Raw genomic sequence first — 111,184 nt, 5'->3', positions numbered from 1 at the left:
TGCTAGAGAAGAGCTGGAGAAGATGGCAATACTGGGATGGTAGAGTTGTGGAGCTGGGCCATAATACTGATGAGCCTGTAACAAATGTGGTTTGCAAAGGAAGGACTTGTCACTGATCTGACGCAGGTAGCCTCTGCATCCCTCCTGCTTTCTAGAGGAGGAAAGACAGAAAGCACAGAAGTACACAAAAGCAGAGCTTAAGCACTGACTCAAGCCATTGTCCTTTAGTGGCAGGTAAAAAAAAGACTTACCATTAACATTTTCTTCTCTGCTGAAGTAAGGAAGAAAGAAAGTATGGTTACTGTCACAAGCCCAGGAACAGGACTAATATTAGGTTTCCTCTTGGTAAGACTTTTGCCAGAGGTTCCCTATCATACAGAACGCAGTGGCTGACACCAGAGGCACAGCTCCTCATCTCAGCTTGTTAAGTGACAGGTGCTCTAATTTCCATCTTCACTGGTAAGCACAGCACACATGATGATATTGGGGTCTGATGGGTCAGAGAGCAATAAAAGCCACGAGCTGGGGCGAAGGTCTCAGGCCTTTCAGTGGGGGAATCTACGATCCAGCAGGAAAACTGCAGTGAGGCAGTGGTACAGAGCCCACTGCTGGAGCGTGGTCACCCGGCACAGCAATGGGCCACCTACTCAGCTTCTTATGGGGTGCAGCGAGAAGCCTGATACCACCCCACACTGGGATGGCAGCACTCTGTAAGTGTCTCTTGGAGTGTCTTTGGAGAAGAAAAAGGGAAGCAGTGAGGTCTGCAGGGCACACTCTCACTTCTATCCCCATCACCCCTGCTAGCAGGGCTTTCTCTGCACTCTGCTTCCCTTCCGTGGGCTGAAGCAAAGAAACCCAACTTGCTCTGGCTACCTGCACCCAAGAGAGATTGTCTGTGTGGAAGGAACCCTATCCTGCCTGTCTCCCAGCTGCTGCTGCCTCCTGGGTCCAAGGGACACCCTGCAAGCCTTGCTCTGTGGCTGGTGCCACTGCTTGCATCTGCCGGGACAAACATAAGTACTGGAGTTTTTTTGGTCCCTAATTTGTTACAGAGTAAAGAAAAAAAAAAAGGTTACTTACCTTCAGAGCTTGAGTGTTATGCCAGGAGCATACCAGCTACCCTAAAGAGCTACGCACAGCAGTAACTTGCACTGTAATAACCTGCAATCAATCTGCTGACAATTCCTGAAAATTCCCTGGTGAAAATTCCTGAATTCTCCAATTGCTGTTGCACAATGCTAGAAACCATCCTTAATTTCCTGTTTGCTGCTTCCAGTAAGGAGATACATGAAATGACACTTGACAAGGCAAGAGATGAATTTGAAAAATATCTGCTAGAGTAAATCTCTAATCAAATAGGATTCAAGGTCATCCAGAGGCTGGAGGTTGGGGCCAGGCAGAAGTCAGAACTAAAATAAATGCATTTCAAAGCATTTATTACTCCATTATGGAGTAACTTGGTGTGGCGGAACAATTTCTTACATAGCAAACCCTCTATTTACAGCTCCCTGGTTGAAGTCTTGATCTCTAAATTTAGAGCTGACAAACAGTAAGAAAAAAGGCTGAAGCAAGGCTAGCGTAATTTTCAGCTGGTGTTACATGTTACACTTGAAAAGATTTATTTTCTTTAATAATAGTACAAATTGATGTCTAAAATAATTTGAACTATCTTCAAGACATGGGGTTTGGAGAACCTTGCACCACAGAATGGTTAATTTCTACTTAATTTGGAGAAATTTTATTTAATTAAAATGTCAGAAATGGAAGCACTGGCACAGGTTGCCCAGGGAAGTTGTGGATACCCCATCCCTGGAAGCATTCAAGGCCAGGTTGGATGGGGCCTTGAGCGGTCTGGTTTGCTGGGAGATGTCCCTGCCCATAGCAGATGGGTTGGAACTGGATGATCTTTAAGGCCCCTTCCAACTGAAACCATTCTGTGATCCCATATGCACCAGAGACCTGCATTCTGAGACTTCTAGGATGATGCCATCATGTCTTTTTATAAGTCTCTTTTCATAAGAAATCCTTTGAGGCTGGTGTGAACCAACCCATTTACATCCTTCAGTGCTTCACCTGCTAAATTCTTTATTTACATAGCTTCAAATAAGAATTTTATACTGCCTCAAGTTTATCTTTCTACTCTTGCTCTGTCTTTTTCATCTAATCAAACCTATTTCTGACTGCTCACTCTCATCCTGGCTGCAATTCTATCTTTAATCATGCCTGGTCCTTTTCTGTCCCTTGTGATGCAGACCACTAGGAGTGACCTTTGACACTCCCTTGTTTACTTCAAATTTACTTTAGGTATTCATTCAAGCCAACAGAATCATCATTTTTAATTTTCTTAAAGCTGAAGATGGCCGTGTCAAGTAAAATTCTGCCCAGGTATCTACAATTTCCCAATTGTAGTAATACAATGATTACTTTACCTCCAGCTTAAGTCTCCATTTTCTACTCTTAAAAACAATATACTCAGTCCAGTTGTAAGGATTCTTCTTTTTTCTTTACAATACTGTTTCCTACTCAAATCCTTCTGTTGTAGTTATATTTTTGGTGTTAAGGACCAATTTTTGATCTGCTTAAGCAGTGACGGTCTCTTATGAGGGTTGTGACAACAGAGATGTTGAAAAGTGGTTAGCATTGGTAAAATATTACGTATCTCATTTGCACCCATGAAGTATTCCTCCTCACCCGATCCTCCTCAGCCTCCTAGTAAAGCTGTTAACACTTTTCATGCTCACAAGTTGCTGCTTTGTTTTTCCATTGGCTGTCCGAAGGAGATATGAATTCCCATGTCAACACCTTGGACACAGCTTTAGATACTGGCTTGTTGTTAACTTTCTACAGACTTCACAAATGCCTGTGGTTAGATCTCAGTATATCACTGCTCCAGCCCTCTCTTTTAAACTGATACTACCTTGATATCTCATCGATTAAAAAAGAGCAGTCCAAAAAGTTGTCTTCCCCAGGACAGCCAGGGATGCTGTTTAAATAAAAATCTCATTACATGGCACTATCTGTTGACCTAATTACAATCAATTATACCAACAGAGCTTCGTATCGAAGCAATTTTATTGAAAAGATTGATTTTTTTTTTCATAAATAAAAAAGGATATATTTTAAACTTTTTCACACATGAACATAAAAACTCTGAAAGCTTCTAGAAATGAAAACTAACCATACAAAAATTAGGCTATCAATGTTAAATGTTTAAATTTTTGTTCCTACTAACTGAAATACATTTATATCTTCTATCAGTATAAAAATCTTCGTAGTAATGGGTAATACAACATGAATATTTCCTTTAATTGAATGTATTCACATTTTCAATACAAAGCTATTTTCAGCAAGTCCCATCAGTCTATGCCTTTCTCTTTCGTGGAGTTCCGTTAAGTTCTGAGGTGGTTATGTGCAGCAGCTGTTGTTGCTGTTGCTTCTTTGTGAGAGGGGGGATCCATTCTTCTGGGCTAAACAAAAACAGAGAACAGCAGCTTATAAACAAAGTTCTTTATATACATACATAAACATATATATATATGTATGTGTGTATATAAAAATACAAACAAATGTATTTTTTATTTTTATACTTGATGTAATTGATGCAAAAGCATATGGCTCCCTCTAGTATAAATATTATAAACCCTACATTTGTGCACAGCTTCTAACTTTTGCAATTATTTTGTTAGAATTAGGAATAGCATCAGGCTGATATTAGATAGTTTAAAACCAGAACTACTTAGGTTCTACATGCGGCTAAAAAAATTAAAATAACATCAAATAATATCAAACTTAGTAATAACAATATAAAATATAAATAATAGAGACACAGTAATATGCTGAAAACTCATTTGGAGATTTATAGAACAGAACCGAATAAGATTTAAATAATTTAAAAAATATGACCACAGTTCAGCAGAGACAATGATGCACTCATGTGGAGAGATATGAGAAATGGAAAAGTTAGTTCCATGTAATTTTAATGATATAGAGTTACAGATTTTGCTGGTTTTATTTTGTGTGTACAAATGTTCATTAGCCATAGAGCCAATGTAGAAGTAGATAAACAGGTAAAGAGATAACTGTGTTAAATAATTTACCACCATCTCACCTCAGATATTTACTTAGAATTATTCTCACAGAACAGAGGGAAAAAAAATCCTTCTTGCATGACTTTTTCTTTCTCTGTTCATCTGCCCAGTATTTGACACTGAACTTTAAAGAGTTTACAGACCAAGCAATCTCAAATATTTCTGGGCTTGAGTGCCTCAGAAAATATGGGAAGTGTGAATGCATGAGGATACCAATCAATCAGTTCATAAAGAGCTAGCATTAGAATTAGGAAGCAAATCTTTATATCAAGCTTAAACAATAGCAGAAACTTCAAAGGAACTAGGCATTATCTTGGAAAAAATTCAGCCTTACACAAATTCTACTCATTGCTGGAAAAATCTCCCATACAAAAAACCCAAACTAGTTTTTGCTTTGAATTCAGGATTTGGGGAAAGTGATGCATAGATTCAGAATAGACTCACCTATACAATTTTTTTACTATTTCTCTTCGCATTCTTTTGGGAGGGAGAGGAGTGCCAGACATATCTAACATTATAGGCTGAAGTAATGATTCAGTGGCTTTATCTGATGGAGCCATACCTATGAAAAAGTTGCAAGTAAGAATTGGTTATAAATGGGTCCTGTAACAGTAGTGTTAAACCTCTGAAGTAAGGCTTTAGACACGCCATAAATTTTATAGTTACCTTATGTATGAAACTGAGTTAAAAGATGACAGATAAAAACATTTGGTCTCTGTACAGCTGTTACAAACATTGAGTTTTTAAATATATTTTGAAATACCATAAATTATTTAACACTGATATAAAAAACATTTCTAACAAATATGCAGCCATTTAAAAAAGAATTTCAATGTTCTCCACCACTGGGTGAGCTAGATTATATAACTATTAATCTCGCATTATTGAGATGATAGTTTCATGTTCACAAGACACTAACTGACCACATTTTTATTATCATCTGAACACATTACAGGTGCTGACCCAGGCAACATCAACAGCATCATACTACATATCATATTTCTACTCTTTCCCTAAAATGAGACATCTCTAAGCTCTTAAAATTAACAATCTTCCTAATCTGAACTTGTTAGTTTGTAAGAGTAGAATACATCCGGATGCAGTTAACACTTCTCCTCCTGTAGGACACCAGAAGTATAACACTATAACCTACCCAATTTTTGTTCGATTAGTTTGAGGTTTTTCTCTTGTTCGGCAAGTTCCAGTTTTTTCTTTTGCATTTCGGGAGTGTTAAGTGACTGCAATTGTAAATCAAGGTCTTTATTCACATTATCAAGTTTCACCAATGCCGCACGGTATTGCTGAAGAAGATCTAATTGATGAATAAAATAATAAAAACACAGAACAATAAATAGTAGTTTTCAGTTAAAAGGCTACCAAATACAATCCAGACAACGTATAAGATTCACAAGAAAATATATCTTTCAAGAGCACTACTGGAAAAATCCACCCCAGCTTATAGCGGACCAGTAGCTCTTCTTAAAATGACTACAGACTCAAAAAAAAAAAAACCAAAAAAACCCCCACATCCAGCATTTTGATTTCTCTTTTCTTTTTGAGCCCACATCTTAGGTCACAGTAAATCACTAGTGAACTCTGAAAATGATGTGGCAAACAGGTATTTCTTTACACATCTTGTCTCTTGTGTGCTCCAAACTGAATTCTTTACCTTTGATGCCATTAAGTGTGCCTGTAGTATGTTTTGCTTTTACTGCTACAAAGCTGAAGCTTTTATTACTGACTTGAATTGCAGTCCACCTTGTAGAACAAGAGAACATTTAAGGAGTTTCACTTTGTCCCACTTCTGTAAATTTAAAGAAGGAGACAGCAGTAGTCTCAGATAAACACATGCATATTTTGCTGACAAACTTTGTTCCTCTTTTAAAATATAAGACAACAAATTTTTCTTAGTCCAAGCATTGAATAAACGTGTCAGGTAATAAAGAAAGGCTTCAAGCATGTTAGCCCAGGCTCATTCATTTTACTTTGTTGCAAGTATGAGGTAGCTTGCACAAAGCTTAAGTGAACACTAAATTACTTTACATTTGCCAAAGGGTGAAAGCATTCACAGTAACTGCAGACTGACAAAAGGCAATGTACATTTTTAGTACAACTTATTTTAGAAGTACCTTGTCAGTGTAATCACAGTTTAAGTAACTACTTTAATTTTCTGTAACAAACACAGAAGAGCACCAAGTCACAACTAATATTAAGGCTGAAATTTAATTCACAACAAGTCTTATATAATGAGATGCTGTCCTTTCTATGGAATGTCACTATTATTTTCCTATAAATGTCTAATAACTATCCAAGTGAAATTAAAACATACTCTCTACCATGACTGTTCCTTTACTAAATTACAGACAAGTCCAATTTAATTCACATGGGTAATAATTGATTTCAACAGCTTAAAATACGTTGATAGGCAACTATAAAGTGTGCTAAACTCAGCATATTTCAGCCTGTAGCTGAAATGCTTTCTATATTTTTCTTCCATTTAATATATTTTTACTGAAATATCTATTAAAGATCATTTTAGTCTTTTTTTTCTCCTCAACTGGTCAATGTTAAGTAGTTTGCTCATGCATAAGGCTACTCCAGTAAGTACATGTTCTCTCTCATTTGCCCCTCACCCCTCTCCGTTCCATGTTTCTAGGAATACTGGCATGGAAAAACTTCAAGGCCTTTCTTTTGAAAATGAAGTATTTAAGAACAATCTTATTTGTGAGGAACAGCTTTCAGTGTTTTACAAATCAGCCAGATCAGCTGTTACACGTCAAAAGCTGCCACCTTTCAACTTATAACCTTTATTCTTAAAGCAAGAATCAATGCACATAACGAAATGTAAGTAATCCCACAGGAAATGTCAGGTATCTTCTTCTTAGGGAAATAATGTAGAAAGCTTGTGCACAACCGATGAGGAGATGACTTTTTCTCAACCACTGTGTCGTAAAGCTTAATGCACAGTAAGAATTTCTATGTTGATGTATGGTGTTTCCATAGGAGAAAAACCTGAAACTTCTGCTTTTCAAGGATGCCAGAATTCAACCATCTCATGCATGTTGTTTGAATGACTACCACTCCTTATACTCTTTAATAAGATTAAGAAAAAGGGGGAAATATCTTGTGATTATTATTTTTTTCCTTCAGGAAATTTAACAGCTAGAGCTTTTAAGATAAGGGAAATCCACAGACAGGACACTGTGCAGGTCACATTTCTTAAATTAACTTTATGCTAAAGTGAAGTTTTCATATTACATAAGAGAAAAACGAATGTAGGCAAGCAATGTAACTTTGAAAGTTCTATATTTCCATGACTTCATTAACCCACCTATCTGTCCAGAGACAGCATAGTAAAGTTGTGGCATTGGTGCTCCAAATACCATTCCTCTGAGTTTGTCCATTGGAGGAGCTTTATTCTGAAGGCCTCCAAATTTTCCATTGCTGCGAATCCTGTCTCCTTCTCTAGTCAGTAAAGTAGGGCAGTGTGTAATTTTTACAACCTACACAGGATATAAGAAGCGATATAAAAAATCAGTAACTTTTCATATTTTATGAAATTACATTTAATGACTTTTGCTTTCAAGTAACTGAATACGTATATTAAAATGAAACAGTACTGCCAATAATTGTGAAAACCAAATTTGGGGTGTTTTTTGTGTCCTCCGATTTTCACAGAAGTCTGGGGACAGAATTTTGATCTCTACTGGTGAAAAAGCTAATTATCAAAATATACTTTGCAGCAGATGCTAAATAATAGCATCGATAAAATATGAGCACTTATTTAATTATTTGATGAAGATAATTTTTTTAAACGCATAAGATTTAATGCATCTAAAATCCAAGAGATTTATTTCTTATTAACATATTCAATAAAACTTCCATATAGTTTATAAGATTTACTTGTGGTAGGTGACTGAAACAAATGAGGTGACAGACTAACCAGTTGAAATGACCCAGACCTCATTTTCACAAATGACTGCATATACAAACTCCTTTGCCTGAACTGACACAGACAATCACTCTCCTGACACTGATTAACAACCAAGATCTCACTCACCTATCTTTTGTTTCATTTTGCAGTAATAAAATAGATTTTTTTTTGATGAAAGAGACACATACGTTCTTCACAACTGAAAAGTGGTAGCTATTTGTTCACTTGATGGACACTTCAGATGGTTATTAACACATGATGAAAATTAAACTATTAATGACTATACCCATATATCTGAGATACTGTTTGGAAACACTCAGAACAGGCCCCGTTTGCAGTTTAACAGCCAGCAGCAGCCAAAAGAAAGGAATGGAGTCACAGAGCAAAAGAGTTGGTCAGGCCCAGAGCACAGAGCAGGAAATCTGTGCTGTTTTGACTGGGAAAGAATGATACAGCCAGACAATTTTACATGCCACCAGAGCTTCCATTTTAACTTGTTCTTTTGAGGACAACCCTGCAGTACAATATCTTACCGTTCTAGAGAGGGAAAAAATAAGAATATCCAGTCCTAAGAACTTAATGTTTAATCAGTACAGTTCAACATCCTTATGCTCAGTCATTATTTCAATGCTAACAACCACATAAGCTGAAACAAAGTCCCCAGCACAGGACTTCCTCAGAGACCTTATTTGCTAAAATGTGTCCCACTGAACCTAAATAAAGTGGGTCAGAAAAAGGTCTAGTTAAGTTTCACACCAAGATCTTAGTCATTTCAGTGGATTTGAAATCACAGAATCATAGAATCACTAGGTTGGAAGGGACCCACTGGATCATCGAGTCCAACCATTGCTAACACTCCCCAAACCATGTCCCTAAGCACTTCATCCACCCTTTCCTTAAACACCTCCAGGGAAGGCGACTCGACCACCTCCCTGAGCAGCCTGTTCCAGTTCCCAATGACTCTTTCTGTGAAGAATTTTTTTCTGATATTCAACCTGAACGTCCCCTGGTGGAGCTTCAGGCCATTCCTTCTTGTCCTGTCCCCTGTCACTAGGGAGAAGAGGCCAGGTCCCTCCTCTCCACAACCTCTTTGTAGGTAGTTGTAGAGAGTAATAAGGTCTCCCCTCAGCCTCCTCTTCTCCAGGCTAAACAACCCCAGCTCTCTCAGCCGCTCCTCGTAAGACTTGTTCTCCAGCCCCTTCACCAGCTTCGTTGCTCTTCTCTGGACACGCTCCAGAGCCTCAACATCCTTCTTGTGGTGAGGGGTCCAGAACCGAACACAGTACTCATGGTGCAGTCTCACCAGTGCCGAGTACAGAGGGAGAATAACCTCTCTGGAATTGCTGGTCACACCTTTTCTTTTTCATCCACAGTATTCGAGGTGCGGTCTCACCAGTGCCAAGTACAGAGGGAGAATAACCTCCCTGGACTTGCTGGTGACCCCATTTCTGATACAAGCCAAGATGCCATTGGCCTTCTTGGCCACCTGGGCACACTGCTGGCTTATGTTCAGTCGGCTGTCAACCAACACCCCCAGGTCCTTCTCTTCCATGCAGCTCTCCAGCCAGTCTTCCCCCAGTCTGTAGCACTGCATAGGGTTGTCGTGCCCCAAGTGCAGGACCCGGCATTTGGCCTTGTTAAACCTCATGCCATTGGTCTCGGCCCAGCGGTCCAGCCTGTTCAGATCCCTTGGCAGAGCCTCCCTACCCTCCAGCAGATCCACACTTCCTCCCAGCTTAGTGTCATCTGTAAACTTGCTGAGGGTGCACTCAATGCCTTCATCCAGGTCATTGATAAAGACATTGAACAGAGCTGGACCCAGTACCGAGCCCTGAGGAACTCCACCTGTAACTGGCCTCCAGCTGGAGTTATCTCCATTTACTACCACTCTCTGGGCCCGGCCATCCAACCAGTTTTCAACCCAGGAGAGTGTGCGCCTGTCCAGGCCAGAGGCTGACAGTTTCTGAAGCAGAAATTTCACCATGTGCCTCAAAGTCCGATGTTTTATTATACATACAGGGACTAGGAAAGTACTGAAGAATTTGAATTGAACATTAAGAGCAAAACTAAAACTACTTGTCCTTAAAAACATGCTTCGTGGCAACATTCACATAATGGAATTTGTTGAATGGAGGTAATTTCGTCAGTGCCAATAATAAAGATTTCATTTACTGTTAAGCGCATTGAGACTTACAAACAATAGGCACTCTTAGAGCTAATGTATCATTAACATTAGCGATCATTCTAGGTTTCTAACATTAAATATGTAACTATACAATATATTTGTTGTAAAAAAATATCAAGAATAACAGAAACATACCTCTTTTCTGTAATGGTTGGCAGCATCCAAGTTATCTATAATGATGGTGTCACCCAAGAGCATCCCAAACACTGAAAAATGTAATTTTTTGAACCATGAAATTTCTCTGTAACAAAATAACCTGAGCTTTGAAAAATCAGTTCTGAGGCACTGTTATTACAGCTTTTTGGATAAATGTAAGGGGAGCAGCATGTCCACTATCTTTTTTCAATGAATTTTTATTCAGAGACTGAGATAAACATGCAATTTTGTGTTTTCATCAAATAATTCACAAAGAAAAAAATTAGTATTTTTGATTGTGTTATGTCATAATTGACTATTTTCTACCAAAGCACTCTCTTGATATCTTACATTTAAGAAGACATACATAAAATTCCAGGTTTCAGGAAATTCTATAAATGATCATTTTTTTAAGCCCTCTTTGAATTGTGTTCTCAGTTTCTAAATATTCAATGCGTTATCAAAGGGAAAAACATTCACAGGCTGATGAACCAACTGAGTTTAAGAATTTTTTTTCTGCTAATAAAAGAATGTTTTGTACAAAATCTAACAATGTAGCCTTGCATGAGATATGCCAAGCAATATTGTTTTTCAATTCCCAAAGAACATGAAGAAGAATATGCAGTTAGTCTCTGGCAATATATAAATTTCTGAAAATAAGCTGGATTAAAAATTGTTTTATATTAACAGTAGAGAGGAATATTTCAATACTGGGAAAGCTGTAAAGTAAAATGAAAAACTTCATGAACTAATTACAGGTTCCAGCTTTCGATATAAAGGAGGTCTACTTAATTTAAGAAAAAGAGTGTAGAAAAGGTAGGTACTGCTGTGTCATTAGAAAGAGTGAGAGGATGATGGTTCCCTAAACTGAAATCTACATGAAAGCTTATTCTTATTGTAACTACTTAAGCATAACATATATAGTCATGTACAGTTCAGTCTCAGCATACATGAGTCTCTGCACTACACATTTTTTGAGAGGAATAGGACTGGAAAAACAGCCTAACAAAAGCAGCAACTTCTGCAGTATGAAAATACAGAACTAGTATTTTGAGTGTCAGTCTCTTCTTACATGATCCTGGGATCAAGATAATGGTGCAGTAATTTAAAACAGAAAAAATCTCTACTATATGAGAAAGCAAACACAAGACAATAAGCAGAAGACAGTGGTCATTGCTGAAATTTTCGCAACTGTCATTTGGAAGCAGTTCACGCTAAATCATCCTCTTTTTATGAGGAGACCTCACAAGGAATGTGCGCTAGTATTTGCAAATGTCTCAATTCCTTACTGAACGGATTATGATTTATGATGCTTCTGTATTTAATTTATTAACAAAGAAAGATGTTATGAAAAATTTCTCTAATATCATTTACCATATCATTTACCTGTTTGACAATGCTCTGCATTATCTGGGAAGGTCAACAGATCTCTGGCAAATATAGGATTTCCAATAGGTCTGAAGAAGAATTTTCCATTTCTTAAGTGAGGTAAAGGCCTAGTTAAAGAAAGGGGAGAATGAGGAAGAAGAAAAGAAGAGAAAAAAGTAATTTGTCTTTATTTTATTATTGCTTCTGACAATCTAGACAGAAACCCAAAACTGATCGAATGCAGCTTAACGCTTCCACATTAGGTGCTAAATGATCCCAATATTATCTAAAATGCCAGCTATACTACAGATGTTTTTATGAAACACTACATTGTAATAAGACATATGTCCAACAAATTAATATGGACAAGTTTTAGTACACTATACTATAAAACCTGAGATTTTGGACCTTGTAAATACACCTGTGCATCAGATCTTTTCTAAAAAGCATTCTTTATGATATTAGCAGTCATCTTTAGAATTATAGATTCATAGAATCACTAGGTTGGAAAGGACCCACTGGATCATCGAGTCCAACCATCCCTAACACTCCCTAAACCATGCCCTCAGCACCTCATCCACCCGTCCCTTAAACAACTTCAGGGAAGGTGACTCAACCACCTCCCTGGGCAGCCTGTTCCAGCGCCCAATGACCCTTTCCATGAAATTTTTTTATTTTAAAGCACAGAATTACTGTATTTTCCTTTATCTTCCAGGAAACCAAAACAGCAGAACGAATTTCTATTGCTGTTTTATGGAATGCACTCTGGAATTGGATTTTTTAAAAAGTTAGAATTTGATTTTAAGCACTAGAATTATTTAAAAAAAGTTCCTAGAAAACATCTAAAAGTGAACAAAATAGTAGATTACTCTCTCTTTTTAATAGAATGCCCTATTAAATACAGAAAAATGAACTGCAGTTAAAGGTATAAAGCTATGACATCAGCATTCCAAGTGACATTACTGTTGCTATAATTATGAACCCATAGATTTTACATTTCAAATCCTTTATAGGAGTAAAGTTAAAAAAACAAATGAAGCAAAAAAAAAAAAGTTAAAGTAAGATGTAATACAAATGCAGAATTTTCATTGTTTCCCCTACCTGTTCCAGTCAGGGAGTGTCTTCTTGTAAATAGAATCAAGGGGTAACACTTGTTGCCGACCTTGAGTTTCATCAAAAATAGAACGAGCAGCTTCAGTAGTCAGTGTGACTACACAGTCCATGTCACTTGCCAAATGCCAAGAGATAACTTTTGCTGCTTCATTATCTTCAATTTGAGCTAAATGTGCAATCTGTACCAAAGAAGTCAAAACAGTCAAAATAGAAGCTAAGACCACCTCTCCTTTTCATACTTTTCATACTAATCACAATCACCCTGAAACTTCAATCAGATATTTAATTCTCCTATTGATGGCTCTGTTACTGAATTACAGGAACCAACAAAACTAATTCGAAGGCTGGGAGAAACTCACCTTGCCTAAAATATCCTGGTTGCCTTTTGGATAGTTTGGGAGCGTACAAGTTCGCCTTGGCTGTTTCATTACTCCTTCTTGATCCAACATCTTTTGTTTTATAAGAGAATCCACATACTGAAGCTAAAAATTAAAATAGAAAGTTAGCAAGCATGTATCATTGGCTGGAACTGCAGAGGCAGTTACTTTACATGATTTCAATCAAGCTCCTAACAAAAAGCACTCAATAATTTGAAAAAGACTCTTAATATACGGAGAACCACTGCATATAATCTCCGAGAAGAACAAAAGAATCATAGAATCACTAGGTTGGAAGGGACCCACTGGGTCATCAAATCCAACCATTCCTAACACTCCCTAAACCATGCCCCTCAGCACATTGTCAACCCGTCCCTAAAACACCTCCAGAGAAGGTGAGTCAACCACCTCCCTGGGCAGTCTCTGCCAGTGCCCAATGACCCTTTCTGTGAAAATTTTTTTCCTGATGTCAAGCCTGAACCTCCCCTGGTGGAGCTTGAGGCCATTCTCCCTTGTCCTGTCCCCTGTCACTTGGGAGAAGAGGCCAGCTCCCTCCTCTCCACAACCTCCTTTCAGGTAGTTGTAGAGAGCAATAAGGTCTCCCCTCAGCCTCCTCTTCTCCAGGTTAAACAACTCCAGCTCTCTCAGCCACTCCCCATAAGACTTGTTCTCCAGCCCCCTCACCAGCTTCGTTGCTCTTCTCTGGACACTCTCCAGAGCCTCAACATCCTTCTTGTGGTGAGGGGCCCAGAACCGAACACAGTACTCAGTGCCGAGTACAGAGGGAGAATAACCTCCCTGGACTTGCTGGTCACACCATTTCTAATACAAGCCAAGATGCCATTGGCCTTCTTGGCCACCTGGGCACACTGCTGGCTCATGTTCAGTCGGCTGTCAACCAACACACCCAGGTCCTTCTCCAAGCAGCTTTCTAGCCAGACTTCTCCTAGTCTGTAGCACTGCATAGGGCTGTTATGCCCCAAGTGCAGGACCTGGCATTTGGCCTCGTTAAACCCTCATGTCATTGGTCTCAGCCCAGCAGTCCAGCCTGTTCAGATCCCTTTGCAGAGCCTCCCTACCCTCCAGCAGATCCATGCTTCCACCCAGCTTAGTGTCATCTGCAAACTTGCTAAGAGTGCACTCAATGCCTTCATCCAGGTCATTGATAAAGACATTGAACAGAGCTGGACCCAGTACCGAGCCTTGAGGAACCCCACTTGTAACTGGCCTCCAAAAAAAGGAGGCAGTACTGCAACTGTGGCTATGAACTTTTTTATTACAATTTTTTTTGGTTTTAAGACTTCAGAGAGCTTTTCACAAAGAGCTTCCAGAGCTTGATTAAAGCCAAAATTGAAGAAAGTTAAAAGCAGCAGGAAGAGACAGCCACAAATGTACGAAAAGCAACCATTTTAGAAAGAGACTTTGTCCAGGTGTGAAAAATTTAGCCAGCAGGGGGAACTTGAGTATCATGATTGCAGATGTGTATAATTTTACTGATCTGTGATTAGACTGTAACATTTATTTTTATTTATCTAAAGACAACTAAATGTTTACATTTGTTTGTTCAAAAATGTTAGTAGTTTGAAAATTTTCTTTAAAACATAATTGGATCTTTAAGGGAAATTAGCAATGGGGTACATTGCCCTGAATCTTTCAAACTTACTTTTGTATCAGCTTTCTCAGTAACATATAAAATTCCCTAGTTCTCTGAAAATAACTGTTTTCCTTTGTCTACTTATGTCAGAATACATCCAGTGTATATTGACCAGCCTTCAAAAAACCACTATGAAAACTAGCAGTAGCAGTAATAAAATTGGTAACCATAGCAAAAAGACAAAACCAAGATCAGGATATAAAGGAGAAGTTTTCCTTATTTCTCTAGCAGTTTTGTAAAGAGATAGTCATTAGCAGAACAGTAAAAAAATAAATTAAGGTTGGCATTGATTCACAAAATTTCCTCATGGTTTAAATTTTCAGGGTTTTGGTAACAGATGTTGGTGTATACACCAATGTGATTTAATAATGCTATATAATGATAACAATTTCATATTAAGATGTTATGGAGTTTATTAAGAAATAAGCCATACCGTGTTTGTCTGTGGTAATTCAATTTGATGTTTTTTCAGTTCATTCTTCAGGTGAGTTTCTCTTGTTTCAGCTTCTTTGACCTGACCTGAAACCAATAAAATCAACAAAGAGTAAAGGAAACACTAGAAAGCAATGGAATACTTCTTACAGAATCTCTTAGAACTTTGCAGAATTATGCCACCCACAGCTGATCCTATCCACTTTGCAATTTCAGCACAGAATACCCAGATTTGTCCACAAAGATCTTGTCTAGTTTTTAAACAACTTCAGCAGCTGCCATCTCCTTCTGCTTCAGGAAGCAATGCAGACAGTCCTTCTATCAGTCTGAGAATGCAAGCTCATTTTAATTTTCATCCTCAAATATCTTTCCAAATGGTATGGCAATAGAGAAGGGAAGAGTGGTAGCTGGCACTATCCTCTTTCGTCTCTTATATGGGACATTGCTTTCTGAACACTATTTCCTCAACTCTTATATATGAACTGAAACAATTTTGAAAAGAAATGAGTAAACAGGTGGGTTTCTTTCCACTCTATTCAAATAGGTTTAAATTTGGAAATGTTATTTAAGCATAAATTATAATGCTGTGTTCTAACTTACTCTCTAGAGATATGCAAAAATCTGCAAATACGAAACAAAACTGTTTGCCTTTCACACTGGAATCCGTCATGGAAACATGCAAACACATAACAGAAATACTAAAAATACAAGAAACAGCAGAATCTTCTAATTCCAGCATGCTTTATTTATATTTAGTGATTACTTAAAATAAAAATTCAAAATGCATCTATTAAGACAAACCTTATGATTAGTCGGGATGATTCAAACAAAAAAAATAACGCAAAGAAAACATTTTCTTCGCCTCTCCCATGCCCATAAGCAATTGTCTGCTCTGCTGTTTAACAGGCTTTATAAAGGGTTACATTTGCTGAAGAACATAAGAGATAAACAGTGACTAGCTACACAATACTTTTGAATAACGAACATAGGGTAAAATGTAGGAGGAAAAAGTAACGTTTTGAAAATGAAAAATTAACTTTTTGAAAGAGGATTATCTACAGTTCACCCCCTAAAACTGTTTTTAGGTAGCTGCTGAATTTCCAGATGGATAAGCATTCACACATCCATTGCAAAGATGGGAGTGCAAGGCAGTCATGGAAAAAAAAGAATAAGACCACCACCTTCAATGATTTATTCCCCATTTTGACAGTTCTGACATAAGACATTCTATCTCGAAGTCAAAGCCCTTCACTGGTAGGTCCATCCAAATAACTACATGCTTCCCTGCTAATGCAAAGACCCTTATGCTCCCCTCTAATTACCGTATTTCATGATTTCAGTACTGATTTTTCTCCTCTTCTCTCTATATTATCAAAATTATTAAAGGAAAAAGAAATTAATTCCCAAGACATTTAATTATATATTTGACTGAACTTACATTTCATTTCATTTACAAGCTGATTAGTAGTATCAAACCAATTTCTGTAAACACCTATGGACTGAGATAATTGGTCTCTCTCCTTTGTAAGTGTTGCCATCTGTTGCTGCTTCTTGAAATCTGTAGAAATAAATATATATTTTTTTAGATAAAATATAATAACATAGTTGGTTTAAACATCAACAAAAATCTATTAAGCTATTACACAGTTCCTCAAAAGAGTTGGTTCTAAGGAAAAGCAAGCATTTTAGAGTAACGGAAACATACCATTGTAAAACATGAATGACAGACGGTATGGTTCCAAAGGTTTTTTCAAAGCTGGCAGATCTGGTTCAAATACAAGAATATATTCAGTGCTATCTCTTCCAGGACTGTTTTCAGCCAGTACTAGATTCTAATAAAACAAACAAACATACATAGGATTAAGTTCACATTTAAGGTTACACACAATATAAAATAAACATTCTTCAAATACTAAACCTTATAAAATACCTAACACGATGTCAATACAATATCACTACAGCTTTAAGTATTGCCTTTCAAATGCCTTTTATACCTAATAAAAAGATGCAAAATAGAAAGACTTAACATAACTATTTTATTATTTAGGTATTAAGATCATAATTTTACCTGTTTAGAGAGTCCTACTATTTCTGCCTCTATATTTTATTTAAGAGACACGTGCTCAGAAAAAAACCATTCTTTGCACTGTCCATAAGCAAGATTTCCTGAGATATACTTCATTCAGCATGTGAACAAATGCAAACGAAATGTTAAAAAGAAAGACCCAATGCATAAAGACAGAGAAGGAAAAACAAACCATTCCCAGTGCTGAGTTAAAGTTACTGCTGTTACCATGGAAGTAGACAGCAGGTCCCAAATGAATGCACAACATATATCCAAACATTAACATCTAACACCCCATTTCTCATCAATTCCATACTGAAAAGACATATTAAATCCTTTGCCTTTCATTAAGAACACAGGAAATACTATAAACCCATAAAGAATGGTAAACAGAAATAAAATTAGTATAGGTAATATCTAAATGTGCTGTTACTTTGGGAAAGGTATCATGCATAAAATGAATAATGCTTATAATAAAACTCATACTGTTTCCACCTTTAATATGTAGAAATTGCTACTCAACTGGCCAAATCAAGAGAGGTGGTTGCAGCCTAAAAGAAGAGATAGATATATAACCTTCAAAGATAGTCTTCATGGCTTTCAAGAATATTGCAGCTACATAATTAATCAGGAGAAGTCTGATTTCCTTAGAAAATTTATACCAATAAAAATCAAAACATTTTCCTTCATTAAACAAGTTTGGTATTCCTGAACCTCAGTGTAAGGCTAAACATGTCACATTATCAGCTTCATTACATTGATGCTAATTGCACATGATTATATTTATAAACAAGATGGACAATTTCAAGATACTTTAAAAAAAAAACCCTAGCATGTCCCCTCCCCACTCCATTCCTAATTATATGAAAAGTACAGTGTATCACAATCAGCAAATCCTTTCCACATGAGTTTTCTGAGTTGCCTAAAGTCAGAGAACTCCATATAAACTAGACAACTGGAAACGGTCCACGGAGAAGAAGAGTTCACTGAAATGGAATTACTCCTTATGGAAGACTGGGGAACACAAGTTACTGTCAAAAGCAGTAGAATCTCATCAGATCACAGTAATAAGAAAGCAGAACGCAGCCCACTTCTCCCACCCCACACCAAACCAGGAATATATAAGTAAAAAGAGAAAATGTCTGCCTACAAAAATAAAAAAAATGGAAGCCAACAAAAAAAACCCAAATATGCCCCTCGCCTTAAATAGGTTGTTAGCTTAGTCACTGAAGCAAGATTGTAGTGTTTAGGTCACAACGGCTAGACAGCTGGTTAGTAATACACAGAGATAAAACAATTGTTATTTCTGCATCAGTTAGGAGTCTGAGAAATTAATAATTTTATTTTAACTGTTAAGAGTCCTCTCTGTAGGGTTATTATTCCCTCAATGCTTCTTCCCACCCTACTTGCCCATTAAAAATGTGTTCGCAAACCTATTAATTTATTAGTCCTGAAACACAGTTGGGGACCAACAGAAACCCAGAGTGCACCATAAATCAATTATTATATTGATTTTGTCTGATACTTAGTCCATGTTAGCTATTTTTCTAGCTTTTCTTTTATACACATTTTGACACTTTTCTTTACAGATCAGAGTAGGTCAGAGTTTAACAAATTGTTCAGTAAAAAAGTGTTTTGCCCATGTTTAGATATCTGTCCTTGACTGTTATCAACAGAGAATTATTTATGCTGTCATTAAGTTTCATCTATGTAGTTCCATAAAAGCAGCTGATATACTGAATAAAACATATTATGAATAAGTTTCTATGTGGAATCTGTAGATTTTAATGATTCTATTGGAGTTTTATTGTGGTAATTTCCAAGATGTGAAATTTTGCATTTGTTGCTAAGGCAACAAATACACCTAACATACATTGATGCTTCTGGGGAGTTGCTTCTAGTGAACAAGGTAGAAAAGGAGGCTGAGAAAACATCTTTAAGAAGTTGGATCCTCCTTCAGTTTACCTGTTTGAAGATTTCCTTAGATTTCAGGCTACTAAAACATGTGACAACCAGAGGAACCAAATGAAGGAGTATACTTTGGCTCTCTTAATTCTTATGTGATGCTGTAGTAACTTCAGAAAAATCTTTATATACCTGTTTCACCATGTACATAGTTCTACTGACTGGAGCTCTCTGCAGGCTTGAAAGGGAAATATCGTGATCATTCCACTCAGAACAAATGTGTGACTCTACACTCAGCCGGGATTATTTTGCCCGTTTTGAACAATTGTGTCTTTTATATCATACTTTGTAATAACTGTTACAAACTGGAACTCATAGGTTTAAAAAATGCAATCTGTATTTGTTGAAGAAAAAGTGACCACGATGATGTAACTACAATATGCAGTACTTTTAGAGGTACGCCTGGTGCTACAGCCAGAGATTCAAATTGAAATAGGGCAAGCATTTTTAACAGTCAAGGGCACTAACGACTCAAAGCGTAAAGAGAAGTGGTAGTTTTATCTTTAATTCTTCAAATGATGATAGGATGCCTTTCTGCAAAGTTTATGTAAACCTATTTAGCTTGACAAAGTGTAAAGAGAACCTGGTAAAATTTAATTACGTATCTGTGAAGAGGTCAGACTAAATAACATTAAAATATTACAGTCAGGTAGTATTACAAATAAAAACGTAAATTATCACTAATATTAATGGTTTAACAACAAAGTGGTAAAGTGCTATTTATATGTGAAATACAAATTAGGAAAAAATCCTGGATCCCCCTGTATGTCCCAGTCCCTAACTTGGTTTTAGAATGTAGTTGCAAACTTCCCTCACTCGGTAAGGATAACCAACTTAAAGAATGTCTTTCCTTCAGGTCTTATGAAAATCAGCAACCAAATAGAGAAGAAATAATTTATCTACTCATCAGTAAGGGAAGGCTACAACACAAACTAAACCTCTACTAAACACAACAAAGTTTAAGATCAACTTTGAAACTGTAGGAAAACAGGCTCCATTGCTCATGGAGCTAACTATATATTTCAGCCACACTTACAATTTCAGCTGATCCTCTGGCAAATGGAAACTCAATTGTACTGACTTTCCCATGAAACTGTGGGATCTCTATATTCTCTTCATTTGGGCTCTTAATTTTTGCTATTATTTTGCCAACTAGATCAATTCCAGTGCGGTTGTTGAATTCATCCTGTAAATAAAAGATAAAAATTTAGTTTGAAGCATGAAATGAAGTAAGTAATGCATTTATATATTGCACTGGATTTGCAAGGCAAGGTGCTGCAGGGTGGCCTCTGCAGGAGCGGCTGGGGCTGTCCTGTGCTGGACATGGCAGCTGTCAGTTGGCTCCAACCGGCCCACTGCAGGGCATGGCTGGTCCCCTCTGCCAAGGTGGCATTTCCTCTTGGAAAATATATTTAAGAAAGGGCAAAAATGCTAAGAAAGAGGAGAAGGGAAAAAAAAAAAAAAAGAGCAGAGGGAACACCAAGGCCAGAGAAGGAGGAGTAGAGGGGAGACGCTACAGGCACCAGAGTAGAGATTCCTCTGGAGCCTGTGGGGAGATCACAAGGGAATTGTTATTTCCCTGCAGTCCACAAAAGACCATATGGCAGAACAGCCAGCTACACAGCAGCCTACGGAGGACCCCATTACAGAGCAGGTGGGTGTTTCCTGAAGAACTGCACCCTGTGAAGAGGGCTCATGCTGGAGCAGTTCATGAAGGACTGCAGCTCATGGGGAGACCCATATGGAAACAGTGAAACTCTGAGGAGGAAAGAGCAGCAGAGAGCAGCTGTTACTGACTGACCGCAACCCCCATTCTCCATCCCTCTGCATCACTTGGGGAAGGGTAGAAAAGTATGGAGAAAAGCTGAGCCTAAGAAAGGGCGAGGCAGAAGGTGGTGTTTCACTTCTTTTGTTTCCCACTACCCAAACCTATTTTCAGTGGTGATAAATTAAATTTATTCTCCGCAAGTCCACAGCGGTAACTGGTAAGTGGTCTCCCAGTACCCCATAAATGTTCAAATCAGGAAGCCTTATTTTTCCTAATGCAAGATTTCTAAGAGAAATTGTCTCCTGGAAGAAAAATCATGGAGAGAAACAACTGCTGTATATGTAAGTGTTTTCCCACTAGAATCTATTCTTGAAACACTTTTTTCCTATGGCAAAAAGAAATGGGTTTCAATTGAGATGCCTGACAGCAAGGAATGCATGCCTTCATTTTGGTCACGGGTATCTAAATAAAACAAGATGCCCCTCTCATATCACTGACTTATGTATTTTTCATGAAGTTAAACTGCAAAGCGCTAGCAGCAGTGCCTTACAGCAAAATCCAACATATTTTCAGCAGTCATATATTTCCCTAATTTCAATTTTTTATCAAAGTATAGTTACCATTATATGGAGGTATAAATCCTTGACCAGTGTACGGCTAGTAAGTGATCGTACATTGGAAACTGCTGGAGTGGCTGGTGAAGGATCAGGTAACAAGCGTACAGGGTCATTAGGTACAACTTCAACTATAATCTAGCAGAAAAAGGAGGAAGAATAAAATGAAATAAAACAAAACAAAATAAAATAAAGACTGATATAATTCACTGTGATTCACCTGCACACATGGGTTGCTCAAAAAATACTGAAACAAATAAATGTGAATATTACTGACAACCTTGAAATAAATTAGCATGACCACAGAACAGTTCTAACAGGTTGCAAATTAGGCAGCCTGGTTGTTCCACCAAAATTCTGCATAGTTATAAAAACTAATGAAAACATAACCTGAAATCAACAGTTTGAAATAAGTAACTATCAAAAATAACATATTTTTTGCAAAGCTTGCCAATGAAAGTATTTGCATTCTGAATTTACAAGGTACTATATTTCTCCCAGATGATTCTGCATTACATGTTCATGGCTACCTAGAATTAATTATAGATTCAAACCTGGTCACTGCTGAGTGTATTTGTCTTATCCATTGCAAAGGTAAACTGGATACTGTAAGCGCCCACTCTCTCTGGAACCACTTTATCCCTAAACAATCAAAAACAAAACCCAAGGAAAAGCAAGTCAATATTGAAGTGACAAATATGTAAGCAAGCAAGCAACTGGAATTCTGAGTACTCCTCCAAACTAGTTAAGAGTACCCTGTTAAGGCACGATATATTTTAGTACTCTTTCACGAAACTCCTTCAGCAAGAACACTATGAATGTCTCTCAAAAACTAGTGTGAGACTATTGGAAACTTGGTTGAAGAAAGTTTGTCTCTACAAATCGAGAGAAAGTTTTTCATAGCCTTATCAGAAATCTGCAAGTCCACCTCATTTCACTTTCTATTCAATGAATTCTCATAAAGCTACTGAAACACAACATAGAAATGTTTAGATCTGCAACAACAAATTCTTTACAAATTTAATCCTTTGGCTTGAATTTACATAAAATATGAGAAGCTAATTCCCTCTCTTACTGAGGAAGCATACACAACTCCAAGTTGGGTAACTTGGACCAGTGGCCAAGGTTGAGTAGAGCAAGAGAGAAAAGAGCCAGACTGGCTACGGGCAAAGAATCTCTAACATCAAAATAACAAGTGAAGACAAATGTCTGTACTTCTGCTGCTACTAACAGAACTTTACCTAGCAAGAAAGGCCACATAGCAGCCAGAGATTGATGCAGTGTTTACCAAGGGATAACAGTGACTTACAAATACTTGGATATTTTTGAGGAAACGCAAACAGTCTCCCGCCAAAACTGAGACATTACTTTGAGAGGATGACCTGTGGCCCTCTTGAATTGGTTGAGATTTTTGTTTTCAACATACAGCATTATATCTGCTTTGTCAATAACATTAAGTGATTTGTTTCCTTTTATTTCATTTGGGGAGGATTAAGATGCAAGATTCCCTGGAATGCCTAATTTGTAAAAAACTAAAGCTTTTTTTTAGAATTTCTATTTCTAGAATGGGCCGTGATTGTCCCCTTTTTTATCTTATACAGAGAAGAAAGAATTCTACCTTCCTTTCTGCATTTTATCTAGGTTAAGATTGAAAGTACCACCTGCCTTGTCAGGATACATTAAAAAACTGAGTTGTAAAATAATCTTCTAAGGATCTCACAGCTGAACACCATCTAGCCAGACACGTTTTAGAAAAAGAAGACATTTCACAATTGTTACAAAAGTTCTAAAACTGCATAATAGCACCCATGTCATTGGTGTTAAATACATGAAAACCACCTGTGACTGTGCCAAGGACAGGAAAACTTGAAAGAAACCAAGTGGTAGACAGTGAGGCCACAGACACTGGCAGCAATAAGTAACCACAGAATCTGAATCACAGAATCATTTAGGCTGGAAAAGACCTTTAGGATCACCGAGTCCAACCATAAATCTAACACTGACAAATCCACCATTAAACCATGTCCCTAAGCATCACATCTACATGTCTCTCAAATACCTCCAGGGATGGTGACTCAACCACTTCCCTAGGCAGCCTGTTCCAATGCCTGACAACCCTTCAATGAAGTAAAATGAAGTAATATCTCCCAATATCTAGTTCAAATCTCCCCTGGCACAACTTGAGGCCATTTCCTCTCGTTCTATCACTTGTTACTCGGGAAAAGAAACCCCTAAACTGACAGGGCCAACGTCATGGTTTAGGACTAACACAACCACAGAAGGTATTAATACAGAGTGAAGTCTACTTTGTCCAGCCTGCAAATCTACAGCAGTCGAACTTAACACTGAAAGAATCAAGGAGCGTTAGTAGACAAATGACAAGCAGATGATGTAGTCCCTTTGTTGCCAGCATTTCTCATCATGTATTCCAATATATTATCTTAGTCTTGTTTCTTCTCTACTCTCAGATTGAACAAATATCAAACATGTCTAGGGAAGAATTCTATCCTTATGTTCACTGTATCTTGCTAATAGCTTTATAGCTTTTAGCATTTTGTAGGACTGTATGATACTCATTCTATAACATATTGTTATTAACAAAATCTAACACTTGTTTCTATTTCAAACTATGATCTTTCAGTTCTCTTCCAACCCAAGCTATTCTATGGTTCTATGTATTTTGTACAGTAAGTTGCATCAGTAATTATAAAACAAAAGCTGCTATACCTGAAATAAAAGAAGCCATCTTCCTTGTCATCCTTCACTTTACTACAGCTAAATGTTGCAACCTGAAAAGATGCATAAAATTTAATGCAATATACAGAAAATTAAAGTACCTTACTCATAATATGCTATAAAGTCTTAGTGCTTTACAGTACCAATACCATATATTATTCAATGAGATCACCTGAGATTTAGTTTCATATTCTTAATTCTCAGAATCTTTTCTTTGCAAAATTCAGGGTAGCAACTTTAATAGTCTCCCTGCTATTAGCAAGCTTCTGAAGAGCAGTAGCAGTTTTGTCCATACTATATTTTTGACATTGAACAGTCTGACAACCTGTAACAGGACAGATACTGAGAAACAAATATGACTGCTATGTAATATTTGTTATTTAAAATCTAGAACAGAATATAGATGTAACTTAACCGAAGGAAAGCTTCGACTGCAAATATTTTTGTTCTATGCCAGCATTTTGATACCCATTTTAAAAATGCATTTTGATGACTTACATCAATTGGTAACCTAGTTCCGCTGCTCTGTGTTTCCCACATTTTCATAGAAATTCTTGCTGGATTAATATTTTTAATAATGTTGTCATCTTCAGAAAGAACACTAACCATAAAATCTGTAGAATGAAAGACAACATTTTTTTTAAGATTATTTTTATTCAGAATTAAGACGACCAAACTCTATGAATTTGTGTCTCTGGATCTCCCACAGACCTAGAAGAAAACCATAGAAAACCTGCATCCCAAGTAGAATACAAACAATAATAATAAAAAAAAGAAACCAGAAATGGAAATCTTTTTCTCCCTAGCCCTGTAATTTGACAATCCTTAGGAAAAACCCCACTTAGTTTATCCAATGTCTGCTTTAAAAAAAAAAGCCTCAAATTTCAGGTCTGCCATCTTATCAAAATGGCAAGCCAGACCTTCTTGCTCTCAGGAAAGAAAAATCATTTGCTATTTAAGTGTTTGATTCCTTCCTTCAGGGACAGGAGATCCAGATCTCCCTCTTCCTTCAAAATTGTTTTAGCCACTAAAACAGAATCACTGAATGTCCCAAGTTGGAAGGGACCCACAAGGATCACTGAGTCCAACTCCTGACCCTGCACAGGACAACCCCCAAACTCACACCATGTGTCTTAGGGTGCTGTTCAAATGCTTCTTGAATATAGTCAGGGTTGGTGCCTGTTCCAGTGCTCCACCACCTTCTGGGTGAAGAACCTTTTCCTAATATCCAACCTAAGCCTCCCCTGGCATGTCTTCTTGCCATTTCCTTGCGTCTTATCATTGGTCACTAGAGAAAAAAGCTCAGTGCCTGCTCCTCTTCCTTCCCTTGTGAGGAAGTTGTAGACTGTGATGAGGTCTCCCCTCAGTCTCCTCTTCTCCAGCTGAACAGACCAAGTGACTTTTAGCCACTCCTCACATGACTTCCCTCTAAACCCTTCACCAACTCTGCAGTTCTCCTCTGGACACTCTCTAGTAGCTTGATATCCTTTTTATACTGTGGTGCCCTGAACTACTGGATAGAAAGGTGCAGTTGGAAAGAAACTAACTACAGCACTCCCATTTTCCCCATCTATTAGCCACACTGTAATAAAATGGAGGACTCTGGCTACGAATCTGAAGTGGAGTTTGGCTACTTTTTAGAGACTAATATAATATACTCTGTTAGAAGCGGGAAATAGGGACACATTTCACTCCTTCATTTCCTGTTGACTGTTCTATAGGCAAAATATACTTGCCATTTTTAATTCTGATCTGAAAAATTTAGCTTTTCATATATACTCCACAGAAAGTTTAGTAGTCTGTAGGAAATTGAATCCAAACTAGAATAAAGCCATCCTTCTTCCAGTTGAAAATGTGAACCAAGCACTTTGACACTACAATTACAAGTGGATTTCATACGTGCAATTGAAGCTGTACTGCTCATGGAGAACTGAATTTTGCGCTTTAAAGAAGGACTGTGCTTTGATAAAAAATTCAGGCATGACTTCCTCCAAGATTATCGTGCTGGCCCTCAGGCGCACCTGAGTGCCCCAGTAAGTCCAATAACTAGGATGGCAATTAAATATGAGGCTTTAAATAAGAAATTCAATATCTAATTTTATATCACAACTTAATGCCATAGGTAGCATGTTCTCTGCTGAAAAAGTTGTTTAATTTTCTTCCTCTTTCAAGACCTGGTTGATTTATACTACACACTACATTCGAAAAATGGCTTTTTGGCAGACGGGTTGGAGCTAGATGATCTTTAAAGGTCCCTTCCAACCCAAACCACTCTGTGATTCTATGATTCTACAGTATGCTACCTGAAGGCAAAACTAAAATACCTTGTGAATTTAGTTACGTCCATAGCACTGAATGAAGTATTTTAAAGAACAAAAAACCCTCTTCCCATAAAAATGTTGGCTCATCATGTTATTACAGTATAACTATTATACTTGAATATGAACCTTCTTTGGTCAAGAAACAAGCTTCCACACCACAGGCCTCATATTCATATTTTGCTTCTCAACTCCTAGTACTAAATTAAATCCTTTTCATTCTAAATTTTGAGTAAATGTTGCAAGTATTTCATACAAGATTGGGATACAACAAATGCATTTGTATGAAGCAGATTTTCTCGTTCTTTTCCACCCCTGAGAGACATTTGTCACATTTACAATGGAGTACCAAGAACGGGCGGGAAAAATTCAGATGCTTGTGCTGAAATCACACTGTGAAACAGCAACAGAACTGAAAACATTCTTTAGAGAGACAACTTCTTTGGTTTTAAGTCCACCTAGAGGCATGAGAAAGACTGAAGTGTAGGAAGGACAGTGTTGCATAACAGTTTGCTTTAGGAGCCTTTGGTTAAGGAACTTGTCAAAAACTCTCTAAGAAACCAAGTACTCTATATCAGCAGGATCACTCCCCTTCATGCAACTGCAAACTCCTCCAAACATCTGCAAGGCACCACCTTCCTGTACAAAAGTCAACGTGGTTCCCAACCTGCTTCCATTTCTACATTTGTCCATGTACCAACTGACTTATACTCTTTATATTCCTTCCAACAGTGGAACAATACTGAAAACACATCTTATGATCAAAAATTCCCCTGACCTCTCTTGAAACTTTTGAAAACTGCAAATTGGATTAGCACATCAGAGATAGTAACTTATAAATTAACTCAGGTATGAAATCACTAATTCTTTAATGGATACCATTCAGTATGGGAAATTTGTTAGTATTTACTTCATCAAATAGGTATAAAAATCATCTGCTGAAGACTCAAACTTGGCTTTTTAATTTTTTTTCCTTTTTTTTCAAACCAAGGAGGGGATCAAATAGGAATTAAAAAAAGCTTGGAAAGTGCCTTGCATTCCTCCACTGGTACCACCGACAAAATACAGCAGACTTCCCAAGTCCCAAGTGTTTTTTTGGTATTAATTACAATAAATTGTTACTGAAGTATTTTTTTGCCTTCCTTATTCTATTTAAAGTGACAGAAACTACCTGTTTTCTATTTAACTTGTTTAGACAGAACTGCAGCTTTAGGAAGAATATCTTTGCATCATGGTTGCATAATGCAAATAGTGTTACTGCAAATTAGACACGAAAATTTTCTGGAAGAAGGGCTAGTAAATTTCTAGACTTCATTGGCAAATTCAGAATTCTATCTCCCATGGTTATCGTAAAGAAGACTTATTTCCTGATTAGTGGAATTAGACAGTATAGGTCTCATTCACATCAAAGTTTCCTCATAGGAACAAGCAGATCTTTCAAATTCTGATTTGCTTTTAGCAAAAGATGTTTCCTCATGGTCATAACTTGCTTTTCTTTATTTGTTTTCCTTATTGAGAATACTACTGGGATATAACAAGAGATACTGTTTTTTCTTTTATGACTCAGCAGCCTTAGTTAGAAAGCAAAGATCATCCTTTTTTGAGAGACTATAGCAAAAAAGAATAATACTTCTTACTGTCCCTGGTGTTCTTCTGATCACTTTTTGCTTCTCTTGGCTCACAGTTGGCCTATAATTTCACAGCTACCTCCTTTGTAACTACTCCACAGAAAATGAGATGAGAGAAAACATGCATGAACTAGCTCAGATCATTTTTTGGGAAGATCAAAACCTGAAATATCGTGTTTCACTGAGGATGGAGAAGAGATTCTCAACTTTTACCATGTATAGACAAATAAAGCAAATAATTCTGAACAAATAAATAAGAGGTCTTTTGAAATGCTTTCCAAAGATGATGCATATATCTTTTCTCTTCAAGCATTACTGAATCACCTCAGATATGGCTGTTAAAAAGAACAGAGAAAACTGACTGGGAAAAAAGGTAGAGAAAATACACCAGGAGAATCATCAAAATAGTTTTACATAGGTTTACAAAGCTCGAGTGATTGGTTTCCACCAAAGATTCCTTATACTTACCAGGGAAGGTACTTCCTGCTGGAAAAGAAGTGTTTTTGTCATATTTAACATTCAAACGGACAGGTTTCTCAGGATCAGGCAGGACATTTAATGTGATTACAGGACAATCTAATGCGGTCTTGTTGTATAAGGCTTTAAGCTGCAAAGTGTGTTCTCCTCTGAAATATAAATCAAGCATAAATACTTGTATAAAACATTGCCTCCAAAAAGACAACTTTCAACAGACTAAGTCTGAATCACGTACATAAAAGCACAGTAAAATAAAACAAAAGTTAACAGTAGTAAAAGGAAGGAAAAAAAAGCATATGTTAATGCAAAGTCAGACAAGTAAGAGCATAAGTTTAATATATTCTTAAGATAATTGCTTATTAAATTTAATTTATTACTTTAATATTCATCAGCTTGATGATGTTTCATTGCCTCTCTGTAAGACACTAGGAACTACAGCTGTTAAGTTGCAGAAGACAGTAAGGTTTGCTGTCTAAGAATCATTCTGCTCTGACAGTTTCCAAAGAGTGAATCTGCGTACAACTCACATCTAACAAAGTGCATTCCAAGTATTTAATGACTTCATTACTATAGAATAACTCTTTTATTTAAATAGTACTAAACCCCTGAAATTTAAGTCTTTAAACAGAACTGGGAATATGATATTTAGAAGCATAGAGGCTGTATTCCCCATCAACTTTCGATTATGCCATAAAATGTACAATGCTGCTACTGAGCACACCTGTTTCTAACCTCCAGTAAAATATTGATAACTAAAAATCATCATCCTTCTACCAAGACTTGGGCATCACAAATAAATGGTAGTGCTCAGTTTAAAATAGATTTTCTTTCAAATGTAAAATAATATTATGGGTCAAATCCTGCAGATATGAATGCAAAAATATTAACTGCTATGAAATACCTCAAAAGTTTAAGAACAAGCACTTATTGCTAGCTTCTAAGCTATCTAAAGCCACCCTAGCCTTGTGAGAAAAGCTCAGGGATACAGGGAGTGGGCAGCAGAACTGTGAAGGGAAGTAGGATATAAAATTATGGATTTGAAAAGCCAGATGGGACACGGTAAGGGGAGCCGGAGTGACTGACATGAAGAAGGAGGAGCCAGAGGGCACCTATCTGCAGGAAATGGGACTTCATTAGTTCTATTGCAAATAAGCAAAAATGAATACACATGTATAAAAATTTTTGGACATTTCATTAAGGACATTTAAATCCTTTAAAACACTGGCTAGCACCCAGAGGAAGTGGGGTTTCAATACTCTTAAAACATGCTCCTACTTTGAAAGCACAGTGTCTGGATCTGGTCACTAAACTCTGTACATTTCAAACATTAAGTGTTTTGTAACACCACTTGCACTAGGTACAGGTTGCCAATTATCAGCTGTATTTTACCATGGCCAGAAAACACAGGATTGAGAAAATTACAGTAAGCAGTTTCTCAAACAATAAAAGAAGCAGCTACTGAGTTTTATTTAGTTAAGCAATTAATTTCTTAAAGCTCACTACGTGCTGGTGGAAGACCAGATAAATCATAAACATTTGACCTTAGCTACAGATTGATTCTTCATAAGTACTTTATGAAATGTGTGGCCTAAATACATCTAAGTAAGCAGCATTTCAGAAATCCATGTTTTTCCACATAGTTTTCACTACTTACCTAGATGCATGAATACTAATAACTCCCAGGTTAGCCCTACCATCTTCATCTGTTTTATGTTGCTGGTTTGAAGAAACAACCTGTGAAAAAAAATAATTTTTTATTTTTTCAATAACACAGAAGGAATATCAAGGCCTAGAATAAATTGTGTATCTCATTTGCCTACATACTGTCTTCCCATCTGAGCAATAACTTCTTCGTATTTTTGCACTCTAAAATGCAGAAAGATACACTGTTAAGAATACAGTATTAAGAGGTTTCAGAATTTTCTCTGCCAGTTTTTGAAGACAATAACTTTATCTGAACAAGGATATTTCTTTTCATGAACATGTTCAAATATTTTGTTAATGTTATTTCTTTAATTGCTACTGATGCTACCATGCCATCCACTGCACATGTTAATCTGAGTATATTTTCTATATACTAAAACCTTCTACATACTATTTATTACTGTTTCTTCAGTCTTCATAGAGATTTCCAGGTAGTAAAAATTAAAGAATTATACAACTGTAGTAAAAACAACTAAAAGATCTGTGTTTTTCTCCCTCTTCCCCCATTATATTCACAGTGCCAAAACTGCAAGACTGATAGACAACCTGTTTATCCTTATTTAGCCTTATTTATCAAAATTCAATGACAAACAAGAACTAATCTCTATAATGTAAGAAACGGCATTTAACCAAACTCTAATAGTGATAGGTAACTTCTTGTCAGTGTTTCTTTAGGATAATACCACAAATGCCTTATACGATTCCTATTTACCTAGCACATTAAATAGGTCTGATTCCAAGTCTTTTGAAGTCAACATAAATTCTACTCTTGACTTCAAGGAATTATCATTGTATCTCATTGATAGGAAACAACTCTCCTTTAACTCACTGGTGTTCCTCAAGATGTTTCATCTACACACTCTGTCTTTGCTGCATTTACTTTCTTCGCACTGAAAGTGAACCCTTATGACTGGCAGTACCATTAAGTCATACCTGTCTTTACATATTAAATGGCAGAAAAGCTATCACTTCATTTCCCTCATCAACTAGAACGTTTTGAAACTATGCACTCCAGTGCAGCAGATACAGAATGCATGTCTTTTTGTAGAAACAGATGTGAATCTTAAAGAACATAATATATTCTTAAAATAAGCTGAAGCTGTTTTTTATGCATATGTGTGTGCGTGCTGCCTTAGCTCCAGCTAAGAAATGCCTTGTCAATGTATCAAAAGAACCTCAGACAGCAGCTTTAAAGTTTGGAGGACAGCAAAGCAAGCCATGGATACATTCTGAATTCTTCTGTAATGAACTCCTCTCTAACAAGGGAAATCAACTTTTTCATTGATGATATGACACAACAATGTGATGCAAATATTTTTCATTACCTGAATAGTGTTTGACATTAAATTGCTTTTCCTTTGCTACTTCAGCACAAATTTCAGGTTGCATACAACCTATTTGAAATACCAAGGCAAGACATTTCTCAAAAGAGGTTCTCAAAAATATTGATGAATACTAATCCAATGTCTGTTCAGCAAATAGCAGTTGGTTGCTCTGCTAATGCATGAAACTAAGTCTTAGAAATTATGCTGGTTTTAAGCTCTGGAAGAGTGCACTGAAATGAAGACATCATAACAATGATCCACCTTGGCTTTTAGAATACTTTCTCCTGCACACATCCCACTTGGATAAAGAGCATACAGACTTTCTATGACATGGTGCTGGTCCTTCCCGGAGGAAGGCATATCATCTGAAAAGACAGAGCAGCACAGTCACATAGTTTTACTGTCAAGGCTGTATGTACTTTCAAGAACAATATAACTAGAAACTCTGAGGAGCTGCAGCTGCCATCATAGAGGCAATAGTTAGGGCAAACAAAAAAAAAATCCCAAATGATCAGGCAGGCTTCTATGGCAAGAGATTCAAAAGAGTTAAAAGAAAAATGTTCAACATAAAACGAAATATCCTTAAAAAAAAAAAATCCAATAAAAATAAGTAATGGGAGCATAGCTAAATTTGGGGAAAGGTGTGGCTGTGGTACAGTTCTTGGAGATGAGCAAAAGGAAGTTGTTGTCTGTTGTGTGTTCTGAGAGAACCGAGGGACACAAATGATGGCAAATGGGAACAAAAAGGGACCAAGGCCAGCCTCGCATGAAAAGATGTCACATCCAGAGGTGGATAAATATATCCTGTGTTGATAATGTACACATTCAACATGAAAGTCTCTGCACTGACAGTTAGAAACATTTGACAGGTCCCCCCCGCCCCGCAATAACTTGAACCAAAATTGTCATGAAGTATTTTGTCAAACTCCTTTCTTTGTACAGACCAACATGCAGAACATCTGACACTCCTACTTCACACGTGGAAAGGACAGTAACCACTTAAATTTGGGTTAGATTTGCATCCTATTATTTTAGATTAGTTTATATCACCAACACTTCGCATGGAGATAATCAAATAGGGAGCAAGCCCTGCTGACTAGCTTCACATACAGATGGTAAGCCATGCATTCAGGAACCACCAGATAAAAATTCCAGTTTGGGCCATATGATCATTATTATTTTTCAGTAAATTACCTCAGATAAAGTGGAGGATGGAGTGGCGTGGTAAGCATGCAGAATCGGGGGAAAGGTTTAGTGGAAGATCTCAAATGTATACTAAATACACTTGGACACCGTACTATTGGACTGTTATTGTATTTGTGATTGTTATAATGAAAGGGAGCTGAGATACCTGTCCTGTTTACATTACTCATTGACATTCTATTATGAGATTAATTATTCTTCTGTGCCCTTACAATATTTTATTAACTTTTGAAGAAACATCTTGAAAAAGAAGAAGATAACTTAGACATGACAACAGAAATTGGTGTTAAACAAAGTTCACATAATAAAGTCTATGCTTACCTTTAAGTTGCTGCTCTTTGTAAGGCTGATTTTGACATTAGGTTCAGGAGATGGATTTCCCCACTGATCACACAGCTGAACAATAAGGGGCTTCTGCAATTCTCTACCATTAATCACCGCAACAGGCTGGAAAAGATACAAATGCATTATACTATTCTGTTCTGGCTGTATTAGACATTCATAGCAGGTCAGGAATCCCTAAAGCAATAGCGTCTGCCTTTTCCACAGTGCTTACCTCCCATAACAGCTATACCATTACAGAATTGTAAAACTCCATGAGGTATTTCTATAGTTTTCCCATTTACATTCTCTTGTCATTACGAAATGCAATACTTGAATGGAATTGCATGGGTTACTCGTGTTTATGTGAGTAAAAGGAAGGACATGCTTCTGAAGAAGTTTATCAGTTTTCTTGTAGAAAGAGCAAACTGTCTAAACCTTTTATCTTCTGATATACCTTGACAGCTTTCTAGAGAATCAAAAATTGTGATACTAACTGAACCTTTTGATAGGCATACCAATCTTTAATCCTGTAGTCTACTCAGAGATCCATGTTCTTCTACCTGCTTCCACTTTCCTATTTTGCTTTCTGCTGCAAATTCAGCACTATCATCTGAATAGCCAACATAAACATTGACACATAAAAAAAAAAACCAAACAAATAAATGGGTGGTACCAAAAATCTCCATCCTTTTCATAGAATCATCAGGTTGGAAAGGACCCACTGGATCATGGAGTCCAACCGTTCCTAACACTCCCTTAAACCACGTCCCTAAGCACTTCATCAACCCGTTCCTTAAACACCTCTAGAGAAGGTGACTCGACCACCTCCCTGGGCAGCCTGTTCCAGCGCCCGATGACTCATTCTGTGAAGAATTTTTTTCTGATATCCAACCTGAACCTCCCCTGGCGGAGCTTCAGGCCATTCCCCCTTGTCCTGTCCTCAGTCACTTGGGAGAAGAGGCCAGCTCCCTCCTCTCCACAACCTCCTTTCATTTGCTACAAGTACTGCGCTACCTTCCTCACTTTCTGACTGTAAACATTTGTAAACTTAAGTAAGTTTGGGACTGTCTTCTTACATCCTAAACATCAAAAAAAACCAGTAACAGATAAAGAAGAGTTACACTGCCAACAAGTACCACCATTACAGACAGTATCCTCGTGAAGAGCAGTGCATGAGTGTTAAGATCCAGCTCACAGTAAAATTGCTGCACCAGGTTTAAGAAAAATACACACGCAGAAGGGCAAATGGGACAGAATAAACAGTTAAAGAGATACAATTAGCTACTGTATCAAAACTGCTTCACATCTACAGTCCCATTTAAACAACGTCTATATAGTTGAACTGCAAAATACTTACTTAATTTTGCTTATGTTCTGTTACCCTGTATGGAATGAAGAATGTCTCTATAGCTGTCATGTTCTGACAATTTTTGGAAGTACTAAGAAATTAGGGTTTTCAGCTCTGGGTCCTGTGCTCCAAGAGCTTCTGGCAATAAAAGACCCACTGATTTGTGACCCCATGGTGTTTTTCCAAACAAAATATGTTCAACTTACCTTTTCTAACTCTGGCCAGTCCACAAACTGCAATTTAGCAGGGAATCCTGCAGTTAAATTTAGTCTGAGAAAGTCAGAAAATTCTCTCCAAGCGAAGCACAATTCTTTGCTTCCAATTACACAAGGTTTAAACCGAATACCTGTTACTATCATTGTTAAAGTACTTTCCTATTGAGAAATAAAAAGAAGATTTTATCAAGAACAAATAAAGAGAAGTACAATTTTTTTAATTCTTTTCAATATGATAGTCTAATATTTATCCCTCTCGACACTATTCGGTGTCTTTACTGTGAGGCAGTGGACTAAAAAGTAGACTACAAATTGTGTTCCTTTTGTTAAATTTAAAGTGACTTCTTGTGCAAGAAGCGATTAATTTCAAACTCAAGCTTTTCTCAGGAACTTGTTTTTCAATGTATAAGTTACATACAACTTATCACATCTAACATATTTTAAAAGGTATAGAATGCATTTTAAAATAAACTATGACAGACAATATATCAGTAGTATGCTATACAAGGTTCTTCAAAAGATCATAACATCCACCATACCACAATAAACTAACACAAAAGAAACGGCTAAAAACTAGTTAGAAGAAAAGATATAGAACAATAGACTAGAAAAAGAAAACCTGACTCCAGCATGAAGTGAACTGGTCTCCTTACTGTATAGCTGCAGCAGTGATAAGGTTTTTAACAGACATTGCTGTATTGATTAGAACAGGATCATATGATTTTAATGCCTTAAGCCTCTATCTTCTCACAGCTTATCAATTACTGTTTAACTTGACTACCTTTCCACAGCTTTGATTCAATTCTTTGTGACAGATTAAGACAATTACCACACAAAGATCACAAAGACATAAAATATATGACATCTTATAAATACCTGCCAAGTTATTTTTAAATTTGATTTGTCAAGTCCAGGCCCAGCAACTCCTAGGGAATTTACACACGCAGATGTCACTGTCTGAACCTGATTTCCATACTGATCTGTAATCATTACCTCTGTTAAAAAAAGATGGTGATTAAAATTATTACCTCAGCAGCTGCTTTAATGAAACACTAACAACATACAGAATACAAATGCATGCAGCACACACACAATACAGAGAATACTGACATGACTATCACTGATTTACAGAACGGCTGAGGTTGGAAGGGACCTCTGAATTCACCTAGTCCAACATTTCTACTGAAGCAGGGCTAAATAGAGGCAGTTGCCCATGACCATGGCCAGATTGCTTCCAAACTCTTTAAGGATGGAGACTCCACAATCAATCTGGGCAACTTGTGCCAGTGTTTGGTCACCCTCACAGTGAAAAAGTATTTCCTGCTTTTCAGGGGGAACTCCCTCTGTTTCGCTTTGTGCGGGAAGAGCCTGGCTCCATCTTCTTTACACCTAGTCCTCAGGCATTTATATACATTGATAAGATCCTCTCATCTTGTGGATATTAAAAGGGCATAAAAAAACCTTATGTCTATATACTCAAACCAAATATTTGTGCTTCTCAATTTTTTAATACAAAAATTATTTCATGCTACAAATTTAAAAGGAAAAAAAACCCTTAATATTGAAAGCTGTTCTTCAACCTGTTAGTTTGTCCTATGTGCTTCTCCTTGCTCACACACAAGCTTTCAATGACCCAGAATACTGTAAGAATTTTTAATTTCTTACTCTACCATGTAGTAACTACATACAGGAACCAAATGAGATTGAGAACATTGATCCCTAACATGGCTTCATCTTAGGTTAAAGTTAACCTTAAAATGTTTCACACTGAAGTAGGTGCCTTTGAAATAGTCTGAATGCTGCTATAACCTGTAAGATTTCAGTAGAGAGAAACTAAAGAGAAATTTACAATTTGAACTCAGTTTGATGAATGTCTCAATGTAAAAATCAAGGGCAAATCATATCAGAGAGTAACTCCAGAACTGTAAAATGGCAATTAGAGAAGGCTGGTCAAAATTTCATGAATGAAAATGTAAACCTGTTTTTTATATTTAAATAAGCGAAGATAATTCACTCTTGATGACACCCGTATACACAACAGGCTAATAAGGTGCAACGAAAAAGAAATGTATCTTACATGAACTGAAGGATATGCAAATACTCACCAATTTCACTTTGTAGTTCTTCACCCATCCGCAGTGTGTTCGGTCCTTTTAATTTACACTTAATGTGTTTGGGTTCATCAGGAAGTGGTCTGAGTCAATATATGAAAATTGACTTACAATCATTCTCACAAAGGTAATCACTCATAACATAACAGAAGGCATGATAAAGCACACAGAACTTATTGCTCACTTGTGATTGGAATTCTTTTTTATCCTTGCACATATTTAGAGGATTAAGCCTCGTGTGGACACAAATTACATAGTACCTTTAACATACGTTATGTACTGTCTCTCCAGATATTTAAGAGTATGACACCTGTATGTTATTTAGGAGTTATCCCACACAATATTTTTCTTTCTTCTGTGTGTTCCAAGCTAAAAATTGCACTGAAAGCTTTAAAAATCCAATTAGAGTGACCTCCAGTTAATTTTTTTGACACCTACAATAGAATAACCCCTAAATATTAGGTTGGTGCAAAAATAACTACTTTTGTTATTGTAAAACTGCAATGCTTATTCTGAATTAAAATTTTATTTAACTGTATTCATGTTCTATGTCATTTTAAAGTATGAAATTTGCTCTACTTATTCATGCTAATGTTTTTGTTTTCACTTTTTTCAGTTTTTTATGACACACTGTGAAATTAAAGATTGAAAAAAGCAAATTCAAGAGATTTTATTGTATGAGTTCAAAAGGGGATGTAAAGCAGCAGAAACTGCAAAAAAATCAACCAAGCATTTAGCCAGGGGACTGTCAACGAATGCATAGCTCGACACTGGTTCCAAAAATCTTGTAATGGAAATGAGAGCCTTGAAGATGAGAAGGGTCACAGACATCCTTTTGGGAAGACAACAGCCACTTGAAGGCCATTATTGAAATGAACCACAAAAAACAACTCAAAAGATTGCAGACAAACTGAATGCTGTCTATTCAACAGCTGTTTGACATTTGTACCCAGCTGGAAAATCAAAGTCTGAAGTCTGCTCTGTGCTTCTTTTGCACAACAAAAAATGATCCATTCCTTGATCACATCGTGACACGTGACAAAAAATGGATTCTGTGAGACAACCACTGTAGTGAGGTGAAGCACCAAAACACTTCGTACACTGAAGTTGCATCAAAAGAAGGTTATGGTCACTGCTTGGTGATCAGCAAGTGGAATAGTCCACTACAACTGCACTAATCCTCGTGAAACCATCACAGCAGAGAAGTACTGCCAGGAAATTAACAAAATGCATCAAGAATCACCATGTTTATGTCCAGCATGGGTCAGCTGAAAAGGACCAGTTCTTCTCCGTTGAGAATGCCTGACCAAGTGTCTTGCAAATGACTCGGCAGACGCTGCACAAACTGGGCTACAAAACTCTACTTCACTCAGCTTACTCACCAGACCTCTTTCCTACTGATTATGATATTTTTAAGCATCTCAATAATTTCCTGCAAGAGGTTTTCCACAACCAAGTGGCAATCAAAAACACTTTTGAAGAATTCATCAGTTCGAGTACCTCAGAATTCTATGCTACCAGCATAAACAGACTTGTTTCTTGTTAGCAAAAATGCATAGACTCTAACAGTTATTTTGATTAATAACATTTTATTCAAAGCTGAGATATGCAGTTTTAAAATTGATGGTTTTAAACAGCAATTATTTTTGCACCAACCTAATAAAGTTCCCTGACTTGAGACTCCCTTTCAATGACAAGCAAAAATGTATTAAAATATTTAGTAAATCAATCCACTCTTCTAATTCTCTTCAAGGAATTGATACAAGAGGTAACAATTCAGTCTGCTTTTCTGCTCTTCTTAAAACAGAAAATACTACTTAACTGAAAATTTTTATGTCTCTGACAGTGCTGCGTCATGGACAGCTTTTTACGGCTATTATGCTCCCAACATTTTATAGAATTTTAGTGCTTGGTCATATAATTTTGGCTTTTCTATTGCAGATCTATGAAATGGTTAATTGCTGCAAATTTATTCCTGGTATCAGTGTGTTGTGAACTAATTACCTAATTTTAAAATATTAAAAACACATGAAATAAATCAAAATAATTTAGAATCAGATTAATCTTTAAAAACGCTATATAAAGATACAGTAAGTAGAGCTAACTGCCTAGACTCACTAAGAGTGATAAAGAAGGAATTTTAAAGTTCAATTTACAGACTGTCAGTTTTGACTGAGATACCAGATGCAGGCATCTAGCATTTGGCTAGATAAATACTGTCTTAGCTTCAAAGTAATAACCTTTGTAAGGGTAACAATTAACTTCATAGTGATATTTCTCTATACTAACCAGTGATTTTACTCTTCTGTAAAACTATTTATTCTATACGCTAATGTTTACTGAAAGTTTTCAAAGATAGCAAAATCTTCTTTGGTGTATGTATACTCACAAAAGTGATTATAGGGCAGGATACAAACAGATCTTGATAAAGTCTTTCACACAGGTGAAACAACTTGTGCCGCCCACCCATCCACACAAGCAAACCTACATTCCCTTATTAATCTGCCAACAGCTTTCATTATTTCAGCATCTGTAGAAAGATTTTTTTTACACCAAAGTACAGATCTACAATCCTTTGCCAACAACATAATTCATAAAAAAAATATTTCAAATGAACAAACCTGACTGTGAATGCACTCTCCAAAGACACATGGTCATCAAGATAAGTAATTAGACAGTAACGTAAATCTTTTACTGATGTTGGTACTTTTACATCGGGTAATAATCCCTGAATCAACTGTTCTTTGTTAATTCTAGGTGTCCAGTTAACCTAAAATGAAAACTTCTTAAATTAATCAAAAGCTAAATTATTAACGACTAGCTACATAATACATTGCTTGTCATTCCAAATATGCTTAACTAACATACAGGCAATAGAACCATCGAACAAAAAGCCAGTGCATTTCCGAACAGTAACCAGTGCTATTTTCCCAAATACAGAAAATCACTCTAAAAAGCCTCTGAACAAAAAAACCCCATACGTTAAGTCTCTCTCCTTTATCTTGCATTAGGAAAAATTTGATTCTGAGAAACCGCTACAAAAAAGCAGCACATATTTGGCAAAGCTCTACCTTTGTAGTAGGCTCATATGTACACAGACAGAAGGGTAAGACAGGTAAGCGAATCTTCATGAAGGAACATGTCTATACAAGGGTCCTAAATACTGGGAAAATCCCAGTCCTTAAGAACCATAACTATGCTGGAATTATTTTATTGTGTTTAGGAGAAGCACTGGGAACTATTAACCTGTTTTTCATAATACTACCCTGAAGCATTATTTAACATTTCATTAAATGTCATTAGGGACATAATTTTAATAGCTCTTTTTTAAGATTGATTAAGCAGAGACTGAAGTTCCCATTACAGCCCTGAGGAACATCATTTTCTAGTCTGACGTGTATGGATTTTAGACCATCAACATTGTGTCTCCTGCCCATATTATACTGCTGTTTACTCAAATGTACTTGCCTTGACTTTTTCTGCCATAGCTGGAGTTATGTGTATCTCCCTTTCTCCTTCATCATACATCTGAAATATAAGGTTGCGCATGGCACAACCAGCAACCCAGTGAATTTCATCCTGATGTTTAATCTGAATAGCTTTTTGTCCATCCATACTTAAAACCTGCAGTCTTGCAACATGACTACTAGGAAGAAGTTTAATAATTTTTTCCACTGGTGGCACATCTTTACAATTCTATAAATCGGAAAAGAAAAAGATACATAATTAAGATATTAAATATACATACATGCATAAATATCACTCCATAATAGCCTATGACACTACTCCGGATTACTAGGTGTGATTGGGTGTCCAAACATGAAATCAGCTTGATTTGTCAAAAGTAAATGGAAAGAATATGTCAGAATACTTACATCTTTTAACAGATACCAGAAAGGATGCTGGCTGCTTAGAAAACACTTCTATTCCAAAAGTACTAAGTTACAAATTTACAAAATACTTAGGAGTAATGATAAATATCCTTTCATATAGGTCATCTCGTCATATTAGTATTTGTCTACACATTTTCCAGAGTAGAACACCACAAGTCCTATTTTGTCCAGCAGTGTGGCTCTCCTGACTACCAGAGAACTGGGATGCTAAACGCCATTTAAAAAATTCAAACTTCAAGAACTTTAAGACTGAAACATTACAAATACCTAATGATCTTTTTAACCTTTGAAAAAAATTCTTTCGTCACTAAAATTTTGGCGAACGTGTTGTCATACAGATTCTGACTCTAAATGCTTGTGCAATGAAGGCAATTTCTTCAAAGGATCCAGGGAATTAAAAGGGAAAGAAAACCCCCAGAAATAATCGAAATTTTCAACACACTTCAGGTATTTAAAAAATAAAGAATAGGAGGCGAAGAAGAAATAGAAAAAATTCTTTGCCTTTTCATGACTTCTCAGAGAGGTAAAAAGGCAGATATCTGATCATCAGGCTTATGGTAACTAAAACAGTAACTTATAGGGGCTGACTCATATAAGATTTCAGTACACTACCAAGACAGTACAATAAGCTGTTTTCAATATTTTCTTCATCCAAACATCCCAATCAATACTTACAAGTACTTCAAACTTTGCTTTCAGCATCTGGTCTTTCTTGATATTCTGCACCTGTATAACTGGACCAGTCAAAATGTTTGTTCCAGCATTACTGCAGTCCACAGAATATACAGGAAGATTTGAAGCACCTAAAAACTATTTAAAATATAAATTAAATTTCAGGTTTCTTTTACAGAACAACTAGGATTATTCTAGAAATGATTATTTGTACAAGTTTAGAAATAAATAGGATTATTTACAGAGAAACGTAATAGATTTTGGTTTTCCAGAAGCCTGCAAGATCAACACCTATGTTTTTTTGCAGGTGATTAAGAGATGTATGGGAGAAACTGTTTTATATTAAAACAGAAACACTACTCTCTTTCGCCATTCTGGCAATAAATTCAGTGAGGTTGTTAACACTCCTTTTCATAAATTTGGTAAAAATCACAAATTAGACAGAATTTAAACTCCAAGTGTAAATGGAATGTAGGCTATTTTGCAGTGGTAAAAGACATTTTTAGTTGTTTACCTGTTCTTGTCAGAAAACTGATTTCATTAGAATTAAAAAAGTCACCTTCCTGAGTTAAAAAATAAAATCTAGGTCCAAAAGGGCACAGGCATTTTACTTTAAAAGCCACAGCAATACCTGCAATCCTTTCTGAACTTAGATAAGTACTTATGGTAAGTCTTATCTTATTTTTAGGCACTAGAATTGCATCTTCATCTTTATAAAAAATCAAAAGTAAGCTGTATGCAGTTTATTTCCTGAACAAATTTTACAATTGCGTACAGCAAATATGACCTAAGATACCTTAAAAACTGTAGCTAAGGCCAGGTTCCTGATTCTGAAATTTATTAAATGACAAATAACAGATGAGGCAACAGTCACAGTTATGGCTGCCAAGCCACAGAACTTCTAAAGTATAATTAAAGATAACAAATTCTATCCAAAATAGGCTCTTCTCACAGCTGTTGAAAAAGTAAGTATCAAAATCCTTATGACAGGTAATAAAATGCAGTTTACCTTACACTGGACTACCAGCTTTGGCTGTGCTGTTATATTTCCCGATTCATCCAGTACTTCAGCCTGGAAGGGGAAAGAGGTACCATTTTCAATCTTTAGAATTTCAGAATCTGGTTTCACCTTCAGTTGACGAGGAGGGCCTGTAAAAACACACAAATGCAGAATAGTGGTTATATTTTAGACAACCTGTGAGACACTGGATTTCAGTCTTTGCTACCTCAAGTTTTTATAGCCAAGCTGTCAAGATACTGATAATGTGGGAGGCCAAAAATCAGCCTGCAAACTATACCTTATCTTCAAAATCCAGAAAAAAAAAAGGTAACAAGGGATAAGAGGCATCACTCAGTATCAAGACATCCACAAAACGTAAAATACTGGTAAAGGCAGTGGACTTACAGACTTCTATACTGCTTTTATGGTATAGCTACCATATGACACTAAAAATTTCAGACACAATCCCAACTGCTAAAGTATGCCCCCCTCTGCTGGGGTAAGAAACTGAACAAGCTACTTATTCATTCACAAGCCGTTTTCTACAGGAAGAACAGGGCAAAGCAGATTATTACAGGTTAAAGGGCTTAATGCTGAAGAAAATCAAGAAGATAAGAAATTCACTCATTCAGTGGTGCTAGGTTAGAAAAAGATTTAAATTATTTAAAAGGAAGTGAAAAATCAGTCTCAAGTTAGCAAATTCCAGCTGCTAGAATAATGGCCAAGACTGGGCTGTGAGTTTGATGTTATTCCTGCCAAGAATGACATGCCCTTAGCTTTACTTAGTTTCAGTCATTGCTTGGATGAGCTAGAATATTTTGGTTTATGCCTCACTAAATACTCTGCTTTCTTGGGAGAAGAAGCATTTCATTAATAGTGTCAGAATAAAGTCCAATAGAAATTCACTAAATATTTTAAGGATACTTACCGGGCTGCAATCTTATTTTACAGGTTTGTGTGTCTTCTTTCAAACCAGGAAGAGTAACTTTCAGATTGAAGTTCTAATAAAAAGAATATTTTAAATATTAACCTTAAACTAAACCAGATCACAGATTACCTCAGTCATATCAATTTATATATATGTAAATTTCAGAAGTCTATCCAAAGTTTTTTGCACCGCTATGCAAATCATTTCTTTTCCCCTGTAATAAAATCTGTCTTTTTCATGTTATTATCCCCAGAGACGTTCATTATTATTAACATTTGCATGTTAAACTACATGGTTCTGAAACTACTTAAAGCAGCTAACGTAACTTGTGGCTGCCTGCTTAGAGGATGTTTTAGTGGGGGGAAAAAAACGTATCAGTAAAAAAAAGTCCTCGAGTTCTGTGTTCGTTATTCCTTAGCTAATTGCCTGAAGGAAAGCACTACAAATCATCCATCTCATCTTTGAATAAAGCCATAGGAAACACAGCTACTGTAGAACTGTATCACTAAAACTGATTTTCAGATTAATATCAGAGAATGGAGTAGTCTAATCAATAATCTTAATGGCTCCAACTTCTTTTGGTTTCCTGGGCAAGAGAAGAAGAAAGTGCAATGAAACCTGGGTGGGTGTATCACAACTGCAGCCATATCAAACACGTGAACTCCCCAGCTGATAGTTGGCCACAGAGGTGCATGGAAACTCTCCAGCTCTGACTAACCAGCCAACCATACTGGTCTGCCTGCAAGCCAAGCAGCAAGTCTTGGCCCCACGAAATCAAACAGTGAATCATGAGAAAAGAGGAAGGCAATACATACTAAGGTTACGTGTTGGGGGGCTGAAAAGAAAAAAAGATAAAGGAGAGGGGGAGAAAGGGCAGGGAGAAGAAGAAAATAACGTAGGAAGTAAAACCATAGGAAATCTGCATAGCTGATAGCTGATCTTTAATGTTAGTAAGTTGAATTATTCAGCAGATCATTCAATCAAGCTTTGTACTCATGCACCAGACACTCCTCTTATGCTTCCCTTCTTTTAGTTTCAACCTCTTTTTTGCAGTACACATTATACTTAATACTATCTCCTTTAACACTGCACTACTTCCTGCCTCTAATTAACCAGTTTACATATTTAACTTAATTTCTTTTCATATTTCAACACCTGTGTCCTTCAGAGAAGTTCTTTTCCCTTTATCTACTTTCCTTTTGCTTTCAAGTCTATACTGTAGTACTTTAAAATGAAAAAAAGAAAAAAGAAATATTATTTATAGTTCTTTCCTCACCATTTTCTTGACTGTTTTCTAAACCCTAGAAAAGAATAGTCTTCTTGATACTGCTTACACACTTGTTTTAAAATCTTCCCTTTGAATCCACCCACAATCAAAACATACATCTGTCCTAACTGGTTTAGGTGGAATTAAATCAATGACTACAGAAGTAAATGAAGTTTGCTTCCTCTTTCTTCTCTGTCAGTGCTCCCTTCATTGATGCTGTGCCTATCTCAATCAAATTTCTCTTCTTCATTTGGCACAATTATTCCTTCAACATTATTTTCCATACTTCTTTCGCCAAAAAGCATTGACTATTTTTTTTCCATTTCTTCCTTTTTTTCTTCTCTCAATCACTTTCTCCTTCTAAATTCTTTCCACAATCCTATTACTAGGTATTCCTCTGAGATATTTTAGCTGTTCTGATACCATTTCAAAATTAACTTTCAAGTTGTTGACAATTTCTCCTATACTCATATTTGCTTCTTATTTTAAATTAAGCATAGAAAATTACACTGTATTTATGTTTTAAAATTATATGTTGTTTTTCCTCTGTTGTCCCACCATCCTGCTTTTTGCCATAATTTTTCATTACCACCTTTAACAGTCCTTTTGCATATAAATTAGAACCACAACTTTCAGTGCCAGTTCCTGTACTGTTTCCAACACTTTATGCAATTAAGCAATGTGAGTAAATAATATCTTCCATTATTATGGTATGGTATTATTTCTGTACTGTAAAATCCTTAAATGACTCTCAGTCTTTTTCCACATCAAATTTATACCTTGCCACAGCTTGCCACTTTTTGCTCCTACACACTTTGTTTCCCATAATCCCTCTCCATCTTCTCTCATTATTCTTGCCTTTCACCTTAAATTCTGAGCTTTACCTACAAAATTAATTACATTCAATCCCCTCCAGTTTTCAATAGGCAGGTGTATGTTTCCTCTTCTCTCTACACACCTTTCCTCCAACAACATTACTTGCTTCTTTCTAAGTAACGCTAACACCAGTATAATCTGGTATCTTCAACTACCTCAGTCACTATGCTAGATTGCGGGACTAAATGAAAGGATTAAGATCTGATCAGAATACAGTGTAAATATGCCATACGTATGATTTATAAATTATTTTTTTAAATAACGATATCTGTATTTATCAGAAGCATTAAAATTTGTTTTATGAAAGAAATCTTTTTGGTGTGTAACATATGTTCTTGTTTTTATAGTAAATTATCAGCTTGACCAGGTGCTGAGGGTCCATCAGTAACAGGTTGGATTTGCATGACATGTTTGCTACAGAAGTGAAAACAGTATTTTGGAAATGTCTAGGAAAGATTCATCATCTCAACTCCAAGAACGAAATATTTCCATGTTCCCTATGCTATTTCAGTGCAATAGCCACCAGGATGATTTGGCTTAAAACAATTTCTGCACCAGTTTAAAGTAAGACAGAAGATTTAACATGCTTGATGCACTCAGCCACACACCCATGTGCTGCCCAGCCCCTCCAGCTCCAGTCTCATCAGCTAACAGAGTGTTGCTGTAGGAAACTGCTTCAGGTAGAGCTGCAAGAGATCATTTGAAAATATCCCAAGAAATACCTGCAGTCACTAGTGTAAACCAAACTTGGATAACAATAAGCGACAATACATTTTACACAAACATTATTTGCTTAGACGTTGTTCTTTTTTTAAAATATGTTACTTCAAGTTTAAATTCATCAGCCTACCTTGCCTTGGCAACTATTTACACAGCCTTTAGCAGTGACACCCTTAATGACGCACTTCGTTCCTGGAGTTATGTCTTGATACTTCAATGTCAATCCACTTGAAAAATACATATTAAACAAATCAATTTAAAAATAAACACTTCTAATATACAAAATGCTTTCAGATATTCTTATGAAAATAAAAGCAAAAATGCAGTTAATTCACATGAAAAGAACCCAGTGTATTACTCAGAAAACCCACAAAGAATTACTGTATTAATGTCACATGAAGTAAGGACAAATAACAACAACAACAACAGTACTGCTAATAATGGACATGGTTGAATTACCTAGCTTCAAGAACTGGTTTAATGCCAGATGGTAACTGTGTTGCGTGACCAAATTCATCCTGCAATTCCAAAGGAATATTAAAAGGTACTCCAACTCGAAAAGGAAGCTCCAAAAGACCCACTGAAAATTTCTCTGGTTTGCCCTCTAAGAGAAAAAATAAATTTTTTTAAGGAATTATGTGTGTTCATTGGCTTTTTCCTAATTAAGGCTGCAATTAAGTCAAATGGCTTTCTACCTATAAGTAAACAGGCTGTTCAGAATACTCATAACCAAATCATGGTTTATTGATTGAACTTCTTTTTTTAAATTACACTAACATAAAAATAATAGTTAAAACAAAACAGCAATAGACTATGCTAATAGAAACATAACAGAACAGTCAAAACTTCCTGAGTACTTTGAACACCAATACAGCACCTTAAAGCGGACAGCTTTTCTTAAGCATTTAATTGCTTTAATTCTGGTCAAACAAAATCAAAACATTTTTGTTCTAAAACTGTCTCAAATTTGAGAGACAGAGAAGAGTAATGACAGGCATTTGAAAAAGAAATCTGAATGCATCCTTCCTGTGAAATGTGGCTCTGCCAGACTGCCTCCTATCAGACACTAAAAAATGAGACCAAAAAGAGCAGTACAACTGGGAGCCTGTAGATCAGAGTAATGTTATGTGGAATAAAACTGTGTTGGACAAGCAGCCTTTGAACATAGCAGCAATGCAGTGCTGAGCTAAATGGTAGACAGATGTCCTATCAAATTATTCTCAACTCAAATTAACAACTACTTTCTCTATCTACAGATATCATTATCTCAGAGCGCCTTTTGCACAAGAGATGTGAAAATCATGGGAGGACAGAAAATGTTACCTTATATTGTAACCACTAAAATAATTTTTAACAATAAGATCTCAACCTTACAATGTTTAGAATTTTATTTACAGTGAAAGAACTTCTGTCTTGTCACAGTAAATAGCTACCAAAAAGAACGTCCGAATTAAAACCACAAAATTTAGATTGACTTAGAAAGTTCAGTTCTGATTTGATAATTATTTTTAGCTTACCAAGAACAACTGTAAACACTGAATAAGAACTTGCTGCTAGAGAAGTAAAATAATTTGTTTCTCAGACAAAGGCGCTGTTGATATCTGCTTTGATTTTAATTTTCCATCTCTGGATTTTTAGATTATACATATAAATGTCACACAAATTATAATATTTTAGAATAACGAGCATGAGTATGGCTGCCTCTAAAACAACACAAAACATTGCAAAAATAAAGACCTGAAAGATTGATTCACTCTTCAAGACTGAAGACACTAAAAATGTCAAATTATCTTTTGTCTAGTTGAAAAAGCAGCAATAGATAGCAAAAGTTGCTTTTGGTCCTTCTTGTGTGAAAAAGTACCAACCTATTAGTGCCTTAGATTTTTAGGGTATATATTCCTTTCTGAAGAGACGTGTTCATTTCAGTTGCTATGGCTGAAGGAACATTTAATTGAAGGCCGCCATGCTGGGGAAAGCCACAATACTATTGAAAAATAACTTTTAGAATACAAAAATGCAACTTAGTAACTTTCAAGAATCACTTTTTGCTTCCATAAACAGAGAAAAAGAAGGAGCAGACAGGGTTCACTGATGTATTCTTTCGGAGAAAGATATTTTGGTTTTCTTTTCTTGGAATCTCACAGAAGTACCTTGAGACTTCAATGCCAGGTTTTCAGACATAGTTTTAAATAATTAATCTTTTAAAGTAATGCCAAACATTTTTTTAAGTATTATCATACAAGAATATCTCCTTCTATTTTGCCAATAATAATTTTGCAGAAGCTTTTAGAAGAATATGCTACAAAGAATTTTTTTCTGCCCCAATAGTTTGCATTCCAAGTCTCTAGGCTTTGTGGAAAAAAGTGAGGCTACTGAAAGTATCTATTTTCAACTGATCTTCCAGAAACAAAGGCTATCTCTACCCCCCCGAACTCATGATAAAAGCATCCATTGATAAAAGCATGCGTTGTAATATTAAATGCAAAGGAAGTAGCATTTCCTGTCTTCACCCTTCCTTGTCCCTCTTGTAGATAAAGTCCACAAAACAGTTGTCCAATGCACCTGGGTTAAGCAAGGCCACCTACAGCCCAAGAACTTGTCAAGATGGCTTTTAAATAACCCCAAGAATGGAGACTCCAGAACCTGTTTGGCAACTTGTGCCAGTGCCTGGTCACCCTCACAGTGAAGAAGCATTTCCTGATGTTCAGAGGGAACATGTCCATGCCTCTGGTGCTGTCACCGGGCACCACTGAAAAAAGCCTGGCTCCACCTTCTTCACACCCTCCCTTCAAGTGTTTATAGACACTGGTAAGATCCCCACAAATCTTCTCCAGGTGGAACAGCCCCAGGTCTCCCAAGTTTCCTTCACATGAGGGATGCTTCAGTCCCTTCATCTTCATGACCCTTTGCTGGAGTCTCTCCAGTATGTCCATGTCTCTGTGTTGTAATGAAATGCACCCCAAACTGGACATAGTAATCCATTTTTGAACACGTTTCTCTGTAGTTTACGAATGAAAGTTGGCCTAATGAATACTAGTTTTATGAAAGACTTTAAATAGCCAATGGCATGAGGAAATAAGGAGAATCTAATTAAGTATAAGTCTATTTTTATTAAGTATATTTAAGAAAGTTCACATCAAGGAAAAGTTTTTTATTCCATCAACGCTTTACTGACTTTAGAACAGAGCTAACACATTATACGTGAGATCAAAACCTATTAGACAAATTTTTTTTCCTGAAAATACTTAATATCTGATATGCAAATGCTGATTTTCAGTGCTGAAAGTGACTCTCAACTAAAATATGAATAATTTTTATATGCAATGAATCAAACAAACAATAGAAGCAGAAAAAATTAGCATCACTGGAATTCTTACCTATAATAGTAAATTTAAATGTTTTAGATGGTAGAGGCCTTCCTGCATAAGTGTCTGCATTACTTTCATTCAATACTACTTGCAGTTTCAAGGTGTAATTCCCAAGTTTCTGAAGATTTTCTAATCAGAAATATAAAAACAATTAGAAATCCAAAAAATGTAAAATCATAAATAAACTCAAAATATTGCATATGTGAACTTACCCATTTTCTTAAACCAGTATGGCCATTTGCCTCCATGTTGACTGATATGGGAAATTATTTCTTTATTCCCAGTAGGTGCTGAAAAACAATTAGATACATGCATTTAGGTTTTGTGCCATAATTCTTGTTTTTTTTCAAGTATTACTATAATTCATTATAATTACTACCACTTCTAAATATAATAAACATAAATTCAGCTTCACAATTAATCATGTTGATCACAGCAAAAAAAAATAAATTCCATACCTAATCCTATTTTAATTAAAAATTGCTAGCCTCAAACACATTAAACTCAAAGCAGTAGGTTTGTGAAGTTTAATGTTATTAGCTCTATAGGTTCCCTCCTAAGTCTGAGCACTTGTAAGCTGTGCACTCCACAGTGGCTACTGATCAACTTGACAAATTACCATCACGAATTCACTTAAATGAGAGCAATGGTAAAAACATGCAGCTGTCTGAAGGTATAATCAAGGAAAAAAGAACACTGCTTTTTTGCCCCTAATTCTTGTAAGTGTCTTTATAAACACCTCTGCAGCACTATGACACATCCAGAAAGAGAATACACTGAAACACTAGGGCAATTTTTCAGTGACTGGTTCTATAACCCAAGATAAATACAAGAATGAGATTTATTGTTTGAAAATACAAGAGGCATTGATATATTCCTTAAAAATATAATTTAGAATAAATACAAAATGTGATCCAATAAGACCATAAAGAACAAAAAGAAATCTAGTAAAAATATATAATGTTCTAGAGCAAAGTATATCTGTTACAGATCCTGTTCTTGCACCAAATTGCATACATAACATGAGTAGCTTTGTAGTAAGAGCTAATACGGTTTCCTGTATCATTATTTTTTCCACCTTAGGTAGTTCCTAACACTGAGAAAACTGACTTCTAAAGTGAGTGCATTTTTGCTGTTGCAGTGTCAACTGCCACCAAGTTAAACTGAGAAGTCTCTCTGTATTATGCAAGATGCACACCTTTCTTCTTATATTGCCTCAAGACAGACAGACAGTTTAAGGCAGAAAATTATCTAGAAATTAAGAAAGTCTAATAATTCTGTGTTTAGTGATACGAAAAGATGACAATTAATCAAATGGGATTTTGGAAGAGAACAAATGAGAAAACCCTGGCTTTTAAAGGTAGGGCTGTTATGTTCTGATATTCTCTTCTGAAAGAGGAGACAATCCCAAGTGTGGATCTACACAAGAAAGTTATCAGGTATATCCAAAGCTGTTCTTGTGGTCTCTGTGATGAAAAAGCATCCTGATGTTTTATTTGAACAAGACTAAATTATACCGGTGGAGCCACATACAAAGATTTAGAACTTTCTTGGGAATTTCTCAGTTTTTTTCCTTTAGTAGATGAAAAATCCTTCAGACACTTCCTATTAGTAGTGATTAACGAACTGCCCTCTGTTGTTTTGCTAGAAAGCATCATTAGTACTTCCTAACCACCATGCTATTTCCTGGACAACTCCACACAAACACATTTATCAATTTTACCAGTATCCCTACAATCATCAAGATACTGAAGGCTGCACTTGGTGCAAACTATGACTACCACAAACACACATGAAATTAAATTTTTAGAGACATGGTAGGATTTTGCAAAAAAATACATGGCTGAGCTAAATTATTTAAATTTGTTTGGTTTTCATCAAGCAGAAAAGAATTCTCATTCAATGTTGCCCGGAGGAGAGGGAGGAGGAAGGTTTGTTTATTGTCTGAAACCGTTTGGAAGCAAATGCTGCTCTAGAGAAACAAGGTAACTTTTACTCAGAGTATTAATAGGCACTAAAGTTTGCTTCTTATAGGAACAAGCTTTCCATATATAATACATAGTAACTAAAGGTTCCTGCTATGGTTATAATGTAAATCCATAGAATACATAGACACAGGGGGCAAAAAAAAAAATCTGTCATTTTGTTTCTAATGTCATCTTTAAAATAGCCACAGCCTAGCTCAACTGAAAGAACTCAATGGTGCATGGGGAGATGCATCTGAAGACCATCCCCCGTTGTGATTTACAGGAGGGAAATGCCAATACAATTGCTTGATGAGAAAAGCAATCAACTTACTTCTTAAATAAATACTTCAGTGATGAAAACAGTTTGTTGAAGAGCTCAAAAGAACTGAAAAGATACCCTGCTATTGCCACAGCACCTATTTGAGTATTTTGACAGTGGTATCTGCAATTTAATTGAGTAATCAGGAGTGATTTAAGAATAATCTGGGATGGAAACGCTTATTTCTCAGCCTCACTTAGACAAAACCACACAGGCATGACTTTGAAAAAGATTCTCAAAACTCAGCTTTCCCAGTAGCCCCCTCTTTCCTAGCAGCCTCCTTGCATCAACCTTAACCTGAAATTTTAGAGCGAGCCTGAGACATACAACCTGCTGATGGGAAAAAACACATCCAAACAAGCAAAACAAGCAAAACCGAAAAACCCACAACCTCACAGGCTTGTTCTCCTGGCAGTCTATGCCTCCCTTAGACAGCCTCTTTCTCCTTATCCTACTCTTTCATTTGGTAGCCCCTACACGTTCCTGCTCCGCCTAGACCTTTCAGCTTTCTCTTTCTCTCAGCTCTGACCTATAACCTTATTTTCTGGTCAAACCTTATAAGTCCCACCTCTTCATGGACCAGATTAAAAATAATTTCTCATACCCCAGCTGCCTTGACAGCCCCCAATTCCTTTGTCCAAAATTTGGACAAAGTGCTCCTCACAAGGCCAGGAAAAGAAGTTTCTCACAGTCTAGGTTCTTCTGATATTCCACCCTTTACTTTGGCAGCTCCTTTTATCCCCATCAGACCCCCTCGTCTTTATCATTCTCTCAACTCTAATTGAAATGCTAATTTTGAACTGCCTTGTATAAAGGTCCCCAGTAACAGACCAGATAAGAAGTTCATCATAGCTCAACTCTCTTGGCAGTCCACAGCGTATTTTGCCAGGTATTCCACTCTTACGAAAAAAAGAGAAACTTCTAGTACATTACAAGATGTTTGCTGATGGCCTTCATGGGGCTGTAACCACTTCAGTACAAATAAAAGCTTTATATTATAAAAAAGACTAGGGGTTTGAGTTTTGACATGTATGTCATGCTCAAACTCTTGCTTAAAGAGTTCTGGTGCAGAACAGGGAGATTCCTAAATTGACTAGAAACAGAAGCTAAGATAGGAAGCAGTAAAAAAATTTCCAAGTACAAACTTCCATCAATGAATTCGTCAGGAGACATGAAAGGTTCGAAGACAGACTTTTCAGTAATCAGAGGCAATGGGCAAACTTAGTTCTATTTCTCCTAGCAACACAACTGACAAAACACAAGAGAAACACCATGTCACTTTAAAGTTTATACATCCATAAGTCAGGATGGTCTATTAGTTAAGCTTGTCAAACACTAATCTGTGCCCCAGGCTATTGGCAAACACAGTTTGTATTATGTGAAACTGGATTTTTTAATTCCAACCTCTTTATGCCCCAGTACACTACCTCGGGCAATGGGTATGAACAGCAAACAGTCCCCATGCAACAAGTGCCATTAAAATATTGTGCTTAGTCTTATCACACATATATTAAACTGAAGCTAAGACACTTCTGTTTGCTTTCCTTTGACATGTATCACTGCAGTAACCCCAGTGCTTCAAAGGAGTACTTTTACAACTCTTATCAGACAAAGGAATTAGATTTCTACATTCCATATGTAAAGAAACAAAGCAAACAAGATTTTAAATTTCTGTAAATTTCAGATATATATTTGACCAGAGTTTTCAGAGAATTTAGCCTTCCAATTCTGCGTTCAACACACAACTGAGTAATTTCAGCTGCCTCAGACAGAATGTAATTCTCCAACAAGTGCAATGTAAGAATATCAAGTGAAGCACCCATAAAACAAAACCCACAAAAGAGTAGCTCACAAGAAATTTGATTTCTTTAAATTCTGAAGTGACTTTACGTCAGATGCTAAACAAGCCTGGTCCCTACTTTTACACAGCTCACATGAGTTGCTACATTTATTGCAGAAAGACTGTCCATTTTAACCATGTTCTTATGCATATTAAGTAGACAATCTAGAACTAACAGGTCTTCCTTAGATTTGACAGAAGATGTAATCATAAGCATAAAGACATTAAACATTTAGCATTGAAGCAACTGTCATTTTCCTGAAATGTGGCTTTGGAGTACCATATGCTCTGATGGGATATTTTCTATCAAATTCTAACATGTATTATATGCATGTACACAAATAAATACATTATCCATTATTATTTTTTAAAATAATACAGACTCAGTTAAATATACTGGAAAACTTACTATGTAAAATAACCTTGAGTTCAACCAGAAGTTTCTTTGAACCTCCGTGGCTTGTACCTGGAAGTTTTTGCATTGCTTCTCCTTTTTTATTCAAAATTTCTATTCTTAAAGCTCCTGTATTTAAAAGGAAAAATGGACTTTTAAAATATGCTGTGTAATATAAGTGATTTTTTATTTTTTTTATAAAAGAGCGCATAATATATTTTTAAATCTACATTTTACTTTTTAGTATTTGGAAGAAAAAGGTATACCTATTGGTGTGCCAGCAAATCTTGTTTCATTTGGCAATAACTCATCTCCTTCAGGCCATGTTACTGATAATTTGTCAGGAAGTCTAGTGAAAGATAAAGAACGAACAGTTTAAATCAGGTTAATTTACCTTTAGTAGAATATACATGAAGCTGTTTTCTTTAAAAAAAAAAAACCCCAAAGAACAACAAACAACCCCAATCCCCCCAAAATTCTTCCCGATTTAGAGTTCTAGGGTTTCTTATTTCTACTGAAACAGCTGACTGCTATCTCATTAGGGATTAAAACTGAACTTTTTTTGTTCCTAAAGAAATACTAAAACTGTTATTAGGTACTCCACAAGTAAATAATTACAATTTAGGGTTTACCTTGCCATTTCATCCTCTATGTATTTTTTAACAGCTTTTTCAGACACTGTTCTGTCAAGTTTTGAGATTGGAATAGTTTTCATTTCAGCATACAATGCCTGAGGTTCCTAAAAAAAAACCAAAAACATTGAGTGCAGGTATAAACAACCACACTATAATATGTCAGCGGAGAAATAGCTCTCTATCAAGGGACTAGACAAGTAAATATAAAGATAACACAATATGCTAACAAATACTACCTGATAACACTACAGGAAACTATTCTAACATTTGCTGAAATCACAATAGTTAAGAATGGCTGCACGATACTATTAATACCAACTGCGATACTTTACTTCATATGCAAATTTAAATAAATCAGATCATTGATAATGAATAGTAACTTTCAGATATTTACATTAAAACTAGAGTAACTAGAGTAACCAGCTTGATTATTTCTAGATTGCTGAATCTCAAAAAACCCACCATGATTTCCAGCAGTTCTTTAAAAGTCAAGTCTGATCCAGGATTATGTTTAAAGATTCTGTTGGCATACTCGGTATGTGAACCCATTTTTATATTTGCCTTACCAAAGCTATTTGAACCTCTCCTCCAGTGGCAAATATATCCCCATCATGGTCTCCATACAAAAAAAACTTCTCAATACTTCCATAGAATATTGGAAGAGTCTTAACAGTTTTTACCTGTTAAGAGAAGACATCCATTAGCGTCAATACATTACTTCTGCATCAAATGTATAGTATTTGCCTTTTGTGGAGTTGAAATGCTCTATTACAAAACAAAAAAACACCAATAAGAAACTAATTTACCAGCTGTCCAGTTCTGTATGTCTTCCCATCCCACTCTATTGCAGCATACATTGTCCAAGGGCTCTGCATTCTTTTGGATGGTATATCAGAACGTGTAGTTATTCCTTTAAAGACTGTGAATTTTATCTGTTTGTCATATTTTTCATGACAGTCTTTGAGCCACAAAGCAAATTCTCTGTCAATTTTCATTCGCTGTGCCTATAAAAACATTACAAAATACATACATATTATTAATGTATTACAAAACTACAGTCTGACAACTTCAGGAGCATGAACAATTCTAAGAATGCAGCAATACTGTATTCAAAAAGACTGGATTCTTCAGCCTCAAAACACCACAAAATTCTAGGAGAGCTACACTTCAAGCCAGAAAAAGTACTTCCCCCAGCATCCATATTCCTCAACGAAGAGTCTTTCCACAAAACCTGTCATATAGCAACTAGATGAAGTCATTGTTTAAGAAAGTAAAAGGAAAAAAACTAAACCTTCTTTTTCTCAGATTTAAAGAGTCATCTTTACTGCTCACTAAAATGGAGAGAAGCATCTGCTACAAACTCCTGCAAAAGTGCCCAAGTTCTTTAGAAACTGGGCAGCATCCAGTGACATGAAAAAATGACCAATGAGTAAAGGTTTCTATATTACATGCATTAAACTTTGCAATGAAGAAATACTTAGCAGAAAAAATGATTACCTGTCCATTGAACATTCTTGTGAACAGAGTATTCTTATCCTTTAACTTCAGCTCCAGATCCATGAAAGTGAGTTTGTTTGTGCTGACCTGGAACTTGTCATTGGTAAATAATGCACCAGAAATTCTGTTGTAGCATTCAATTGGCGCCAATCCTCTCTTCTTTGGAGGAGCGCACCACTCAAAACTTGAACAAAAGAAGAAAGACACTGAAATCCTTTTTTTTATAAAGACAGCTTTACACTACAGAAACAAATTGGTTTACATTGCAGAAACAGATGAGCACTTACTCTTCAACAGTTGTGTATGGTATTAATCTTCCATTCCAAAAACATTCAAAAATAGGCCTTTTTCCTCTGGCACCTTTTTCTATTATAAAGCAGTCATCGTCATCATCATCATCATTTAATTCTTGATTAAAAAAAGAGACAACCTCCATGAATAGATTTCTTTAAAATACCGATTTAATATAAAAACACAGAGCAGTCTAAATTAAGGTTTAAACATTAAGTTAGGCACAGTAACAGTACACATGATATCAAGCTAAGTATATACAATATTAGGTTTGTATTTTCCTCATTAAGAAGTAGCTAGCAAAAAAACTAAGGAAAGCTAAGGAAAAATTTTGAACAATGATTGAATAATATTACAAAAATCTACCAAATTTGCAGATTTCAAATTTGGTAGATTTCAAATTTGCAGATTTCAAATTTGGATTAATATTACTTTTTCCTCTTAGTTTCAACTGATGGGCTTCTAATGTCATGAAATCTTGTCACAATTAAACTCAAGATTTGTTTTGTCCAAAAAAACCAAATCACCAACACAAATTATTTCTAAACCGTAGCATCTGAAAACTCACCAAGACCAGATAAAACAAATTTGAAATTACGGACTGCAGTATTCCGAAGTTAGTATCATAGTTTATTTAGGGTCTCTTGAACCCAACTGTGGGCATTTTGTTACTTTCTTGAAGCAAAGATTTAACAGTCAGGAAAGAGGAAATTATTCAATCAGACTGCATTCCGTAAGAGTTTTCATATAACACCCTCTTATTTCAAAATCTAAGATGAGGTTCACACAAACAACACAATAGACAAACTGTTCATCCAAAAGGGTGTAAACTCTTCTGTTCTGCCACAACCCAAGTTAGATAACCATTTACACTCAATTTAAATTGTTCTAGTTTCTATCTTATTAAACGGTCCATTTAGAGTAGTAGGGTCATCTCTAATAGGACTGATAACGAGCAAAACATTTCACTTACTTGATGGAAAACATGGATCATCAGGGTATGTTTCTTTATCGTACAGGAAAGGATGATATCGGATGATGCCTTCCACTATACCTTCTCCTTCTACATGTGCCTTAAACTCAAAACTATCTGATGCAGTATTTATATATAATGTCTGCATGTCATCTTTGATCTCTCTAAGATTAACTATCTTTGGTACTTTTCCTTTTTCAAACATTGAAATCTAGAAAAAAATAAAACAAGTTGATTTTCCTTAGACCAAAAAAACTACAGTAAGTAGCATTTGTGACATTTATCTTAACTGCCAGAGCAAAATGCTTTAGTTCTTATGCTGCAGTGATAAACAATAGTACTTTTTAGAAATTATATCACATACATATCTTAAAATGCTGTAGTTCAAAATGCAAGATTAAACAGAAACAGGCACAATATGAAATAAGTTGCCATCAAATTAGAATTTTAATTAATACTTACCTGGATGTCAATGTTGTTGAAAGGGCTTAGGTCTTTTGTTACAGCATTAGTTTCATTTCCTTTTGGTCCATGGATATAGTAGTGATAGATATGTCTGAAATACATTTTAAGTGACAAATAAATCTCAAAGTAAAATTACAAAATTGCACATTATAATTTTCAAAAATCTAAATAAACTCGTATTTTTACTAAAACACAACTGGTTTCATCAGGAATAAAGCCAATGACTAAGCACAAAAAGTAAAAAAAAGAAGTAATCTATAATTATCTGACTTTGTTAGTAGTCCACATTTAAATCAAATCTTAATCAACAACTTACGCCAGTTGCCTTGTCCACAGATGAAAGTAGTTTTTCAAGTACTGTATATGATCTTGTTGTACACCTGTAATGATAACTGCTGTGAAACTCGCTTTATCCCTTTCTTCTAATATTAAATTATGAAGAAATCTTTCATCATCACTTGTGATGTGACTAGAGTCACATGGCTACAAAAAGAGTAAAAAAATAAGAGCACAATAATAAGAACAACAATGTAAACTGAATTTCCAAACTTCTACTAGCTTTAAAAGGAATTAAAAACAGAAAAGGAAAAAAATACAGCACACATAAGGCAAAGTATCAGAAAGGATTAATGCTTAAAATAAAACCTTCCAAATTAAAGTCAACAAACAGAATCTGACAACCCTGATCCAGTTAATTTTCACCTCATCTCATCATCATCTTTAATATGGCACTGTGTTACATCATTCACTAAATGGAACTATTCTTTGTACATGACATAAGTCTTTAAGAAAACCAAGCCAGAAAAAAAAATTAATTGCTTTTAAATTCATAAGATGCTTTCTGTAACAGAAATTGAAGTGGCAGAAACATGCTTTTGCTGTTAAAGAGAAAGGGCAAATCCTCAGTTCCAGCTGAAATATCCAGTATTACTACAGAAAGAGAAATTCCTGATTCTGTAAAGTCCTGATCATCTTTTCCTAGACGGATGTACATTACTGTCATGATACTAGGTTTCTAAGCTGCATAGAAAAATAGCAGTTGGTGTCACACTTCATGCTAGACCACTGGATAATCCTCTACATTCAGTGCATCCAGAAAAGAAGCTATTTTTAATACAAAGATTGAGATATTTATAGCAATCAAAAACAATTGGTACACCTGAGAAGATATAATTTTCCACACTGTAGCAAATGCAGCTTCATGTCTTGTTTTGCTGGAACACAGGCAAAAAGGAAATATATCAAGTCAGTGAAAGGACAGGTCCCATCTAACTGTAGATGGTGAAATATTTAGTCAAGGGAGTTCTGTTAAGACTTTTTTTCCCCAAAATATCAAAGAGCTCTCCCTAACCAATGATTATTCAAGCAATTGTGGGAAATTTATTAAAAAAGACTGAAATTATTTAAATGCTTTCTTCTGCTCTCAGCACAGACTCTTAAACCTAAGAGTCTTGCTGATTTCATCCAAGTAAGAGGCTGTTTCTATGACAGTGATGAGATGACAGATAATAAAGAAACACCAGAATCCTCACCTCTGTGTGACCTGAACAATGACCTAGAAGCTGCACACAGATGCTGAACAAGTGCGATCCTGTACAACATACTAAAATACTTCTGATATGTTGTTCCCAAATTCTCTGGTTGCCTTCCCACTATGCTTGATCATCTGCTATGGTGCTTTCCCCTACATTCCTAGCTTCCATCTCAACAACAAAAGTACTATTTCCTTGTTGGCAATATTAAATGGTCCACGGAAATGAGTGCAGAAAGGATAGGTGCTTATTATCCATCAACAGAAGATGATTGGCTGAGGTGCTATTAGTGCCATTTTTCTTCGATGTTCTGGCTTTGTTCTGAATGTCTGAAGTTTGATGCCAATTACAAGTTGATTTTTCCGCAGAAGTAACTTCCTTTACTAACTCAACGAAGAGTTGGTAACTCAGCCTTGAAGACTCAATTATTCTTCTCATGTTGCACTAATCCATTACAGCTTCTATTTTTGCCATATGATTCCTTTTATCTCCACACCTGTTGAGTTATTCTTCTAATCACTTAAAATCATCTCTCTCCTCCTGGATATTTACAAGTAAATTTTACCTCTAAAAGAAATTCACTTGCAATTTTTTTGTTTCAAACTGCATCAGCTTAACTGTCATTTTATATTACCACCACAACACTTCAAATAGTTCATTGTACCACCTTCTTGAATTCTTTACGTATTTATCCCGCTTCTTCTGCTAGCTTCCTTCAACTAATGACTATTAGCTTATTTTCTACTTTTCAATCCCCCCCACTCTCCCGTTTTTAACATCAAATGAGGAAGGAACACATTTCCGCCCTCTATAAAAAACAGTGGTTGTCTGCTTTTGTTTGCAGTTTCTGTTTCTGTGACTCTACATTCTCATCTCTACTGCACACAGATTAAAAATAAAACTTGTATGTTTCTGACAATTCAGTCTTTGTTGCAAGGCAATAACCCAAGACTGGCATAACAAACTTATTCACCTTCTGTTCCTTTCTCATACATACAAAAGGCCTAGAATGCTGACACATCCCACAAGATATGGGCTATAATCAAGGTCTGATTACCTTGTCACACACAGCAACCACGTATGCTCATCTGCACCCTTTGCTATATGTACCTCCTTGTTCAAAAATGTGCCAAGAATAGTTATTTTCAGTCGTCCTCCCATATCCTGCAGATTTTTGCTTAAGCTTTACTTCTTCATGGAAACCATCAGGACAGTTCATTTTCATTTTTACCCAAATAGTCAATTCCTTTTACAAAATTTGTGAAGATCCGTGAAACCACTGGGTTTTGTTGATGTGGCTGGACTTTTCTTCCATATGCAGTTCAGTTCTTCAAGTACTTCTACATAAGCATAGTTTGTTTCCCTAATTTATTCCTTACTACCTCAGAGAACAGACGTTTTTACATATGATTCATATAGAACAAAACAGTTGCTGTTCTTAGAGAAGTATTTTAAAATATTTTTCTTAACTTCATATGTTAAACTATATGGCATTTCTGTTCTTTAAGCTAAACTGAAAAAACAATTGCAAAAAGTCCTACAATAGTGTCTTCAAGTTTCCCATTACAACCTTCTACACTCCAGAGTGCAAATGATTAATAAGATATTAACAGATAAGTATTACAAGAATATTACACAGTGATATCACATGAACCTGGGAAAAGCTTCAATTAAAAAAAAGAAAGCATTAAAGCTATTTACCTTTCTGTTTCGAATGAATCCACTATAAATTGCTTCTTTGTTTTTCTCCTTCTTTTCAAAATCCTCTTTAGAAAGGACAAGTTCATGAACATCTTGAGAATCTGTTGGTTTGCTTATCATCTGTTGTCATTACAGAAACAGTATTTAAAATAAGATTTAAAATGAACATAATGAAATAGTTCAATGCTGTGATTAAACAATAGGACAATAACAAGCCGAATATGTAAAGCATTTTAAAATAGAGTTAAAGATTGACATTTACTTACTCTGGCAGACTGTCCAACGAAGAATACTGCTTGTTTGCCTCCAACTCCAAAATAAGAGATATCACTGTTTAAACTACGAGGCACTGGCAAAGGACGTACATATCCTGAATGATCACTGAAGGTAAATAAAAGTGGCTTTAATAAATTTTCTGAAGGCAAATGTAATTCAAAAAAAGAAGAAACTTCTGATCTAAACAGCTTGCATTAAATTCTTCCTGCAGTCACTTTGTTCATTAATCTCTCACTTTATACCTATTATAATGGCAACATGAAATTGTACATACCTAAAATTCTTGACGTATTTATCTTCATAATAGAGTAACTCTAAGTCACCTTATAAGACAGTTCTGTCCCTTCTAGTAAATCTTAGTCATACAAGCTCAACCGCTTCATTTGAATAACTCTTTTGTTTATTACTATCTATGTACAACATTTTTACATTGAAGTTCAGATGAAAGACAAGAAACACTTGGCAAGGAGAATCTAACACAAGAACTACTACTCTGAAAAAACTTTACTCTATTGTTAACTCTGCAATAGGGACATGATCAACAGGTCTGTGTGATAGGTACTGTGGTAACAGCAATAATAAGAGTTTTAACAGTAGAAGGTAAAAGGCAAATCCCCTCAGTGCTTTCCCTTTGACCATGGCAAGACATTAACTATGAAGCTTTTACAAATGAAAATGGATTACAAAGCAAGTCTGATTTTTCTGACATCAGAAATACTTTTGAGTCAAATTGGGTAATAATATCATCTAACTATTAAACACAGTCTTGGAGAGAGATACAAATGCGACCAGTAATTAAACTCCATGTATTTAAGTCAGCTTTGGTAGATTTAGTCTTACCTAGCTTAAGTAAATTACAGGACAAACATTTGGTTTTAAATCATAGCAATTCTAAATGAAAACAAGGTGTAGATAGGTATCCTGGTATAATTCACAGCTATCTTCACACTGAATGCTATCAACTCAGAGTTTAAACCTGTAGCTTAAAAATACTGTGCATTTCTACTGTTACTAAATTAACCTACAGCAACTTCAGAAAGCAGTGAATTTCTTTACAAATGATGAGACAACCCAGAATCACTTTTAATGCTCTTATCTTCAGCTGTTTGATAGGTACTAGTTGTCCTATTTGGAGATGCTTCCAATACAAAAAAATCCCTACTCATATATACCACCACTTTCCACTGCCCCATTATTTTTTAGACTAGTTTACAATAGGACAAATTAATCAGGATTGAGATTGTGATTCTCATCCTCACATCTACTGTCTTAGGCTTAAGGTATTTAAAAAGTGATCAAAGCTCAAGAACTGTAAGAAAAAAGAAGAAGAAAACCCAAATCCTGTATCCATTATTCCAGAAGCATAACAGACATTGAATGCATCTCTTAATGCACTACTGAAAGGCTTTCAGGTAACAGTTGAATACACTATAAAAAAATCTCAGCAGAACAGAGAATGCCCCTAACTGGATGTAGGCAAGTCAAAGACAGCTTAGAAAAGACCATGAGAAAAGAAAATGTTATCATAGTATCATAACATTAGAAGAGTAGTTTTGTGTTACGATGCTTCTGTCTTCTACCTACAAAAAATGTGTCTATTTATATGCAGTCATAGAATGACAGGTTTTAGCTAAGCGTCAATATAGAGGCGGCTTGATATTCTGTGAGCCTTTGCAGAGTTTGCTAATTGTAAAAATGATTAAAACTTTCTAACCTCTCGAAGTCACCTTGTCTTGTAAACTTTGACAATCTATATACAGCCCAGTTGTTAAGCTGTTTAGAAGTCATTCCTCTTCCGTTATCCAACACAGCAACAGCAGGTTTTCCTTGAGAGTCATCAAATAACTGTTTTGGGGAAAAAATAACAAAAACCAAAGAAGGACCAGAAAAGAAAAAAACGCTAATGCAAACTACACATGAAAGGAAGTGGAATATTTCTATCTTACCAATTTTATCTGTATGCTCCGAACACCAGTATTTCGGGATGTAGCTGACAGAGAATTGTCAATCAACTCAGCGAGGGCAAACGCTGAAGAAATTGAAGTAAAATAACCCTATTAAAATCTTGTTCTCTACAGACAGCACTCAGAAAACAAATACTCACAGTAGTTTCTCCTGAGCAACTAGGGTAACATTTCCTAAACACAGACAAGACTGAAGCACTTTCAGTACCGTAAAAACAACACAATATCTTGACTGAAAAAACAACCCCCAAAACGTACATATACTTTATAATTTGTTTCATCACTGAATTTCACACATCTCTGTTAACGGTAAGAACACAATTACTGGAAGTACCTAGGAGTAGTGATTAACTAATAGGCTCATTACCACAGACAAACTTGTCCTTCTCTATGATTAAAAATGTATCTGTATGATTCGTATGAAAGTCTGAAGTATGCAAAATATGACTTTGACTTGTTAAAATATTAAGGAAAGAACTCATTGAAAAAAAATGAATGGAAATGTTGCACAACTTCCAAAAGAGCAAATTATTTGTTAACAAAAAGAACACAAACTGTAAAAATAGTTGAAGAATGTGGTGAATGGTAAACGGTAAACACAACCAAAGTTCTGTCAGATACGTGGCAATACACAGCAGAAATAGTAAACCAGACTACTTGGCATAAGTTTGCAGTTTCTAAACATTAATTAGGTAAGGACTCCAAGTGTTGAAATTAAGATATCTTCTGTTTTTTTAAACTTTAATGAAAAATTGCATTTATTTAGGACAAAACCATCATTCTGAGAAAAATATATCAAGTTTGGATTAATTCCCTCCAGTTGATCAACCATAGTGAATTGACTTTTCCATTCAGTCTGTTGGATAAGCAAGTTTTATTCCCAACAATTTGCAAGGTGCTTACATTGGCCATAAGCTTCAGACACGCAAAATAAATCCCTTGAATACTGGTATGTTGTAACATCGGTGAAGCATGTGGCATTTTCCATCAAGTTGTTTTTGAAGTATAAAAGCAGTTCTCAGTTTCTTTGCAACTTTCTTTATTGCTGACAACAACAGTTGAGCATCAGTTATGTGACCTATACTTGCTATCACATATCAAAGAACAACGGCCCTTCATCAACACATAAAACTGGCCAGGCATGCCCTTAGAGATGTTGTAAATAAGGAGGCATCAGCTGTGGTACGCTTACAAATGCTCAAAATTGCTATTGCTTTAACAGTTAGTTCTTGTACATAATAAACAAAAGCAGACAGATAGCTCAGTATAGCTGTTTTTCAAATATCAATTACTAGTATGTTGCAGTTTCACAAATTACCTCACTAGGGTCTCGAAGAATGAGAACTAGTAACACAGTAGAAAAAAAATATACCAGTATTGTCACAGATTCATTGAGATTGGAAAAGACCTCTAAGATCATCCAGTTCAACCATAAGGCCAACACCACCATGCCTGCTAAATCGTGCCCTGAAGCACCACATCTACATGTTTTCTGAATGCCTCCAGGAACGGAGACTCCACCACTTCCATGGGCAGCCTCTTCCAGTGCTTCACCACCCTTTCAGTAAAGAAATTTTTCCTAATATCCAATCTAAACCTCCCCTGGTGCAACTTGAGGTTGTTCCCTCTCATCATTACAGAAATGGATGTAGTCTTCTTAGGGTTGAAGAGTTATGACCACAAGTAGTACCAAAACTTCTGAACCATTTTAAAAGCTCTTGTGGTAGAAATATGAACATATGCAGTACATTCAGAGCAGGAATCCTTTTCCCAGGCAGAGTACAGAAAAGATCAAGAATTGACTTAAAATGTGTATGAAAATTTTCTTACAAACTCCCAAAGCTTGTTCACTCTCGTTTACAGGATGATTTAGAGCACCCTACCAAACTGCTTTAGCAATAACATAAGAGAAGTTTGGGGTTTTTTTAGTAATAAAGCAATCAGGCTTCAAAAAGACAACACTGAAATCTCCTATCTAAATCACTTTTCTGAACCATGAATAAATATGTTGCAGGCTTCGGGGCAACAGTACACTGGCACAGAAAATAGCAAATGAACATTGATGGTACTGCCAGATAGACGCAAACAAAACTTCAAAATGTTTTTAAACTACAGTAAGTTGTCAAGAAACTTTGACATCTAGGCCCACAGACATTGACAGATATGATCAAAGTCTTTTCCTCTCCTGTGGATATAATTCCTTCCCATTTCAGACATATTTATGTTCCAGAAATATTGTCATAGATGCTGCTACACATCACATTCAACCCACATTATAAAATGCAATATTTTTACAGATGGATGACAGATTTTGACCTTGATACAGAATCTCTGTATAACACATTCTAGTTTGAGGTAAAGTACAATCAGTTTTCTGACTTCAATTAAGTCTCATCTAAGTAACTTCATTTTCTGAAACGTAACACTTCAAGACAGTGTTTCTCTCTAGAAGTGATAATACAAGGCACTAGCACGCTGAAAGACCACTGCTTTTACTTAACTCCTGTAGAAACCACGGCCGCTCTTTAGCTGCTGAAATGCCGTGTGTGAAAGGGGAGGGAAAGGATTGCACCTGCAGGGAGGGGCAGACAGGACAGGTGACTCTAAAGTGACCAAGAGAAAATTATGTGAACATTTATAGGAAGTGCAGTATTGAATGATTTCATAAAGGTCTTATGAGATGTAACAGTTCCTTCTGCCAAACCATTTGATTACAATGCTGTCTATAACTATGAGAACAGAATGAGAGTTGGATTGCTAGGCATATACCGTGGAATTTCTCCAATGCAGAAGAGTTACAGTCCTCAGTATATATTATAATATCATATTCTTTTGAATTGTGTTGATGATAACTAGACATAGCACCAGTGCTGAATGGGATGATCACATCTCCACCTCTGTTAGTAACACCTCTGGGAGTGCAGCCCAGGATTTGATTTCCCTGTGTTGCTGCAGTGGTGCTCTGCTGAGTCATGTTCAGCTTGTTGTCCACCAGCACCTCCAAGTCAGCCAGGCTGCTTCCCAGCCACACAGATCTGAGCCTGTCTTGGGCCCTTTGGTTTTGTCATTCCAGGTCCAAGACTTTGCACCTGTCTTTGTTAAACTTCATATTGTTCCAGGTGTCTCTGTAAGACAGCTCTCCCTTTTGATGTAATGTGCCAGTTTTGGCTGGCGTAGGGCTAATTTTCTTCACAGTAGCTGGTAAGGGGTTATGTTTGGATTTGTGCTAGGGAAACAGAGTTGATAACAGAGATATTTTTGTTATTGCTGAGTAGTGCTCATACAGACTCAAGACCTTTTCTGCTTCCTACACTATCCCACCACTAAGTAGGCTCAGGGTGCATGAGAACTTGAGGGGTGACATGGCTGAGACTGCTGACCCCATCTGACCAAAGGGATATTCCATACCACATGATATCATGCTCAGCATATAAAGCTGAGGGAAGAAGAAACAAGGAGGGGGGATGTTTAGAGTCATGACATTTTGTCTTCCCAAGTAAATGTCACACGCGATGGAGTCCGGCTTTCCCAGAGATGGCTGAACATCTTCCTGCAGATGGGAAGCAGTGAATGAATTCCTTGTTTTGCTTTGCTTGCGTGCATGGCTTTTGCTTAAATTATTGAACTGTCTTTATCTCAGCCCATTAGTTTTATCACTTTTACTCTTCTGATTCTCTCCCCAACTGCAGCAGCAGAGAGTTAACAAGCAGCTGTGTGGTGCTTAGTCGCTGGCTGGGGTTAACCCATGACAGGTGTACACCTCACTATCCAGTTCAGCATCATCAGTGACACTGATAAAGTCACAACAAAGTATGTCATTCTACTGCTTTTGTACTTATTTCTCTTGTAGTCTCCATCCAATACCAAAAAACACAGCTTTTAACAACAAATAACTTCAGTCCCCTGAACCCAAGATGACAGTAGAAGAAATAATATGAAACATTTCCAAGAAAAAAAAAAACCAGACAGACAAAATAAGTAAAAAAGTCAAGCAGACAGAGATCAGAGTAGCCTAAGATAACATGCTGCTAACCAGCTACTTCAGCATGACTTCAGTACCCATAACCTACCTTCCAGTAAGCCAGTGTATTTACTGAAACACTACACAGGAGCTAGGGGCATGATTTTACTTTCAGAAAGAAGTACTACTGTTCAGCTTGAAGATATAACACCATAGCACAAATACAATCATGAGGTATGATTCCTGCCAGCTTCATACATTTATATTCTCTAAATGAACAGCTCCACTGTTAACAGCGCTCTGCTATGTAATGAACAATCTTACTACCATGAAGAGTAGAGGGAAGAAATAAAAAAGCTCAACATACAAAGAAAAGGAAAATGTAGGTTTGACAGACACAACTCACCCCAATTATCTAGCAATCCTTATTGACCTATACCTTTGTGGCTCTCTCTTTTACTTTGCACACTTTTGGTACTTTGTTCCTGTGTTATTATGTTCTTGCCCTTGGGGAACACATTTAATGGTTGCCCTAGATGGCTCACAACAGCTGGTTATCTACAAGGCCTACTTCCTCAAAGAACAAGAGTAGCTCGTTCCAACATGCAGACACTCAATAAGTTTGGCAGAAGGCCAGAACTGAAGAGCAAGACTCCTCACCAAGCTCATATACTGATGGAAGACAGGGCTGCTTTTAATCTACTCATCCTCCAGACTGTATTGATATTGGGGACTGCTGTGACCCAGGTGCAGGACGTTGCATTTGGCCTTATTGAACATCATAACATTCATATTAGCCCACTTCTCAAGCCTATGAAGGTTTCTCTGGATGGCATCCCTTCCCTCACGTGTCTAACCACTGCACCACTCAGCTTGACATCATCCACAAACTTTCTGAGAGTACACTTAATAATGACATCAATTAGTACTGCTCTGAAACGGACCCCTGAGGAACACCATTTAGTCAGGCATGATTGGTCCTTGGTGAAGCGATTTTGTCTGTCTCAAATCACTTCCCTGTCACCTGCATGCTTCCAGGAGGGTCTGTTGCATGACTTTACTAAGCACTGAGGTGAGACTGAGTGGTCCATAGTTCTCAGAGTCCTCCTTTTTAAAATGGGTGTGATGTTTCCCTTTTTCCAGCCCTGAAGACTTTGCCTGACTGCCATGACTTTTCAAATATGATGGAGAGTGGCTTAGTGACTACATCCTCCAGTTCCCATTAGACTCTGGAAATGCATCTCATCAGATCAAATGGAGTTGTACATTCAGGCTCCTTGGATGGTCTTGAGCTTGATCTTCTCCTACGATGAGTGGGACTTCTTTCTCTCATTCCCAACCTTGACAGTTAGGGTTTGGAGAGATTTGGGAAGGACAACTGCAAGTGAAAACTGAGCAAAAAAGTTTAGTACTTTGGTTTTCTCCACGGTAGTTGTCACTAGATCCTCCAATTCCACTGGTCTTCCTTTTCTAAGGTATCCATAGAAGCCCTTATTCCTCTTCACATCCCTTGCCAGATTTAGCTCCAGCTGTGCCTTAGCTTTACTGATCCCATCCCTTTCCATCCTACATTCCCAGACAATATCCCTATATTATTCCCAGGATGCACGCTCCTGCTTCCACTGCACATGCATTTCCCTCTTGTGTTTCAGTTTGACCAGGAGGTTCTTACTCAGCCATGCTAGTATCTTGCCTGATTTCTTTCATATGGGAATCAATAGTTCTTGTGCTCTAGGAGAAAAAACCTTTAAATAGATGCCTCTCTTCTGCTCCTTTATCCACAAGGGCAGTTTCTCAGGGTGTCCCATCCAACAGTCCCTTAAACAACTGAAAGTTTGCTTTCCTAAGTTTTAGAGGCCTTACTACACGTTTTTCACCTAGCCTTTGTTCCTCGAGATCATAAATTCCACCAGGGTGTGATCACTACAGCCCAGGATACTACCAATCTTGACCTTTCCAACAAGTTCCTCTGTGTTGGCAAGCAACAAGTTCGCTAATGCATCTTTTCTGGTTAGGCCTTCTTTCACCTAGGAAAGGAAGTTATCCTCAATGCACTCCAAGAGGCTTCTAGACTGCTTGCAGCTTGCTGTATCACTTTTCCAGGAGATGTCAAGGTGACTGAAGTCCCCAAGCAAGATCAAGGCCTGCAAGTCTGATGCTTCCTGTATTTGAAACAAGAATGCTTCATCGACCTCCTCCTCTTGATCAGACAGGCTGTAGCAAACACACACCACGAGGATTCCTTTGTTGGCCTGGCTCCAATTTTCACTCATAGGCTCTTGACTTGTACCCCTCTGTTTTTCAAGGACAACTTTGTGCAGTCAATCCATTTTTTTATATAGAAGACAACCCTCCCACCTCCCCTTCCTAGCCTGTCCCTCCTGAACAGTTTATAATCACCAATCGCAATGCTGCGATCATGTGAGTTACCCCACCAAGTTTCAGTAATAAGACCTGCTTTCCATCTGGACAGTGGTTTCTAGTTCCTTCTTTTTGTTATCCATGCTGTATGCATTGGTATAGAGACACTTCAGCTGAATTGCTGACTGTCTCACCTTTTTGGTGGAATCTTTTTTGCACGGTTGGGGTCCTTCCTCACTGCTCCAGTAGGTGTGCTCATCTACCCTGGTGCTTGCGACCACACCAGGTATGGCTTTGCAACACAACCGCCAAGTCTGTTAGTTTAAACTGTGATACACTAAGTCAGCCCATCTACCAGTAATTCTTTAAGATGTCTTCCAGCATACGAAGTAGGATCAAAAGGTAAAAGAACCTGCTAACTAGTTCAACATATACAAAAAGACATGGCATTTCACATCACGTGCAATTAAGCTGGGTGCTCAATACCACAAAATATTGTGAATACTAAAACGTCCATTCACTTTCAGAACCACATAAATTAATAGAGAAGGGCAGTCCACGGACAGGAACTCAAAAGTCCGTGAACCAATTTTGTTGCATCTCTGCATGGCCTTTCTGTTCTCCTAGAGTTTCTCAGGCATCTGCCACTGGCTGCTGGTAGGAACAAAGCAGAGATCTAGACAGAATGCTTCAAGAGGTCAAATACATCAATTCCTGTGCACAGAGATATACATATCACTGACCAAACTACTAGTGCACTTTGACCACAGTGTCCCCAAATCTGAACCAGAACAGTGCCTTTGGCAGGATGGGGGACAAATGAAGTGCAGAAAGAGGGAGGGGGCAAAAGGAGAATGGTACTAAAAAATACTGTTGCTATGGATAGACATTGTTGAGATTGTTTCAAAAGAAAAGTCACTGTGAGAATGGTGTAATGCTTGAGTCTTGAATGTCTGCATTTTTTTTTTCTGTGCAGCTATTGAGCCTGCTGTACCTAACAGGTCCATTCTTAAAAAGCAACCATAGCCACAGACAGAATTTTCAGAAAAGCCATAAACAAAACTCTTTGTTTCAATAAAACATTCTGAAGTGTTGGTTACATATTTTATATATTAGTTAGATAAAAACTAACCCAGCATCTTTTTAAAGGAATACTTGTTCTCATTAAGTTAAGCCTTGTAGAACCACAGGTGGGACATCAGACAAAATTCTATGATAGGTCATAAAAAACCTGGTTGCCAAGTTCAAAGTCGGTACAGGAGACAAGAAACTGTTAACACAAACGCTGACCTGTCTCTATGACATCCACAATATTATTATCAAGACTGAAGTAATTTTACTTCTAAATTATACCAGCTTCTTAAAGAGGTATTAAGAGGAGGTATCTCATCTGGATTCTTACATGGCCATTGAGTCATTTTATAAAGAAAAATTTGTATAAAGAACAAGTTTCCCTTTATAGTTAAGACTATTTTTTTGCCAGCTGTAACTAAAACTTAAATTGCTCAGAACCACATATTTACACAAGCATCATTTACATGCAATTATTTTGGCAAGTACTTACGCAAAGGATTTTGCCCTTCACTGGCATAGTACTCATACATCCCACTTTTAACAAGTGTATCATAGTGGGGCAAGAAGTCAATTCGCTCCTTGGTTGCAGAAGGCAGCATTTGATCAACTGACTGTAGCAAATACAAAGTAACTCCATCTTGAACAAGTTCACCTGCAGTGAAGACGAAATATAAAGTATATTGAAGTATTTACTGTACCAATCAACATCTGCTTCCAAAACCAGTAAATTTTCCTAGGCATTGTCTATTCAGCCTCCTTGCAACAATGTTTAGTTTAAAATCTTTTCAAATTTCCAAGCTTAACAATGCAAATTTTCTTAAGTAACAGCTATTTATGTGCCATTTTTCCCTGTAATTTACAGAATTTTTGATGGAAGGTAAAAAATTTCCTTGAGTAACTGTCATAATACTAATTAGCAGTTGGTAAAAACTTATTTGCAGAAGTTAATTTGGTAATAATTCCTGGTAAGCTATTATAGGATTTGTACTTTCTGTTAATTATTGCATGTCAAAGAATCATCAAGCAGTCTTTACAATCAAAGTAAGAAATAGATGTATTTACTTTGCCATCTAAGATACTTACTGAAGTTGCCTTCTGTAATTTCCTTCCTGCTCGTTGTGGTGATAACGAAGTTTTCATCAGTAGTTACGCCAAACGCCTAAAAAAACTGGACGTTAGTCAGTTATGATAACTAAATACTCCATAATGCATTCAGATCATTTAAAAAAAAGCGGTCCTTCAACCCACTTTGCCACAAACCACTGAGAAGGGACTAAATATTTTTCCCGTGTTAACCCAGAAAACAATTTAATTCTAGAACTTAACTTCATTTGCTTCCTCAACTTAGCTAAAACTGTCTACAGCAGTTTCGGTTTTTACCTGCTTCAAATACTTCCAGCGAGCAACAGCAATTTTAAGGAAGAGGAACTGTATTATGGTAATCATCTTGAGGGCTGAGGAACAAGACTGAACAGCTCTACTTCAGACTGCACAAGTGCAACAGCAATAGTCACGATCTAGAGTGTGCCATATTTAATTGTGGCCTTTTGATTAAACCAATCAAATATGTCTTAAATTTGCATACACATTGAAGTATCTGCTCTTCAATTATGTCATACCTTGATAAAATAGAGGTTTCTTTTATTCTTCATCATTAAAACACAGAAGTACACTCTTCTGAATGTAAACAACCTTTGACACTTTGCCACCTCCAACTTTTGAATACGCTTCTGGAGCTTTGGACCTTTTATCCTCTTTTCTATATACATTTATATTGCCTATACATCTGCCCTCATTTTAGCATGCTAGCATCCAACACTAATCGCTTTCTCAAAAAAATAAATAATAGGTATCTGTATTTTCTCCTGCTTTTCCAAGTCTTTGAAACTCAAGTAAAAGTCACCTCTAGTCTCATTTACCTCCATCAACCCCTTTAGTTCTGCAGTCACAACTCTGACAGGTGCTTTCTGCACTTTTAGCCAGACTCTTCCCTTAAGCTCTTGCACTCCCTGTACCATCTTGCCCTCAAAATTTCCCAGAGCTCTTTCTTTCTATCTCTAGTACTCGGAAGCACAAAAATATTCTTGAAGCACTGCCTAAGGTTTATTAGAAGTCTTCATTAGAAGCCTGCTTTCCAACTTTCAGCTACCTTCTCTTTATCTATGATGATGTTAAAGACACAGTTAGTATCCATCAGCAAAGTGAGCAAACTAACATCCTACTGTGTATTGGAGTTTAATGGTTAATATGGACTACCTGAACCGGAGAGTTTTACATTTGAAAGCATAGCTAAGCATCTTTTTCCTCCAGGTATAATTACAGTTTTCCCCTGTTTTCTCTACCTTCCAAAAGCTCTTCTGCTCTCAAAAACCTCATGAAGAGTGCAATATTTAGTTTAAGACAGCAAGAAGTTAGAATAATGTTAGTGCACACACAAGACAGCAGCCTGCTAACCAAGCAGGGGCAGCCTCCTCCTTCTGGTCCTCTTCCCCATTCCATGGGTGAGCCTCAACTAAGCCAACTGCAACTGCCTTGCAGGCAGAGCTATACCGCTTTTCCTGGGCGAGTCCAGCATTACTGTATCTTCTGGCAGCAAGCCCTTTCCACTTCGCTCCAAACAGCTGCCATTTCAAGATAAGCTACTAGGCAGGTTCATGAACCGAGTTCAGTAAAGCTAACTGAAGATAATCTGTTGTTCTTGTCCTTGCAGGAATTTAAGAGGCTTCATCCTTTGAAAACTTCAATGAACTTTGAAAAGATCTCAGTGTGAAAGTTTCTCTTATAAGACCTATTTGTTTCACTTCATTCTTCCCTCTGTGCTATACTCTTAAGTTATGCCAGCCCCTCTCTTCCCACTATGGCAGGGAGCATAGAGGTGGCTGCAGTTGTCAGATTACGTGGATGTGGTCTCCAGGAAGATGAACTTCAAAAAAAGTGAGCGTACAGGGTAATTTACTTCAACAGCTGAGGATGTTTCATTTGATTCTGATAAAAAAAGTTTGGTCAAATGTTTTATTTCTCATTAAGATTCTCACATCTAAGAGACATCATGGTCTTTTGTTGACTTGATGTAAAATTTAGGTATCACTGCTGAGCCTCTTTCAGGCTGCCATTGTGTCCTTTTTCAAATAAGCAATGAAGATGCACCCAGTTTTTGACTCAGAAGATTCACGTGATAACCTAGCAGTATGTTCATAAATCTGTTGGTTGTTCTTTTGCTAATTGTCCTGATGCACATTCATGATTTAGGTTTTGATGTCATCAACATCTTGAAGAGCACAGCAGAATCGCCATACTCAGAAATGCCTCTGCACATTCGCAGTGAAAGTACATTTGGAAGTTATTGTGTTAAAAGAGCTAAGCAGAAAGCTTTGTATTTTTGGATACAAAAGAAAAGATTTTTTGGGAAAAGCAGAGACAAGCTGCAAATTAATCCACAAAGTAGAAGAAAGAAATAATAACAGTTGTACGTTCTCTGAAAGAGAGCTAGACATATGAAAAGACAGGGATTCCTGTAACTACTGGTTACACATGATCACTACAAGCAAAGTTGAAAACATTGGAACAACAAACAGTTACATGTGGAGAAAAAAAAAAGCCACCTAAAATGTACAGAAAACTACATCAATGAACCAAATTTTGAACAGTCTAGGGAACCATAGATGTTCACTAAGAGACATTTAAAATGTTTGCTAAGCCACACTTGAAAGTATACTGAGCATACACTGCAAGGTTTTGATACCAGAGGGTTGCAGTTGTGACCAGTGGGGAAGGAGGCCACAAACTGCCTTGAGACAGTCAGCCAGTGCTAGACAGCTCTCAAACTGATGGAAAAAATCCCACTGTATGCCAAAATTTTAAACATAAGGGCACAGAGAATCATAGAATCACTAGGTTGGAAGGGACCCACTGGGTCATCAAGTCCAACCATTCCTAACACTCCCCAAACCACGCCCCTCAGCACATAGTCCACCCTTTCCTTAAACACCTCCAGGGAAAGTGACTCAACCACCTCCCTGGGCAGCCTCTGCCAGTGCCCAATGACCCTTTCCGTGAAAAATTTTTTCTTGATGTCCAGCCTGAACCTCCCCTGGCAGAGCTTCAGGCCATTCCCCCTTGTCCTGTCCTCAGTCACTTGGGAGAAAAAGCCAGCTCCCTCCTCTCCACAACCTCCTTTTAGGTACTTGTAGAGAGCAATAAAGTCTTCCCTCAGCCTTCTCTTCTCCAGGCTAAACAACCCCAGCTCTCTCAGCCGCTTCTCATAAGACTTGTTCTCCAGCCCCTTCACCAGCTTCGTTGAGGCTCTGGAGCGTGTCCAGAGAAGAGCAACATCCTTCTTGTGGTGAGGGGCCCATTACTGAACACAGTACTCATGGTGCAGTCTCACCAGTGCCGAGTACAGAGGGAGAATAACCTCCTTGGACCTGCTGGTCACACCGTTTCTGATACAAGCCAAGATGCCATTGGCCTTCTTGGCCACCTGGGCACACTGCTGGCTCATGTTCACTCGGCTGTCAACCAATATCCCCAGGTCCTTCTCCTCTAGGCAGCTTTCTAGCCAGACTTCTCCTAGTCTGTAGCACTGCATAGGGTTGTTACGCCCCAAGTGCAGGACCCAGCATTCGGCCTTGTTAAACCTTATGCCATTGGTCTCAGCCCAGTGGTCCAGCCTGTTCTGATCTCTTGGCAGAGCCTCCCTACCCTCTATCAGATCCATGCTTCCACCCAGCTTAGTGTCATCTGCAAACTTGCTGAGGGTGCACTCAATGCCTTCATCCAGGTCACTGATAAAGACATTGAACAGAGTTGGACCCAGTACCGAGCCCTGAGGAACCCCACTTGTAACTGGCATCCAGCTTGAGTTAACTCCATTATACCACCACTCTCTGGGCCCGGACATTCAATCAGTTTTCAACCCAGGAGAGTGTACGCCCATACAGGCCAGAGGCTGACAGTTTCTGAAGCAGAATGCTGTGAGAAACTGTGTCAAAGACTTTACTGAAGTCCAAGAAGACTACACGCACAGCCTTTCCCTCATCCAGTAGTCGAGTCACTTTGTCATAGAAGGTGATCAGGTTAGTTTGGCAAGACCTGCCTTCCGTGAACCCGTGTTGACTGCGCCTGATCACCCTGTTCTCTTGCATGGGCTTCATGACAGCACTCAAGTTCACCTGTTCCATGACTTTCCCTGGCACTGAGGTCAGACTGACAGACCTGTAGTTCCCTGGATCCTCCCTGCAACCCTTCTTGTAGATGGGTTGCTTCTGATCAAACATACTGGGGAAGAAATAGAGGAGACAAACAAGAAGCCACAGAGGAAACACATCAGAGGAGACATGGTGAAGGACAGCACTGGAGACACATTGAATGGAGGTACTCCATGCCACAGCACCAGTAATCACAAACGTGTTGGGGTCCATAAGAGCAGGGAATTTTCCCTCTCTGTCCTCCTACTCAGACAGAGCTGTGGCCTGTGGACAACCCCCCAGACATGAATAAAACCACTTAAGAGCATAGAGAAGGATAAGCAGCACAGGGAAATCTTGCACATGTCCTTGACCTCTCATGCCACCTGTTGCCTCATCAAGGGTACTGGGACTGACTGAGCACTATGCACGGGGAAAACAAAGGAAGCTTAGACCAGAAACCAGGGAAAAGTGTGACAGAAGATAAGCTTTGAAAAGGCATTTCCCTAAGTGTTTGTTTAACTGCCTCCCCCCAATCAATAATCAAAAGTTTTTGTTAATTGGCAACAAATTATAATTAAGAAAAATTACCAGAGTCAAGTCTGGTCTGCCCACAGCAGAGTGTCAGTCATATCTATGAAATGATGCATAAGCCAAAATGTTGTCTCTGTCCAAACAAAAGAAATGCATTCTTTATAAATTAAAGGCTCAGTCTGGAGCACCGCCTATGTTTCATGGTAAATGAATAAAGCTAGTAGGTCTCAATTTGTTAGTGGTTGCTCATGACACGAGACTAATGCAATGCTGAGAAGTAAGAGTTTGAAAAAGCCAAATGAATGCCAGATGCCCAAGAAGCTTTCAGCAGAGCAAGTTACAGGTATTATACATGAAAATGCGAATGAACTGCAATCTCTCAAGTCCTTAAATCTCAGTCAAGAAGGAAGGTTCAATTTATATACTTGCCTCAGTCACAGGCTTTATCAACTAAAAACCCCCAAACCAAAACACAAGCCCATAAATCACAAACAGCTCCTCAGTAGCTAAAACTCCTTCAAAGAAGCCTCAGTTTCCTTTCTCTTTCACGTGTTGGCACACAAGCACCAAAGCAAATTTTGCTGCTCTTTGATCTGAACACAAGCTGTGAGGCCTAACTGACTACTAAGCCAACTACAACACTCAGGTGAACATCATTTCATGTCTAGATTTACCAGCTGCCTCAGAAAAGTGTTCAACAACCAAATATTCAACTTTGCGTGTATACTTGCTTGCAATAATATGGATAGGCTTGAGGTGGGAAGTGAAGGAGAAATAAAACTGTCTTCTGTAGCTTTCTGTAACTTTGTCTGTGATTAACTGAATGTTCCATGCTATCTGCCAATTTATCACCTGAAACATTGGTGGAGAAGAGAAGCTCTGGGGAGACCTTATAGCAGCCTTCCAGTACCTGAAGGAGGCCTACAAGAAAGCTGGGAAGGGACTTTTTACAAGGGCATGTAGTGATAGGATGACAGGGAATAGCTTTCAGTTGGAAGGGGGAGATTTAGATCAGGCATTAGGAAGAAATTCTTCATGATGAGGGTGGTGAGATACTGGAACAGGTTGGCCAGGGAAGCTGTGGATGCCCCTTCCCTGGCAGTGTTGAAGGCCAGGTTGGATGGGGACTCTGGCAGCCTGGTCCAGTGGAAGATGTCCCTTCTCATGGTAGGGGGTTTGGAACCGGATGGGCTTTAAGGTCCCTTCCAACCCAACCCATTCTATGGTTATATACATATATTTTTTTTTATATATATATATATATATAGCCATTAGCTATTTAACTTTATGCCACATTAAAAAGAACTATCATTCCAAACTGAGGTAAGTCTATTAGATTCACAAATGGATGAAAGTATAAAACACATTTAAGGATAAGGATTTTATTCTCAAATCACAGACTTTCAAACCAATAACTGTCTTTGAGTAGCATTTATGGATACTGAGATATCATCTCTCAATTACTCATACAACTAGAAATCAAGGCCATTCATAGAAATTACTGAATACAAAAGGTAGAATACAAACAGATTACCTGAAGACAAAGGCCTTGATGAAACTAATTGAGAACAACAGTACATAACTCATAAGAGTGCTAACCAGATAAACTTTACCAGTCCAGTGTTGGGTAAGCTAGACTTAACATGATGACAATCCACGGAGGATCTGGTAGTGAAGACCTGGTACTGTGCACTCATGGTAGCAGAGCAAGTATGGTAACACTCATCTTTAGGTAAGCTCATTCAGATTACAATTACTGTCAGAACACAAATGTGTATCATCTTTGGGCACCAACAGTAAGGGGGTGCAAAAATCTCTAGAAAAGCAGGTGCATTCAAAGACAGAAAGAGCTCAAAGTAAAGAGCTGTATATTACAGAAACATAGTATAACTCATTAGCCCACGTCTTCTGGGCAAACACTTGCTAAAGCCAACCTACCAACAAAAGCCAGCAATGAACACTAGTGTTCCGAAACATTTTCCAACCATCCTTCATTGACAGAGCAATCTCCATTTAAGAAATTACTTACAGAAGGTAACCCTTGCAGAAGTTAAAGTGCTTGCTCTGTCCTACTTAAAAGTTTCAGTACTTTCAGAAGTGCAACTGATACACTTCTAAATATTTACAAAAAGATATCAATGAAAAGCATTAAGAAGTGAATAGATGGTTCACAGAAACACTAAGAACATTGCTATGTCTCACAAGATCCAGTAGTCTTTATGTGGCGTCTTAAAGTAAAGGTTTATCATAATTTTGGTGGAAAAAGAGAGAAAAAGAAGAGAGGGAAATTTCATGACAGAAGCTCTCTACAGAAGCTGCATACATAAATCTATGAGATCTGGTCCAGAACAATGAGTTAACTCAATCAGATTTTCAAGATTTGCAAGATTTAACCGGTGGAAAGAAGCTGGGGACCCTAGAATTTATGCAAAGAACATATCGTCATTAGTAGCTTTGTTCAGAGTCTGGACAAATACAGGAGCTTTCACCACATCTTCACAAAGCCATCATGTCTAGAAACACGAGTGCAGCTGTCAACCAAAACTTTGACATCAACTCCATACAGCTTCCACCAAGTAAATACTTTAACAACCAATGCCATACAAACTAACAAGAATTCAGATGCTGCTCTGCAAAAGCAAAAAATACTTTGTCATATCTAAGAAGTTGCACCCAGATGCCTAATACTGAAGGAAGGCAGATACTCTGCATCTAACTGTATTGCCAGTCTCCTGTCTCAAGAATCGTTTATTTTGCTACACAAACAAATATGCTTACTTTCTCTCAGCTTTATGAAAAGAAATTAAGTCTCAGGGAGTAGCAGGTTAATACCACGCCTTCAGGCATTCACGCATTTTCAACCTGAGATCATTACATACTGCAACCAGATTTAATTCCATTATTTTTTCAAGATTTGCATTCTCCTTTGACTCACAAGTACCAAGTTACATCTAAAGGCATTCTCTTATGCCGCAGGAAGATGTTCACAGCAGAAACAGTTCCAACAGCTTAATGTATTTCTAGCACCCTTGTCAGACATTGCCACTCCCACAGCCCAGTTGGCAGACTGGAAGAATGCATATACATTTTTTGTAGCACCTTTGATGCTACAGGCGAAAAACTAAGTTGCAAGACTAACTGCCAATGAAAGTCCTTTTAAAGCTGAGCCCATAATGAGCTTGAGCCACTGGACATGATACCCATGGAAATGAACACTGCTAGAAACACTGCATCTGCCTGGTCATGCATTCAGGTCTCTAATAGCTTTAACTTCAAAGCAAACACAACATTCCATTTCACCGTAATCTGAACAATTCAAAACTTGCTTATCAAAAGAATCTTTCTGAACTTTCAACACTTCCCTGACACATTTTCAGCACCACAAAGTGGGGAAAGTCTGTCCAAATCAGGTGAACCTATTCAGCACCTTTCTCCTTAAAGTAGTTAGTTGAAACTTGCAAGATGCTAGAAATTCAGCACTTTGGAGTACAACACCCAGAAAAGCACAAACAACATACAAAACTTCCAGAGGCACTGAGATGCCAGAATGCTCTTCCAGAAGCCTATGAGAACTTGTACACTGTCGGTGTAGGAGACATCAGGCACCCAACTTTCTGGACCTCAGACTGTCCAGTTCTCATTGTATCAGCATTTACTGGTCATGTCAAACCATCTGAATGCATGGCAGCAGAGTTAGATCCCTACATGTAAGATAATGAAGTCTCCGATGTGCACACTGAAACTAAGTGTGACAGAGGCATCTCTGAACTCACAGAGAGCTAACATATTATTGGAAAAGACTTTTCTCCAAGGGAACAATCACGTGATGTTCCTATTGCACAGGTTTATAAGAGCACTGACTCAATTATCCTTAACACTCCAAAACACCCACCAGCACTAGTGATAAGGCTTAGGTGTTGACACGTTAAGAAACTATACTTGGAAATTTTTCTTTCACAGGCACTGAATTCAAACACACCAAGCTCTGCTTGGCAGCAGCAGACTTTTCGAACACTATGTCACACATCTGAACGTTGTGTCTAATGGCATTAAAGTACTGACTCCACAATGTCACTACATTTTTGATACAAGAAAACTCTGAAGTTGTTTGTAACCAAGACTTGTCACATCTTGTGATGTATAAGACAGGGCAAGTCTGTATAAGACATGCCAAAAGCTCTGTGAACTACTGAACACTGTGAAGTTGCATGGAAGCAGAAGTCACTGGAGTGTGCAGCATATACAGAAAAGCCATGAAAAGAATGACACTTGTTGCAAACTAGAGTTAACCTCAGCCCATCAGTTAATTACAAAAGCTAAGAAAAAAAGATGGGTTAAAGATTAACATATTTGCCTGAATACTGAAAATATGAAGTATCCTTGCAATTTACTCGATAGGCATGGTTAAGAAGTGATCCATTAAGACAAGTCTTGGAGGAAATTACATAATACTTATTACTCCTAGGAGATACAGACCCTATGATTATGCTCTGTTAAAAAAGGAAAGTGGTTCTTACAAGAAGAACCCACCACACTGTCTAACTTCTCAGAATGTTACACTGCATAAAGTGTATCAATGTCTTCATTCCATTTAGTTACTTGTTTCACGAGGGGAGGTTTAGATTGGAGAGTAGAACAAAATTCTTTAACAAAAAGAGTGTTCAAGCATTGGAACAGGTCAAGTCTCCACCCCTGGAAGTGTTCAAAAAGTGTGTGGACTTGGCACTCTGGAACATGGCTTAGTAGGCATGGTGGTGTTCAGCTAATGGTTGGGCCTGACGATCTTAGAGGTCTTTTCCAACCTTAATAGTTCTATAATTTTTCCAGTCTTCTGAACTTTAGGGGCACTGATCAGATCAGGGGATGTGCTAACACTCTACAGTCAAGTTACTGCTAGTAGTAGCACTTTAATCGTAGAATCACAGCATCATTTAGGTTGGAAAAGACCTTTAAGGTCATTGAGTCCAACTGTAAAGCGAACACTACCAAGTTCACTATGCTGCAAATATCACCAGTGTATTATCTGAGTTATTATCTTGTATGATTTAAGCAATAACGGTATGGGGAGGTTATGCTGGCTTTCAGAAATGGGATTTTTTTTTAGTTTAAGCTTTGTTCAAACATCAACTGTTGCATGCACGTCTACACATGTAAACATCACAGTTTACACCAAGAGAACCTAAATCTCTTAAGAACATGACTTCAGAAGATTACAGCTTTGAGATACAAAGCCTTTACCAAGGTCAATTCTGCAAACACAACCCTTGATTCAAGAACTGGCAGCAGATGTTCCACACCCTTTACAGGTAGTAACTGTTATTACACATTGTACTGTTTTAAATCTTCTAAAAATGAAAATCAAATTGTCCCTGAACTTTCTAACTTCACTGCCTCAGAATTACATAAAGCACTCTTACATTAAATAACGCTTAATCCATCTTCCCCAATATATCAGAAATATATAGAAGAGCATACAAAATTTCAGACCATAGAATCATAGGTTAGGGTTGGAAGGGACCTTAAAGATCATATAGTTCCAGTCGCCCTGTGATGAGCAGGGACATTCCACTATATCAGGCTGCCCAAGGCCCCATCCAACCTGGACTTGAACACTTCCAGGGATAAGGCATCCACAACTTGCCTTGGCAATGTGTTCCAGTGTCTCACCACTCTCATAGTGAAGAAATTCTTTCTAATGTCTAGTTTAAATCTGCCCCCCCCTCCAGTTAACACCTGTTCCCCCTTGTGCTATCATCACAAGCCTTTATGAATAGTCCCTCCCCAGCTTTCCTGTAGGTTTCAGGTACTGGAAGGTCGCTATAAGGTCTCCTCTGAGCCTTCTCTTCTCCAGGCTAAACAAGCCCAACTCTCCCAGCCTGTCCTCATATGAAAGGTGCTCCAGCCCTCTGATCATCTTTGTAGCCCTCCTCTGGACCCGTTCCAACAGTTCCATATCCTTCTTATGCTGAGGATTCCAGAACTGGACACAGTATTCCAGATGAGGTCTCACAAGAGAGGAACAGAAGGGTAGAATCACTTCCCTCAACCTGCCGGCCATGCTTCGTTGGATGCGGCCTAGGATACAGTTGGCCTTCTGGGCTGCGAGCGCACATTGCCGGCTCATGTTGAGCTTCTCATCAACCAGCACCCCCAAGTCCTTCCTGCAGGGCAGCTCTCAATCACATCATCCCCCATCACGTACTGAAAACGGAGATTGCCCCAACACAGACGTAAGGCCTTGCACTTGGCCTTGTTGAACCTCATGAGGTTCTTACAGGCCCACTTCTCCAGTCTGTCCAGGTCCCTCTGGATGACATCCCATCCTTCCGGTGTGGCAACTACACCACTCAGCTTGGTGTCATCCGCAAAGTTGCTGAGGGTGCACTCAATCTCACTGTCAATATCATTGATAAAGATATTAAACAGCACCGGTCCCAGTACGGACCCCCTGAGGGACACCACTTGTCACGGATCTCCATCTGGACTTTGAGCCATTGACCACTACTCTCTGAATATGACCATCCAATCAGTTTCTTATCCACCCTACTGTCCACCCATCAAATCCATATCTCTCCAATTTAGAGAGAAGGATGTTGTGGGGGACTATGTCAAAGGCTTTACAGAAGTCTAGATACATCACATCCGAATATGTGCCAGCATAGTGAAGACATTGTCTAGCTTTTCACGAAGTTCATAGAATAATGCAATGACCCAAGTTGGAAGGGACCCACAAGGATAATTGAGTCCAACTCCTGTCTCTGCATAGGACAACTGAAAATTCACACCATGCTTCTGAGAGTGTCCTCCAAATGCTTCTTTAATATTGGCAGGCTTGGCACCACTACTGCTTCCCCCGGGAGTGTGTTCCAGTGTTTCACCACCTACAGAAGAAGAACCTTTTCCTATTATCCAACCTAAACCTCCCCTGGCACAACTTCCTGCCATTCCCTTGGGCCCTATCATTGGTCACCAGAGAGAAAAGCTCAGTGCCTGCCCCTCCTCCTTCTCCTTCCCTTGTGAGGAAACTGTAGACTGTGATGAGGTCTCCCCCCAGTCTCCTCTTCTGCAGGCTGAACAGACCAAGTGACTTCAGCAGTTCCAGACTCACTTTGCCAGTCTTAGTAACTTATTATATTCCCACTATTGCTATTTTTCTGTTTGCTTACCCCAACCCCAATTCCAACTGCTGAAACCAAAGCACCATGTCAGAACCACTGTTGGCATCCCCCTTTCCAAACTCCCTTCAAGGCAATGGGAAAAGACCTGCAGACCTTGCAGAGAAAAGCTGAAACTGGTCAGATTTAACCAGTAAAACTTCTTCCTGGGGGCATAATACTTTCACGGCAAAGGGCCTCCTTTTAAATCTAGTGGGGCTACAGTGGAGAAACCTTCCATGGCAGTATTTCTCTGGAGCATCCTTTCCTCAAGGGAGGATCAACACAGAAAAGCCAACTAATTTGAAAAACAAACAAATCAATACAAAATTCAAATACTTAACTGGAAGACCTTATGTAGCAGTACAGATTCAGCACCTCTAACAAAATATGAACACGCCATTTTGAACACTGAAATAGAACTGTGAAGGAGAACATAGTCATGTGCAACCACTATTCCTGCTGACACTGACAACTCAAAGTTTCCGTTGCAGTAGAAAACCATTACATTAAACACTGTCCAGATGTAGCACAAACCAAGTGATTTCCTCATAGAGTTTATATCCTGAAGAACGAAGTGCAAATTACACTGGATAAGGAAACTAAAATAGAATGTTTTATCATTCAAATGGTTTATCATATCTCAGGGGTGATTTAGATTAGATATTAGGAAGAATTTTTTTCCTATGAGTGTGGTGAGGCACTGGAACAGGTTGCCCAGAGAAGTGGATGCCCCATTCCTGAAGGTGTTCAAGACCAGGTTGGATGAGGCTTTCAGCAACCTGACCTAGCGGAAGCCATCCTTGTCTGTGGCAGGGGGGGGTAGGAAATAGATGATTTCTAAGGTCTCTTCCAACCCAAACCACTCTATGATTCGATGATTCTATGATTCTACGATCAGGCTAAATTAGTGCACAGTTCACCACAGTTTTTCCTCTGTGTTTCATGATATAAAACACAGGTGGGCAAACTAACAACTTTATGGCATTTATTAATCCTTCAGGAAACGAAACCATGACATAAAATGGGCATTGCCTACTGGTATCACCAGCAAACTAAGGTAAACAGCCCGTACATAGAATGAAACCTTGAACTCCAAGACATCACATTTATTACTCCCTCAGAAAATGAAACCATCACAGAAAATAGGTGATGCCTACTGGTATCAACAACAAACTAAACAGCCCGTAAGCAGAAAGAAATCTTCACCTCCAACACATCACTTATAATCCTTCAGGAAACAAAACCATCATGGAAAATGGGCGATGCCTATAGGTATCACCAACAAATTAAACAGTTCATACATAGAAAGAAATCTTCACCTTCATGAGGTCATTTATAACCCTTCAGGAAACGAAACCATCACAGAAAACAGGTGATGCCTACTGGTATCACCAACAAAGTAAACAGCCTATACATAGAAAGAAATCTTCACCTCCAAGATATCATTTTTAATCCTCCAGGAAACGAAACCATCACAGAAAATGGGTGATGCCTACTGGTATCACCAACAAACTAAAATAAACAGCCTGTATGCAGACAGAAACCTCCACCACCAAGAGATCATTTATTCATCCTTCAGGAAACAAAACCATCACAGAAAATGAGTAAACGAACTAAAAAGCCTGTGCGTAGAAAGAAGTCTTCACCTCCAAGTGATAATTTATTAAGCTTTCATGAAACCAAATCATTACATAAAATGGGTGAACAAACTAAACAGCCCATACGTAGAAAAAAGTCTTCACTTCCAAGATACCATTTATCATCCTTCAGGAAACGAAACCATCACAGAAAATGGGTGATGCCTACTGGTATCACCAACAAAGTAAACAGTCCATATTTAGAAAGAAATCTTCACCTCCAATACATCATTTATAATCCTTCACGAAACAGAACCATCACAGAAAATGAGTGGTGCCTATTGGTATCAACAACAAACTAAACAGTCCTTACATAGAAAGAAATCTTCGCCTTCATGAGGTCATTTATAATCCTCCGGGAAATGAAACCATCACAGAAAATGGGTGATACCTACTGGTATCACCAACAAACTAAAATAAACAGCCTGTATGCAGACAGAAACCTCCACCACCAAGAGATTATTTATTCATCCTTGAGAAAATGAAACCATCACAGAAAATGAGTAAACGAACTAAAAAGTCTGTGCGTAGAAAGAAGTCTTCACCTCCAAGTGATAATTTATTAAGCTTTCATGAAACCAAATCATTACATAAAATGGGTGAACAAACTAAACAGCCCATACGTAGAAAGAAGTCTTCACTTCCAAGATACCATTTATCATCCTTCAGGAAACGAAACCATCACAGAAAATGGGTGATGCCTACTGGTATCACCAACAAAGTAAACAGTCCATACATAGAGAGAAATCTTCACCTTCATGAGGTCATTTATAATCCTCCAGGAAACGAAACCATCACAGAAAATGGGTGATGCCTACTGGTATCACCAACAAACTAAAATAAACAGCCTGTACACAGACAGAAACCTCCACCACGAAGAGATCATTTATTCATCCTTGAGAAAATGAAACCATCACAGAAAATGAGTAAACAAACTAAAAAGCCCGTACGTAGAAAGCAGTCTTCACCTCCAAGACACCATTTATAATCCTTCAGGAAATTAAAACATCACAGAAAACGGGCAATGCCTACTGGTATCAACAACAACTAACCAGTCCATAAATTGAAAGAAATCTTCACCTTCATGAGGTCATTTATAATCCTTCAGGAAACGAAACCATCACAGAAAATGGGTGATGCCTACTGGTATCACCAACAAACTAAAATAAACAGCCTGTACACAGACAGAAACCTCCACCTCCAAGGGATCATTTATTCACTCTTGAGAAAATGAAACCATCACAGAAAACGGGTAAACAAACTAAACAGCCCACATGTAGAAAGAAATCACCTCCACGCGATCTGAAGACAGAGTGTGTTCTCATTTTGCATAGAGAAAAGAAAGAAAACTGAACGGACACACGAGGCAGCAGAGAACCAGTATGGGAAGAGCGTATAGTCGCCCTATGGCGGGGAAGCATATGGAAGAGCCGCCGCTGGGGGCTTCAGTGAGGCGGCTTGCAGCCTCGAGGCGGGAAAGGACCGGCGGCGGCCGCCGAACCCTCCGGAGCGCTGCGCGGCGCGCGCTGCCCTCGCTCCCGCCGCCAGGGGCCGCTCCGCCGGCTCCCCCGGTACCCCGGGGAGAAAGGAGGCGCCGAGGGAGCGCGCCCGACTTCTCCTCGACGTCCGCCCGCCCGTCCCGGCGAGAAAGTTGGAGGGAAGGGCAGTGCGCTCGGCGCCTTCGCGCTCCCCGTCCCCGCCCCGCGGCCCCGGCGGGCGTTAGCGGCGCCGCCGGCCTCCCCCGGTACCTGGCAGATGGCGCTGCGGAAGCCGCGGTAGTTGTCCTTGCCGTAGCTGAGCACTTTCTCGTCCGGATCCGCCTGTTCCTGGCGCCGGTCGAAAAGAAAGACGGTGCGGTCACCGCTGCCGCCCGGCGTCAGCAGCGCCTGACGGCGACCTGCGCGGCCGCCTCCCGCCGCCGCGGCCGCTGCTGCCATGTTGGGGAGCCGAAGAAACGCAAACCGTCCGACCGCGATGGCGCCGTCGATCGCCGCGTCCGCGAGCGCCCCCGCCCGGCGCTGTTCGTCCTCCGGGCTAGAGCCCCGGCCGAGAACGGGGCGGGGCCGGGAACGGGCGGTGCCGAGGAGGCTGCGCCGGCGCCTGAGGGCGGAGCCACATGGGGCGGAGCCAGGAAGGGGCGGGGCGGTGGTGGCGCTTGGGGGCGGGGCCAGACGGGAGGCGGGGCCGGGAAGGGGCGATACGGTGTTGGCCCTCCACGGAGGCCGCTGTGCCCGCGCTTGGGGGCGGAGCCAGGAAGGGGCGGGGCGGTTGCGCGGAAGCGGCTGCGCTGGAGCTTGAGGACGGAGCCGGACGGGACGGGCCCAGGCGGAGGGCGGGGCCAGGAAGGGGCGGGGCGGTGATAGTGCGCGGCGCCGAGGGGCTGTGTCGGCGCTTGAGGGCGGAGCCAGGCGGGGGCGTGGCTAGCAAGGGGCGGGGCTGTCGTGGCGCTGGGGACAGAGCGAGGCGGGGGCAGGGAGGGAGGCGGGGCCAGGAACGGGCGGGGCGGTGCTGACGCGCGCCTCCAAGGCAGCCGTGCCGGCGCTTGGGGGCGGAGCCAAATGGAGGGCGGGGTCACAAGGGGCGGGGCTAGAAAGGGGCGGTCGTGGCGCAGCGGTCAGAGCCAGGCGGGGGCGAGAGGGAGGGGTGGTGCCACGGGGGGGGGGGGGGGGGGGGGGCAGCCTCGAAACGAAAGCGAACCTGAGCGCCGCCGCCTCGGACGCCCTCTGCTCCGCCCCCGTTGCCGGGCGGTGCTGCCGCGAGGCGGCGCGGAGGGCCTTGGGCGGTGTCCCCAGCCCGGCCCTGCAGCCGCAGCACGGGCGGAGCTGGGCGGGTCGTCCCTGTGGCTGTCGTAGCATCATAGAACTGATTCAAAGAACGGAGTTTCCACCCACCCCCCTTGCTTTCTAACACCCCTCATCGAAGTGGGAGTCTAGGTGCGGCTGGGCAAGGACTCCGACATAATGATAACAACCGGGTAGTCGTTATTAAGCAGGTATTCTTTATTATTAGCAGCGCTGGATGCGTGGGGGAATTAATCTTCCAAAACTACGCGTGCCAAGCGAGGAAACTACGTCTTTTATATCACAGATCTATGCATAGTCATTTAATCACCCGGGAAGGTATTACATGTTCATTCCTTTTCGAAGAGTCATTAACATATCTTGACGCCGTTTTCGGAGGTGCAGTCAGACCGTTGAGTGGTCCTGAGGATCTCCTGCGGTCCAGAGATGAAGGCTAGGAGTAAACGGGGGTTTAGCCCAAACTTTGAATCAGTAGTTCTTTTTCGTCTCGTACAGCAGTGTGGATTCCAGGCTCCCTTATCTTTGTCTTGCGGGATGCCTATTCCTTGCACAGCGGGTCCCCCTTTAGGTAATCACCCCTGAAGGCACATACCACTATGGGATATACAACCTTAGACAATTGCTGTAGGTTAAGACACCATCTCAGACTTTTGCTATTCATCAGGGGTTTTTTCCCTCTTTAGAAAAAAATCCCACATTTCTCAAGGCACGTACCACTAGAAGGCATACTAGACAATTGCTAATATACGAGCTTAAACATTTGCCACTTATCTGAATCATAAAGGTTGCAAAAGAACTCATCCAGTCCAACCATCAGCCCAACACCACTGTTTCTACTAAACCCTGCCCTGAAGCACCACATCTACACTCTTTTCAAACACCTCCGGGGATGATGCCTCTACCACTTCCCTGGGCAACCCCTTCCAATGCTTTATCACTCTTTTCCGTAAAGGATTTTTTGTAATATCCAGTCTAAACCTCCCCTGGCACATCTTGAGACCATTTCCTCTTGTCCTATTGATGCTGTGAAAAGCCAGACTCAATGCCGATTTGATTATTAAGTAAGGTATCCTTTAATACGATGCCAGGCATGGGCATGCAGGGGATGTCCACCTATTGTGCGTGCAAATTCCAGTACAATTCACGAAGGTGATACACAGTCAAAGCATACATATTCATCACTTTTCCTGAAACAGGTATGCCTATTACAGTCAGTTCCTGGAATTTATTTACATAAGTTTCCTCCCCTTGGCACACATGCTATGCCCTCTGGGGGTCTTGCGCTGGGAGCTTTTGGAGGAATCTTCTTCACGGTGAACTTTTCAACTCTCCTTCTTGCACATGCTCTTGGACTCCTTGGGTACCTCTTCAAGGTTGCATCTGGTCCTAGCTGGTTCTTCTTTCTCTTATTGTTGCACTAGTCCTTGTTGTCTGACTTAAATAGATACAGTAACATTCTTTCCCATTCTTTCTAACTGCAGACTTGTTAAAATTCCTTATAAAAGCGTAAGTATCCAGGCATAGGCTAGCGAAAACTTATTATTCAAACTAATCCTATATTTTAGTTCTAAAATCCCCAAAACTATAAATAGTATTCAAATATATAATAGGTTAGTAACTTATAACAAATAATCTCTTCCTTCACTATCACTTGTTACTTGGGAGAAGAAACCAACACCCGCCTCACTACAACCTCCTTTCAGGTAGAGAACGTTGAGGTCTTCCCTCAGCCTCCTCCAAAACAATCACAATTCCTTCAGCGGCTGCTCATAACGCTTGTGCTTCAGACCCTTCACCAGCTTCATTGCCTTCCTCTGGACACGCTCTAGCACCTCAGTGTCTTTCTTGTACTGAAGGTCCCCAAACAGAAAACAGTATTTGGGGTGTGGCCTCACCAGCACCAAGCCGAGGAGCACAATCACTTCCCTACTCCTCCTGAGTGGATGACTCAGAGCTTGGATTTTGTCTGGAGGCATGAAGTTATAGTTCATCTCCTTAAAATACACTGGGTGGTCGAGATCCATAAGCTGTTGAGTCTTCTTTGCGATGTTTAATGCTTGAAATGCTTTCCTCCTCTGAAGGAAAGAGTTAGTGTATTGTCTTCAGTCTTAAAAAATCAATTTTCAATTACAACTTAATTAAAGCTTAAAATCTAATAAGGGTCTTGGGTTTTTTCGTATGTGCAAAACCCTAATGACTTTTGCGCTGTGCTGTTATAGCAGAATGGTAGGACTGGAGTACCTGTAAAACTGTTGTTGAAGTAAAATGATTCAACAAGTAAATACAGTCTTTGTTGTCATCAAGGAATCAGTGAAATATGGTTGTCAGGAAGCTGTCAAAATCTTTTGATTTCTCATTTGTTGCAGCGTAGACTAATAGATTTTCCTCCTATTATAAACAATAGGGGCATAGTTGGGATACATTTTATAAACGAGCTTGGAGAAAAAAATTCAATAATCACAATTTATGCGTTCAGGATTCCAGAAGATGCAGCTTATGTTTCTGATGGGATTAACTTGGAGAAACTGAATGTGTTCCGAGTGCTCTGTGTTCTCGTCGTACTTGCAGTCCGTTCATCCCTACTGCGTATTGTTCTTGCATTCTGAGTTTGCGCATAGCCTGTCAGTTGACCACAACGCTTTAAAATTTTCCTCAGTATTTGCTGTCATTTCTAGGGAAGTCTCTGGCGTAAGAATACATAAATGTTGTAAGTGCAAGCGTTTATATTTGTAGTCACTCTTTTGAGGGTGAGTTTTCATTGTCTGATACAACTGCTGCTACAGGTGGAGAGCTAGAAGATATACATGTCTGGACACTCTGATCTTTGACCTTCAGGCCCTCTAAAAAGATAATGCCCCTCTCCCCCCAAGTGGAAATTAAATACTTTCAAGCTTTCTTGGTATGAAATTGCATGTTCACTGTCCTCTCATTAGCAGTGCTCAAGGGGAACATAGGGCGTATAGTCTTATTGGGAAGAATATGAAATGAAAAAAAAACACTGTCAAAGGAACGCAACGCTGCTTCCATGTACTCTGTCCTGCTTGTCTAGAAAAGGTACAAACAGGAATGCTTAGAAGAGTGCAGCTGCTTCTATTTTAATGACTCTTAGCTATGAAAAGAAAGGATTGGGTTGGCCTGTAGGGGAAGTTGTAAAACAGTGAAAATGACGAATGACAGAAAAAAACCCTGCCATGCTAGAACCGAAGTTCATGCAGTTGCACTATAAGGAAGCAGATTGCATACTGGAACTCAGCACTGCGGAGTGAGAACAAAGAATATGTGTGCTATCTTGTTAAGAAAGGAACGATATCTTGCGAGTTTTTATAGAGGCTGTGACTCAGAGCCTTGACTTGATGAAATTTGGGAGGGCCTATCAAACCTCATTACTGTATGAGTTTGTTAAACAGAATTTTGTTTTTCATACTTGTCAAGTATTTCTAGACTTGAGACAGCACTTCCATTTTAAAATGCTAATTACTTCAGGGAGAAAAACGCTTGGTGAATTATTTAATGTAGTTTCAAAATGAATATGCCAAGAGGGGAAGGATAACTCTATCTGAAATCCAGGCACTTCACTTGCATGAAAATAAGTTCCTTGTTATTCAGCCTGTCTGCAAGCTGGTTTAAAGAATGCCTGCAGCTGCAAAGTTTTAAATCTGCAGTATGAAGTATTTTGTTGTAGTAGCAGTAAAGCAACCAATTATTTGTCCATCTTGCCATTTGATATTTCAGATGATGTTCAGGCATGTGTTTCTCCTCTGTGTGTGAGAATGTGTTTATCATTATTTCTTCCCTGTATCTAAATTTTTCATTCAAAGAATAAATGAATATTCAAAGAATAAAAAAAGTATCTGCTTTATGTTAAGGGAGGACATGAACTAAGTTTTAGCACTGGTTATTTTTAGATAGTAAAAATTCTGTATACATGCATTCTGTGTCTTCACTAGAAGGAAGCACACAGTAGGGCTTGTTGCAGTGGCACAGTCTATTGAGTGGTACTGGCTGCTATTGCCTACATATGCTTTGTAGGTAGAAAACTACAAATTCCCAATTATCTAACAAAATGCACTGGTCTTCCTTAAGTAACAAAGGTTTTGTATCTAAGAAGAGGATCCTATGGCATGGTGCATTTAGAACTTCATAGACCTTTGACATGGCCCATTACAAAAAGTACCTTAATGAGAACCCCTGAGGTGTGAAACAAACCAGCATCATTACTTGAACTGCTGAGGTGTGAAATGACAGCATAATTACTCAGAGAACTGTCTGAGAGAGAAATCAAAAGAATAGAAATAAACAGTGAATTCTCATCCTAACCTGCAAGCTAAGGTAGATGTGGAGAAGTGGGTTAGTAAAGTGCTGTCTGTTTGGTTGGGGTTTTTTTATTTACTTCCCAGTAACTTGAAAAAAATGAGTGAGCAACTGAAGTGACAACATCGTTGCAACAGAATCCAGTTAGTCAAGTTGAGAGAACTGTAAAGACAGTCTGTGGTTCTGAGGTATCCAACCAATGTAAGAATGGATTCAATTATATTTTTAGAAATTGAACGCAACACAGGGAGAGATGGTGAAAGACAAGGCAGGACAATGAACCATTTGTTCACCCTCCTGTGGTCTAAATTAACTCTGTCAGCTGGCCTTTGTGGGTAAAACTCTAAGTCTCACTGTTCATTGAGTACTTTTTTAACAAAAATACAATGTGACATGCTCATTTAAAATCTAGTGGAAATAATGGCTCTGATAACTACCTGTAGGATATAAATAGTTGTGGAAAGCGTGCTTAAGATGCCCGGGATTTTCAAAGTAAGAAAATATTATAGTTAAAAGCATAACAATAGGAAAAATGATTAGAAACTTCCAGCCTGTCTTACAAAGCAAGAAGAAGGGACATGGAGTTACATTAAAAAATATGCAGAACTGATAGGAAGATATACTTTTCATTAGACATTTGATTGAACTGTGAATTTTTTTTTCATATGGTGAGAATTATAATTTAATGAGTTTTAAACCATTTAAAAAAAAATCTTAAAGTCTTCCTTACTAGTCTTCCATTATTTTTCCACATTCCACACCCTCGCTCAAGAAACTACTTCCGCTGGGGCTGGCAAAGCTACAGGTGCTCATTAGGGCTCGTGGGGTGTAGCTCAAAGTAATTTACACAGGCACACAATAAACATGTATAGAAAAAGGAATACATTTGCTTTGAATCAGGTGTCCCATTCATCCTATCAGGGAATTAAGCCACTTAACCCACGAGGCACCATTAGCAGATTGCTTCCCTTGATGCATTAAGTCCTGGAGATGTTGAATGGCATTCTCTATGCTGGCTGATCTATCAGTTATGTTGAAGTAACACATGCCTTCAAAATCAAAGCAGTGTTTATGGTGTCAAATGAGGAAATAGGTCACCATCAATCAATTCAGTAATGTTACTTGCTGTACAGCTGTTACCTACTCAGCAAAAATAGCAATGAGAAACACCGATATTGAAATCACTTGGCATAGTAAAATTCTGTAACACAGCCATTGAGGTTGGCATGCCAATGAAACACGTGGGCAAAAGATCCGCAACTGTCAATCTTCCCTTTGTACAAAAGGCAGATGAGTGAGTTACAGTAAAGGCCAAGTATTTACATGTTGATCTTGTGGAAATTCAGGACATGGGCTTGTAGTGCAAGATCACAAAGCATGAGGAGCCAGCCTATTGTAGGGAAGAAAACCATGAGTGTCATGTCCTCCCAGTATGTCATGGTTTAGCCTCAGCAGCTAAGTATCACACAGCTATTTGCTTGCTTCTGCCGCACCTCTCTCCTTCTATGGGTGGATCTGGTGGTTACCTCTGGTTCTGCCTCTTTCTCTTGTTCTTGTAATGGTCTTGCTCTGTCCTCCTCTACTAAACAAACTTTTTGCGTCCGTTTCTTCTAATGTATGAGGGTGACAGATATGGGTGTGGGCTGATTCTTGGGTTCAGATGGAATGCCTCTCACCAGGCAGTAGCTGCAGTGCCTGTCACAGGATTTCGGTAGCAGCAGTTCCTGTTGTGGGGGTTGGAGTAGCCGCAATATTCTTAAACAGTTGTTTATCCCTAAGAAAGACCTGACAGACATTCAAGAGACCTCGCAACACGAGCATGCTGGTTGATACATCCCAAGGGTATTCGAAACTCTGAAGTTATTGTAATTAGCCTGGAGAAGTAGGGGAAAGTGAAAGGAGGGTGTGTCCTCCATGGATTGGATCTTTGAAAAGGTAAAAGGTATAATTATTAATAGCTCCCACTAGATGGCTCCCGAAGTACGGAGACGAACTTCTGCTGCCGGTCAGCCCTGCATGCTTGTCGCTGAATACGAACATCAAATTGGTCTTAGCACCGATGATTTTACCATACCGTAAGTCAGTGCTGCACAGCACAGTGTCCTGTTTTTTTTGTTCTGCAGCTAAAGTAGACAATTTATCACCATGGGAAAGTGAATGGGGAAAGGAAAAGTTGACCTATAGGTTGAAATAGAAAATAGTTTTAATAAAACGATAAAACTAATATTAATCCTAGGACTGGTAGTAGTAGTAATAATAACAATAATAATTAACAAGTATGCAAAACAAATACTCAGCACTGGCGCAGAGTGCGCTACAAGAATTGGCCGCCAGATGGCGCACGCCATGAGCACAGCTATCCCAGTCAGCAGGGACGTCGCTGGAGAGATCACGAAACATGGAACTGGACTCGGAGTAGCAATTGGACTTGAAGCAGCAGGTCCTCAAGAGATGGCAGCCATCGAGAAGAGATGTCCTGAAAAGATGTCTCACCTATCTAGGGAGTGTGATGTTCATGATGTGAAATACTTCCTTCAGTTTGTGTCAGCTGTCCCGAATTCCCTGCTCTCGGCATTATGCACCTTGTTACTTTGAAACTACAAAAGTCCTTTGGTTCCATGGAAACAGTGTTCCATGGCTGATCACAAAACTAAAATAGAATATCTTATCAACTTTGTTCTCATAGAACCTGAAATACCGTGGCTGCTTAGAAAGGTAACTTTTTGAGAAGAAAGCTGATTCTATCCAGCCTAAACCAGGACACAGAGCAAAGTGATAGCCTTAACCCAGCGCCCAAAGGTGATAAACAGCACGTAAACAGTGACAAACAACATATATGACAAGTGAGGTGCTACACAACACAACTTGGAGAACAAATAAAACAACATTGTGAACAGTGACAACCAAACCAATATAATGAATCCTTGTACCATTTTCTTTTTAACATGCTTAGGTTAAATCTCTCATCTCAATCCTTTATGCCTGAACGGGAGCTTGAATACTGGGCCCTCAGATTAGAAGTCTGATGTCCTTCCAGCGGAGTCATTCAAGCCCCATGTTGGGCACAGAAAAGGGCTGTCATAGTTTAGTATTAGCTGACAGTATAGTATCATGTAGCTGCTCACTCATTGCCATCTCACTCACCTGCAGTGTGTTGAGGAGGAGAATTAGGAAGTAAAGTAAAACTCGTGGGCTGAGATAAAGACAGTTTAATAGGACTGAAAAGAGAAGAGATAATAACAACAGCAACAACAACAGTAGTAGTAATAGCAATAATAAAAGAAGATACAAAACAAGTGATGCATAATTCAGTGCAATTTCTCACCACCAGACCATCTGAAGACCAATTGCGTAACCCATCTAGAGCAGTGATTGCATCAAGCTCTGCTACCTGGCCAACTTCCCATTTATACAACATGACAGACATTCTATGGTGTCAAATCTCTTTGGTCAGCTGCCAAAGAGATATGCTCCTCCTGGCTTCTTGTGCTTCTATATAGTTGCAAGACATGGGAAACTGAAAATGTCCTTAATTTCTTAGCAACAACTAAAACCATCAATGCACTATCAATATTCTTCTCATACTAGCTCAGCAGCTGCTTGGAAGAAAATTAACTCTGTTCCAGCTGAGCATAAGAATTATCTGGCAACAACAAAACCAATATGTGTTACCAACATTATTCTTGTGCTAAATCCAAAACACAACAGCTACTGGGAAGAAAATTAACTCTATACCATCCAAAACCAGGACACAGTAATACATATGTGTTGCTTCAGTTCCTCCAGCTAATATTACTTCATGTTTGATAACCTGATGTGGGGTAATTGCCCACAGAAATTGGAGAGCTATGGCTTGTGCTTTTTCAGAGTAAGCATAATTGGATGTTGGGTTCATGCCATCTCCTCTAAATAAGGCACAGATATTCACCAAAGATACCTGAAATTCAAAAGCTCAGCAATCTGATGTCAACAAAATATGTAAAACCAGAGGAGAATTTGGGGTACAAACCCATACTGCATTCTCAGTGGCTATTACATGAATTTTCGTGTGCAGCCACGCATTCTGTTGGTGTAAACAATTCAATTTCCCCTTTAGTTAATATTCTGGGAGAGATACCATCTGGAATAATTTCAGTCCTCACCATATTTTGTACTGGAGGTATTATACTTCTCTCAGCAAATCAGGCATCTTTTTTTGTGCTCTTCTATTAACTCGTCATAAGGGGGAGACTCCTTCACAGAGATGGAGGGATAACTGCAAGGGGAAGTTCCCTCTAGTGTAGGTGTATGATTAATTGATTTAGTTCCTAGAAAAGTGGTATGTGGAGTGGTTACATGTAGTTTTTCTGGTATAAATAGTTGCTGTAAGTAATGTTTCCATTTCCAGTGTGTGGCTGTATGAACTCCCCCTGCATGGGCCCTAATGGAATCGTCAGTAACCACCACCTATGAAGTATGGGTGTGCATACAGTCATGTTGTCTTGGCCTCTGATTCTTTCAGTTTCTTGTAGTGCCCAAAGTAGAACTAAAATATGTTTTTCTGTTGGGATATAATGTATAGCAGAGCCTTGTAATGTCTTGGACAAAAATCATATAGGTTCTTTCTGATTTTTCAGCTCTGTCATCTGCCACAATACCCACGAGGCTATATTATCTAGAACTGTTTCTTCTAATTCAAAAGGATATCCTTTTGTATAACTGTGCGCGCTCAATCAAACCATTTTTGCAGGCATCAAAGGCTTCTCGTTGTTGCTTGGTCCTTTGCCAAACAACCTTCTTCCTAATATCTGCAGAGGGTGCATTAATAGCACCAGATGTGGGATACAAGTTTTCCAATACCCTAAAAGACCCAGAAAGGTTTGTAATGGTTTTACTGTGGTTGGTACAGGAAATCGCTGGACTGATTGCTGTACCTTATTTAGCATTTCTGTAAGCTGTCCATGCCAAACTATTCCCAAAAACTGTACGACAGTGCTAGAGCCCTGTCTTTGTTTTGGATGAATTGCCCAGCCTCGGTCCTGTAAGTGCTCTTTCAGCAGTTCCTGAGGGGATGCAATACAGGACCTGATGGTCACCAATGCTAGTAAGCTCATCGGTGACGTCAAGATTGGAGGCAGCCTGGGCTGCATTAATCATGCATTGGTGGAGTTTAAGGTCCTGAGGGATATGGGACAGGTGAGGATTATAGTCAGGTCCCTAAATTTTAGGAAAGCAAAATTCCAACTCTTCAAGGACTTAGCCAGTAGAACCTCCTGGAATACGGTCCTCAGGGATGAGAGAGTGCAACAGAGCTGGCAAATATTTAAGGATGCTTTTCATAAAGCGTAAAAGTGCTCAGTTCTCAGATGTAGGAAATCAGGCAGAGAAAGGAAGAGACCAGCATGGCTGAGTCTGGACCTGCTGGTCAAACTGAAGAGCAAGAGGGAATTGCACAGGTAATGCCAGCAGGGACAGGGAACCTGGGAAGAGTAGAGGGACACTGCCTGGTTGTGTAGGGATGTGAACTCGGCAAGGAAAGCAAAGAATAATGAGAAGGGCTTCTATAGGTTTGTTAAAGAAGGCATAACCCCCTGATGAATGAAAATGGTGACCTCGTATCAACAGGTGAAGAGAAGGCTGAGGTACTCAACAAAGTTTTTGCCTCAGTCTTTACTGCCAGCCACTGTCCTCACTCTGTCTGGGTCAATGAATAACAAGATGGGGACCAGGGCAGTAAAGCCCCTCCCACTGTAGGGGAAGATCAGGTTCGTGACCACCTGAGGAACCTGAAAGTATAAGTCTGTGAGACCTGATGAGATGCATCTCAGAGTCCTGAGGGAGTTGGCTGATGTGGTTGCCAAGCCACTCTCCATGATACTGAAAAGTCATGGCAGTCAAGGGAAGTCTGTGGTGATTGGAAGAAGGGCAGCATTGTACCCATTTTTAAAAAGGGTAGAAAAGACGACCATTGGAACCACCGAGCTGTCAGCCTCACCTCTGTGCCTGGGAAGATCATGGAACAGATCCTCCTAGAAGCTATGCTAAAGCACATCGAGGACTGGGAGGTGATTCAAGACAGCCGGCATGGCTTTACCAAGGGCAAGTCCTGCCTGACCAACCTGGTGGCTTTCTATGATGGGTTGACCATATTGATGGACACAGGAAAAGCAATGGATGTGATCTATCTGGACTTCTGTAAAGCCTTTGACGCAGTCCCCCACAATATCCTTCTCTCTAAATTGGAGAGATATGGATTTTGTGGGTGGACTGTTAGGTGGGTAAGGAATTGGTTGCATGGTCACATTCAGAGAGTAGTGGTCAACAGCTTGACGTGCAGATGGAGATCCATGACAAGTGGTGTCTCACAGGGGTCCGTAGTGGGACCAGTGCTGTTTCATATTTTCATTGATGATATTGACAGCTAGATGGAGTGCACCCTCAGCAAGTTTGCAGATGACACCAAACTGAGTGGTGGAGTTCTCATGTAAGAAAGATGGGATGTCATCCAGAGGGACCTGGACAAGCTGGAGAAATGGGTCTGTGTGAACCTCATGAGGTTCAACAAGGCCAAGTGCAAGATCCTGCACATGGGTGAAGGCCATCTGTGGTTTCAGTACAGGATTGTGGACAATGTGATTGAGAGCAGCTCTGTGGAGAGAGACTTGGGAGTGCTGGTTGATGAGAAGCTTAACATGAGCCAGCAATGCATGCTCTCAGCCCAGAAGGCCAACCGTATCCTGGGCTGCATCAAAAATAGCATTGTCAACAGGTCGGGGGAGGTGATTCTCCCCCTCCACTCCATTCTTGTGAGACCTTACCTGGATTACTGTGTCCAGTTCTAGAATTCCCAACATAAGAATGATACATAGCTGTTCAAATGGGTCCAGAGGAGGGCCACAAAGATGATCAGAGGGCTGGAGTAGCTCTGCTATGAGGACAGGCTGAGAGAGTTTTGGTTATTCAGCCTGGAGAAGAGAAGGCTCTTGGGGACACCTTGCAGTGGCCTTCTAGTACCTGAGGGAGGCCTATGAGAAAGCTGGGGAGGGACTTTTTACAAGGGCATGAAGTGATAGGATGAGTGAGAATGGCTTTAAATTGGAAGGAGGAGATTAGACGTTAGGAAGAAATTCTTCATGATCAGGGTGGTGAGATACTGGAACAGGTTGCCCAAGGAAGTTGTGGATGCTCCTTTCCTGGAAGTGTTCAAGGTCAGTTTGAATGGGGACTCTGGCAGCCTGGTCCAGTGGGAGATGTCCCTGCTCATGGCAGGGGATTTGGAACTGTATGGGCTTTAATGTCTCTTCCAACCCAAACCATTCTATGATCCTATGATTCTATGAGTTAGATAGCTGCTTTAATTTCTTGTTGTGAATCTGCCATAATCAATAGATCATTGATATAATTGTAAACAATAATGCTGCCCAACCATCATGCTACATCAGCTGCTATCTTTTGGTAGCAAATGGAGGGACTGTGTATCCCTGAGGCAATACTTGGAAAGTATATTGCTTTTGTTGCCAGGTAGTGTCTTCCATTGATGTGGTAGATGAGGTGGAGGTTGGTTGCAGAGTTGGTGATGGGTATAGGGGCTGTTGACTTTTTTGCATCAATGCAAAGCTCTACCATCAGTGAAACCTTTCTGATGTTGTGATCCCATCTATTTCAAATTGTGGGATGTAATCTTGTACAAGGTCATTCCATATTTATTTCCTCATCAACCATGGTGTAACTCCTTACAGGTTTGCCAGTCTTGCTTTATTCACCACCTGAACAGATGGTCAAAAAATTACAGTCCCAATTTTCCTCAAGGTATTTGCTGAAGTACCTGCATCACCTGTAGCATTTGTCACTGCTGTTATAATCAAAATTTTTAGTGAGACAGGTGGTTTTCTCAAAAATGAATCATAGAATGATTAAGGTTGGAAAAGACCTCTAAGATCATCAAGTCCAACTGTCAGCCTAACGCCACCATGCCTACTAAGCCATGTTGCAGAGTGCCACGTCTACACATTTCTTTGAACACCTCCAGCCAGGTATGGAGACCCCACCACTTTCCTGGGCAGCCTGTTCCAATGCTTGAACACTCTTTTGGTAAATAATTTTTTCTAATATTGAATCTAAACCTTCCCTGGCATAACTTGAGGCCATTTCCTCTTGTTCTATTACTCCCCTCAGACTCCTCTTCTCCAGGCTGAACAGTCCCAGTTTCCTCAGATGCTTCTCATAAGGCTTGTGCTCCAGATGCTTCACCAGCTTCGTTGCCCTCCTCTGGACACACTGCAGCATCTCAATTTCTTGTATTGAAGGGCCCAAAACTGAACACAGTGTTTGAGGTGCACCCTCACCAGTGCTGAGTACAGGGGCATAATCACTTCCCTGGTCCTGCTGGCTACATCATTTTTGATAAAAGCCAGGATGCTGTTTGCCTTCTTGGCCACATGGGCACACTGCTGGCTCATGTTCAGCCAGATGCCAACCAGTGCTCTCAGGTGTTTTTCCTCCAGGCAGCTTTCCAGCCACACTTCTCCAAGCCTGCAGCATTGCATGGGTTTGTTGTGATTGAAGTGCGGGACCTAGTATTTGGTCTTGTTGGATCTCATACAGTTGGCCTTGGCACATTGATCCAGCAAGCCCAGGTCCCTCTGAAAAGCCTTCCTGCCCTCAAGCAGATAGACAGTCCCTCCCAATTTGGTGTTGTCTTCAAACTTACTGAGGGTGCACTCGATCCCCTTGTCAAGATTGCTGATAAAAATATTAAACAAGACTGGCACCAACACTGAGCCCTGGGGTACATTGCTTGTGATTGTCTGCCAACTGGATTTATCTCTGTTCACCACAACTCTCTGGGCTCGGCCATCCAGCCAGTTTTTACTCCGCAAAGAGTACACCTATCTAAGTCATGAGCCACCAGGTTCTCTAGAAGAATGCTGTGGGAGACAGTATCAAAGGCTTTACTGCATTTTGATATTTCTTGTTTCTTCTACCCTGTCTGGATTGGATCCTGTAACCAATGCATGAGCCATCCTGATCTGCTGCACCAAATACCTTCTTCCATTAAACATCAGTTTCTGAGAGATGACACTAATTTGACAGGTTCTGCATATGCTGTTAAAACTGCTGCACACAATCATTGTTGTAGTGTATGTGCAATAATATCTTGCCCATCAGGACCTCTGATATTTTATGACTAAGCATATCCTCATGGTATCTGATCATCATTGGCTATAGGGCTTAATAAATGTTTTTCACCCATTAATAAATGGGTAGATGGAGCTCTAGTATACCCAGCTCATAAAATCCACACCAGCGTGCCTTCCCACTCTTTTGCTGATAGATCTCTAAAAATTCCCTTAACTCTTTTAAGTGTAAGTAAGCTTGATATGCACTCCCCCATGCACTTGTTCCTGCTGCTCCATCATTTGTATGAGACATTGTTCTTGACCACCTCCCAGCCTTTTAAATCTGGATTAAATTTAAACTCAATCTTGTAGTAGTAGGATCCATTCCAAATATTTCCATTCCATTCCTTAGGATCCCACGGCCATTTTGTGACAAGAGCACAAACTTAGGGAAGTGAAACCTTACTTTGTCCATATTTATCCCTTTGTTTATTTGCAGTTGTCATTACCCTCTACAACTACCTGAAAGGATGTTGTGGAGAGGAGGGAGCTGGCCTCTTCTCCCAAGTGACAGAGGACAGGACGAGGGGGAGTGGCCTGAAGCTCCGCCAGGGGAGGTTCAGGTTGGATATCAGAAAAAAATTCTTCATGGAAAGAGTCCTTGGGCACTGGAACAGGCTGCCCAGGGAGGTGGTCAAGTCGCCTTCCCTGGAGGTGTTTAAGGAAAGGGTGGATGAAGTGCTTAGGGACATGGTTTAAGGGAGTGTTAGGAATGGTTGGACTGGATGATCCAGTGGGTCCTTTCCAACCTGGTGATTCTATGATTCTATGAAACCAAGAATCACTGACTATTGAACAACAACTAATTTATTTCAAAACCAGAGTGTTCTTACAGTTCAAAGGTTGATATGTCACAGGAGTTGGCCCACACTTAGTTACAGAATGGATCACTAAGTGGCGACAGCAGTGCTGCAAGGGTCACCTATATACTTTTAGAGTTTCAGGGGGAAAGGGAGGATCATATAGTATATGTTCACTCACCCACTAAAGTGAGAACACTCAGCCTAAAGGAGACGGCTATGCTAGGTGTCCCTACCACAGGGAGACCTCGTATCACAGGCATCCTGCTTCGGGAAGACTCAAAATATCCACCAGCAGGGGCTCCTTTTGTACCCAAGTCAGTCTGGCGCTCGTGGTTGTATATGATCGTGATGACACTCATCAGCTGAAGTCATCTCTGAAGCAGCATCAGGGTGAGGTTTGTAACTCACGTCACCTATCACCTGCACCGTGCCTGAGGCTTGCTCCCTCTTGGGTACAGGTGTACCTGCCTGCAGTGTTACAGGACTTGCTTGCCCTTGTGGGTGGCAAATACTGAACTTTGCAAAAAGGACTGGTTTACAAAAGGGAGAGTTTCTACTTGAACAATGAACAACCTTATCTTGCAAGACAGATGGAGCAGGTGGTGGTCTCTCTAATCATCTGAGTGACACCTGGGGTGAGGTGGAGGACTCTCAGCCTGATATTGCTTCAGTTAAGAACAGAAATACCCTTGAAAGCACGTACTGAATTCCTCGCCCTGAAGGTGTGGCAAACTGTGTCACTGCTTCTCATGACACAAGCGGCCTCGCAAGGGGCCAGTCAACACACACTAATTGACTTAGTCCCACTTCGCCAAGAGGTTCCGAAGAGTTTTCAAAAAGTATAAAAACCCTTTTGTAGGGGAGAAAAAATGGCTGCCTTACCTGACAGATGTGTCCATGGACCTGGACCTCCTCACCACCTCAGTCCCCCTCTCACCCTTGAGAAGGGACACATTTTGGGGAAGAATTGCATGCCTCTGACTTTGTTGGATGTTCCCTGGGAAGATAACTACTAGCTCAAGGGTTTTTTGTTACTTCCTAAATATGTATACATATAAAATCATCATTAACCAGTTGTGATAACCTAGCACTATTGCAATGGGTGACTTTATCAGTGGCAATACAAATTTGTTTTTATCTGTCACTTCAACTAAATTATTTACCATCTCAGCATTTCCTCATTGTCTCTCCAACAGACATTGTGAAACTTTCTAAACTGTGGTGACAGCCCACTTGGTCTTGCTGGCAGCAAGTATTAACCCTGTGGGTGACAGTCTCTGAGGAGATACTCACAGGTAACACTAATTCTGTCTGGTGGCTTAAGACATGTCTGTACATCCACATAATCCTTTACTCATAATCTGTTGACCAAGTCTGGGGCTAGAGAGGGATCCAGCCACATTCCTCTCTGAGGGGAAGCTTAGAAAGGAAAGGGATCTGTCTTGAAACTCATACCTCAACATAAGAGCATCTCTCAGCCACCTGGCAATGCCACACCTATTTAATGTGACACCTGCCACAACAATACACGCTACCAGATGTTACAGAAGAGTCCTGAAAGATCCTTTCACAAAGTTGTGAGGTTCAGATTCAGTGTCTAATTCCTCACCTGTATGGACCAGTGTTTGAGCTATTAGGAGACAGCATTCCTCTGCTTAAGAGACAGTACACCCCATGGGGCACCCTATGGTTTTACCTGTGTGACCACAGAGAGGATATGAGAAAGTGAAATGGAAAAACTACCTCAATCCTAGAGGCACAGATATGTGAATTACAAGGAAAAACTACTCCAAAAGGGGATTCTGCCAGGAAAAATGCCACTCCAGTTTCCAGACCACAGCTCCCCAGACAGAGTAGAAAGTAGAATTCTAATACTCTTGAAAGGACTTCTGAGTCATATTTACAAGAAGTGAGTAATGAATACTATGACCAGCATTAGAGGCACCCTGCCTTCTGCCAGGTGGAGGAAAGGACAGTTGTGTTTATTGGACTGTGTGGATTCAGTGGCCTGGCACGTCAGACCCACGATCATGTGAGGCTCTAGTAGTCACGGATGCACAATGTACCCTAATGCCATCAAGGTATAAAGGAGCAGAACTTCTCTGTATTTCTGGAGTGACAGGTGGATACTAATGGCTAACGGCACTGGAAGCTGAAATGAGTCTAACAGGGAATGAGTGGCAAAAGAACTGCATTATGACTGACCCAGAGGCTCCTTGTGTTTGTGGCATAGACTGCCTCAGGAGAGGGTATTTCAAGGACCCAAAAGATTACTAGTGAGCTTTTAGCACAGCTGCTATGGAGATGGAGGGAATTTAACAGCTGTTTGCCTTGCCTGGTCTCGTGGGGGAACCTTCTGTTGTGGGGCTGAAGAACAACAGGTGCCCATCGCTATCACTGCAGTGCAGCAGCAGCAGTTTTGCACCAACTGCTTCTGCTTGGTTCCCATCCATAAGATGATCTGCTGACTGGAGAGGGAAGGATTGATCAACAAGGCTCGCTTACCCTTTAACAGTCCCAATATGTTTGGTGTGAAAGTCTAATGGAGAGTGGAAACCAACAGTAGTCTGCCATGGCCTGAATGTAGTCACACTGCCGCCAAGTGTTGCCGTGCTGGACATGCTGGAACTTCGGTGCAAACTGGAGTTGAAGGCAGTCAAGTGGTGTGCCACAAATGATACTGCTAATGCATTTTTCTTAAATCTCTTTTGCTGCAAAGTGCAGGCCATAGGTTGCTTTCACTTGGAGGGGCATCTGATATACCTGGAATCAAGTGCATCAGGGGTGGAAACACAGCCAGCCCTACCATTTGCCGTGGACTGATTCAGACTGTGCTGGAATAGGATGAAGCTTCGGAACATGTGCAATACATTGACAACATCATCATATGGGGCAACACAACAGAAGTTGTTTTTGAGGAAGGGAAGAAAATAGTTCAAATCCTTCTTAAAGTCAGTTTTACCATAAAACAGAGGTGAAGGAACTGGAGATCCAGTTTTAGAAATAAAATGACAAGATGGGCATCATCAGATCCCAGTGGATCAACGAACTAACAGCTAGATCTTCACTGGCCAGCAAAAAGCTTTCTTAGGTGGTGTGGATTTCTGGAGGATGCATATTCCAAATTACAATCTGATTGTAAGCCCTCTCTATGAAGTGACCCAGAAGAGGAACACTTTCAAATGGGGCCCTGAGCAACAACAAGCCTTTGAACAAGTTGGACAGGAAATAGTTCATACAGTACTCTGGCCAGGCTGGGAAGGACGAGATATTAAGAACATACTCTACATTCCAGTCCTAGAGGATGGCCCTACCTGGAGTCTCTGGCAGAAAGCACCAGGGGAGACTCAAGGTCCACCCCTAGTGTTTTAGAGTTGGGGATACAGATGATCCAAGGCCCGTTATACTCCAACTGAAAAAGAGGTATTTGACAGCATATGCAGGTGTTCAAGCTGCTTCAGAAGTGGTTGTTACTGAAGCATAGCTCCCCTTGGCACTCAACTGCCAGTGCTGGGCTGGGTGTTCAAAGGGAGGCTCTTCTCTACACATCATGATACTGATGCTATGTGCAGTAAATGGGTCACACTGATCACCCAACAGAAACTCCACTCACCCAGGAATCTTAGAAGTAATCATGGACTGGCCAAAAGGTAAATATTTCAGAATATTGCCAGAGGAGGAGGTGACACATGCCAAAGAGGCCCCATCATATGATGAACTACCAGAAAATGGGAAGTGATGTGCCTTGTTCACTGATGGGTCCTGTTGTATTACAGGAAAACATCAAAGGTGGAAAGCCACTGTGTGGAGTTCTACACAATCAGTTGCAGAAGCTGCTGAAGGAGAAAGTGAATCAAGCCAGTTATGACTAAAGGATTATGTGGTATGTGTATATCTGTTAGCCACCAGACAGAATTAGTGTAAACGGTAGGTAATTCATTTTAACGTGACGAATAAAAGCAAGTTCAGAATTGCCATCGATAAACTCACTTGCTTCATTAGTGCTAGGAGATTATAACAGGATAACAATGAATATATATATATATATATATAAAGTAACAAGGGAAACTCGAGTTAGTAGTTATTTTCCCAGGGAACATCCAACAAAGTAAGAGGCATGCAATTCCCTTCTGGGACATAGGGGAAGAGGCGGAAGAGAAATTCAGGCCCATCCACCCATCCATCAGGTAAGGTGGTAATTTTTCCTCCCCTGAAAAAGGGCTGTCAAGTGCCAATTTTATATTTTTTTGAAACTCTTTGGTACCTCTTGCCAAGGTGGGGCTGTGACAATCAGTGTGTGTTGATTGGCTTCAGACAAGGCCATTTGTATCATCAGAAACAGGCTCAGCAGTTCCCCACACCTCCGGGTGTTTTTCTGTTCTTAACTGAAGCAACATCAGGCTATGAGACCTTGACCTCAACCCAGGTGTCACTCAGCTGATTTGAGAGACCACCAGCTGATCCATTTGTCTTGCAAGATCAGGTAGTTTGTTGTTCAAGTAGAACCGCTCCCTTTTGCAAAGTTCAGTATTTGCCATCCACAAGGGCTAGCAAGTCTGTTATGCCACAGCATGGGATGGCTAGAACATGCCCTGTGCCCCATGCCATTGCCCAGAACAGTTTCTTGCACCTTAAAAATCAAGTCTTGTGGTGACACTGCATCCCAGAAAGAACTGAGTCAGACAACGGAACTCACTTCCAAAATAGCCTCACAGACACCTGAGCCAAAGTGCATGGCATGAAGTGGGTACATCACGTCCCCCGTCATGCACCAATCTGTAGAAAAACCGAGTGACACAATGGACTGCTAAAAACTAAAAGGAGAGAAACAGGTGATGGAACTTCCATTGGGATATGCATTTAGCATAAGTCACCTGGTTAGTTAACACTAGGGGACCTACCAATCAAGCTGGCCTTGCCCAATCAAAGCTTCCACATACTGTAGGAGGGGATAAAGTCCCTGTGGTGCTCATGAAGCATATCTGAGGGAAGACATTCTGGGTTATTCCTGCCTCAGGAAAAGACAGATCCAGCCACAGGATTGCTTTTGCTCACAAACCTGGGTACGCTGGGTGATGCAGAAGGATGGGGAAGTCTGATGTGATCCTCAGGGGGATTTGATGTTGGGTGAGAATAGCCAATTATAAGAACTCTATGATGTTAATTACTAAATAAACTGCCATCGTATGTCATCACTGTTATAGTTGCTATATGCCATATCAATGGTATTCCAGTAAGAATCACCCAAATTAATGAAGAATGAATTTTGATGAAACCGAGGAAAATGCAGCAGTGATGGAACCAGAACTCACTTCAGCAACTGGAGCCCAGCCACTTCCTCAAAGATCAACTTCTTCCATCTGCTGACTGTGGGCATGGGCTGCACCAGGTACACAAGCTGCAAACTCAGGATGAATCATGCAACAATCCAACACCACACACTATCTCACCTGAAATATTCTTGTGACAGATAGAACCCAGAGTCATGGATTAAAGGGAAGTCAACAGGCATTTTAAAGGGATGACCTATAGATTAAGAGAATAATATCTCTATGTATGTGTATCTATATCTATAATCTATATCTTTATCAAAGACAGGAAAAGTGGTGGTTAATTGGAAACTGTAGGACATGGCATGATGTAGATGGTATAGAATAAGGGGTGGATAATGTCCTGGTTTTGGTTGGGATAGAGTTAATTTTCATGAGAAGCTGGGGGGGACGACACAGCCGGGGCAGCTGACCCAACCGGGCCGAAGGGATATTTGATACCATACTGACATCATGCTCAGTATATAATATAAATATATCTGTGGCTTGAAAATGTAGCTTGGGAGCATGCAGGGCATTGGTTTCCAGGCAGCAAGTGGTTTGTGGTGTGTATAATTCACTTCATATATTCTTATTACTGTTTTTCTCCTTGTTAAGTTGTTTTTATCCCAACCCACAAGTTTTGTCTTCTTTGTTTCCAGTTCTCCTCCCCATCCCACTGTAAGGGCAGAGGGAAGAGTGAGTGAGTGGCTGCAAGGATCTTAGTTGCCAGCAGGAGCTAAACCACAACAGTGTAGGGAGAATCTCAGGCGTGTTCTGAGTCTGTCACAGGTCTATGTTATCTAAATACAGACATTCTACTCATCAAGAACACAAGACTAAACAATAATTTGTATGACATATATGTTCTTCTACACTGCATCTGCAAGTCACTCTAGCTTGTTTAAAATCCTCTTTGCCAATCTTCTGTTGCTTTCCCACAGCCATGTAGAGATTCTGTAAACACATATCTCAGAGGTTTTGTTGTAGAACACACAAAAGAGAGCTAGGACTTAAGGAGCTTCTAGTACTCATGATAAAACACCCAAGGAATATGTTCTGAGTATTCAGTTAGGTGGAAAATGTGGATCTTTGATGGTTGCTGAAAGAGATCCTCAGTGATGCTGAATTGCCATTCTCTGATTTCCTGTTTATTCCTTTACAATTTTATATCTTTCAGGTTGGTGGTTTTCCTCTTATAAAACCTATGCTCCTCCCAACTGTACAGCCTCTGGCTGTAGTTTTCCCTTTATTATAGAATCATAGAATATTTAGGGTTGGAAGGGACCTTAAAGATCATCTAGTTCCAACCTCCTGGCCATGGGCAGGGACATCCCACTAAATCAGGCTGCCCAAGGCCCCATCCAGCCTGGCCTTGGTGTACATTATCTTGTATGACTTGACTCTGCAGCTTTCCTCATGACTTTCTTACAACTTATGGCCAAACCCTTGAGAGAGGGCGAGGACAGTAAGTCACTATACGGTATAAGTCAATCAGACCCCATTACTTGTGTCCTTTCTGTACTTCAGCTGTAATATAATGACTCTTGCCAATTAAGACCTGCTAGATAATTAGAACTGATAACTCTAGATGCTCTTTTCCAGGCAGAGCCATGTGATCTCTACTGACTCAAAGGCATTCACTATTCTGAATACTGTTACGGAAAGTGAAACACAATTCCATACATCTTGCTTGTTTCAAAATATTTATACACATTCTATTACCACTTGTCTTTCCTTCTGCTTCAGAATCTTGCCAAACTGGTAAATATTTCAGTGGAGGTGAAATTGGAGTAACAGACAACTTCATGTGCCATTTAAATCTTAGCCCTGTGCAGAGCATTCTTAAGACTAAAATGCTGATCAGATAAGACACTACCAATTAAAACTGTGATCTCATATGTGAGATGTTAGGGGAGACACCATAAAGACCACATATGACAAAACCTACTTGTTATCACAAAGTTGTTGATAAGGACTTCTAGAATGGAGAGACACCAGTCAGTCAACCCATAGACAGATGTACGATCCTATGTCGTTGGGGCAAATGTCAGAACTGGTAGACCCTTATAAACTGGGGTTCATAAGAGGTTCACTCTCCAGAGAGGAGTGGAGCCCAACAGACCTAGCGTCTGTGAGGTTTTATGTAGTACCCTACGGCCACACTGGTACCATGCACAGTTTCAAGCGTGAGCAAGAATTTTCTCTTTTCGGCAATCACTACTGTTGCCTGACCTGTGGTAAGTAACAATTGCCTTTTATTCCCCTAGTAAATTTTTAATCTGCAACTCTGAAAAACAGACAGTAGAACAGCATGCAGACACTCTTCTGCCAGATCTTGCTGTGGTACTGATGCAAATAGATGTCTGCTAGAAAAATCTTGTAAACAAATCAAGTCCTACAGAAAGAACCTGCAAAATGATTTTAAGTTTTTTCAGGCTGATTGAGCAGTCTCTGCCAATTTCCTCATACAGGACTGAAGATATCAATGCACTTCGCTGAAATATGAAGTTGAGTAAAGCATCAATAGTACGTTATCCAATAATGTGACTGAAGGCTATATGAGTCTTCTGGGTTCCTTCCTTAAAAGGGAATGGGTACCATCAAAACCTTTCAGTGAGCACTTAAGATGTAAAACTCCAATGAAGATAAAATAGTGCTAGATGGTGAAGATCTTTGCAAGGAAAAAGACCTCAAAAATGCATGATTTCATTATGCTAAGACCCTGTCACAGCCAAAAAGTCCAGAGAGAGCAAGTGCTGAAAAAACAAGTCAATTCCCTGTTCTATACTGCTGCCAAAAGAGGAAGGTTAACTGACTCAAAAGGAGACGTTAAGGTTTCCAAAATTAAACAAAATAATGCTCCCGAGAAGAGTGAAAAGCCTTACAAGGAACGGCTGAGGGAACTGGGGTTGTTTAGGCCTGAGAAGAGACCTTATTGCTCTCTACAACTACTTGAAAGGTGATTGTAGAGAGGAGGGTGCTGGCCTCTTCTCCCAAGCAGGGAGATGGGTCAAGGGGAAATGGCCTCAAGCTGTGCCAGGGGAGGTTCAGACTGAATATCGGGAAAAAAAATTACACAGAAAGGGTCATCGGACACTGGCAGAGGTTGCCCAGGGAGGTGGTTGAGCCCCCATCCCTAGAGGTATTTAAAAGATGGGTAGACGAGGTGCTCAGGGACATGGTTCAGTGGCAGATAGGAATGGTTGGACTCAATGATCTAAGAG

At 39.0% G+C, this 111,184-nt stretch overlaps 1 protein-coding gene across 2 annotated transcripts; it reads right to left on the bottom strand.

Moving 5' to 3' along the window:
• Nucleotides 1-1,749: 1,749 nt before the first annotated feature.
• SMCHD1 (structural maintenance of chromosomes flexible hinge domain containing 1) lies at nucleotides 1,750-87,661 on the bottom strand. 2 transcript variants are annotated; one of them, XM_054059492.1, is made up of 48 exons: nucleotides 87,324-87,661; nucleotides 72,145-72,220; nucleotides 71,552-71,713; nucleotides 63,648-63,730; nucleotides 63,416-63,546; nucleotides 61,692-61,806; nucleotides 61,426-61,545; nucleotides 58,509-58,675; nucleotides 58,190-58,283; nucleotides 57,728-57,938; nucleotides 56,751-56,871; nucleotides 56,464-56,647; nucleotides 55,773-55,970; nucleotides 55,533-55,646; nucleotides 54,964-55,070; nucleotides 54,598-54,680; nucleotides 54,347-54,460; nucleotides 50,024-50,101; nucleotides 49,821-49,940; nucleotides 46,903-47,047; nucleotides 46,574-46,670; nucleotides 43,581-43,653; nucleotides 42,662-42,801; nucleotides 41,656-41,790; nucleotides 40,556-40,783; nucleotides 39,709-39,857; nucleotides 37,082-37,170; nucleotides 35,853-35,971; nucleotides 34,968-35,135; nucleotides 33,411-33,536; nucleotides 30,512-30,591; nucleotides 28,849-29,006; nucleotides 24,933-25,048; nucleotides 24,426-24,487; nucleotides 22,253-22,340; nucleotides 21,705-21,836; nucleotides 20,353-20,502; nucleotides 16,992-17,118; nucleotides 16,725-16,844; nucleotides 15,288-15,373; nucleotides 13,183-13,305; nucleotides 12,812-13,002; nucleotides 11,729-11,838; nucleotides 10,343-10,413; nucleotides 7,420-7,591; nucleotides 5,242-5,400; nucleotides 4,533-4,650; nucleotides 1,750-3,467 (listed from the first exon to the last, which is right to left on the bottom strand). In XM_054059492.1, exons 1-48 carry the CDS (start codon nucleotides 87,510-87,512, stop codon nucleotides 3,362-3,364), a joined length of 6,105 nt encoding a protein of 2,034 aa, XP_053915467.1. In that variant the 5' UTR covers nucleotides 87,513-87,661; the 3' UTR covers nucleotides 1,750-3,361. The 2 variants fall into 2 exon arrangements, with proteins under 2 accessions (XP_053915467.1, XP_053915468.1); XM_054059493.1 differs by lacking the exons at nucleotides 1,750-3,467; nucleotides 4,533-4,650; nucleotides 5,242-5,400 and adding an exon at nucleotides 5,421-5,892.
• Nucleotides 87,662-111,184: the final 23,523 nt, after the last annotated feature.

Source organism: Cuculus canorus, chromosome 2 (assembly GCF_017976375.1).
Source record: "Cuculus canorus isolate bCucCan1 chromosome 2, bCucCan1.pri, whole genome shotgun sequence".
Taxonomy (NCBI): Eukaryota; Metazoa; Chordata; class Aves; order Cuculiformes; family Cuculidae; genus Cuculus; species Cuculus canorus.
The sequence above is the reverse complement of the archived record's forward strand: the minus strand, read 5'-3'. Positions and strand labels throughout refer to the sequence as shown.

Bases quoted from the DNA above. Each gene is read 5' to 3' on its own strand.
- SMCHD1 (XM_054059492.1), bottom strand. From the start codon at position 87,512: ATGGCAGCAGCGGCCGCGGCGGCGGGAGGCGGCCGCGCAGGTCGCCGT. The intron at 43,654-46,573 runs GTAGGCTGATGA...TCTTTTTATTAG, and splicing joins TAAATAGTTGCCAAGGCAAG to AACTTCAATCTGAAAGTTAC. The intron at 41,791-42,661 runs GTAAACTGCATT...TATTTTAAATAG, and splicing joins AGCTGGTAGTCCAGTGTAAG to TTTTTAGGTGCTTCAAATCT.